This window comes from Papio anubis, chromosome 2 (assembly GCF_008728515.1).
Source record: "Papio anubis isolate 15944 chromosome 2, Panubis1.0, whole genome shotgun sequence".
Classification (NCBI taxonomy): Eukaryota; Metazoa; Chordata; class Mammalia; order Primates; family Cercopithecidae; genus Papio; species Papio anubis.
This window is the reverse complement of record NC_044977.1, coordinates 130,335,971-130,480,149: the sequence shown is the minus strand read 5'-3', so window position 1 is coordinate 130,480,149 and position 144,179 is coordinate 130,335,971. Positions and strand designations below refer to the sequence as shown.

Sequence of the window (144,179 nt, the reverse complement as noted above, 5' to 3'; positions counted from 1 at the left end):
TTTTCTTAATAACATTTTCTTTTCTCTAGCTTACTTTATTGTAAGAATACAGTATATTATATATATATATATAAAACATACAAAATACGTGTTAATTGACTATGTTATTGTGAAGACTTCCAGTCTACAGTAGGCTGTTAGTAGTTAAATTTTGGGGGATGATACATGGATTTTCAATGGTGTGGGTGGCAGGTATCCCTAACCCCCATGCTGTTCAAGGATCAATTGTACATTCAGTTTTTTTTCTGTGCATCTATAATTATTTCAGAATAAAGTTAAAAGTTAAAAGTATCGCCATATTATATAATGCTAATATCAGAGGATTATGTATTAGCTAATATGTATATCTTTTAAAATATGTATTATATATTTTTCCTCTTACATTAGCTAGTATTACAATCCTGTGTTTACATAATGTATACAAGGTGAATAATATATATACTACCTAATATAAGCTAATGTTAGAGGAAAGGATATAATTCTTCCTTTGTTATATGATTTATTTAAAGAAACTTGAGTGAATATTGGCAGTTTATTGAGCAATCTATCCATCATTGATCTCTGAGGTGTTCTTTAGAGAAAAGTTAATGTGACAGAAAGAGTGTGTGTATGTTTATTCAGTTCCATCTAATCTAGAAGAGTTCCATGAAGGGACACAATTTTTTTTTTTTTTTTTTTTTTTAGTTGTTACTGCTAATGTTAGCAAAAGGGAAGAAGATGATATTAGATAAAGGAAAAGAGAAAAGCAGATCCTCTTTTATGTGAGGTTATTGTTAGGAAGGTGGCACATAACAGAGGACTAGCAATTTTCAATTTTGGCAATCCAGAATGACTTCTGTCTTAGAAAATGAAAAACAATTTATTTTCATTAGGAGTGTTTAGCACTGTGAATGTTCACAGAAACATGCTTGCTTGCTGTCAGGTATGTGGGAATTAGCTGAAGCCCATAAAATTTGGATGGAGACTTAGCAACTTGAGAAATAAAATATTCTGACAGTTTCTAGCTTTGGACTTTAACCTATTTCAGTGATAGTAACATCAATGTCCTATACTTTTCCCCGTGGTTCTGTGGTTTTACAATGCACAGTGTAAACAAGAATAAGAGAAATTCCTTTTTTTTTTTTTTTGAGACAGAGTCTCACTCTGTTGCCCAGGCTGGAGTGCAGTGGCCTGATCTCAGCTCACTGCAAGCTCCGCCTCTGGGGTTCACACCATTCTCCTGCGTCAGCGTCCCGAGTAGTTGGGACTACAGGCGCCCAGCACCACGCCCGGCTAATTTTTTGTATTTTTTAGTAGAGACGGGGTTTCACCGTATTAGCCAGGATGGTCTCGATCTCCTGACCTCGTGACCGCCCGTCTCGGCCTCCCAAAGTGCTGGGATTACAGGCGTGAGCCACCGCGCCCGGCCAGAAATTCTTTTTTAAAGGATAATTTTAAAGGTTGTGATATGGCTTGTCTTAGTACTTCTTTTGGTATTTCAAAATACCTTATGATAAGAGACAATCTAACATGAGAGATAGTGAAACCACCTTTGCAAAATTATAACTGAGGAAATTATGATAATGAAAGAAATCAGACATAAGTGACTCCATCTTGCTTTCAGTCTTTAAGCTGTCCTTTTTCATTCCTGGACATAGGCCGAACTAACCTTGGGAAGGAATTCAGTTCATGGTTTGACTCTGAAACAAAACTGATAAAAATTTTGTTTCCCAAAAAGACCCCTTTCTCACCTGAGGACCAGTCTGCCTTTGCAGGACTAACAAATTAGCTACAGGATTAGAAATTACAGTTCAGGGGTCATGCAACCTCTGGCTCCGAGAGTCTGAAACTCCCCAAATTGCTCCTGGGGAGAGCGTCACTACTATAAAACCTAAGGTCAGTGCTTGAGATATTTTTCAGACCCTGTACTTAATGGATCAGCTGATACCATCCAGACTGGTAATCTGGCTCAACCAGTTCTGCCATCCCACCCAGTAACAGAAGACAGCAAGAAAAACTCACTTCGACCCCCTATGATTCCATCTGCAACCTGGCCAATCAGCACTCCCCACTTCCCAAGACCCTACCCGCCAAATTATCTTTAAAAACTCTGATCCCATATGGGGAGACTGATTTGAGTAATAATAAAACTCTGGTCTCCTGCCCAGCTGCTCTGTGTGAATTACTCCTTCTCCACTGCAATTCCCCTGTCACGATAAATTGGCTGTCTAGGCGGTGGGTGAGGTGAACCCATTGGGCAGTTAGAATAGGTCTGATAATATCTTCACGTATTCTGGCACGCCCCACTGACTAAACTTTGGAAAGTTTAGCAGCAGATCTATGGTATGACATATGGAAACTTACTTAATTTTACCCCAGCATATAAATGAATTTATCAAGAAGGGAGACTGGTTATGTCACTTTATTTTATAACTATTTTGTCCTCATTTTCCTTTTTCTAAGGAATGAATATTTACTTGAAAGGCCCACAGACATTATTTTGCTATCTTTACCATGCATTTCTTTCTTTTAATATGGTACCATGTGGAAGTGTAGTATTGCTCTACTCATACGCTTGTGAAAGAAAGCATAGCGAATATGACTAAGTGCATGGGCCCAGGAACCAGATGCCCTGGGTTTAAATGCCAGGTCTTACTGTGACCCTCAGGCAAGTACCTTCTTTTAACTCAGTTTCCTCATCTGTAAAACAGGAATTTCATTGTCTAAAATTGTGGGGTCCAATTATTCTGAGGTTAATAGTAAAGCAGTATTTTTCAGGTGCTCTGACCTAAAAGGGCTGGAAGTGCAAAAAGAAAGACAAATGAGACTGGAGCAGTAACATGGAAGATGAAGGGGTGATATCCAGAGACCAGAAGTTGGAGATGCCCCTGGGCTGGCTGCTGCACCATTGGAGGCATGGTTAGAGTCAAGCTTGGATCTGCTGAAGAAGTCTCACTTAGCCAAAGGGTGCTCCTCTGCCCTAGCTGGTCATCTGGATTCACTTCATTCACATAGCAGCAAGAGTATCTGCCACCAACTACCACACATTTGGAGTCAAGAGCCTTTCTCTCTCTTTTTTCAGCCTTCTCAGTTCCTTTCTGTGCCTAACAAGAGAGGCAAGAGATCCTGGAAATGTAGTTTGATACCTCCCAGCCCTAGATGTTCACATTATAGGAGGGTAAGTGGACTAGAAAACAACAGGTAAATAACCTGTACAAAGACTTCATACATGTGCATTTATCTTTTATAGTCAGTAACTGGCTATCTCTAGCAAGGAGAACTCAGGGGCTGGAACATAGCCGTGGAGGGATACATTATTTTTACTCCTGGTTTTGGGGCTTTGTTTTTAAGGCCTTTAGATCCATAAAATTGCATTGATTATGCTCATTCTTTTCTCCCATTGTCACTCATGCCATGGATGTCTACTTCTCATACTTCTATGTAGATACATTGAAATCTGTCTCTATGTATCTATCTATGTATCTATCTATGTATCTATCTATGTATCTATCTATCTATCTATATATCTATCTATATGAAATAAAATCTTCACACTGTTATTTATGGTTTAAATTTAAAGAAATACTCTTTTGGTATCCATTTTTCCATTGTTGGGCATCTAAGTTGCCTGCAATTATCTTGCACAGTGCTGTGATAAAGAGCCTCATCTCAGCCGGGCGCGGTGGCTCATGCCTGTAATCCCAGCACTTTGGGAGGCCAAAGCGGGTGGATCACGAGGTCAAGAGATCGTGACCATCCTGGCTAACACACTGAAACCCCGTCTCTACTAAAAATACAAAAAATTAGCCGGGCGTGGTGGCAGGCGCCTGGAGTCCCAGCTACTCGGGAGGCTGAGGCAGGAGAATGGTGTGAACCTGGGAGGCGGAGCTTTCAGTGAGCAGAGATTGTGTCACTGCACTCCAGCCTGGGTGACAGAGCGAGACTCCGTCTCAGAAAAAATGGAAAAAAAGAAGCCTCATCTTTTCTTTTCTGTTCTTTTGAGGCTTTGTTGAGAGTTTCTGGGATACATATCCAGTGTGGTAGGCAGCCTCTAACATGGCTCCCAATGATTTCTGCCCCCTGATATTCATGCTTTTGTTTAATGTCCTTCCTTTTAATATGCACTAGGTCTGGTGATTTTTTTCTAACAAAGAGAATATGTCAAATGTAATGTGATGTCACTTCTAAAATTGGTTTACAGAGAGACTGTGACTTCTGTCTTGCTCACCATTTCTCATTCTCTCTTTTTGGAGCTCTTGCTCTGGAGGAAGTGAGCTGCCATGTTATAAACTGCCCTTAGGAAGAGGTCCATGTGGCAAGGAACTGATGTCCCTGGCCAACAGCCAGTGAGGCCCTAAGAGCTGCAACAATCTGAGTGAGCTTGGAAATGAATCTTCTGAGCCTACCAACAACCACACTGATCCTTAAAATGGCTATAGCTCCAGGTCCTTGATTGCAGTCTTTCAAAAGACTGTGATTCAGGGCATTCAGGAAAGTCATGTTTGAATTTTTGACCCACAGAAACTTTGAGATAATAAGTATTGTTTTATTATTTATTTTTAAGCCACCAAATCATGGAGTAATTTGTTACACAGGAATAGAAAATGAATACATCGAGGAATGTGACTCTTGGGTTGTAGGATGCATATGTAGGGGGAAAATAACTCCCATACGTTTGTAATCAGAAAAGATCCCTGTTACAAAAGACAGATTAACAAGAGAAAAACAAGTTTATCAACGTGTATATTTCATATGTACAAAGGAGATACCAATGAGTAGTTCTCAAAGAAGTAGCTTTGAATTCTAGCTTTTATTTTATTTTCAGCAAAGAAGAGGTAGCTTTGAATTCTAGCTTTTATTTTATTTTCAACAAAGAAGAGTAAATTTTTAGAGAAGTGACAGCACAAAGGAAAAGGACTTGGAGTCTCTACAAGCAGCAACTTGTGGGGAAGGCAAACGAATGGCAGATAAAGGTTAGTAAAGCTTGTGAAAATAAATTTCTTCTGGTATCATTTCAAGGCTAATGGGGGTGTAAAGCCATATTCAGTGGTTAACCTTTGTTATCTGTGGTAAAGAAGGGGTGGCAGGATACCTTTTTTCTTATAAATCTATGTCTTGCTTTCAGGCAGATAGAGGGAGGGCAGAGAGCTCTCCTGCATCTGCTCCTTCTTTTTTTTTTTTTTTTTTCTGCAGCCAGAGTCTCGCTCTGTCACCCAGGCTGGAGTGCAGTGGCGCGATCTCGGCTCACTGCAACCTCTGCTTCCCGGGTTCAAGTGATTCTCGTGCCTAAGCCTCCCAAATAGCTGGGATTACAGGCGCCCGCCATCATACCCGGCTACTTGTTGTGTATTTAGTAGAGATGGGGTTTTACCATGTTGGCCAGGCTGGTCTCAAAGTCCTGACCTCAAGTGATCCACCTGCCTGGGCCTCCCAAAGTGCTGGAATTACGGGCTTGAGCCACTGTGCCTGGCCCATCTGCTGCTTCTTAATAGTCTTTAGCTCAACAATCTTTTATTTTTATTCTGGTCTGCCACAGATAGCTAACTATAAGGACTGTCAAATTTCTTTCCTACCAGCAGTACATGAAGGTTTCTGTTTCCTCATAGTTTCACTAACAATTGATAATATCAGTCTTTTTACCCCTAATTTTTGATAGGTATAAAGTGATACTCTTTTATATTTATTTCATTACATGCTGAGTATCCTTTCATATTACTCACTGGTTATTTAGGATTTCCATCCGGGTCAGTATTTTTTCATATTTTTTTATTTTCCTTTCATATTGATGTGAAGAAATTTCTTATATAATAGACTTTGTTGGTTTTAGACATGGAAAATATATCGTTTGTTGAGTTTGTGTACGATGTCCTTTGCTAAACAAATATTTAACTTTGATGTAGTTATAGCTGTAAGTTTCTTTTTTTTTCTTTTTTTGAGGCAGGTTCTCATTGTCACCTAGGCTGGAATATAGTGGCACCATCACAGGTCACTGTAGCCTTGACCTCCTGGGCTCCAGCGATCCTCCTGCCTCAGCCTTTTGAATAGCTGGGACTACAGGTGTGCGCCACCATGCCTGGCTAATTTTATTTTTATTTTTTGTGTCGACGGGGTCCCACCATGTTGCCCAGGCTAGTCTTGAACTCCTGGGCTCAAGCCATCCTCCTGCCTCAGCCTCCCAAAGTGGGATTACAGGCATGAGCCACCGTGCCTGGCCCATAAATTCTTTTTCTTTAAGGTTTGTACTTCTCTGAGTCTTGTTTAGGAAGGACCACTGATGCCATAATTTAGATTTTTTAAATAAGTAAAGACCTTTGCTTTAAAAACTGTTGAATGAAGTGCCTTTAAAAATATGAACAAGGGCCGGGCGCGGTGGCTCAAGCCTGTAATCCCAGCACTTTGGGAGGTCTAGGTGGGCGGATCATGAAGTCAGGAGATTGAGACCATCCTGGCCAACATGGCGAAACCTCGTCTCTACTAAAAATACAAAAAATTAGATGGGCGTGGTGGCATACGCCTGTAATCCCAGCTACTTGGGAGGCTGAGGCAGGAGAATTGCTTGAACCCAGGAGGTGGAGGTTGCAGTGAGCTGAGATCGTGCCACTGCACTCCAGCCTGGGCAACAGAGTGAGACTCCATCTCAGAGAAAAAAATATATATATATGATTGAACACTGATGATCTCTTATTGCTCATTTTATCAGAATTTTCTTTGCATTACCTCTGTAAAGTATTTATTTTACAAATAATGTGGTAACTGTTAACCTATTCACAAATCTGGATAAAGATGAGATGTGGTCTTTTAGTAAATGACTCGAGTCAGGTTGACTGGGGAATCTAGTAAGGGTGAATTGATATATTGGTCCCCAAGTTTCAGAAACTGTAAAATAAAGTATGTTGCAAAATAATAAAAATGTGTTTTCCTATTTTTTTCCCCCCAGTGAGGGGGAAAAGCTTCCAATTCTTTTAAACAATAATTTTAGATTTAATTAAAATGGCCACCAGGTGGCACCAATGCCTGATAAGTACTTCTGAAAATCAGAAGCATTATTCTCATACTTAACATCTGTTAAAATTGACAGTATAATTAAGGATATAATTCTGGTCCCATCCTAATTAGTCTTCAGTAAACTCTTTTTAGGCTCCAAGTTGGATGAAGTGTCTTGTCTCACCCATTACTCTGTAATTGTTTACTTGAGTCTGTTTCTACTCAAGGTAGAGATCAGGACATTTTCAGTCTCACTAGGTCCCGAATAATGTGGCTTTTATTTATTTTTCTGGTAAACATTGGGTTATGAGTTAAAGCTAGGTTTGGGAGAAGTAAAATCTAAAATGTAGACTTTCCAATTTAAATAGCTCTTTCAATACTTATAAAATCTACAGACTTGGGAAAATAGTGAAAATAAACATTTCATTGTTTGAATTTTATATTTTGAATTGATAATGAAAAATATAGTCAACATTCTCTCCCTCATTCACTGGGCTGATCCACAAGTCCCCTTTCCTTTTGGGAAATGGGCTTAGAGACACTTATGACTCTTGAAAAATGAGTTTTAGGAATGAATATGTCTAAGGACTACAAGGCTGACTTCAAAGCAACAATCTGGACTCCAAGTACGAAACTTTAAAATAATCATTTATTCTAAATGGCACTAATGAGACTCACGCTGTGTCTGTGATGTCTGAGTATACTAGAAAGTCTCTATGAGCTCCTTCCCTTTTATCTTCTTAGAGATGACATCTTTTCTGTGTGGTTCGTGCATTGAGAGACTCAGACAAGTATCAGGCTTTCCATCCATGGAACACATGTCTCCAGAACTTTCTAGCTGTTCCCTTGTAACCAATACTCAGAATGCCTTTACTATTGAATACACTTTTAAAAATGGTCAATACCAACATTTCCCGAAGTGTGATTAGTGAAGTGATAGTCCTTCAAGAAATGACCTGTACTTGGGGGAAAAAAAGTATCCTATCCTTGTTTCTGCCTTTGCAGCTTGTATTATCCTATTAAAGACTCAGAAGCCCTTCAGCAGTGGTTCTCAATGGAGTGGTACCACCCCCTAGGGGACGTTTTATAAATTTGCGGGAGTGTTTTTGTTGTCACCATGATTGGCCAGAAGCCATGGATACATGCTAGGTAACATTCAGTGCATCCAACAATGCTATAGAAGCAAGAATTGTCCTCCAACCCTTGGGACTTTCACTTGTGCTGACAATCATGTAGCTAAAAATCTGTATCTAATTAAGCCTACTACTAATTTTGTTTAACATATCAATACAAGATTATTAGGATTTTGTAGTAGACACTTGAATGTCTTAGGAATACAATGACAATATAAATCAAGGAAAGACTGTATCAAAAATAATTTTTTAAAAAGACATGCTCTTGAGGCCTGCAGGGGAAAATGGTGAACAGGAGGCAGGACTAACTTGTAGCTCCCATTTGGATGGACAGAACAGCATGTGGAGACCACATTGTGAACTTTTGCTCCAAGGAGCATACCAGGAAAACAAAAAATTCACAGACCCTTTGAGATAAGTGGCTTGCCACTGCAAACTCCAAGAAACAGCTGAAAAACTGTGAGTGCCCAAAGTGTGAGAGGGTGAAAGTCTGCCTCTGAACACACATCCTCACCGGGGAGCTTGAAAATCTGGATGACGGGAGACGGATTTAACTTTATCTAGAGCTGAAACGAATTTAGAGAGTGGAGAGAAATATGAAAGTAGAAGAGGCAGCAGGAAAGGCCTGTAGGCACTTCTGGCCTCCAAGGAAGCCCAGGGAACCCATTTCTGACTTTATTTCACAGGGGTCTTTGGGGAGGACTGCCAGTGGAATTGCGGAAAGACCACAGGAAGAAGGAAACTTCCAGCTGAACTTTGTAGTAATTTCAACCAAGTGTGAATTTTCCAGGGCAGAAACCAGGATTGGGGGCAAACGGGAAATGCAGATACAGGCACAGAAGCCACAGCGGGAAGGGCGAATCCTGAAAGACTTGCTTGCTTTCTCAGAGGAGAGGCTTGTAGCCTGGGGCCAGTTCCAAGCCCTGCTCACCACCTGCCTGGATATAAATTCGGTGTTGTTGGGGGTGCACAGTGGGAGTGAGACTGGCCTTTCTGGCTACCTGGGAGCTGGGTGAAGCCTGTCACAGCTGGCTTTCCCTCACTGACCTAGAGACTTGTATGATGCAGCAGAGACAGCCATAATTCCTTTGGTATGAGAAACACACCCATATCTCCCACAGCAGGTGCAGCAAGCCCCACCCAAGGAGAGTCTGAGCTCAGACACACCTAACCTTGCCCCCACCTGATGGTCTTTCTCAACCTGCCCTGGTAGCTGAAGACAAAAGACATAATCTCATGGGAGCTCTACGGCCCTGCCCACCACCTGAGAAACCCGAATACTTATCTACGCGACCCTAGGGCAAGCTTGTGTCCTCCCTATACTACTACAACTGATGCTGTCTTGAAAGTGCCACCTCCTGGCTGGAGGCCAACCAACACAGCAACTCATAAAATAACAACCCTGTGCCCCAGAAGGAAAAAACAACAGCTAACTCCACTGCCCGTAACATCTTGGCTAACCAGAGGTCCTAAGTCTGTCCATGTGACAACTTCACTGCCAGCACAACTAGCATTCGTGAAAAGTTGCACACTAAACAAAACTACAACCAAGGTCCCACACAGAGTCTACCTTATTCCCCTGCTACCTCCATCAGAGCAGGTACTGGTATCCACTGCTGAGAGACCTGAAGACAGACGACATCACAGGACTCTTTGCAGATACTCTCCAGTACCAGCCTGGAGCCTGGTAGCTCTACTGGGTGGCTAGACCCAGAAGAGAAATAACAATCACTGCAGTCCAGCTCTCAGGAACTCCCATCCTTAGGGAGAGGGGGAGAGCACCACATCAAGGGAGCACTCCATGGGACAAAAGGATCTGAAGAGCAGCCCTTGAGCCCCAGATATTTCTCTGATATAGTTTACCCAAATGAGAAGGAACTAACAAAACAATTCTGGTAATATGACAAACAAGGTTCTTTAGTACCCCCAAAAAATCACACTATCTCACCAACAATGGATCCAAACCTAGAAGAAATCTTTCAGTTGCCAGAAAAAGAATTCAGAAAGTCAATTAGTAAGCTACTCAAGGAGGTACCAGAGAAAGGTATGAATTTAAGGAAATTTTAAAAATTTTACAGGATATGGATGGGAAAATCTCCAGAGAAATAGATACCACAAATCAAAAACAGTCACAACTTCTGGAAATGAAAGACACACATAGAGAAATGCAAAATACACTGGAAAGTCCAACAATAGAATAGAACAAGTTGAAGAAAGAACTTCAGAGCTTGACACAAGGATTTTGAATTAACCCAATCTGACAAAGACAAAGAAAAAAGAATTTTAAAAAGTGAACAAAGCCTCCAAGAAGTTTGGGATTCTGTTAAATGACCAAGCCTAAGAATAATTGGTGTTCCTGAGGAAGAAGAGAAATCTAAAAGTTTGGACAACATATTTGAGGGAATAATTGAGGAGAATTTCCCTGACCTTGCTAGAGATCTGTGGGAGTTAAGGCAGGCTGGTGGGAAAAATTTTAAGGATAGTTATAAGAAATAGACACAAACCTTCTTGGAAGGCTGGGGGATTTGCATAACTTCAGTAATAAATCTGGCTGAAGGCAGCCTAATCCTCTTATCTTAAGTAAATAGCTTAAAGTAGGTACAAAGGAATGTAAGAGAGTTTACCTAAATCACTTGTTTACTCATGTGGTCCTAAAACTAACTTTTGATCATTTGCAGGCAGGAGGCTCTCTCCGGGGGAGGGCAACCAGGTTAGTTACCCTCTAGTGGTGTTGACTCAAAGCCTTTGACATTTAATGCATGCTGAATAAATTCCAGCAGGGCCAGTTAGTCAGGGCCTCGGCTGCTACAACTCTTTTGGTCAGTGGCTTCAGCCCCTAAGCCCACTCTTTCACTGAATATCAGTGTCTGAGTACGTTATTCATCTGTTGTGCAGCTGGGATGTGTGGGATGGACCCTGGCAGAGATCTGGACATCCAAATACAAGAACCCCAAAAAACACCTGGGAAGTTCATCACAAAAAGATCATCACCTAGGCACATAGTGATCAGATTATCTAAAGTCAAAATGAAGGAAAGAGTCATAAGAGCTGTCAGGCAAAAGCATTGGGTAACCTACAAAGGAAAACCTATCAGAGTAACAGCAGATTTCTCAGCAGGAACCCTCCCCCTCCAAGCTAGAAGGGATTGTTGTCCTATCTTTAGCCTCCTTAAACAAGACAATTATCAGCCAAAATTTTATATCCAGCAAAACTGAGCCTCATAAATGAAGGAAAGATACAGTCCTTTTCAGGCAAAAACAAATGCTGAGAGAATTTGCCACTACCAAGCCAGCACTACAAGAACTGCTAAAAGGAGCTCTAAATCTCTACATCTTGAAACAAATCCTCAAAATACACCAAAATAGAACATTCTGAGAGGATAATTTTCACATGACCTATAAAACAATAACAATTTTAAAAAAAAGGTATTCAGGTAACAGCTAGCATAGTGAATAGAATAGTACCTCACATCTCAAGACTAATGCTGGATGGAAATGGCCTAAGTGCTCCACCTTTTTTTTTTTTTTTGTGACAGAGTTTCGCTCTTGTTGCCCGGGCTGGAGTGCAATGGCACAGTCTCAGCTCACCGCAACTTTCACCTCCTGGGTTCAAGCAATTCTCCTGCCTCAGCCTCCTAAGTAGCTGGGATTACAGGCATGAGCCACCACGCTTGGCTAATTTCGTATTTTTAGTAGAGATGGGGTTTCTCCATGTTGGTCAGGCTGATCTTGATCTCCCAACCTCAGGTGATCCACCCACCTTGGCCTCCCAAAGTGCTGGGATTACAGGCATCAGCCACCACACCCGACCAAATTCTCCACTTAAAAGGTACAGAATGGCAGAATGGATAAGAATTCACTAACTAAGTATCTGCTATCTGCAAGACACTCAACACATAAGGACTCCCATAAACTTAAGGTAAAGAGGTGGGAATAGACATTCCATGCCAATGAACACCAACAGTGAACAGGAGTAGCTATTCTTATATCAGACAAAACATATTTTAAAGTGACAATAGCTAAAAAAGACAAAGAGGGACATTATATAATGATAAGAGGTCTAGTCCAACAGGAAATATGACAATCCTAAATATACATGTACCTAACACTGAAGCTCCCAAATTTATAAAACAATTACTAGTAGACCTAAGAAATGAAACTGATGGCAACACAATAATAGTGGGGGACTTTAATACTCTACTGACAGTACTAGACAGGTAATCAATACAGAAAGTCCACAAAGAAACAATAGACTTAAACTATACCCTAGAACAAATGGACTCAACAGATATTTACAGAACATTCCACCCAACAACTGCAGAATATACATTCTGTTTATAAGCACATGGAACATGCTCCAAGATAGACCATATGATAGGCCGCAAAACAAGTCTCAAAAAATTTAAGAAAATTGAAATTATATGAAGTACTCTCTCAGACCACAGTGGAATAAAATTGAAAACCAACTCTGAAAGGAACCTGCAAAACCATGCAAATACATGGGAATTAAATAATTTGCTCCTGAATGATCATTGGGTCAACAATGAAATCAAGACGGAAATTAAAACATTCTTTGAATTAAATGATAATAGTGATGCAACCTATTAAAACCTCTGGGATACAGCAAAAGCAGTGATAAGAGGAAAATTCATAGCATTAAATGCCTACATCAAAGAGTCTGAAACAGCACAAATATTGGGGGAACCCCCACCTCTGATATTCAACGTGGGATCTTTTCTATTTCCCCAAATGTCAGCTGGTCTGAGAAATAAAGGAAAAGAGTACAAAAGAGAGAAATTTTAAAGCTGGGTGTCCAGTGGAGACATGGTTTTTGGCAGGTTCCGTGATGCTCCTTGAGCTGTAAAACCAGCAAGTTTTTATTAGCAATTTTCAAGGGGAGGGAGTGCACGAATAGGGTGTGGGTCACAGAGATCATATACTTTAAGGGCAACAAAAGATCACAAGGCAGGAGGTCAGGGCATCACAAGGTCAGGGCGAAACTAGAATCACTAATGAACTTCCATGTCCAGCTGTGCATGCATTGTCATTGATAAACAAGGTTCAAGAGCAGAGAACCAGTCTGAATATAATTGGCCAGGCTGGAATTTCCTAATCCTAGCAAGCCTAGGGCACCGTAGGAGACATGGAGTAGACATGGAGTTTCACTGTGTTGACCAGGCTGGTCTCGAACTGACCTTGTGATCCACCTGCCTTGGCCTCCCAAAGTGCTGGGATTACAGGTGGGAACTACCGTGCCTGTCTGACAACAAGATTTTTAGCAAAGATTTGCTTAAAATTTTTTAGTAAAAAATTTTTTTGCAGCAAGATTGAAATGGCAATTTTAAAAAAGTCAACAAGAAAAAAAGTCCAGGATTATCAGATTCATAGCTGAATTCTATCAGACAGTCAAAGAAGAAATAGTATCAATCTTGTTGGCACTCTTCCAAAAGATAAAGAGGGAATCTTCCCCAAATCATTCTAGGAAGCCAGTATCACCCTAATACCAAAACGATGAAAGGACATAACCAAAAAAGAAAACTACAGACCAATATCCCTGATGAACATAGATGCAAAAAATCTCGACAAAATACTAGCTAACCAAATCCAACAGCATAAAGATAATCTACCATGACCAAGTGGGTTTCATACAAGGCATGCAGGGATGGTTTAACATATGCAAGCCAATGAATGTGATATGCCACATAAACAGAATTAAAAACAAAAATTACATGATCATCTCAATAGATGCAGAAAAAGCATTTGACAAAATCCAGCATCGCTTTTTGGTTAAAAACCTCAGCAAAATTGGCATAGAAAGGACACACCTTAAAGGAATAAAAGCCATCTATGACAAACCCACAGCCAACATTATATTGAATGGGGAAGAGTTGAGAGCATTCCTTGAGAACTAGAACAAGACAAGGATGCTCACATTCACCACTTCTATTTAACATAGTACTGGAAGTCCTAGCCAGAGAAATCAGATAAAAGGAAGAAATAAAGGGCATCCAAATCAGTAAAGAGGAAATCAAACTGTTGCTGTTCATGGATGATATGATTGTATACCTAGAAAACCCTGAAGACTCAATCCAAAAAACTTCTAGAATGGATAGATGAATTCAGTAAAGTTTCAGGATACAAAATCAATGTACATAAATCAGTAGCACTGCTATACGCTAATAGTGACCAAGCTGAGAATCAAATCAAGAACTCAACCCCTTTTGCAATAGCTGCAAAACAAACAAACAAACAAACAAACAAACAAACAAAAACCTAGGCATATACCTAACCAAGGAAGTGAAAGATCTCTACAAGGTAAGCTACAAAACACTGCTGAAAGAAATCGTAGATGACACTAACAAATGGAAACACATCCCATGCTCATGAATGGGTAGAATCAATATTATGAAAATAACAATACTGCCAGAAGCAATTTACAAATTCAATGCGATTTCCATAAAAATACCATCATCATTCTTCACAAAACTAGAAAACACAATCTTAAAGTTCATATGGACCAAAAAAGACCCTGCATAGCCAAAGGAAGACAAAACAAAAAGAACAAATCTGGAGGCATCACATTACCCAACTTCAAACTATACTTACAAGGCTATAGTCACCAAAACAGCATGGGTACTGGCATAGAAATAGGCACATAGACCAATTAAACAGACTAGGGAATCCAAAAATAAAGCCAAATACTTACGGGCAATTGATCTTCAACAAAGCAAACAAAAACATAAAGTAGGGGAAGGACACCCTGTATTAGTCAGGGTTCTCAAGAGGGACAGAAATAATAGGATATATGTATATATGAAAGGGAGTTTATTAAGGAGAATTGACTCACATCATCACAAGGTGAAGTCCCACTATAGGCTGTCTGCAAGTTGAGAAGCTAGGAAGCCACTCTGAGTCCCCAAACCTCAAAAGTAAGGAAGCTGACAGTGCAGCCTTCAGTCTGCGGCTGAAGGCCAAAGAGCCCCTGGCAAACCACTGGTGTAAGTCCAAAAGTCCAAAAGCTGAAGAACTTGGAGTCTGATGTACAAGGGCAGGAAGCATACTGCAAGGGAGAATGGTGAAAATTGAAGACTCAGCAAGTCTGTTCATTCCACCTTCTTCTGCCTGCTTTATCTTGCTGCACAGGCAGTCGGGGGGATAGTGCCCATCCAGATTACAGGTGAGTCTGCCTCTCCCAGTCCACTGACTCAAACGTTAATCTCCTCTAGCAACACCCTCACAGACGCACCCAGAAACAACTTTGCATCCTTCAATCCAATCAAGCTGACACTTAATATTAACCAACACAACACCTTATTCAACAAACAGTGTTGGGATAATAAAAAATAACCAACACAACACCCTATTCAACAAATAGTGTTGGGATAATAGTTTTATTCCTCTACAAGCTACATGTAGAGGAATGAAATTGGATCCTCACATCTCACCTTATACAAAAATCAACTCAAGATGCATCAAAGACTCAAATCTAAGACCTGAAACCATAAAAATTCTAGAAGATAATGTTAGAAAAACCCTTCTAGACATTGGCTCAGGCAAAGACTTAATGACCAAGAACCCAAAAGCAAATGCAATAAAAACAAAGATAAATTGATGTGACTTAATTAAACCGAAAACCTTCTGCATAGCAAAATAAGTAATCAGCATAGTAAACAGACAATCCACAGAGTGAGGGGAAAATCTTTGCAAACTATGCATCTGACAAAGGACTAATATCCAGCATCTACAAGGAACTCAAACAAATCAGCAAGAAAAAAAGCAAAGAATCCCATCAAAAAGTGGGCTAAGGACATGAATAGACAATTCTCAAAAGAAGATATACAATGGCCAACAAACATGTACAAAATGCTCAACATTACTAATTATCAGGGAAATGCAAACCAAAACCACAATGAGATACACCTCACTCCTGCAAGAATGACCATAATTAAAAAATTAAGAAAATAATAGATGTCGGCATGGATGTGGTGAAAGGGAAACAGTTTTACACTGCTGGCGGCAACATAAACTAGTACAACCGCAGTGGAAAACAGTATGGAGATTCCTTAAGGAACTAAAAGTAGGCTGGATGTGGTGGCTCACGCTGTAATCTTAGCACTTTGGAAGGCTGAGACAAGCAGATCACTTGAGGTTATGAGTTCGAGACCAGCCTGGCCAACATGGTGAAACCCCATCTCTACCAAAAATACAAAAATTAGCTGGGCATAGTGGTGTGTGACTATAATCCCAGCTACTCAGGAGGCTGATGCAGGAGAATCACTTGAACCCAGGAGTGGAGGTTGCAGTGAACCAAGATCACACTACTGTACTCCAGTCTGGGTGACACAGCAAGACTCTACCAAAAAAAGAAAAAAAAAAAAAAAAACAGAACTAAAAGTAGATCGGCAACCCCACTACTGGGTATCTACCCAGAGGAAAAGAAACAATTATATGAAAAAGACACTTAAACATACATGTTTATAGTAGCACAATTCACAACTGCAAAAATATGGAATCAGCTCAAATGCCCATCAATCAAGTGGATAAAGAAAACGTGGTATATATATACCATGGAATACTACTCAACCAAAAAAAAAGTTATTTGCATTCTCGATCGAATTGGAGACCATTATTCTAAGTGAAGTAACTCAGGAATAACAAACATTGTATGTTCTCACTTATAAGTGGGAGCTAATCTATGAGGACACAAAGGCGTAAGAATGATACAGTGGACCTTGGGGACTCAGGGGAAAGAGGGGGGCGAGAGGAAAGACTACACATTGGGTACAGTGTACACTAGTTGGGTGATGGGTGCACCAAAATCTCAGAAACCACCACTAAAGAACTTATCCATGTAATCAAACACCACCTGTTCCCCCAAAACTATTGAAATATTAGTAATAATAATAAAAGACATGGTTATGTTATGGTGTCTAGGCTGAATTGCAATGGTTATTCACAGGTGTAATAGTAGTGCACTGTGGCCTCAAACTCCTGACCTCAAGTGATCCTCCTGCCTCAGCCTCCCAAGTAGCTGGGTGTATTTTGTTTTGTTTGGAGCTTTGCAAAAATTGTTATTTCAGAAAGGCATATCGTGAACAGACACCACCGGTTGTATTTGAGTAGCTGATATAGCACAACTGTGTAGCCTGTGTTTGTAAGCTGTCACATTCACAGTTATTCCACATGTAGATGCAAGCATATGACTACTTGTTTTTTGGTTTATACATGAACAAGCATTTGCATATTAAAATACACATTATGTTGTTGTCAGCCTTTCTGGAAATTATGTTTGTGTAGGACATATCTATGAATTTTGTTTCAGGATGGTAAAGGAGGTGGTGTTACATTTCTGTACTGCTGGTGCATAGAGAGACCCAAGCAAGTATCAGGCTTTCCATCCGTGGAACACATGTCTCCAGGACCTTCTAGCTGTTCACTTGTGATGGAAACTCTGTATGCCTTCACTATTGAATACACTTTAATAATGATCAATACCAACATTTCCCAAAGTGTGAAATGTTTACAAAAAATGTATGTTGGGTTTGTTAGGGCTAGAAATTGTTATTCTAAGTAAAGAAACTGGAGAATTTTCCTAACCCAGCTAAATTTATTCAACAACAGAACAGTTTTATTTGATGCCTGCTGCTAAGTTTAAGTTATTTGCTAGGTTTTCCATTTGTCCCTCTGATTTTAGTGTAAACTTATTACTCATCCAAAATGTGGACCAATACTTCTTTTCAAGCTTGTCCTAACTAATTAACAGAAACCAGAGTCAAGGCAAAGCTACAAGTGGAACAGTGGTGGAGAAGGGTGGAACATGTCACGGCTTGAGGTAGTGATGAGCATGTGGGTGAAGTGAGGAGAGTGAGACCATAGGGGAAATGCTGCAGCCAAGTGGGTGTGTGTCTATGGAGGGCATGCATGTGTAGGGTTGGGCACTGGGCACTCCCGATATAACCACGAACAGATTAAAAACTCTGGTATTTTTCCTGATTCCTTAAAATAAGGGAATATATGGAATTTTGAATAAGTCTCAGTTGTGATGAATTGCTCCTCAGTTGTGATGAATTGTTTCTACAATTAAACAAATTGGGACTTGGAATATTTAAAAGCCTGTTATACAATGTACAAAATTCAGTAGCACTTCTAAACTTCTTTTTTTTTTGAGTCAAGGCCTCACTCTGTCACCCAAGCTGGAATGCAGTGGTGCGATCTCAGTTCACGGCGACCTTTGCCTCCCAGGCTCATGTGATGCTCCCAACTCAGCCTCCCAAGTAGCTGGGACTACAGGCATGCATCACCAAGCCCAGCTAATTTCTGTATCTTTTGGTAGAGATGGGGATTTTGCCACGTTGCCTAGGCTGGTCTGTAACTCCTGAGCTCAAGTGCTCTACCTGTGTCAGCTTCCCAAGGTTCTTGGATTATAGGCGTGAGCCACTGTGCCCTGCCAAAAATCAGTAGCACTTCTATATACCAACAACATCTAAGCTGAGAACCAAATCAAGAATGCAGTCTCATTCACAATAGCCACAAAAAGAATGAAATACCCAGGAATACAGTTAACCAGGGAGTAAAATAGCTCTACAAGGAGAATTACAAAACACTGCTGAAAGAAATCAGAGATGACACAGACAAATGGAAAAATGTTTCATGCTCATGAATAGGAAGAATCAATATTGTTAAAATGGACATATTGCCCAAAGCGATTTACAGATTCAATGCGATTCCGGTCAAACTACCAATGACATTCTTTGCAGAATTAGAAAAAGTTTTTTCTAATTTAAAATTCATATAGAAGCAAAAAAGAGACCAAATAGCCAAAGAAATTCTAAACAAAGAGAACAAAGCTGGAAGGATCACATTATCCAACTTCAAACTATGTAACAAATCTACAGTGAACAAAACGGCATGGTACTGTACAAAAATAGGCACATAGACCAATGGAACCAAATAGAGTGCCCAGAAATAAAGCTGCGCACCTGCAACCATCTGATCTTTGACAAAGTCAACAAAAACAAGCAATAGGGAAAGGACTCCCTATTTAATAAATCATGCTGGGATAGCTTGCTCGCCATATGCAGAAGATTGAAACTGGATCCCTACCTTTCACCATATACAAGAATTAACTCAAGATGGATTAAAGACTTATATGTAAAACCTAAAACTATAAAAACTCTTGAAGAAAACCTAGTAAATACCATTCCAGACATAGGACCTGGCAAAGATTTAATGATGAAGGTGCCAAAAGCAATTGCAACAAAAACAAAAATTGGTAAATGGCACCTAGTTATACTAAAGAGCTTCTGCACAGCAAAAGAAACAATCAACAGAGTAAACAGATAATTCACAGAATGGGGGAAAATATTTGCAAACTGTGAATCTGAGAAAGGTCTCATATTCAGGATCTAAAAGGAACTTAAACAAATTAACAAGCAAAAAGCAAGCAACTCCATTAAACAGTGGGCAAAGGGCATGAACACTTTTCAAAAGAAGACATAACAAATGGCCAACAAGTATATGAAAAAATGTTTAACATCACTAATCACTAGAGAAATGCAAATCAAAACCACAATGAGATAGATATCATTTTCCACCAGTCAGAATGACTATTATTAAAAGGTCAAAAAATAACAGATGCTGATAAGGTTGTAGGAAAAAGGGAACACTTATACACAACTGATGGGAATGTAAATTAGATGAGCCCCCATGCAAAGCATATTGGTGATTTCTCAAAGAACTTAAAACGGAACTACCATTCAACCTAGCAATCCCATTATTGGGTATATACCCAAAGGAATATAAATCATTCTACCATAAAGACACATGCATACATATGTTCATTGCAGCACTATTCACAATGACAAAGACATGAAATCAACCCAGATGCCCATCAACAGTAGCCTGGATAAAGAAAATGTGGTACATATACATATGGAATACTATGCAGCCATAAAAATGAATAAGATCATGTCCTTTACAGCAACATGGTTGGAGCTGGAGACCATTATTCTAAGAAAACTAACACAGGAACTGAAAACCAAATGCTGTGTGTTCTCACCTATAAGTGGGAGCTAAACATTAAGTATATATGGACACAAAGAAGGGAACAATAGGCACTGGGACCTACTTGAGGGTGGACAGTGGGAAGCAGGTGAAGATCAAAAAACTACCTTGGATACCATGCTTATTACTAGGTGATGAAATAATCTGTACAGCAAACTCCTACAACACACAATTTACCTATATTACAAACCTGCACATACACTCCTGAAACTAAGTGTTTTTCTTAAAATTAATATAAAGATAGTTTGCTTTACATTCCTCTTACTACACGCAACAGGGAACATGCATCATAAAGAAAAGAAATAGGCTGGGTGCGGTGGCTCATGCGTGTAATCCTGGCACTTTGGGAGGCTGAGGTGGGCAGATCATTTGAGCCCGGGAGTTCAAGATCAGCCCGGGAAACATGGTGAAACCCAGTCTCAACCAAAAAAATAAAAAAAAATTAGCCAGGCGCTGTTGCTTGCACCTGTAATCCCAGCTGCTTTGGAGGCTGAGGCAGGAGAATTGCTTGCACTTGGAAGGTGGAAGCTGCAGTGAGCCTAGATCGCTCCACTGCTCTCCAGCCTGGGTGACAGAGCAAGACTTTGTCTTAAAAAAACAAAAACAAAACAAAACAAAAACCATTAAGTGCTTTAAATGCTAAATAGTCAGCTATAGCATTTTGTTACCGAAGAAAGTCAAATGGAAGCACCTGACAGATGAAATCTGGAGATGGCTAAATAAAAGCAGTGATCGTAGAGATTTTCCCAGTGATTATGCTCGACCAGGATTAGAAAACCTCAGGATCGGGAATCAGGCTTTCTCGGGCTTGCCTTCTGCTTTGCTGTGAAACCTGGGAATGTAGTTAGCCTCTCTGTCTTACCTGTTTTCCTGTCTACCTCAATAGGGATTATGAATATTATATACAATGACAAATGGTAAAGTATCTTGAAAATGGAAACTTCTGTGCTATTTAAGATGTTGTAGTTACTAATTAATTCTGGCTTATGATGCAGTTTAAATGAAGTTTTTTTTTTTTTTTTGCAAATGGATGATTTCCTCTGTTATGATAATATTCTATCGATAATATTTATTTAATCAAAACATCATTATTTGTCCACAGACAAATAATGTCTGTGGGGTCTAGGCAACTGGGGTCTAGGCAACCTGATTCACAACATGGGGTACTTCCCCAGGGTCTTCAGGTCAACTGAATTTAGTGCTGCCTGGAACCTCACTTCCTCTTTAATTTTGCATAGCTAGACTCCTGCCTAGCAGTGTTGCTATTATCTCTTTGAAATAGTGGAGAGACATGACTGATGGCTCTAATGTATTCTCATAGCTTCCTTACTGGTCATGGACTTTTTCTTCCCATTTGGGACTTTTTCATCCCAGCCTATATCCTAGAGATTATATAGATGGCTGCAGGTAAGAAGGTGTTCCCTAGTTAATGTCTACAACCATTTGTGTAGAATAGCCTGGATCTCCAGGGAAGCTCTCTTCTCTGGTGGCCTTGGGAGCTGGCAAAGTTACCACGGAGATCCTTGCCTGGAATGACCATGAGAGCCAGCCACACCAGAGGCTCAGGTGGTTCCAGGTTTTTTGTTTGTTTGTTTTTTGAGAACGGAACCTCGCTCTGTTGCCCAGACTGGAGTGCAGTGGTGGTATCTCAGCTCACTGCAACCTCCAGCTCTCAAGTTGAAGCGACTCTTGTGCCTCAGCCTCCTGAGTAGCTGGAACTACAGGCACGTGCCACCACACTCGGCTACTTTGGGTATTTTTAGTAGAGATGGGGTTTTGCCATGTTGCCCAGGCTCGTCTGGAACTCCTGGCCTCAAGTAATTTGCACAAAGTACTGGGATTACATGTGAGAACAACCACACCCAGCTGGTTCCAGGCCCTTTCTAAGGCACCAGACATTTCCATCTGCATTCTGACTCACATAGTCAGACTTAAATCCCCAGGGTCCACCAAGAATAGCCCAGAACTCCTTGAGGGAGCCCTAGAACTGACCAGTGTTCTGAGGCATCTTCCAGGCTGCTCCCCATCTATGTCCGTGGGGTTCTTCTTGGGCATCTCCAGTGTGTTGTGGAGCATCTGTGATAGAGGACTGTTGTCAGCAATCAGCTCTGTTTGCCAGAGGGGCACCAGCAGCTCTTTTCTGAGGAGGAGGCTGTCCCTCAAGGAGTCTTAATTGTGAGGCCAATTTCATTCTCATCATTATACTTTCCTTTGAAATGCTGCTTCCTATTTCAAGGCCCAGCTCAAATGTCACTTTTTCCCCTGTAGTCTCCCAATTTGAACAGAATAATTGACTCCATAAGGTGCTGTCTGTGTGCCATAGCATTTTTTTTTTTTTTTTTTAAGACAGCGTTTCACTCTTGTTGCCCAGGCTGGAGTGCAAGTACCATAGCATTTTATCTACATCGATAGTGAAACTAGCATTTTATCTACATCAGTAGTGAAACTTAACACACAAGCATCTAAAATGTGTCTGCCTATGTGAATAACACATATTTATTGACTTAATTCCCTCAAAAAACAGTATGATGGAGATCAAAGACAGACACTCTAATTATTTCCACAAATTTATTGAGAACCTACTAACGGGTTAGACACTGGCATGTCCTGAAGATGCAATTGTGAATAAGACACACGTAATTCTTGCCTTCAGGGAGCTTTCAGTCTTTTTCACTTTCATGTCTTGGTTCCTCAATTCACTTATGCTTTCCCTGATAAATCAAATGCTGCTTCAGGTGATGGTGAGCCAAGTCAGACTATTCGTTCTTGCTTACCCGAGAGGTGAATGAACACCCAGGGGAAAGGGCTGCTGGTGGTGGGAGAAGCAGCAGGTAGCATGGCAGAATTATGTCCTCCTTCTGATTGCACTCGTGATTATTGTAGCATGTCCAGTTTTTTCAGTTCTCTCCAACAGGAACCACAGATGATCTCAGTGGTGGCCTTGTGCATCTGGCTAATCACAGGTTGGGTCTTGTGAGTGTAGGCTTGATCTCCTGGAGTAGGTACCCAGAATGGATAGAGCCAGGGGGCAACAGGAGGCCAAACCAAAAAAGCCAAGTCCATTTCAGATCCAGTGGGATGAATAGTGAGGGGCAAATTTCTAAGTTTAGAGGCAATATTGGACAAGGATGAAGCTTGGAGTTGTAGGAGAAGCTGGAGATTAAGAATTAGGTAGTTAGTGAATCCAAGAGTTTTGTGGTAAAAAGAACAAGACCTGGGATGTCCTGTTCTTCAATTGCTGGGCTCTCTGTTCTTCAGTTGCTGGGCTTACTTAAAGAGACAGGGCTATGGTCAGGCATGGTGGCTTGTGCCTGTAATCCCAGCACTTTGGAAGGCTGAGGCAGGAGAATTGCTTGTGCTCAGGAGTTCAAGCCCAGCCTGGGCAGCATAGCAAGACCTGGCCTCCAAAAATAATTACAAAATTAGCTGGGGACATGATGGCATGCACCTGTAGTTCCAGCTACTCAGAAGGCTGAGGCAGGAGGATTCCTTGAGCACTAGAGGTCAAGGCAGCTTTGGGCTAATATTGTGCCACTGCTCTTCAGCCTGGGTGACAGAGCAAAACTGTGTCTAAGAGAAAAAAAATACAAGGCTAGGTCAGACAATGGTGTGTAGTTCTGTGGGTGCAAACAAAGAGTCATAAAATGTTGTCCCTGCCCCTTAAGGAACCTATAGTCTAGCTGTGAAAGAATAATCACATTTTTAAAAAAAGAATGGAGTAAGATGAGATTACATTTAATCAAAGACTAGAGTACCAGAGTACCGGTTTTTCTAGAAGAGGGTTGGGTCAGTGTGAGCTAAAGGCTTGGGAAGGCCTTGTGGGCCTCAGGGCGCAAGCAGGGTTCAGAGATCCTGGCTCATTCACAGCCAGCATTCCGTGTAATATAGTCACCTCCCATGCCAGAAACCACAGTGAAGTCTGTGCCCAGGCTACAATTAATGTGAACAAAGCTAAGGACAACAGTGGAATACTCAGAAGAATGCCATCTTGGCCTTAGTCAATTCAACTTTTTCTTTCTGAATACCGAATGAAGAAATCTCATTTATCATGAAAATATTCCCAGCTGTCATAGTTGAGTACAGAAAAGTCAAGAGCTCCCCAGACCCTATTGTGTGGCAAGGAGTGGTGCACAAAAGTGGTTGCCTCAGATGCAAGGCTGGCATTTTGCCACATTTGGATGGTACAGGTGGATAGGCCTTTGGGTCTGGGCAAGTTTCCCAGCTCCACCTGGGGTCTGACTCACGCTGTCTGCCTGCATTGTCCTTTCTGTGGAATGTTTTCTGTTCTGCTAGATTACCTTTCACTGGTTGAAAAGACAACCTCTCATCACTGAGATTGAAATGTTTAAAAAGACGTCATCTCACCACTAAGACTGCAGGCATGCATCTCTTGGTACTAGATGGAGCCCTGTGTCTCCTGGTGTCTCTCCTCAGAGCACACACCTCCCCAGGTTCTGCACATTCCATTCTTGCACTTGTGTTAGGAGGCATGGAATTTTGAGTTTCTTGAGGCATGAAGGAAGATGTGCTCATCAATAACTGTCTTTCCTGCCTTTACTTTGCCAACAGAAGAGAGCTGAATAATAAAACTTGTGATTTATTTGGACCAACTGCATTAGGAATTAACAGTGGCAATTTAATTCCAGTAATGCTTTACTTCTTCTTCTGCATTTTGTCTGTTTCTTCAAACTGTGCCCCTTCTATAAGTGACTGATAATCACTAATTCTAAACTTGCTTAAAGAGTATAAAAGGGGCTGGGTGCAGTGGTTCATGCCTGTAATCCCAGCACTTTGGGAGGCTGAGGTGGGTGGATCGAGACCAGCCTAACCAACATAGTGAAACTCCATCTCTACAAAAAATACAAAATTAGCCAGGTGAGGTGGCGCACTCCTGTAATCCCAGCTACTTGGGAGGCTGAGACAGGAGAATCGCTTGAATCCGGGAGGCAGAGGTTGCAGTACTGGAGATCGCGCCATTGCACTCCAGCCCAGGCTGGAGCAATGGAGCCTGGGCAACAAGAGTAAAACTCTATCTCAAAAAAAAAAAAAAAAAAAGTATAAAATGGTACATGTCACCTAAAATCTCAATAGAATTATATTTGTCACCACATAATTTTTTAAGACTTTCAAAATATTTCCTGAATATTTCCTGAATACCAGATGACTGAAAAGTCCAGCCAACTTGCTGGCTCATCTTTTGACTGACTGTCTTACCTTTACAAGTGTTTTGAGGGGATCTTGCAATTGTAAAGTGATGAGTTTGTTGTTCAATTAATTAATTCACTTAATGCATTTATTGAGTATCTACTGTGTCATGCTCTGTTCTAGCTGTTGGGAATAGAGCAATGAATAATACGGAAACTTGCGCTCATTGAGGGGAGACAGATAAAGAGAAAACAAAGGGCAGAAAGTAACTGGTGATTTGAGCATGAGAAGGACTGTGGAGAAAAATCAGGGAAGGGGATGTAGGCTGCTTGTATGGGAAAGCAAGTAGGAAAAACTTTTCAGTTTTAAATATTGTTGTATGGAAAAGCCTTGCTGAGAAAATGACATTAGAGCTGTCAGCCTAAATAACAGAGAGGCTCTCTAAGAAAAAATGGTATTTATTTGGAAACAGAGCATTGCAATGGGAATATAACTGCCATGGTAAACTATTGTGCATTGAGGGAGATAAAGGCAGATGTGAGTTTTTTGTAAAGGAAAAATGAGCAGGGTTACATAATTTTTTTGTTTGTTTGTTTGTTTGAGACAGAGTCTCACTCTTTTGCCCAGGCTGGAGCGCAATGGTGCAATCTACAAGGTGGTTATAACTACCTTATATCCTGTTAGAAATGGGGAGTGATGGGTGAATACAAACACAATTTAAAAGAAACTGCAGTGTACTAAGTAGCTTGGACCTGGGACGAAAGTAGCCTTGGCTTTTGAAAAAGCCACCCTCCAGCTTGACCTTGCAAGATGAGGGTTCCCATTTCTCCACTCTCCCTGCTGCAGCCTTTCTCCCCTTGCTTGTATTCAGGGTTCCCTCTGGAGCTGGCAGAAGAGGAAAGAAGCAGGATCCTCTGAATCCTCAGCCCTGACTACTGCAGCCCATGTGGCCACATAGCACGGCGATTAGGAGCATGCACTGAGATCAGACAAACAGTTCATACCCTGACCACCATCTACCTGGGGTCTGAGTTCTCAGCTCCATCTGTAAAATGAAGATAAAAAATAATAGCTACCTATTAAGAAGGAGGAGAATTAAGGAGGATAATGTTCACAGATAAAATGCATAGCACAGAGCTGATACATACAGACACTATGAAAATCTTGGCTGTTATTGTTATTTTTATTATTTGACATTCTTTAATTTAAAAAGATACACTGGACTTGATTAAGATCTGGCTCTTCATTGTCTCCAGTCAAATGTCCTGTGGGGACTCTGTGTGGTACTGACCCTTCATATCTTGGTTGGATATGGCTTACTGCAAATAAAACAAAACCAATATGAATAGTGAATAAATCCAACAACCACAGCCAGCTTTCCACTTCCTAAAAACCTCAGTAATGCTAAGGATGGGGCCACATAGAGATGCATGGAAGACAGGACAGTGAGGAGGGAGCTGCATCAGGAACTACCCTACTTTGTAAGTTGATCCCCCTCCTCCCAATACCTTTGAGCACCTCTTCAGGTTCTGTTAGTAGAAAATGATGTAGCTAAGAGGATTGAAAAGTCCAATTACATATATTTTACTTAACCGTGTTAGAATAAAAGAAAGGCTTTTTCAAATAGCCCACATGTTTGATAATTTGTTTTTCACCATAAAAACATGTTGAACCACTGACCTTTGTGCAGAGAGAGGGTACAGTGGAGGGAGTGTACGGCGACGGACTCCCAGGTGCAGGCTGTATAAACTTTGGTCAGGTCTGAAGCTTCCACATCTGTACAATGGGGAGAACATTTTCCTCACAAGGCTGTTGAGAGGATTGAGGCACTTGGTGTGTCAGAGGGGTCCTAGCCAGAATAGGTTTTTAATGATGTTAGTGTGATTTTTTTTTTGAAGCCCTTTCTTCAATTTTTTCACTTTTTTGACACATCATTGGAACTGCTTAATTATTCAGGATTTTTATATCGAGTTTATGGATTATAGAAGCTCTTTGCTAATAGGTTTATCTCCTGCTGACTTTTAAAACTGCAATATAACTGCATATCAGCATGTCAATTATGAGAAACAGCACACAATTCAACATTGATACTGCTGAATGCCTTGGTAAAATGGTTTTTATAAAAAGGAGTTTGAAAGTATAGTTAAAATAAAACAATGTTTTTAATGTTTATTTGACCTATGAACATAGTTTGCAAGTTGGTAGTTTTTCTTATTTTTAACGTTATTTTTTTTTCTGATTATACCGTTATCACAAAAATGTGAAGATCAGAATAAAATCACCCATAATCTTATTGCCCAGAAATAACCACTCATAACTTAATTTTTTCCCTTTGATATGCATAGCTCTTTATATAACTTTTTCCACTTAAAAATATGTCTTAAGTATTTTCCCAAATTGCTAACATTTAAATTGCTTTCATAATGGATGTACTGTGATCTACATAATTATTTTCCTAATTTAGACAATAAAGTTTGCCTAAGCTTCTTTGCAAGAAATGCTTTTGAATGTGAGCTTTTGTCTGCATTTCTAACTAATACTTGAGTTTGAATTCCTGGGAGGAAAATTATTGGGACAGTCTTATTTATTTATTGTGGTGTAACAAACTACCTTAAAACTTAGTGACTGAAAACAACAGTAATAATTTATTTGCTCACAATTTTGCAATCTGGGAAGGGCTCTTTGGGGACAATTTGTTTCTGTTCCACATAATGTTAGCTGAAGTGATGACTTCACTGGGGCTGGAGACCCACTTCCAAGGTTGCTCACTGATAGAGCTGACAAACTGGTGCCGGCTGGTGGCTGGAGGCATCGAGTGCCCTCCAGATAGGCTTCTCTACTGGGTTCCAGGAGGGAGGAAGTGGAAGCTACTAGTTCTCTTAAAGGCTAGGCACAGAACTGGCAGAGTCCCTTCCACCATGCTCCATTGCTCAAAGTGGTCACAGGCCAAATTCCAGAGTGTGGTTAAAATAGGCCACACCTCTTTCTGGGGGATGTGTCAAAGGATTTGTGGCCATAATGAATTTCCCACAGAGAGCATATTGTTGAAGGGTCTTTATGCATATTAGTAAATCATTTTCCACAAAGGTTGTCTATTGTTACACTCACCCACATTAAATATTAAAAATTATAAAAATCTCTACTTATTCAATAGGTGAAATGTGGGATTTCATTGTTTTACGTTGAATTTACTAGTGCACTTACACAGACTTGATAAAAATTTGTATTTCTTCCTTTGGATAAGAAAGAAACAAATTTCATTTTTGGAGCCAATTTGTTAAAGTGTTAATCTTATGAATCACAGGAGTTGTTTACATGTATTATTGACACTAAGAATGTGTCATAGTTGTTATAAATATTCCTTTCAGTTTTCTTAATTAAAAATAAAAAACCTTTTCCTCTTAATTGAGGAAAAATTAGACAAAACAATTTCCTATTAAATTCACATGATCTTATGAGTCTGGCTGCCATGCATTGATCTCAAAATAATGATACATGTTTTACATTTTAATAGAATATTTTGAGGCAATTTCAGTTTTACTCATCTAACGTGTCAACAGAAACCCAGAAATTAGTGTGATTTATTCATTACCTTCATTTTGGAGGAACGGAATCCAGAAAGTTTGGATAAGTTTATCAGAATAAAAACGGAGAAACAAAACTGTGTTATCATCCCTTAATTTGCTCTTTGTACCTTAGCTGCCCGGTGGGAAAGCCTCTAAACCCTCCTGAGCCTCGTGTTTTTAAACTGTAAAATAGGGTAATATCAGGGACAATTCACAGTGTCCTTAGAGAAGATACTTATGAGGGGCCTAGCGTGTAATGGTATGTAGTGGGCACCATCATTACTCACCTAAATTCTCCGTTGTGAACCTAGGAAAGGCCTTATTTCCAGAATATCAGAGAAAGTGCTACAGATGACTTTCCAGGCGGGGACTTGGGTTGTGTGAGTGCTGTTATCCAGCCCACTTCAGTTGGTGTCCATTACTCGGCGGTAGTCAGCACCACATGGTGTGTTGCACAGGGACACAAACTCGATGCCTTGTCCTAATGGCACATCACTAATGTCAGGCCACAGCTGGAGCAATTGTCTCTGGGATTGTATGATATACTCCTTGAGAATGACTCTCAAGGAACTTCTCAGAAGAATATGATGTCCAATCTTAATATTCTGAGAATTCCATGCTAGTATTGTGATGGATAATACCTTATACCACTTGTGTGCCACTTGATAGTTTTCACAGTACTTTATATGTTTTGGTCTTCTTTGATCTTCACAGCCATCCTGAGAGGCCAACTATTCAGATATGACTTCCCTTTTTTACCCATGAGGAAGTCAAGGCTTGAATGGGTAATGACTTGCCTAAAGTTACAAACTGAGGAAGTGCCAAGCTCAACACCAGATGGTTCCCACAGGCCCCATCCAGAACGTTTCTATTTGATTGTATGCTGCCTAACTCCCCACCAAGGACAAAGTAACAGATGGTCCTGAAATGAGGAGGTCTACAGGATGGATTGTTTTTCTCTTTTGCATTAAAATGGGTTTGCAGACTGTAGTAGTCAGTGTGGATTCTGGAGTCATCTGGAGTCATTCTCTGCATTTGGATGCTGGCTCCATCAGTTAGCTGTGTACCCTTTCTTGCAAAGGAACTCAGATAAAACAAATGTAACTTTCTGAAGTTTCAAGACCAGAAGGGTCAATTTCTATGTTTATTCAAAAGAAACTTAACCACTCTATGCCTCAGATTCTCCATCTGTAAAACGAGAATAACACTAGTAGCTAACTCATAGGACAGTTGAGGGATTACATCAGAACCTCCATGCAAAACAAAAGCACAAGGCCCAGCACCAAAGCTAAAGCCTTGGTTCTTTCTTGGTATGTTCTGTGAAACCTTCAAATGTCTATGCTACTGGCCTTTCACTGTGCTTTGTACTTCAGGCACTGGCTTCAGGACACCTCTGTTGTGAGAGAACTGTCCTCCATGAGATGAGAACGGTCCTTTCCATGAGATAGGCAGTCATTGACAAGTGTCCTCCAACATATTATCCCAGTTTATCATATTGGCACTGAAAGAACACTCAGGTAAGTATTAATTGACTTGAGATTAAAAAAAGAATTCGACCATTAACCACTCTTAACATTTTGTTGTATTCACTGCCCATTTTATGTAATCATTTCAAATTAGAATCATATTGTATAAAGACTTTTTGTAATTCGTTTTCTTTACTTCGTGTTTATATTATCTTTGCATCTTCTTAGTAATAAAAAAAACTTGCTTTCGTGGTTGCATTGGATTCCATATGTGGAGGTACTGTTATTTATTACCAGTTTGATATATGGGACAGTTAGTTTTATTTTCCTGTTATAAGTAATGCTATAGTAAACATCCTTCTACACAAATCTTTGAAATGTTCTCTCATTATATCCTTAGAATAAATTTCTAGAAGTGGATAACTAATTCAAAGAGTATATACCATTTGAGAAATATTGCTGAACTGCCTCCTAGAAAGTTTTAATTATTTTCTACTCCCACCAACAGTATATGTGAGTATCAGGGATCAATTCATTCCAGCCCTTCCATATTCTCTCATAACCAACTGTTCTTCTCACCCTTCATTCTAAATATAGTCCTATATGAAGCTGCTACTTTAGATCAGCCCTTGGTTTCAGCTACATTATTTCATCTAGTGCCTCCTAAACATCCTCTGTGGGCACCCTGTCTAGGCCTTCGCCTTTTTTATTTCTTTTCCTGGAAATGTCTTCTTTTTCTTATCTCTGCATCATATATCCTTAATTCAAGTCCCAATTCATATGTAAACTTTCCTGATTGTCTGATTTAGTAAATTATCACACCCCTGAAATCTCTCAACCCTACATTGTACTCTGTCTTCATCAGTCATTTGACACTCATCACATGCTCCCTTATCTGTGAATTAACTTTGTATGCATTCCTATATTGGTTTCCAAAGGACTTGTATAGTACAGAATTACACTTAAAAATCCCTTGTATTGGCCAGGTCCAGTGGCTCACACCTGTAATCCTGGCACTTTGGGAGGCCACCTGAGGTCGGGAGTTTGAGACCAGCCTGACCAACATGGAGAAACCTCATCTCTACTAAAAATATAAAATTAACCAGGTGTGGTGGTGCATGCCTATAATCCTGGCTATTCAGGAGGCAGAGGCAGGAGAATCGCTTGAACCTGGTGGGTGGAGTTTGGGGTGAACCGAGATCACGCCATTGCACTCCAGCCTGGGCAAGAAGAGTGAAACTCTGACTAAAAAAAAAAAAAACAACCTTGTATTGTTACTGAAATGCCAGGGGTTTGCTCTAGGTCCTACTGCTCACTGCACAGAAAGCCAGTCACTGAGACCATGAGTATTGCCAGGGAAGATGGCTTAATCAGGTTCTGCAGCCGAGGTGATGGGAGATCAATCTCAAATCCATCTCCCTGACCAGCTAAAATCAGGGGTTTATATAGCATGGAAGAAATGTAACTACATGTAGGAAAACATGAACTCAGGAGGCATAAGGAAGAGGAGTTGGTCAAGAGGCATCTGGTGGTCAGTTAGGCAATCACAATGAGTGAAGGGACTGGCTTCTCATTGTCTGGATGTGTTGATCTGGTAAGTGTCAGTTCCTTGATACCATCTGGGAGGCCTTATGGTTGGTTTCTTGTGAAAGGAACTCAGATAAGACAAATGTAACTTTCTGAAGTTTTAAGACCAGAGAGTCAATTTTTATGTTTATTCAAAAGAAACCATAAACATCAGTTCTGTGGGGGCAATTGGGATGGTTTCAATATCACTCATAACATACATAAACATGGCTTTGCGTATAATTACACTGTAATATATATGCATGTATAATGCGTATAATAGAACTCCAATGAGGGATCATAATGAAAACTTAAATTGCCTTTTGGTTAACTGCCCTACCAGATCAGACCCTTTCCGTTGTTCCAGTCACCAACAAAAAACAGGTATCCTTGTTAGACCTGTCCCAGACATCTAGGAGGCTTAGATATTCAGTCTTCTTGAACTTAAACCTCCAATGTATTATGCTTATCTAAATAAGAAATGATAGGGACCCTTTCTCACATAGCACTTAGGGAATAGTAGGATTCAATTTTAAATCATAAAATTGTAATAAGAATAATCTGGTCAATGTCTACAATCAGGAATCAAAATCAATTTGACAAAGTATGTATGTACACAAACAATGAAACTAAATATCAATCTTAAAAAGTATTTAACCTGAAAGATGTAGGAAATCTTAATACTGTTAGTGATCAAAAATGATAGTTCTTTCAAGAAATGCTGAGATTGGGCCAGGTGCGGTAGCTCACGCCTGTAATCCCAGCACTTTGGGAGGCTTAGGCGGGTGAATCACCTGAGGTCAGGAGTTCAACACTAGCCTGGCCAACATGGTGAAACTTTGTCTGTAGTAAAAATACAAAAAATTAGCTGGGCATGGTGGTGTGTGCCAGTAATCCCAGCTACTTGGGAGGCTGAGGCAAGAGAATCACTTGAACCCGGGAGGCGGAGGTTGCAGTGAGCTGAGATCACATGACTGCACTCCAGCTAGGGCAACAACAGTGAAACTCTGTCTCAAAAAAAAAAAAAAAAAAAGGAAAAAGAAATGCTGAGATTGAACAAATGCTTGGTAAGTCACATTATATAAGTAAGTAGGTACATAATGCAAACATACCACAAGAAGCTAAAAATTCTATAATTCCATTAATTCCATGTTGCATTTAGATATAAAAATTGCTCTTCATCATTGGTTTTAAATGATCTAGTTAATGTTACTGTCAATCTTAGAAGATAAGACATATGAAAAGGTAGTTATGTGACATTTATAATCTGTTACAGTTTATAAAGCACAGTTTATAGAGTCCATCATCCCACTGGAGTATCATGACCATGCTTTCAGATAGGCATTAATTGTACAAATAAATAATTGGAAATTCGAACTTGGTTAAAGCCATACAACCAATAAGTGGGGTCCCCAAGTCTCACACCTGGGTTTGTTTGGCTCTCAGTGTAGTGTGCACTCTGCTGTAACCTGTGCTTCTACTGCATGTTAAGAGCAAGTTTCAGGTTCGGAAGCCTTGCCCTGCATCAGGGTCTTTACACTGGTAGTTCAGTGTAACTACCTGTTACATTGCCTGGACTGTTCAGCATGCAGATGTGTACATACTTGTCTCACTCCCTTACGTCCTTAGTTTTCTGCTCAAATGGTGCTTTATTTGTGAGTTCTCTCTTACCTAGTTACAATACTAATAATCCCCACCTCTCCACACATACCTAATAATTTCTTCACTTTTTTTCTTGCTTTATTTTTTCTCAAAGCACTTATCACCATATGACATATTATATATTTACTTGCTAACAATAGCATGTAGGATCTATAAGGACAGGAATTTTTATTCTGTGCCCTACTGTATCTCAGCCCTAGAGCAGTGTGGGAACCTAGCAGGCATTCAGTAAATATCTGTAGGATATAAACAAATTAAAAAAATAAATCCATGTACTTTCAAGTTCGAATTTGTAGCAGAACATTGGTATTGGTATTGTAGTTAGGTATGAATTCACAAATAAAGCAGCAATTGAGCAGAGAGCTAAGGAGGCTGAGGGAGTGAGACAAGACGTGGATGTCTGCGTGATGAACAGTCCAGGCAGAGAGAACTGGAAGTATAGAGATCCTGAGCCGGGATGAGGCTTCTGGGGCAGTGTAGTCTGAACTGCTTGATTTCTAGCTCTGAGTTCTTCATCCATCCATTTATTCATTCACCATGCTTTGCTTTTCTTCATACCCCTTATCACCACCCAAAACTTGGTTGTGTATATATATATATAAAATGTATGAATACATTATATATATATAATATTTGTCTTTCTCCTTATTTGTCTTTCTCCTTATTTCATTATTTCTCCTTATTTCATTCTAATATAAGCTCCAAGAGGGCAGGGGCTTTGCCTTGTAAAATGTCACATCTTTACATTGAGAACAGTGTCTGGCATAAAATAGGAGTCCAATACATATCTTTTATTAAATAAATAATTAATTAATATATTAATTTAAAAACATTAGTTGAGCACCTACTATATGCCTGGCATAAGCTTTGTCTTTAGACTCACGAGAGAGAAAAACAAGTCAACAGAAAATTATAGCACAGGTAAGATTTGCCATGGAAAGGGGAACACCTCTATAGGGACTCCTAACCCAGCTATGAAGGGTCAGGAGAACTTTAAAGGCAGGATTATCCTGAGCTAAGCTTGAAGAATGACAGCACTTGCAAAGGGGCTGGGCCAAGCAAGGACAGGCAAAGTCTTGGAAGTGGAAACAATTTGATATGTTGGCAGGCTGGGACTCAGGGTTAGAGTAGAAGTGTCCAGAGGAAGCCAGAAAGCCAAGGGGTTCATATGACATGCAGGCCCATTGGACTTTATTCTGAGCTCAGTGGAGAAATCTAAGCAGGGATTCAACATGAGCAGCTTTTCTTTATTATCCCACTGTCAGCATTTGAGAGAAAGGACAAGGCAGCAAAAACTAATCTTCATATCAGATCCACAAAGCCAGCAAATCGTAAGTTTGACACAACAAATGAGCTCTTCAGTTGGTTAGGCACAGGTATGAGATAGGACTTTACTTCCCAATTAACCTTTAGCCTGGCTGGCGAAGAAACCCACTCCTAGGCCCAGCCTTCCATAAATGGAGACTGAAATGTTCTATGATCAGGTGGAGACAGCCTAACCCCTGTACAAGCTCTTGGTGACAGTTTGTGGGTGTCTTTGAAATGCTTGACAGAGGCTTTCTCTCTAATGTAAAAAATGAAATGAAGTGAAGCTGTGAAATTGAAATATCTTGAAAAGGTAGTAATCCATACTCTAGATAATTCTAGACTAACAAAAAGATAAAACTCCTCCTTTCTTTACTTAAATTATGCATACAATTTAAAATAATACATGCAAATATTACATTTAAAACTTAGAACATTTTCTTTTTCCTTGGGAAGGAGTCTCACTCCGTTGCCAGGCTGGGATGCAGTGGCTCAATCTCGGCTCACTGCAACCTCCGCCTCCTGGGTTCAAGCAATTCTCCTGTCTCAGCCTCCAGAGTAGCTGGGACTGCAGACACCCACCACCATGCTCAGCTAATTTTTGTATTTTTAGTAGAGACAGGGTTTCACCATATTGGCCAGGATGATCTTGATCTCTTGACTTCGTGATCTGCCCATCTTGGCCTCCCAAAGTGCTGGGACTACAGGCATAAGCCACTGCGCCCGGCTAGAAGATTTTTTTTTAATCAATAAGGCGGGTAAGCAGAAAATAAAAGTGGTAATATAAATTGACTTTCACCAAATGTCTAGTTTCTTGAGACCTTATGCCAATTTGTGTCAGCAAAGTCAACCTCTACCTGAGTAGAGTAGAGAGAGAAATATTAGGGGGCCTGTGAATGTATGTTATGGCAGGGAGATATGTGCCTATGGGGGAAAACTCCAGCAGAGTGAGAGAAAAGTCCTGGTGAAGAGTACATATCCATCTATTCAGCTCATCTTTGGTTGGATGTTGGCCCTATGTGTGAAAAGCACAGTGTTAACTATATCCCTTCCAAGATAAAGGGTGTGTAGTTGAATGGTTGCATGTATTTGTACATGCAACTATTTTTTTTACATTCAACTATTTTTTTTTGATTGAGTGCAATTCATATAACATAAAATTAACTATTTTAAAGTGAATAATTCAGTAGCATTTAGAGCATTCACAATGTTGTAGAACTGCCATCTCTATTTCCAAACACTTTTATTGCCCCAGAGGAAATCCTGTATCTGTTAAGCGGTTGCTCCCTATTCCTGCTTCTTACCTGGCCCTGGTAGTCATCAATCATCATTCTATCTTTATGAATTTACCTGTTCTGGATATTGGTTTGCCTCTGTGTCTCCACCCAAATATCACCTTGAATTGTAATAATCCTCACATGTGAAGGGCAGGACCTAGTGGAGATAATTGAATCATGGGGCAGTTTTCCCCATGATGTTCTTGTGATAGTGAGTGAATTCTCACAAGATCTGATGGCTTTATAATAAGGGGCTTCCCCCTTCAATCGGTACTCATTCTCTCTCCTGCTGCCCTGTGAAGAGGTGCCTTCTGCTATGATTGTAAGTTTCCTGTGGCCTCCCCAGTCTTGCAAAACTGAGTCAATTAAACCCCCTTTCTTTATTCCAATGAACGGAATAATTCAGTGGCATTTAGTACATTCACAATGTTATACAACTGCCATCTCTATTTCTAAACACATTAACTGCCCAAAGGAAATCCTATATTTGTTAAGCAGTTGCTCTCTATTCCTTCTTCTCTCCCAGCCCTGGTAACCACCAACCATCATTTCATCTATATGACTTTACCTATTCTGGATATTTCAGACAAATAGAATTACATAATATGTCACCTTTTGTGTCTGGCTTCTTTCCCTTAACATAATGATTTTGAGGTTCATTTACCTTGTAGCATGTATTAGTATTTTATTCCTTTTTATGGTTGAAAATATTGCATTGTATGGGTATACCACAATTTGTTTTTGCATTCGCCTGTTGATGGGCATACATGCTGTTTCTACTTTTTGGCTATTGTGAATAGTGCTGCTATGAACATATGTGTACATACACTTATTTGAGTACCTGTTTTCAATTCTTGCCAGTGTCTACTGCCCAACTAATTTTTTTTGACAAAGAAGTGAAGCAATTCAATGGAGAAAGTATAGTCTTTTCAACTAATGGTGCTAGAGCAATTGGGCATCTATAGGCAAAAAACAAAAACAAACAAAAACAAAACAAAACAAAAACATGACTTAACCATTATACCTCATATTAAGATTAATCCAAAAGGGATCATGAATTTAAACACAAAATGTAAAACTATACAAAATCCTAAAAGAGAACATAGGGAAAAATCTTCTAGACCTAGGGCTAGGTGAACAGTTCTTAGATATGACACCAAACACACCATCCATAAAAGGCAAAGTTAGTATATGGGTCTGTAAAAATTTAAAATGTTTGTGCAGCAAAATAATCTGTTAAGAGTAAGAAAAGACAGGTTATATAGAAAACATTTACAAACCATAAATTTGGCAAAGATCTTATATCTAGACTGTACAAAGAACTTTCAAACTCAACAGTAAAAAACTAAACAGTCCAATTGGAAAATGCACCAAAGACTAGAACAGCTATTTCACCCAAGAGGAGATACAGATGACAAATAAGTTCATAAAAAGATGTTCAACATTATTAGCTGTTAGGAGAAGGCAAATTAAAACCACAACGAGATATCACTGCTCACCTGTTAGATGAGGCAAAATAGTGATTCTACCAAATACTGGAGAGAATGCAGAGAAACTAGATTTCTCATACATTGTTAAGAATGTCTAATGACACAGCTACTATGGAAAGATTATTTGGCATTTTCTTGTAAATCAAAACTTGTACTTACCATAATGACCCAGCAATTGCACTCTTGAGCATTTATCCCAGAAAAATAAAAACTTAGGTTCACACAAACATCTGTAAACAAAAGTTTCTAGCAGCTTTGCGATAGTCCCAAACTGCAAACAGCCAAATTCTAGTACATCTATACAGTAGAATATTACTCAGCAATAAAAAGAAATGAACTATTGATACATGCAACAATCTGGATGAATCTCAAGGGCATTATGTTGAGTGAAAAAAATCCAATTGCAGAAGGTTACTTACATAATGTATAATTCCATTTCTATAAAATTTTCAAAATGACAAAACTACAGTGACAGGCATGGGGAGTGGGTGTGAAGATAAAGGGAGAATATGGGGGGTTTCTTTGTGGTGACGGAACAGTTCTGAGTCCTGATTGTGGTGGCTACATAAATATATACATGGGATAAAATTGCACAGAACTACACACACACACACACACACACACAAATGAGTGAGCACATGTAAAAACTGGTGAAATTAAACAAGGTCTATGGTCTGGTTAACAGAATTATACCAAAGTCAATTTCATGTTTTGATATTGTATATCGGCTGTCACCACTAGGGGGATGCTGGGGAAAGAGTGCAATGACTATTTTGCAACTTCCTGAGAATCTATAATTATTTCAAAATAGAGTTAAAAAGAAACTAAGTGGTGCTTGGGGATGATGGCTCACACTTGTAATCCCAGCATTTGGGGAGGCTGAGGTACGAGCATTGCTTGAGGCCATGAGTTCAAAACTAGCCTGGGCAATATAGTGAGGCCCATCTTTAAAAACAAAAAACAAACAAGCAAAAAAACAAAGCCAAGTGTGATGGGGGCACACCTGTAGTCCTAGCTACGTGAGAGACTGAGGCAGTAGGATTGCTTGAGCCCGGGTTTTTTTTTTTTTTTTTTTTCTTTTTTTTTTGAGATAGAGTCTTGCTCTGTTGCCCAGGCTAGAGTGTAGTGGTGGGATCTTGGCTCACTGCAACCTCTGCCTCCTGGGTTCAAGTGACTCTCATGCCTCAGTCTCCTGAGTAGCTGGGATTACAGGTGCATGCCACCATACCTGGCTTTTTTTTTTTTTTTTTGTACTTTTAGTAGAGATGGGGTTTCACCATATTGACCAGGCTGGTCTTGAACTCCTGATCTCAAGTGATTCACCCACCTTGGCCTCCCAGTGCTGGGATTACAGGCATGAGCCACCACGCCCAGTTGAGCCCAGGGGTTTGAACCTGTAGTGAGCCATGGTTGCACCATTGAACTCCAGTCTAGGTGATGGAATGAGTCCCCATCTCAAAACAAACAAAACAAACTGGAAATTAAGTGGTGAGTTAAAAATGCTCATGAGGCTGGGCGCGGTGACTCACATCTATAATCCCAGCACTTTAGGAGGCTGAGGCAGGCGGATCATTTTAGGTCAGGAGTTGGAGACCAGCCTGACCAACATGGTGAAACCCTGTCTCTACTAAAAATACAAAAAATAAATAAATAAAAATTAACCGGGCATGGTAGCACATGCCTGTAGTCCCAGCTACTTGGGAGACTGAGGCAGGAGAATTGCTTGAACCTGGGAGGCTGAGGTTGTGGTGAGCCGAGACTGCGGCACTGCACTCCAGCCTGGGTGACAGAGCAAGACTTCATAACAACAACAACAACAACAACAACAACAAATGCTCATGAAAGTACTAGGATATAGCTGTATTTTATTAATATTTTGAATAAAGGCAACAATGATTTTGAACATAAAAACAGAAGTGTGATATTAGGTTTTGCTGAGCTTTCTCGGTAAGAGGAAATCCTTGTCTTTTGAGTGCCTGGGGGAGTAGGGAAGATAGTTTGGTAAACAGCACATTGTCTACTGGGAGGTAAGCAGATATAAGCAACCACCTATGATCCCTGAATCAAATGAATTGAGTAATTCCAAGCAAAGTGTGGCAGGAATTTAAAGGAAGGAGATTTTATAGTGGCCTGAATGGCTGGGGAAATATTTCCTGGAGGAGGTGACTTTTAAAGTGACCCTGGGAAAATGGATTTGATTCTGAAGATGAGAAAGAGAACAGGGAAAGCTTCCATGGATGTCTTATATATTTTATTTTTGGTTAATATTTTCTTAATCAAACTCCTACTTTATCTCAAAGCTTATTCTTTTATGCTTTTAGCCTCAGAAGCTGGATGTGTCTAGGCATCCAGCTTCAGAGGAGGTATGCAGGCACACCTTGTTTTATTGCACTTCACAGACATTGTGTTTTTTACAAATTGAAGTTTTATGAGAAACTTCCATTGAGCAAGTCTATTGATGCCCTTTTCCCAACAGTATGTGCTCACTTTGTGTCTCTGTGTCAAATTTTAGTAATTCTCAATATATTTCAAACTTTAAAATTATATCTGTTATGCTGATCTGACCAGTGATCTTAGATACGCCTATTACAATGGTTTTGGGGCACCACGAACTGTGACCGTATAAGACAGTGAACATAATTGATAAATGTTATGTGTGCTCTGACTGCTTCATTGACTGGCTCTTCTCCCATCTCTCTTCCTTTCCTCAGGCTTCCCTATTTTCTGAGACAAAACAATAATGAAATTACGGCTGTTAGTAGCCTTACAATGGCTGCTAAGTGTTCAAGTAAAAGGGAGAGTCCCATCTCTCACTTTAAATAAAAAGCTGGAAATGATTACACTTATTGAGAAAGGCATGTTGAAAGCCAAGACAGGCCAAAAGCTGTCTTGAGCCAAACAGTTAGCTGACCTGTAAATACAAAGGAAAAATTCTTGGAAATCAGAAGTGCTACTCTAGGCCTCTTGAGCCAAACAGTTAGCTGACTTGTAAATGCAAAGGAAAAATTCTTGGAAATCAGAAGTGCTACTCCAATGAACACAAATGATAAGAAAATAAAATAGCCTGATTGTTGATATGGAGAAAGTTTCAGTGGTTTGGATAGAAGATCAAACTGGCCACAATATTTCCTTAAGCCAAAACCTAATTCAGAGCAAGGCTCAAACTCTTCAATTCTATGAAGGCTGAGAGAGGTGAGGAAGTTCCATAAGGAAGGTTTGAAGCTAACAGAGGTTGGTTCAGGAGGTTTAAGGAAAGATGCCATCTTCATAACATAAAAGTACAAGGTGAAGCAGCAAGTGCTGATGTAGAAGCTGCAGCAAATTACTCAGAAGATCTAGCTAAGGTCACCGATGAAGGTGGTTACACTGAACAACAGATTTTCAATGTAGACAAAACAGCCTTCCACTGGAAAAAGATGCTATCTGGGACTTTTATAACTAGACAAGAGAAGTAAATGACTGGTTTCAAAGCTTCAAAAGACAGGCTGACCCTTGTTAGGGGCTAATGCAGCTGGTGACTTTAGGTTGAAGCCAATGCTCATTTACCATTCTGAAAAACCTAGACCATTAAGAATCATGCTAAGTCTACTCTGCCTGTATTCTATAAATAGAACAACAAAGCCTGGATGACAGCACATCTGTTTACAGTGTGATTTACTACGTATTTTAAGTCCATTGTTGAGACCTACTGCTCAGAAAGGAAGATTCCTTTCAAAAGATTATTGCTCATTGGGCAATACACCTGGTCATCTAAGATCTCTGATGAAGATATACAAGGAGATGAATGCCATTTTCATGCCTGCTAATATATTTATTCTTCAGTCCATGGATCAAGGACTAATTCAACTTTCAAGTCTTATTATTTAAGAAATATATTTTGTAAGACTATAGCTACCATAGATGATGATTCATCTGGTAGATCTGGGCAAAGTACATTAAAAAGCTTCTGGAAAGGATTCACCATTCTAGATACCATTAACAACATTTGTGATTCATGGGAGGAAGTGAAAACATCTTAAGAGGAATGTGAAAGGCGTTCATTCCAACCCTCATAGGTGACTTTGCAGAGTTCAAGATTTCAGCAAAGGAAGTAACTGCTGATATGGTAGAACTAGCAAGAGAGTCAGAATTAGAAGTGTAGCCTGAACGTGTGATTGAATGGCTGTAATCTCATGATCAAATTTTAGCGGATGAAGAGTTGCTTCTTACAGATGGGCAAAGAAGATGCTTTTTTGAGATGATATCTACTACTAGTGAAGACGCTGTGAGCATTGTTGAAATGACAACAAAGAATTTGGAATATTACATAAACTTGGTTGATAAAGCAGTAGAGGGGCTTGAGAGGATTGACTCCAATTTTGAAAGGAGCTCTATGTGAGTAAAATGCTATAAACAGCATCATATGCTACAGTGAAATCTTTCATGAAAAGAAAAGCCAATCAATGTGGCAAGCTTCATTGTTGTCTTATTTTATGAAATTTCCACAGCCACACCAACCTTTAGAAACCATCACCCAGATTAGTCAGCAGTCATCACCATTAAGGCAAGACCCTTCCCCAGCAAGAAGATTGCTACTCAGTGGAGGCTCAGATGATCATTAACATGTTTTCAGCAATAAAGTATCTTTTAATAAAGTATGTACATTGTTGTTTTAGACATGGTGCTATTGCACATTTAATAGACTATAATATAATGTAAACATAGCTTTTTATGTGCTCTGGAAAACCAAAATTTATGTGACTAATTTTATGACAATATTCACCTTATTGCTGTGGTCTGGAACCAGACTTGCAATATCTTTGAAGTATGCCTGTATGATAAAAATGGACCATGGGGACTGGCACAAAATATGCATATTTTGAAGCTTAAAGAGAGAGTTTAGACTTAGTTTGTAGCTCTTCCAAGGGAACTTCTCTTTGGAATGGGAGAGTTTGACTTTAAGTTTTGAGTCCTACTGCCATTTGCTGGGAGGCAGTAAGGTGAAGTCATATTGCTGGAAACTCTGCCAAAATAAGATTATTTCTTCCACTATAGTTTTTTGTCAGGAAGAACTTGAAAAATGAATTGAAACTGAAAATCAAGTACAACTGACAATAAAGAATATTGCCCTGGTAGGAACACAACAAACCATTTGCAGTTCATGGAGTCTCAATTCTGTACTTTCTTGCATTTAATTATTGAATTCTAGTCCAGAGAAGCCAAATTCAAAGAAAGCTAAATGCCAGATATGAATAGACCCTTGATCACAAGCAATTTATTCTGACATTTGTTGTAATATGGACTTACATTTTACTTGGTCCTCTTTACTTAATTGGCAAACATTAACTATCACATATTATTAATTAATAAAGTTATATGATCTTTGCAGAAGCTAATTCATACTTTAGGAGAAGATTGAAATAGCCATTTAAACTGTCTGTGGAGAAAAGATGCCCTCACTGAACCAACTACTTGAGTGCCCTTTCAATTACATCAAGAATCCCAGCCATTTAGGCTAAAAAGAGCTCTGGAGATTCCCTTATTCAATAGCCTCATTTCACAGGTGAGGAAAACAAGACCAGAAGAAGATGCACCTCTTTCAGGGAATAAGTAGTTTTCAAGCTGTTCATTCATTCATTTGTTTGTTGCTTGTTCAATCTGAGCACTATGAGCCAGATATGTATTCTGAGTGCTGGGGATATCGGAACCTGCTCCCAGGGGGCTTACACAGTGTGTATGTGGAAGAGGAATTAGAAAATAAAGACTACACTTTTGGATTAACTAGTAATTTTGCCACAGTGGTAAGTGCACTAAAGAAAAGAAAGAACAAAGAACAGAATTCTGATTGGTAGGAAGTGGGTGTTCAGGGATAACTTTTTCAAGGAGATGACATTTAGGCTGAGGCCTGAATGATGAAAAGTCCTCATCATCTTTGTTATGATAATGGGGGAGATTGCCACAGGTCGAGAAGAGCCAAGCCCTGAGGTAGGAGGATGACTAGTCAATTCAGAGTAGAACACAGCCCAGTGTTAGGTGAGGGCTTGGCATGGCAGAGTCTTGAGGGCTGAGTGAAGATCCTCAGTCTATGAAAGGTCTACAGAGGAGCTGAGGGATACAATTTATATTTTTAAAGTGTTTTGTTGAATGTGATGTGGAATGATGTGGACAAGGTGGCTAGTTATGGGGCCACCACAGCCAGCCCATATGAGAAGGATATGGTCTAGAGTAGGGTTTGTGGCAGAGCTGAGCAAGAGAAGTGAATGTGTTTAGGATATATTTTAAAGACAGAATTGGCAGGACTGTGGTTGGATTGGATGTGGGGGTGAAGATAAATGAGAGAGTGATTAGAAGGACTGAAGCTTTTGGTTTAAGCACATAGGTAGGGTCATTTCCTGAAATGGGAAAGTCTTGAGAGGTGCAGGTTGGAGAGGGTACAGTGAAGGATCAAGGGTAATGAAGAAATAAATGGGTACTGTACAGAGATTGGAAAAAAGAAGAGTAGGCTTATTTTGATGGGGCAGTCGATGAAGGCCTCACTCAGGAGTTGACATTTAAGGTGAGAACTGAAAGGTGTGAAAAGCCAGAGAAGAACATTTCAGATAGAGGGAACCGCAGATGCAGAGGCTCAAGGGAGGAAGTGGCTTCAAAACTCAGAGGGAACCCAAGGGAGAGAGGTAATCAAAGGAGTGGTTTCCGTGTTTCATATTATAACTTAGATGTGATGGAAGAAATTTGCCTTTTTTCTCTTTTTAGCTGACCTGATTTTTCTCATAGGAGTTGAGATTGAAAGAAGGTACCAGGACTTTAAACTTGCCAATGAATCCACCTCTTTCAGTTGACTCCATCACCTTTACACCCGTGGCTTCCTTTATCTGGAATATTTGGATGAACTGAAAATCTGTCTCTTAGATGTATTCAATCTAAGAGTTTGTCCCTGGATATTTGTACTAAAATATACTAAAATCAAAAGTCAAAACATCATATTAGTTAATGTAAAATTGTTCTGATATGTGAAGTAAAAGGGATTTGAAAGCATTATTTTCAAATTGACTGTGGCACATATGTTTGGCCAAACATGAGTCCAACATTTCTCAACCAACTCAAGTCATTGTCTTGCACTTTGCTTTACATTTGTTCCAATAGGATTAGATGCTTTGGGTGTGGATGCCAAGAAGTGACAAAAAACAGAAGCTGGGATCATTGTGGTTAACCCAAGCATGTTGGAAACCAGAGAGGGACTGAATGCTGTCATACACAGACCCATGAACCCAATAATGGGTTGCAGTGTATTTTGAAATAAACTTCTACCCATTGGGAGAGGTGAAATGAAACAAAAAATTTATCAAAAATAAAACTACTAAAAAGATTAAATTTGAATTTGACCTAGAAGAATTTATCATAATTGAGGAATTTGACCTGTAGGGACAAATTGTTCAATTGAAGAAAGAATTAAAGAATTTGATCCACAGGAACATATCAGTCAATTAATCTGAATGTTCTTTCCTGGCTCTTCACACATTTTAGATCGCACCCTAAATATCAACTCCTGAGTGAGGCCTTCATTTAGGGCTGTAACAAAATGGCTTTTTTTTTTTTGAGACAAGGTCTCGCTCTGTCCCCCAGGCTGAGAATGCAGTGGTGCAATCGTGACTGACTGTAACCTGCACCTCCTGGGCTCAAGCGATCCTCCTTCCTCAGTTTGCTAAGTAGTTGGGACTACAGGCACATGCTGCCATGCCCAGCTAATTAAACTTTCTTTCTTCTTTTTTTTTTGGTAGAGATGATGTCTTCCTATGTTGCCCAGGCTATTTTCAAACTCTTGGGCTCAAGCGTTCCTCATGCCTTGGCCTTCCAAAGTGCTGGGATTGCAGACATGAGCTACCACATCTGGCAGGATTTTTGTTTTCTCCTGATCTCCATATCTATTTATTTTTTCTTTTCGTTTTGAGACCCGGTCTCACTCTGTTGTTGCCCAGGCTGGAATGCAGTGGAGCTATCATGGCTCACTGTAGCCTCAACCTTCTGGGCCCAGGTGATCCTCCTTCCTCACCCTCTAATGTAGCTGGGACCAAAGGCATGTGCCACCACATCTGGCTAAGTTTTTACATTTTTTGCAGAGATAGGGCCTCACTTTATTGCTCAGACTGGTCTTAAACTCCTGGCCTCAAGCATTCCTCCTGCCTCAGCCTACCAAAGTGCTGGGATTATAGGTGTGAGCCACCATGCCAGGCCTATTTCGTCTAATAAATAAATCCTTACCCCACCTGTACTCTCCCCAACCTGTTCCTCTCTAGACTTCCCATCCCTTCTCATCCTAAGAAATGGTCCTACCTAGTTGCTCAAGTTCTCTCCTTGGTCGTCTCTTCCTTAGAGAACTTTCGGACTTTATCTCTTCACCTGCTCCTCTCCTAGATGGATTGGGAGGCTCATGTGACCTCAAGATGGCAGAGAAGAGAGGCCAAGTTGTTCTATTGCACTCCAACCCCACCTGTCTGCTTGGCAATGCTGTTTGTCTGTCTAGTCAGGTGGTGGAGTTTGGGGGTGCTTTGCTGCCCTGCCTTTGGAGAACTTAGTCAGTCGACCTGGACTTCGTTTCTGTAGACTCACTCTCTCCTCAGTTTCCTTGGTGCTGCTGTTCTTTCTTTCTAAGGTCTGAGGGGCCCTGGGACCTCCAGCTTAAGATTCTTCAGGGTCACCTCACTAATGATGTGTGGCATCTTTGCCAGCAGAAATATCAGCTTATTTTCACCACCATCATGAGGCAGGCGGGAACCTCTAGGTCTCTTCTGTGACACCCAAGAGCCAAAAAACACTCTGGGTAAGCAAGCCTTTTTACTATCTACCCTTACTGTGTTGCCTATTTTCACTTTGCTGTGGCCATTCATTGTTGTCCCTCTATGTGGTGACATCTTTCCAGAGTGAATCTGAAAGTGGCAACAGCACCTCTACTCTTGGCTTTCCTCTTGACCCTTGTCCCACTTGATAACAGCTTCTTTGAGCTTATGAGTTAGGGAGGTTTGGTAGTGATCCACAACATACACATCTGACAATTTGCTTTCTCTAAATCTCCTTCTTCTCTTTCTAGCAAGCTCCCTGAGCTGGAAGGGGTAGATTCTCCTCTTTCTCCTTATGGTGGTTTTAAAACAAGTCTGAACATTTTTTGAAACTAAAAAAGGTGCAGTCCATGTCAATTCCTTTGACCCTGGGTGGGCCTTTGTGACTTTCTTGATGAAAGGAATATGGCAGAAGTGATGCTGCATGCTATGCTTTGAGTTCGTCCCCACTGAAACTTATGTTGAAATTCGGTCCTCAACGTGGTGGCATTGGGAAGTGGGGCCCAGTGGGAGGTGTTTGGAAGATCCCTTATGAATGCCTTGGTGTTACCTCAAGTAGTGAGTTCTTGCTGTGGTGATATTAGATTAGTTGCTGTGAGAGTGGGTTGTTACACAGTCAGGATGTTTCTAGATTTTGCCTTTTCACTCATACCCACTTCCCCTTTGACCTTCCGTCATGTTTTGACCTAGCTCAGAAGTCCTCACCAGAAACTGAACAGATGCTGAGATCATAATTCTTGAACTTCCTAGCCTACAGAACACAATGAGCTAAATAAACCCTTTTTCTTTATAAATTATCTAACTTCTGATATTTTGTCACAGCAACACAAAACAGACTAAGATACTGTGTGATGTCAGGTTGAACTAGGAAAGGCCCTGCCATTTCTACCAGTTTCTCTTAGGACTTGCTCTCAGAACTTTCAGCTCCCATGTAAGGAGTCCAGCTATCCTGAGACCTCCATTTGGGGAGACCATGTGGAGAAAGGATGAGACCTGAAGAGTGTGTGCTATTAGCTGTTTAATTGCATCCAGCTCAGGAGCTGATGTGAGCTAAGAATCCTTAAAGATGATGCCAGCTCAGCCACTGTCTGATGGCAACCACAAGAGATACTCTGAGTGAGAACCACCTGGCTAAGCCATTCAATGCCCAGATTCATGAGCAAAATAAATGCCTGCCCTTGTTTTAAGTCATTCATTTGGGATGGTTTGCTAATAGGTGACTGAAGCATCCACTCTCACTACAGCTCACATTCTTACCATCCTGCTTCATTTCTTAAGTTGTCACTACGCTATGACTCATCATCAAACCTCCAAGTAGGGTGACCAGTCACCTGATTTGGATGGGACTGAGGGAGTTCTCAAAATTTGAGACTTTCATTGATAAAACTGAGAAAATCCTGGGCAAATCAAGATGAGATGGCCACCCCAACTTCAAGATTTGCTTTTTTTTTTTTGAAATAAAAATATAGCTGAAATAGTTTAGAGATTTCAGAATTATTACTTCACTATAAATTTTTTAAAGAGGTAGTGTTGGGCATAGAGGCTGACCCTTTTTTCTGAGTGCTATCTGCCCTCCTAAAGGAATAGATGCTATGTCAATGAGTGGGCTAGCAGAGTCAAAGATAATTATAGGATGTGAAAATGTACTTGAAAGTATTTCAAAAATATATCATAACACAGAGATGGGGAAACGATCCAGACAGGGTCACTGACTTGCCAAGGACAAACCATGACAAGGTCATGATTTGGAATGCAGATATTTGAACTTCAGTCTGGGTTACTTACCTCCAAATTTTATCAGTTCTCATTCTTACCAATATTCACCATGTAGGTAGGGTATAATATCCAATCCTAGAGAATACTTAGACTGAGGGAGAGATGTCTTTGCTGTAAGACAGTTCACCATCTTCCCATCTAGTTAGCACAGGATAGACTGAAATCCAATCTCAACCAAGACTGAGTAAACTAAGAACAAGAATATACATCTTACTTAAAACAAAACCCCAAACCAACTTCAGGTCTATTTTTGAAATGGAAGATTTGACAATTTCATTATAAATGTTAGTGCAAAATTGTAGGCTCTGGTACTGCTGTCTCAGAAGAAGCCCAGTTAACTGTGGGTCCAGATTTTAGGGCTCTTCAAGGAAGTGAAGGATAGGCAGGCTTCCAACAAGCAGCAGGGCTGGTATAACTGGATACAGGGAAAGGAGCCTTCCTGGGTGTGGTTTTTTGGCAAAGAAACCCAGACTGCCTCGGCAAATGATTAAGAGGCTGGTAACTAGTTGGGGGAGTGGGAGGAGAAGGGTGGAAAGGAGGGTGGGGAAGGAGAACATTACCTTGAGGTCTGATGTGGCAGGAAAGTCTTCTACTATCTGCTTGCCCCACCTCTGTTCAGAAAATGTGTGTGGTGTGTTTGTGTGTGGGTTCTGGGTGTATCTAACAAATAGAGTAGAGCTTTTTTCAAAGAAGGCAAATTGCTTACTACTATTACTCCAATGCCATGGCTACCCAATAACCAAGCCCATTTTTTCCCAAGAAGGCCAGGAGGAAACTGTCTGACCAGCACAGCTAATATGATGGTGGGGCCATGAGTCAGACACTGATTAGATTCAGCTGATATGTGAACAGCTGTGAGTTGCATTCATATTATGATTAAAGAAAAATTTCTATAATTTGACACAACCTTAAGACTCATTCATGCAAAGCTGAAAGTTAAAAAAAAACAATGAGTGAAAACTCTTGGGGTGGGATAACATTTCAAACTGTTAAACACTTGCTTTTATTCTGTATTTCCTCCTTTCCTTTCCTTCCACTCAAATAGGTAGTTAAGTCTGTTGTTTGCTTCCATGGAGGAATATAGTTGGGGCAAAAAGGAGAAATAGTCTACATGTCTTTCTGGCATTGGAAGAATAGGTGAGGCCAACATATTGGCCAGAAACCCACAAGGGAAAAGATTCCTCTGAGTTCAGAGCTGGAAGATTTCCCAGGGCTGGAAGGAGGGAACACAGAAGAACAGAGAGCTCTGAAGTTCTGGGGCAGAGAAGAAACATGCCCTTGTGAAAGTTGTCAGACTCAAAATGGAGTCACTAATGTTAAAACAGCAATAGCAATAATAACAACCCTGACAAATAGAGCTGGGAAAAGGCTGTGAGGAGAAGGTATTCAATCTCGTATGCCTGATAACAAAACTATCACAAAACTCTGCAAAAACCTCGAAAAAGGTCATTGCAACTTTACACACACAAAAATATTTTTGCAAGGACATCTGCCCAGCAACTGCCTTTTAACCTTGGGTTGGTATCACCTTTTTGTTTGTTTGTTTGTTTGTGTTTTAGAGATGGGATCTCACTATATTGCTCAGGCTGGTCTCGAAATCCTGCGCTTAAGCTACTCTCCTGCCTCAGCCTCCTGAGTAGCTGGGACTACAGGTGTGCACCACTGAGCCCAGCTAATCCTTTGTTATTGACCTTTGTAGACAAGGATAATTTGTTTTCAAAATGATTATGTAATCCTCCTAATTTTTTCCTTTAAAAATCTTTATCTTCCTTTACCTCCCTGAATATACACATAGTTTACTATGGCAGATGTATTCCCATTGCAAATCTCTATTCTCAAATAAACATCATTTTTTCTAAGAGAGCCTCTCTTAATTTGTTATTTAGGTTGACGCTCTGAATCTTTCAACATTCATTCATTCATTCAACTTTTTTTTACACCAGGCACTGTTTCAAGAGCAGTGAACAAATAGATAAAATCAGAACAATGCGCTCATGAAGCTTACATTTTAGTGAATATCAAAATGTATGAGATTCTTATGCCAGACATTATTCTAAATGCTTGGTATGTTTTCTTCTCACAACAACCCCTTGAGTTAGATACTATATTCCCAGCTTACAAATGAAGAAAGTGAGACAGAGAAAGAATATATAATTTGCTGATCTCACAGCTAGTAAGTAGCAGGGCTGGAATTAGGACCCAGATAAACTGGCTTCATTTCTTTTAATTGCTATGGTACTCTTGCTAAACTTTTAGGCAGGGTTTTGGGAGGTTGGCAAGACACTAGAGTTGCGAAGGCTGCTTGGAGCAGTTTTACAGAGACTTTCATGCCCCAGATAGGTCAGGGTAGGAGTGGAAAGACCCTGAAATTCCAGGGTCCTCCATTGTGGATGATAAATGTCTCAGAGGCAGTCTACCCTTGAATGTCTTCCACTGCCTGAGTCTGAGACAGCAGCTTGACCAGAGGGGAAGAGCTCTGAGGTCTGAGGTGTTTCCTCCCTGCTTAGCAGGATGTACACTCAAAATAGAAATTAGACTGTGTTAAAAGAATAGAGATAACAAAATAGAAAGAATTGTTAAAATAAGATGAAATGGCGGGGCACAGTGACACATGCCTGTAGTTCCAGCTACTAAGGAGACAGAGGCAGGAGGAACACTTGAGCCCAGAATTTTTAGTCCAGCCAGGGCAACACAGTGTGAGACCCATGTCTCTTAAAGAAAAAAAAAAAGATAAAACAGAATAATTTCTTTTTTGGATTGTGAGTTTGCTGACTAAGATCCTCTGGGAAGCATGGGATTAGAGAGCTATGTGTGGATGGCGGGTGATCCTAATCTCAATCTCACATTTCTCCTTCTAGGATTAGAGCACTGTTAAAGGAGGATCTAGGATTTCAATGCTGCTAAAAATGAAAGCTTAATCAAATAAGACTATTAACTCCTTTTTAAAGAGAAATTAGTTTGAATTTACATGACTGTGGCAGACTAAGTAACTATCAACATTTCACTAAAAAATAAGTGGATATTTATATGGATGTGGACCAAGATCGGGGACTAGAAAGCTCCACTAATCGCTCCCCCTGCAAGGATACCAAATTAACAACTATCTGCATGGAAAAATCACTTTAATGAGAACCAAAAATCAGATGAGCACTCGCAGTACCTAGTTTTAACTTCACGTCTCTGAAAGAGGCACTGAAGAGGTAGAAAAAACAGCCTTGAATTGCCAACACCAGGCCTGCCCCATCCGCTAGCAGTGGCGGCATGGTACTGAGAGTCTTTCTGTGAGCTAGGGGCGGGGGAACAGAGCAATTGTGAGGCACTGAACTCAGTCTTGCCCTATTACAGCAGAAAGAAAAACTGTACCAAACTCACCTGATGCCTGCCCATGGAGGAAGCATTTAAATCAGCCATAGCCAGAGGGGAATCACTGATCCCAGTGGCTAGAACTTGAGTTCCACAAGCCTCACCACTGGGGGCTAAAGTGTTCTGTGGCTCTATATAAGCTTAAAAGGCAGTCTAGGACAGAAGGACTGCAATGCCTAGGGAAGTCCTAAGACTGAACTGAGCCTAGGTCAGTGGACTGGGCAGGGGAGGTGACATACTGAGATACCAGCTGGAAGAGCCAAAGGAGTGCTGCTGGCATCACCCTTCCCCTAAACCCACGCTGCACAACTTGCAGCTCCAAAACAAACAGCTTTCTTCCACTTGAGGAGAAGAATGGGAAGAGTGAGGAAGACTTTGTCTTGCATCTTGGATACCAGCTCAGCCACAGCAGGAGAGGGCACCGGTTAGAGGTGTGAGGTCCCCTTTCCAGGCCCTAGCTGCTGTATTACATTTCTAGACACACTCTGGGTCAGAAGGGAATCCTCTTCCTTGAGGGGAAGGAGTCAGCTGTGGCAGGATTCACCATCTGCTAACTGAAGAGCCTATGGGCCCTGAATAACCAGCAGTAATACTCAGGTAATATTAATACGTCCAGGGCCTTGAGTGAGTCTCTGGGACTTGCTGGCTTCAGGTAATAGCACATTCCTAACTGTGGTGCCTGTGGGGTGGGACTCCTTCTGCTTGAGAAAATAGAAGGAAAAGTAAAGGGGACTTTGCCTTGCACTTTAAATACCAGTTTGGCCACATCAGGGTAGAGTACCCAGAGGGGTCTTGAGGTCCCTGATTCTAGGATTTGCTTATTGGACGGCATTTCTGGACCTGACCTGGGCAGAGGGGAGCCTGCTACCCTGAAAAGTGAGTCTGATGCCAGGCAGCATTCACCACAAGCTGACTGAAGAACCCTCGGGCCTTAAGGAAACATCAGTGATAATCTGGCTTTACTCTCTGTGGGCCTGTGGTGGTGATAGCTATGAAGTAAGGCTCCTCTGCCTTTTCAAAGGAGAAGGAAAAGTGGGAACAACTGTGTCTTGTGGTTTGAATACCAGCTTAGTTGCAGTACAGCACAACACCAGACATATTTCTAAGGTTTTTGACTGTGGTCTCTGGCTCCTGGATGGCAAATTTGGACCTTGCCAGGGACTAGGGGAACTGAAGGGAAGCTGCCTGAAGGGAAGGATACAGGCTTGGCAAGCTTTGTCATTATGGATTGTAGAGCCCAAGGGACTTGAGTGAACATAGGCAGTAGCCAGGGAGTGGCTAGAGTAGGCCTTGAGTGAAACCCAGTGCTGTGCTGCTTAAAGTCTGACCCAGCACAGTTTTAGTGGTGGTGGCCACAAGGGTGCCTGTGTCACTTCACCTCCAGTTCCAAGTGGATCAGAACAGAGAGAGACCCAGTGTCTTTGGGAGAAAGTAAGAGAAAAGAGCAAGAGTCTCTGCCTGATTATCCGGAAAATTATTCTGGATGTTTTCCAAGACCATTAAGTTGGTAACTCAACAAATCTGCAAGAACCACAGCATTACTGGGCTTGGGGTGCCCCCTAAAACAGATACAGCTTAGTTCACAACACCCAAGTCCTTTCAAAACCTTCCCAAGAAGGATGAGTACAAACAAGCCCAGACTGTGAAGACTACAATAAACACCTAACTCTTCAATACCCATCTACCAGTATCAAAACCATCCAGGAAAACATGATCTCACCAGATGAACTAAACAAAGCACCAGGGAACCAGTTCTGGAAAAACAGATATGTGACCCTTGAGATAGAGAATTCAAAATAGCTGTGTTGAGAAAATTCAAAGAAATTCACGATAACATAGAGAAGGAATTTAGAATTGTATTAGATAAATTTAACGAAAAGATTGAAATAATTAAAAAGAATCAGGCAGAAATTCCGGAGTTGCAAAATGCAACGGGCATACTGAAGAATGCATCAGAATCCTTTAATAACATAATTTGTCAAGCAGAAGAAAGAATTTGTGAGCTTGAAGACATGCTAAATAAAAATACACAGTCTGAGGAGGCAAAAGAAAAAAGAATAACAAACAATAAAGCACACCTACAAATGGCCTTAAAAGAAAATCTAAGAGTTATCTCCTTAAAGAGGAAGTAGAGAAAGAGATAAGGGTAGCAAGTTTCTTCAAAGGGATAATAACAGGTAACTTCCCAAACCTAGATAAAGATATCAATATCCAAGTACAAGAAGGTTATAGAACACCAAGTAGATTTAACCCAGCGAAGACTACCTCAAGGCTTTTAATAATCGAACTCCCAAAAGGTCAAGGATAAAGAAAGGATCCTAAAAGCAGCAAGAGAAAAGAAACAAATAACATACAAGGAGCTCCAATACATCTGGCAACAGACTTTTTAGTGGAAACCTTAAAGGATAGGAGAGAGTGATATGACATATTTAAAGTGCTGAAGGTATAAAAATTTTTCTGTAGAATAGTATATCCGGTAAAAATATCCTTCAAACATGAAGAAATACAGACTTTCCCAGACAAACAAAAGCTGTGGGATTTCATCAACACCAAATCTGTCCTACAAGCAATGCTAAAGGAAGTACTCCAATCAAAGAAAAGGCTGTTAATGAGCAATAAGAAATCACCTGAAGGTATCTTAAGTAGAAAGGCTAAACAGTGAACCAATCAAAAATAATAACTAAAATAACTTCTCAGGACATAGACAGTACCGTAAGATACAAATAGAAACAACAAAAAGTTAAAAAGTGGGGGAATAAAGTTAAAGCATATAGTTTTTATTAGCTTTCTTTTTGCTTGTTTGTTTATTCAAACAGTATCGTTATCAGGTTAAAATAATGGGTTATAAGACAGCATTTGCAAGCCTCATGGTAAACTCAAGCCAAAAAACACACAAAGAATACACAAAAAAATAAAAAGCAAGAGAAACTAAATTATGTCATCAGAGAAAATCACCTTTGCTAAAAGGAAAACAGAAAGAAAAAGAAAGATGGAAGAGAAGATCACAAAACAATGAGAATACAAACAACAAAATGGCAGGAATAAGTCCTTAGTTATCAATAACAACATTGAATGCAAGTGGACTAAACTCGCCAATCAAAAGACATGGAGTGGCCGAATGGATAAAAAACAACAATAGGAACAACAACAACAAACAACAGCAACCAAAAAATAAGACCCAATTACCTGTTGCCTTTAAGAAATACACATCACCTATAAAGACATACAGACTGAAAATAAAGGGATGGAAAGAGATATCCCGTGCCAGTGGAAACCAAAAAAACAGCCGAAGTAGCTGTACTTATATCAGACAAAATAGATTTAAAGAGAAAAACTACAAGAGGCAAAGAAGGTTACTATATTATGATAAAGGAGTTAATTCAGCAAGAAGATATAACAATTATAAATATATATGCACCCAACACTGGAGCACCCAGGTATACAGAGCAAATTTTATCAGAGCTAAAGACAGAGATAGACCCTAATACAATAATAACTTGAGACTTCAATACCCCACTTTCAGCATTGGACTGATCTGCCATACAGAAAATCAACAAAGAAACATTGGACTTAATCTGTACTATAGACATAATTGATATTTACAGGACATTTTATCCAGTGGCTACAGAATACACATTCTTTTCCTCAGCACATGGAACATGCTTCTCTTCAGGAGATGTAACTACTTCTGATTCCAGTAAGTGTTTCAATAACACCCTGTGCAGATTTCAAGCACTAAATTTAATTCATGTTATTGTCATTATTTATAGGTCTGTCTGCCAAACTGGATGTTGGGCTTTTCAGGTCATTTTAGTATTTTCTGTCTTTGTATCCACACAGCAAGTGTAGTGTCTGAGGCGTTGTGAGTCATTGACAAATATTTGTTACAGACATTCATTTATTGAGGAAAGAACTCATGTGGTTTATTTGATCACATAATGAGAGCTTTGTACTACTTTCTATTTTTCCTGGCTTGCCAAATAAGTTCAAGCCAAATTTTACACTCTGTGACAATAGCTATCTTATCCTAACTCTAAAAGATATTTTTAACTTTTGTTTTTATTTTAATTAAGCTAACTACATATTTTCATCTAAATGATCTCAAATGCATTTTGGAACTATAAGGAACATAAATTATAAATAAATACACTTAGCAAATTTTGGCCCATCTCTATGTTGAAGGAAGATCCAATCAATGCCTCTCACTAAGATGAAACATTAAGAAACATGAAGAAGTAATAACTGTTAGATAAACAGGCAAATGTGTTATGTATTATGCTTATGAATAGAAAAGGCAAATAGAGATTACTCAAAGAGTAGACTGGAGATTTATAAGCTATAAACAGATACATTTACATTGCTAGGGTTGCTGAGATGACTTGGCACTGATGGATATTATGCAGTGTGGAGAATCATGTGTTGAAAAAATTCATTTTACTTTTAGTTATGTATTGGTTGTTTTGCTACTTAGGAGAAAGACAAAGGGACATAGCAAATCCAAAGGATTTCTCAGAGGAGAAGGATACTATAAACCTGGTGAGACAGCTGCATAGTGGTCCAGTTACGAGAAAGGCAGAGGTCAGATGCAGGTACCAAGGTCAGGCAACAGAGTCCAAAAGGTACACTTCTATCACTATGAGAGAAAAAGAGTATTCAATTTGAGATTGGAGAATCTCAATGGTCCAAGGAAATTATCAGTTGCCTTCGATAGTTACAGTGATATAAATCCATAGGAATATTATTTTGTGAAGTAAGGAGCATATTCGTTGTCAAATTACTCTTGGTTTTGCTACAGGCTTACCAAAAGGCTGAAGGTTAGAGTGAAATGGGAAGACAGAAAACAACAGGAGGAAAAAGGAAAACCAGAATGCATGAGGACAAGGCAGAGCTTTATTTATTAAAGTTATACTTGGGAAAATTTGAGAAAGTAAAGGAGTTGAGCATTTTCCTGAACTGAAAACAGACCATTGGTATTACTTATAAAGTAAATAGCACTTTCTAGATGAAAACAAACTACTGAAAGGATGAACAAAGAAGCAGTCATTTCACCATCAAAAGAGTCAATATTTGCTTTTTATTGTAACCAGAAATAGCTGGGTTTGTTTTTTAATTTTAATGGTATAAATTTTAATGACAAAGATTATTTAGCCTTTAGTGAAAAATTGGAAATTCCTACAGTAAAATTTGCTCTTGGAAATGGACTCCAGTTTTAGAATGAAAAGTGCCCTAACTTAACACTTATTTGTTTGTCAAAGTTGATGAGACTATCTAGACATTGTGAAGTGGAAAAGGAACATGCTCACAGAGAAGGCTGGCATCTGCACTAGGAAAGGAAACTTAGAGGCAGTTGCTAGGCTTGACCCGTGGTAAGAGTTCTTGTCTTTGATACCTGCTCTCAGAGGTCAAAAAACTTTTAGCCTTCATGAGGCCATTTGGGAAGTCTGAAACATCCAAATTCATTACTAATATTGAATTGTGAGATTTCATATAAAAATTTACATTTCTGATTTCTTTTAAAAAATCGGATAACATTCCAGCATAGCAACTATCAATAGGAACTGAATAGAAGCTGCTCATTTGGGACAGAGCCAGGTCACGATTGTCCGTTTCCCAACCCCACTATTTTTGCCAGACATGGAGACTGAGTTGCCATCTATCAAAATGATTGCACAGCTGTTTGCATTATTATAGAATTAATAAAATATTGAAGTATTTATTTTTTTTCCAATGTTCAGTTTTCTTTGATGATCCTCACCTCCCTGAAGCACAGGTTCAGGTAGCTGGGTGATGGCAGGAGATGTTCACTTGAAGATCTTGCCCAAATTGAAGGCTTTGCCCACATGCTGGAAGGCTCTATCCCAGGAAAAGTACTCTTGAACCTGCATCTGGTCTCATCACTGCCAAGATCCAGTTTCTGCTATGTGTATGACTGGTAGTCCACCTGCCAATCTGGACTCAGGGGAAAGGCAAGCTCCTGGCCTCTTAAGACCCAGATTCCAGAAATGGAGTTGCTGTTGTTGGTTCCAAAGAGGATGACACTGGCAAAGGTGTTCTTCCTCAGCTTGTCTAGTCACTGGAACACTTCAGCAATGAGGTTGCAACTCATGAAGGTCTGGGTGAGTTCTTCAGGGAGGTGACAGTCAGAGTACCATAGGGACCAGCCATCCTTAACAGAGTGCTTCCAAAAAATATGGCAGTGACACAGTGTGTCCTCACTGGAGCACTTGGGTGTAAATTCACCCGACATAAAGGTACCCTTGGGCTGGGGAGCAAAGCGGTCCTTGGCCTTAGGCTCAGCAGCAGGTGCATGCTCACATTCATCCATCTCCTCCTCAGGAGCAGGAGAAGCCACATTTTTTCCTCTTTCTGCTCAGCCTGAGGCATCTGCTTCTCTTTTAATGAACCTTTCCCTTTCCATGGGTGTCGTTTTTAGTCAGGCTTTCTACAGAACTTTTAGCATCAGACTGGGCCATCTTCTCACACAGTTTCACTTCTTCCAAGATGGTCTGGAACTGGGTCTGGTTAATGCAGGTGAGGAGCCAATGGTTGATATTGAGAAATGCTTGGAAAGAAGTCTCCAGCACCTGCTTAGAGAGCCACAACAAGGTGCAGACAACTGTGATGTCAGCCAGTTACTCATTCACCCACCAGAAAAGTCCTCATCTTCAAGTGAGCATCCAGCAGCCCCAGAATTCACTTCATGTCCTCTGTTGCATTCTTAGTGGCCTATTTGTTGTGGTGCATGATGCCCAAGGTAGAGAACAAGCAAGTACTGGCTAAGGGTACTATGTTGTTATCAGCAAAGCCTACCCACTGCACCACCTGGGCTTCTGCTTCTGGAGTACTTTCCTGCAGCTCCTCATTGCTCCCACAGTAGGTAATGACATTACTCTTAAACACACAGACTCCACTGTAACCATTAAATGCTGGAATCTTGCCAGCAGGAAATTTGCAGAGAAATTTAGGGTTGTGGTTAGTTTGGCCAAAGTGGAAGTGTGAATGGTGCAGAGAGCATGCACACCGAGCCCTGGTGTACTAAGCAGTGATGAGGGCTTTGAAGGCCCTCCAGTTTTCAGGATATGTGTACAGGATCTCAGCCATCATGGTGATTCTTCAGAGAAAGAGAAGGGAAGAAAAACAAATCAAGAATGTATTTGGCTGCCAGTAGCAGAAAAGCTGACCAACATGACTTAAACATGAAGGGTTTATTTTTCTCATATTACCAAACCGATGCAATTACTGGTAATTGGTTTAGCTACACAACTGCACCCAAGAGTTCAGACTCTTGCTATCCTTTCTGCTAAGCATCCTTCACATGCTGACTTTTGTCTTTGTGGCTATCTCCTCACAAGTACAAAATGGCATTTACATCTCCAGATAATTTGTCCACTTCAAAGCAGGAAGAAGGGGGAATGATCAAGGGCCAAACCAATTGTATGTACCTTCTACAGAGAAATGTAAAATTCCTAAGTCAGCAGAGTGTCCTGCCTACATCTTATTGGTCAGAGCTGGGTTACATGGCTAGAAACAAAGGAAGCTGAGAAATAAGAAAACGTGAGTAAAAATTTTGGCATAGACATGGTTCTAGGCACATTGCCACCATAAAGGCTCAGAATTTCACTGAAAATAAAAGAAAGAAAATAGGACTGTCTCTTGAGGTAGGAAATATTTTATTTAAGTCTCAGTGGTGATCTGTACCCAAGGATGAAATTATAGATACAAAAACTAAGCTAGGGATCTTAAACCCAAAGTCTAAAAGGGGATAAGTGAGTAAAACAGGCAAGTGACTTGTGTACATCTATATCTTCTATGCATAATTATTTCTAAGATACCCTTCACAAGAAATATGACTTTTCCAATTGTTCTTGAATCATGTGGCATCTAGGTGCATTTTTATCACCCTTGTGTATTTTAGATATCAGTCTCCAGTCAGATGATGGTTTGCAAATATTTTCTCCCATTCTACAGGTTGTCTCATCACTCCATTTACTGTTTCCTTTGCTATGCAGAAGCGTTCTAATTTAATATAGTTCAATTTGTCTATTTTTGTTTTCATTGTCTGTGCTTTTGGAGTCTTAGCTGTCAAGTGTTTGCCTAGGCCAGTGTCCTGAACAGTTTCCCTTTGTTTTCCTCTAGTAAGTTTACAGTTTGGGGTCTTATATTTAAGTGTTTAATCCATTCTGAGTCAATTTTTTTGTACATGGTGAGAGATAGGGGTCCAGTTTCATTCTTCTGCATATGGTTATCTAGTTTTCCTAGCACCATTTATTGAAGAGATTGTACTTTCCCCAGTGTATGTTGTTAATGGCTTTGTCAAAGATCAGTTGGCTGTGAATATGTGGATTTATTTCTGGGTTGTCTATTCGTTCTGTTGGTCTATGTGCCTATTTTTACACCAATATTAAGCTATTTGGGTTACTCTACCCTTGTAATATATTTTGAAGTCAGATGGTGTGGTGCCTTTAGCTTTGTTCTTTTTGCTCAGGGTTGCTTTGACTATTCAGGCTCTTTTGTGAATAGTTCCACAAGAATTTTAGGACTGCTTTTCCTATTTCTGAGAAAAATGGCCTGGGTATTTTGATAGGGATTGCATGGAATCTGCAGACTGCTTTGGGTAGTAGAAAAAAATTTTTAATGTGTAGATTTTATTGAAAATATTTATATTTATATTCAAAAATAGTTTTGAATTCTAAACACTTAGATTTTACCTAATTAAAATCAGAAGTGTTGATTTTATTGTTAGAAGAAGCTTTGGTTATCTTGTCTTAACAGATAATTTCTACATAAACAATTATTTGATTATATAAAATATCAAATGTAAATAGTAGTAGACCACGAAAACAATAGACATAAATAATTATTTAACCAGTAGCAATCATTTGGACCACCTTTTAAAGGTATTTTTGGATACATGAAAAATGGAAAGATATTGTAATAAGATATTGCAGCACACAAAGCCATTTGATCCTAACTTGTCACTGTTACTAAGCTTTTGTTTTTCAGTAGTGGTGGACCCTCATTATTGCCCATCAATCATTCGGTTTATTATATAAACCAGAATGCAGGACCATGTGTTCTGCAGGCAGGACAGGTCTTAGAATGCCAACATCTCTGATGGGTTGTAAGGCACAAGACTTAAATGTTTATTTCATTCACTACTTTAGACTTTTCTCTTTTTTTAAGTTCTAAGATGGACCAAGTTATCCTGTTGTTTTTTCTCTTCAGGAGGAATAGACAAGCATTTAAGTCAGCAAGTACTGCAACTGGCTGCTTGGAAAAGAAATCAACCAAGGAAGGGCAACAAGGAAAGCCATAGTGACACTGTGCTCCAGAGGCTGAAAGTTCTTAGAATCACCAAGGCAGCCCCTTCCCTTTACAGGCCATGTTCTCTAGCACGTTGCCTCAGTGCCCTTGCCAATAGCAGACATTGCTGCTCCCAACCCAGCATTTGCAGCATCAGTCTTAGCTGGTTGGGCCATGCTGTTGTCTGTGGTTGTGGTTTGTTAATTTTCACTTCTGTATATTGTTCCATTATGCAAACCTGCCACACTTCATCCATAGTACTGTTAATGGATTTTCCTTTTTTCTTTCTTTCTTTTTTCTTTTTCTTTTTTTTTTTTTTTTGGTGAAATAGCATGCTTTATTGGGAAGCAGAGTGCTGCACAGTGACCAAGATAAGAAGGCTGCCCAATGGGCATTTACACATTTTACTCCAAAAGACACACAGAACATCTTACCAATAAAAATAAACTGGAACAGTGATTCCTCTGGGCAACTCCCCAGCCTCATCCCTTTCAGAGATTGGAAAATCTCCCAACCATTTTCCTCATGGCAGCTGTGGTTCACTAGAGATAGAGCCCCTTGGGAGTGCCTTCCTGTTTTTTGCAAAGAACATTTTTTCTTTGTATTTTTTGAAATCCTCCTTTGTTACCTTCATTCTGTGGCTCTCTTAAGGTCATCAGGCAAGCTTCTGTGCAGATTGCCTTGATGTCAGCACCAAAGACGTCATCTTTAGTCATGATCAAGTCGTCCAGAGTTACATCATCAGCCGGCGTCATCGTGCTTGTGTGAATCTGAAAGATGGTCTTCTTAGTATTTTCATCAGGGAGGGGGATCCCGATCTTCCTGTCAATGCGACCTGGTCTGCTAAGTGCTGGATCCAAATTTCTGTTTGGTTTGGGTCCATGATAACTTTCACGTCTCCCCTAGAAACAAATCCATCCAACTGGTTCCACAGTTCCAACATTGTTCACTGAATTGCTCTCTCACCACCAGAATTTGAGTCATATATTTTTGTCCCAGTGGCATTAATATCATCAATAAACACAATGGATGGTGCGTGTTCTTCAGCAACTTGAAACAATTCCAGTATGAGTTTGAGCCCATCACCCAGGTACTTCTGAATAAGTTCAGAGCCAACCACTCTCAAGAAAGTGACTAAGGTTTGGTTTGTTACCGCTTTGGCTACAAGGCTCTACCTGTGCTAGGTGGACCATAGAGAATGACCCCCCACCCGGTAGGAGGCTTTATACCCATCTCTTCATAATATTCAGGTTGGGTAAGAGGAGGCTCCACAGATTCCTTAATTTCCTGAATTTGGTTGTCCAACTTTCCCCCAGTATCAGCATAGGTCTCCTGGGGAGTCTTTTCCACCTTCATCACTGTGACTAGGGGATCCATGTCATCCATCAGCACCCCTATCACTGCATGCACCTTGTGGCTTAGCAGAACCGAGCAGCCAGGTTCCAGCAGATCCTTGTCTATAAATGAAAGAATGCCGATATAGTGTTCTGAGCCCACAGATGTAGAATGATGGTATGATTGTGATCTCTTCCAGGGTTCCTACTACTCTTAGGGTCCCCCTTCAGATCATCCACTTTTAATCTTTTCTCCTGTTGCTTTTCCTCTAATGGTTTCATTTATTTCTGATTTCTAATGAATTCTTCCTCCATGAGAAGACAGTCTTCAATTCTCTCTAACTTCAGTAATTTTCATCAGCACTTTGCTGGCAGCATCTAGTCCCTGTGTTTTCTTCTTCTCCACTCTAGTTGATACAGGAGGTTTGTATTTATTTTTCTTGTCCTGTCATCCTTCTTGCAAACTCCAGGACCATAACCCCCACTCTGACTTTCACCCATCTTGCCTTGGCCACTTGAGCTGCCGATTCTTTCTTAATGTCTGTCTTTTCATTAGGCTGTGGCTTCACAAGGTGTTCAATAGGTTTTTTTTTTGATGAATGGATACTGAGTAGATGGTATAATGTCATGGTGATGTGAGATAACCCTGGAAAAGTTAGTTGGGGCCGTACTGCCGAGAAATGCAAAGTCTGGTGAAAACTTTGTACTAATTTGTTAGACAATGAAGCTTCAGACTGGAGTGATCAAAAGCACAGACTAGGAGCCAGACTATCTATATGGGTTCCACTGCCAGTCCTACCACTTACTAGCTGTGTAACCGTGGGGTTATTTACCTAACATATCTGTATCTCAGTTTCCTTAACTGGAAAAAAAAAACGGATTTCATAGGAGGATTGTGAAGATTAAATGAATTCATATTTATAAATTGCTTAGACCAGTACCCAGCAGAAGATAAGTTGAAAGCAGTGGTTATTAAATAAAATGGGTATCCATCACAGGTTTTTGAACACAGAAGTGGCATTTTTGGAGCAGAATGAGAGGCTGTAATAAAGGCAGGGGCAGTGGTCCAGGCTACAGCTACTGTTAGGGTCAGAAGGCTGATTCTCACTGATCCCTGTTGCCTGTATAAGACATACTTATGAGCAACTCACAAGCAGGAAATAACTTGACAATAGGGATTGAGAAAATTACATTTTCAAAAATTTTATCCTTTACCTTTGCAGACAAATTCTGAGTGGGCAGTTTGGAATTGCAACCTGTAATTAGAAACTTTCATTTTTTATATCCACCAGTGAATGAACTGTAGTTATCACAGTGGTGGAATTTCAGGCCAGCAGGAGAGGGATTTTTTCCATCCCACTGAAATGGCACAACATAAGTTTCTCCCTATGTTGCCTAAGCACGAGGTTGATTTGTTGAAATTTGCAGAAATTTCCACTGGAAGTTTCCTACAGTGAAGTTGTCTCTGTAGAGCTGGGTCATCTCACTGAAGCCACACTATGGAACAGTGAATATGTGGGAGTCTAGGAAGAAACAGATGCTCCACTCCAACTGGGTACTTTGAAACATTGAAGAAAAGGATCACTTGCTGACTAGGGAAAACAACAAGAAATGATACAGAACCCTGAAGCCAGCAACCCTGGGGAAGCCTGATCATTTCAAGTCTGAATTGCATGCTTAATCTTATTTAATCCTCACATTATTTCCATAGCTATTATTACTAATACTTCTCAGATAAGGAAAACTGAGGCTTAAAGAAATTAAGTGAGTTGCCCAAGGTCTCACAGCTCGTAAGAATCACCTGAATCAATTTTAGTGCTAGGTTTTCTGAAGCTAAAGTCCATGCTCTTTTCACTACTTGAGTGTTCTACTGACCTTTTATTTATGCAATAACTTTATGTTTTACTCTATTAGATGAGTATACTTGTATACAATTCAAACATTACAGAAATTACAGAGTAAAATTATAGAGTAAAAAGTTCAATTCAGTTCTTCTGACCTCTGTCTCTCAAACCACTTTTTTTTTTTTTTCTCAAAAGTTATCATTATTGACAGTGGGACATGGCTTCTTCCAGATACTTTTTCCCCTGTGCATTTACAAACTTAGTACATATATAACTATTCTTACAGAAAAGGTAAACTGAAGCTTAGAGAAGTTAAAGTAACTTGCCCATGGTCTGTTTCTGCTGGATATCCACTGTAAATAGGGTCATTTTGTTAATAATTTCCTTTAACTTCTTATTACTTTGTGTTTTTTTTTCCTTTCACTTTGGACCCTTCCCTCCCAGAGTGATTTGAATTATTTCATTATACTGTGGCTTAAATTATACAGGTATATATCTACACATCTATAGATACATATCTAAATATATATTTAGGTATGAAACTTCCTGGTGTCTTTATAGTTATACATAACTACAAAACCTGAATAAATTAAGAAACAACATAATTTAAAAATAAAAGTTAAATCATCAATGTTAATGCAATGCAGTTTAATATAATTGAAATAAAATTGCCAATGTTTAGGTTTAATTATAGGAAGACATTTTATTCACTTGTTGACTTTTGATTGGAGCATGATAGTCCATTTTTATCTTTTTTTTTTTTTTTTGCTTTTAAACAATAAATATATACTCTCATTTTATCCTACGGCCAGTCAAAAGGCAGTAAAGCAATGTAATAGTGCATGCCCAAACAATACTGAAACATTTTTAAAGAACAATTTACCAAAAATATTTTTCATGTATTTCTACAACTGTAAGTTCTGGTAATGAACTTCTGCAATCTGATTAGTACAGAGGTAGATACATACAAAGAATCAACATTTCCCAAATGGTACTAACTACTATACCACTGTATCTGAATTATTGTGTATAAGATGACTCAGTTCTCTCACAAATTGTTCCTTGTTTGAACTATTGGTAAACTTTTGTTTGCATAGTATAAAATGAGGCAATCTGGCCTCCAGTGGACGTTGGTGCCTTGTTTCCATTCTGAATCCACCTCAATTTCTTCCTCATTAGCTGCCCCTGTTCGTATATATTACTGCCCCGTCATTTTCATGACAGCATATGTAAACCTCGGTTTATTCAGTAACTTAAAAAACTAAAGTTTCAGTCCATGAAAATGTCTTATAATTCTATCATTGAAAATCTCAAGATTTGTCATATAATTGGTTAAAATAAATTACAAGTACAATAGCAGATACAGAATGTTGTCATTTAGATACCAGGATGTGCTGGCTCATATGCATTCAGTTATGTGTGTGAATACATAGAAATGAAATGCTACTCCTTCATAGGATCACTTGGTTATAACCTGATTAAAAATAGCAGTACAAAATGCAGGGATTGCATTTTGTGGGTATTAGGTGGTCAACTGATGCAGAATATGCCTACATTTTTTAAAGAGTATCAATCATATGAGAATAAAAAATTAAAATAATCTCACGGTGTTTGTGATATAGTCCCCCACCCCCGCCCCAACCACAGCTCTGGATAAGTGAGAAGTTCCCAGTTTGAGAATTGTTGTGCACTGCGTTCTACTTCCCTGCATGGGGCACAGAGGCCATAGGATTGGGGGTGGGAGGAGAACGCTGCTAAAGGGATTGAACACAGACTTACCTTCAAACTCTTACAGGGTTCTGTCTGCTGCTGGCAAGGAAGTTGGCCAAATTAAGAATGGGATGCTGTAGTCTGTGTGGTTTTATATCTCCCCAGTGCCCAGGCCAGTGAGATATTTCTCCATTTTGCAGACAGGCTTAGATTACATTCTTTCTGTGGATGTCCAGACTCTGCTGGATTGATGTCAGCCTTCCATGTTACCCATCTCCTAGTTTGTACTATGGTTTGAAGCCCCTGTTTCCTGTCCTAAGATATACTTACTATAAAAGGGAAGAGAAAAAGCCAAAATGGAAGTTCTATGGCATGTAATGTCCTCATGAATCCATTACCCTGGTGCATAATAAATTTATTATTCTAGTTGGCATAAGTGCCAGAAGTGTTTCTGTTTCTGGATCTTTCCTTGGGACTCAACATGGGAATCCACTGAAAGGAAAGTGTTCCCTTAAAATACTATTCGTTTCCAAAGTAACTGATAGTTAAGAAAAAGGAAAAGACACTTTTTCCCTCCTTCCTTCCCTTCTTTAGTTCCTCTTGTTCCTCTGTCTCCTTTTTTCTGTCAGGTATCCTTTAAGCAGTGTTGTGACTGGACAGGGATACCCAGACCCCCAGGACTGTACTCCCCACACTAGGCACCTGCTGAGAAACATAAATCAACAATATATTGAGAGTAGGATGATAGTTAACAGAGGCTGGGAAGGGTAGTGGGGCAGGGGTAGGAGGTGGGGGTGGAGAGAAGTGGAGATGGTTAATAAGCACAAAAAATATAGTTAGAATTAATAAAATGTAGTATTTGATAGCATAACAAGGTGACAAAAGTCAACAATAATTTATTGTAGATTTTAAAATAACCAAAAGAGTATAATTGGAATGTGTATAACATAAAGAAATAAAAAATGCTTGAGGTGACCCTGATGTGATTGCTATGCATTGTAATACCTCATGTACCCCATAAATATTTACACATACCATGTACCCATAAAAATAAAAAATAAAAACAAAAACCCAGTATATTAAGAAACACAGCCTTACAGAAGAATTCCAATTAATAAATGTAAAATAAAAGAGGGGGAATAAAAAACCATCATTGGGGAAATACCACAGTAGTAACTATTGCAGACAAGATCCAGTGACAGATAAAATTAGTGGGCAAAAGTTTGAGGAGAAATAGGACATTAGCACAGTCTCAAAATATCTCTCCCAAAGCACTTATCCCTTATAAAGGGAAGAATAATACATTTGCAAGGGAGAAACCCAATAACACCACAGTAACCAAGTGGTCAAGGTTAATGTCACTGGTATTGAGACATATCAACATTACACACCTGCTGATAGTGTTCACTGGGAAAGACACAATATCATTTTTGCCATAATCTTTCCAAAAAGGTATAAAGCCTCTATTTAATCATGAGAAAACATTAGGTAAACCCAAATTGAGGGTCAGTCTACAAAATACCTGATGAACCCTCATTAAAAGTGTCAAGGTCACGAAAGACAAGGAAAGACTGAGAACTGTCACAGACTGGAGCAGACCAAGGAGACAATCAAATGTGATGTGGGATCCTGAGTTGATTCTTCAATAGAAAAAGGACATTCAGGGAAAGACTGAAGAAATTCAAATAAGAGCTGTAGTTCAGTCAATAGTGTTGTCACAATATTAATTTCCTGGTTTTGATAATATACTATGGTTATACAACGTGTTATTAAAAATATTAGAAGAAGCTAGGTGAAAGGCATACGGAAAGTCTCTCTCTTTTTTTTTCTACAACTTTTTGGCAAATCTAAAATTATTTCAAAATAAAAATGTAAATAAATAAAAGAAACACTTAGGACTAGAATGGTCATAATAAGTTTCCTATGTAAGAAATTATTTGATCTCAGCCTTGAATCGTGGGCAGAATTCCATAGGCAGAATTCCAGACAGGGAATCTCCCAGATAGGGAAGGAACAAATCATCACTTGACTGATCAATGGCAAGAACACAGTGGGCCATGGATATTGATGTGAGGTTGGATTTGTAGTGGGAAGAGAGAAAACTGGATTATGAGGATTCTTGAAAACCAGGTCAAGATTATTAGACTACAAGCCTGCAGCAGATAAGAGAGAGTCTTTATATGTCTTGAGAATGAGAAGACTGTTGTGATCATCCAGATGGGACCGGAGGCCTTGCTAAGTTTGTGTTTTGACAGTGAGGATGGAGAATGAATAGTATAGGAAATGTTATAGGACATGAAATATTATAGGAAATGTTCAAGATTTGATGAATATAAGGGAAATGAGGAAGAGTCAAAGAGGACTTGATTTTAAGCTCAGACAGGTGGATGGTGGTATCATTGACAGTAAGAAATTCAGGAGGCAAGAAAATGTGGAGTGGGGGGAAAGGACATCATATTGGTGTGAAGTTTGAGATATTGCAAGAGATTCAAATGAAAAAGTTTTAGTAATAGTTCTAGGGACATTTCTTTCTTTATTTGTTTAGCAGACATTTATTCCTTACTTTGTGCTAGGACTTGCGCTAGGTGCTGGAGATACTAAATCCCATGATGTGGCTCTTACCCTAAACGAGCTGGAGAGGAAACAGACACTGTATGGAGGGTTGCATATAGGCTGGGATTACAGGGAGTATGAAAAGCTTTAAGAATTTTCCCAGTGTTGGGAATATGGGACTACAGGTCAGACAAATACAGAAGATGTGAAAACTTAGGAGTCATTAACCAAAAATGGTAGTGGAAGCCTTGTATAGCTAAGTTAAAATTTAATAAAAGAAGAAAGGCAAAAGTTCAAGAGGTAGTCCTGCTGAGACTCACCCCGAGAGAGTGAAAGTCAAAAGTTACTCACAGAAAGGAAGAAAGTGTTGGAAAAGTTGCAACAGAATCTGCAGTCATGGAACCACAGACATGGAAGAGAGTTTCAAGGAAGTAGGAGTTTGCCAGTTGTTTGGATTTTGAGGGGATCAGTTCAGTGGAGTGGAAAGGTCAAGAATTATAGAGACACTAGAGAGGAAATGAAAGCATGGAGTACTCATTTGAAAATTATAGTAATGAAAGAAAGTCAAGAAGTAGGAAGGTACCTGGAGGGGGCACCGAGAGTGTGTGAAGTAGAATCTTCTCCACTCATTCACTCAATTCAACAAATACTGATTTCAGTTGCCAGGCGCTGTGATGGGTATTTCATGTATATTTCTCAGTTAGTCCTCACAACTTTTTGAGTGGGTATTATCTCTTCAGCAAACTTTTTTTTGGAGAGCCTACTTGGTACCAGAGAGTGTTTCTGTTGATGAGGACAAAATAGTGGACAAAAATAGACAACCTCTAACCTCTTGTCACTATTGACGTTAAGCAAATTATGTCACACGTCATGAAAAATTGCAAAAGGAAGAAAGTATACTATTATGGAACTTGTGATCATTCATAGAGGGTTGTGCTCAAGTTCACCTTTGTCCTGTAAAAAAGAAAGGCTTGCTAAATAAATTAATAGTGGAAAGGTCATAACATCTTTATGCAAAACATTCCCATTTACAGAGAAGTGTGTAAATGGGAACTCTGGGTTTGCTGTAACTCTTAAGGCCATTCTAATTGTGGGCACTGACTTTAGGTGACTTCAGATGGAAACTTGTTCTGCTATTCTCTTGAGCCTTTCAACTCACAAATGAACCTTTTCAAAGTCCAGAATGGTTCCAGGAGTGTGCTCTGAAAGTGGTGGAGCTGGAATTTAGCATTGAACCTGGGAAACTGGGTTAGGTTGTCCAAATGCCTCCTCCACCCTAAACCCCAAGGGCAGCCAAGAATCTGGAATCTGCAGATTCTCCTTATCTGGGGTAGAAACCGTAGAGTTTCCAGACAACATTCTCAACGCAGCCTTTGGAGTTTCTCACTTGGTCTTGAGACCCTATTTCTGTTATCTGAAGCTCCTGATCATTTTCTTTTTTATCCAGGCCCTGATCTCTGTTCTTAACTTAGTCTGATAAATTGAAATCATCTTTGATCTGTTTCTTTTTTCTAAGTTGGTTTCTGGGAAGGGCAAGGCTTTCATAATTTTGATAAGTTTTATCACTTTTTTCCCTGCCCCTCATTTGAAGGCGGGTAACTTCAAATTTCCAGGCCATATGATTGTCTTTACAGTAGAATAATTTTTGAGCTTGGTTTGAGCATCTTATTACAGCAATTAATTAACTCAGAGTCATTCTGTTGCACCTTTGCAGAAATGAGAAGCAGTCATGTCTTCCCTGACATTCGTTTTCTGAGCTTCTCAGTGTTTTCAGGTCTTATAGGTAAATGTGTCTTACAAGGCTAGTATCTTTGCATGACTGTAATATAAAGTCACCATAATGGTTAACATAAATAATTATTCATCATTACAACAAATCTGAAAAATGTAAAATTAAATAAAAGACAAAATTATAAAAAAATACTATTCCAATATGGCCCTTTTTTATTCTATCTGGTCACTGTGCTTTCCTGTTGGTTTAACCACCCTTAAACTAGGTCACAGAGTATATAAGTAGAGCCAGTTTTAATTTGTCTGGACTCACGAAGATGTGGCATCTATTTCTTCACACCCTCATGAAGTTAGTGGATCATTACCTTTGATTTATTAGAAAGTCTGAAGCTCTTGACTGTGAGAAGGAGCTATTTCTCTTCCTCTTTTGTCCTGAATTATTTTCTCCTTCCCTAATCAAGAATTTTATTATATTTTTCTTTACTTCTCTAACTGCCCAAGAACATCACCTAGAAGTTCCATATTAAGACTTTCATATGAAAAGCAAGTTCCTCTAATTATAATAGCACTGAACTTTATTCTTATATATAATGTGAGGATTTCTTTGAGTTTTGAGGAGGGATGGCTAACTCTATTTACTGAAAGATATAGTTAGAGGTCCAAGTTATATAACCAATTGGCAAGGGAGAATGTTTATATTAGAGAATAAACTGATTTTAATTGCTAATTTTATTGTGACTAATTGCTGTTCATCCTCTAAGATGTAACTCAGGCATCGCTTTATGTAGAAAGACTTCTCTGAATTTCCTCATCCCCACCCAAAAGCACTAGGTAGGCAAACCAGAATCTGTGGTCATCCTATATAACGTTCTGTCTAAATCTCAAAGTGCTTACTACATTGATAGATGTCCTATAATCACACAGAATCAGTGAATGATAGAATGCAGAAAAAAGTGTGGTATAGTGATGGTTTATGTGGATGTGTAGAAGGTGCCATTTCGTCCAGTGGTTAAACACGTCACGTCTGCAGCCTCAGTTCAAATCTCAGCTCCTTTACTAACTGTGTAACCTTGAGCAAGTCACTTAAACAATCTGTGCCTCAGCTTTCCCTATCTGTAGAATGAAGATAATGATATCTACTTAACAGGATTGCTGTGAGAGTTAAATTAATTACATATGCAAAATGCTTAGAAGAGCAGATGCATAGTATCTGCCTTATAAATATTAGCTATTTAATGTTATGGCATGTAGTTGGCCTAATAGAAGAGGTAGAATTTGAACTGAAGTTGAAGAATAAGTGTACCTGAGTATATAGAGACAAGCTGCCAGTATGTGTGTACACATTTCTATGTGGCTGTAAAGATTACCTGTTACAGTGTTGTAAGTAGGTGTTTTCGTTTTATGTCCACAGGTTTCCAGCCACTGCACTGGGTTAGGAAAGTAATTCTATGGTTTTTGACCCAGTAGAACTTAAAGTCCACTTCCTTTCTACTGATCTCATGATAGACACTGGTATGTTCATAATGGCATTCTTTCCAATGAGCAGGTATACTGATCTCATGATAGACACTGATATGTTCATAATGGCATTCTTTCCAATGAGCAGGTATAGCTTCAAAGTTCTTAACAGCATGACCTTCTAGGGTGGCCCTGCCAGTGATCACAAGAACCAATAAGAGAAAAACACATATGCTATTCCCAGAGGAGTATTCTTTTCACAGCAGAGAAACTGGATCCCAGAGAAGTGAAGTCCCTTGTCCAAGGGCACACACAGGTAGGTAGAGCAAGAAGAACTGGGTCATTCTACTCTCTGAGGGGTGATTATCTTTCCATTATCCATATCACTTGTTTATCTTAGTTTCTAACTAAAATTTTCTGCCACAAACATTTGCAAACTATTCACCTGACAAAAGTCTAATATATAGAATCTCTAAGGAACTTAAACAATTCAACAAGAAAAAAAAAACCCATTAACAAGTGGGCAATGACATGAACAGACATTTCTCAAAAGAAGACCTACAAGTGACCAACAAAAATATGAAAAAATGCTCATCACCACTAATCATCAGAGAAATGTGGATTAAAACACAATAAGATACCATCTCACAGTGGTTGGAATGGTTATTATTAAAGACTCAAAAAATGACAGATGTTGGTCAGGATAAGGAGAAAAGAGAATGTTTACACATTGTTGGTTGGAATGTAAATTAGTTCAGCCTCTGTGGAATACAGATTGGAGTATTCTCGAAGACCTAAAAATAAAACTGCCATTTGATCCAGCAATCCCATTACTGGGTATGTACCCAAAGGAAAATGAATCATTCTACCAAAAAGACACATGTACTTGTGTATTTATTGCAGCACTATTCACAATGACAAAGTTATAGAATCAACCTAGATACCCATCAATGGTGGACTGGATAAAGAAGATGTGGTACCTATGCACCATGAAATACTACAAAGCCATAAAAAGTAATGAAATTATGTCCTTTGCAGTAACACAAATGCAGTTGGAGGCCATTATCCTAAACGAATTAATGCAGGAACAGAAAATAAAATACCACATGTTGTCACTTATCTGTGGGAGCTAAACAAGGGGTATACACAGATATAAAGAGAGAAACAATAGACACAGGAGACTTCAAAAGAAGGGAAGGAGGGAGGAGGGCAAGGGTTGAAAAACTACCGTTTGGGTACTATGTTCACTGTTTGGGTGATGGGTTCAATACAAGCACAAACCTCAGCACATTATGCGATATATTCATTACATCCGCATGTCCGTGTAACCAACCTGCACATGTACCCCCTAAATCTTAAACAAACAAACAACAACAACAACAACGACAACAAAAAACCCACACCCATTCTGGAGCCAAGTCTGGGTCCAAATAGGTTTGTTGAAATAAATACATATAACTGCAAGTAATTAAAAACAAAAGGAAGCAAGGTACACTCATTCATCCATGAGGTGCCCTATTGTGATATTATTGTGAAATGCACAGATTTGCATGCTCCGCAGCGGTGCTGATGGTACTATCTATCTGACTTAACCAAATTATTGTGACATGATCTTGTACTCAGGTTGTAAATGAAAGTGCTCCACCAAGCTCATCAGCAGCAGACTGAGTGTTCTTTAGAACTTCATGCCTGTAAGCATAATTTGTGATATTTTACTGCTTTTAAATGATGCATGATGAAATGATTGAAGACATCATTAAGTGGAACAAAATGTAGCGGGGAGCGTGATGCTAACTATTAAGCACTTCAAGCTTCTATGGGAGTGTTGAGTACTTTTACTGAAAAACAGTAAGGAAGCGCTGTTTGTTATGATCAAGACCGTATCTAGAGAAAGAGTAGTGCCTTAATCATATTACAGACATGTTCGACAAGCCTGGCAAGTGGGAGGGTACAGAGGAGCATCCAGCTTGATGCTGGATTTTAGTGATTTAATCAGCATTCACTAAAAGTCTGTTAAAGTGGTTCTCAATCTTGGCCAAGTATTAGAATTATCTGGGGAGTTTTTAAAACTACTATGTTGGGCGCTCCCTTCTGGGGGTTTCGATTTAGTTTCTCTGGTCAGGGCCAGGCATTGGTAGTTTTTAAAGCTCCCAGACGATTCTAATGTACAACCAGAGCTGAGAACAAATGGTCCAGTACTTGAGGAGAAAACAGTTGCAGATCTTTACAGATGCATCAATGAACTTTTTAAAAAAGTCCTCCCTTTTAAAAAAATGCTCATGTGGGGATTGCTGTGAGAATAAATAGGAGCAGGAGAGAAGGAATAATGGGTAGGAGAATACAAGAGAGGGACAAAGGTCTCTCAAAACCTTCACCAGATGTTTAAAAACTCACCTTAGGTGAGTGACTTCATAAAAATGCTAGTGACAAATCATGTCTGGAATATGACTCAATGCCTCTACTCTGGAGTTGTAAAAGGGCTTAATTTGTTCATCAATCCATTCGTTTAGTGAGTTTTTATGAGAATATGTGGTGCAAAAAACCATGTGCTGTGGTTCTCTGTGCTCTTCAGAAGGAACACTTGCATAATTCTGAGGCAACCAACACCTGAAAGGTACAGAATATGCTATGTGGGTGATGAACTTCTCTTTTCCCTCTTTGAAGCCGGGTACCTTCTCTGGCCCAGGTAAATATAACTCAGGACTGGGAGGAAGGTATTGCATTTGCATGGTAAGGTGCGAGAGATAAGCAGGGTTTCAGGGGGTTACATTTTGACAGCGTAAAGGCCAAGGGAAAACGTCCCTTTTGGCCTCTGAAGATTCACTGAAAAATCAACTGACAAAAGGCAGATTAATAGGAGAAATGGCAGACAAATTTATTAATGTGCATGGAGAAGAATCATAGAATGATTACCCCAACACCCCGAAGTGGGTACAGATGCTTATATGCCATCTTGAGGTTCCAGAAAGAATGGGGGACTTGGATCATGGTCTGAAACAGGTTATGGTGGTAAATCATGCCTCTGTCCCATCCACTCTTACACCACAGCCAGTGCCATCATCTTACAGTATAAACGACATCACATTCCTTCCACATCATCCCCCTGCTTACAGTCCCTCAATTAGAGAAGTTTGAATCCTGCTCTACTGCAGCTGGAAGAACTATGTTCCCTTTGCCCCAAGGGTTTCATCATCCCCAGCCACCTGTCGCTGTCTTTCTAGCACACTAGTGTTTGGTTTTTTTTTTAACTTTATCACAATTCATAAATATTTTGCTTGCTTGAATTTTTTTTGTTGTTGTTATCTTGCCTACCAGATAGTATCATTAATAAATCCAGAGATGTTTCTGCTTCTGTCTCATTCATTCTCATTTTCTAGTACGAAGCCCAAAGACTAGCACGTGGTAGGATTTTATTCCCTATGTTTTTAAGTAAAAAACTTGAAACACAATGTTAACAGAATTTTGCAATGAATGCCTGTATACCTAGCATCTAGTTTCTATTGTTATATGGTCTTCATCACATATGTTTTCATTTTTCTATCCTTCTATCTATCCATCAATACATGGTTGACTTTTAATAAATTTATTGAATGAATGAATGAGTGTTACTCTTTTGGTCCATAGCCAGGAGCTGTCCATCTTGAGGTTGGCCCAATACAAACACTGAACTTCTTTGTTTTTGTGTGGTCACAGGGTAGAAGGAGCTACATAATGTCCTCTTGGGTGGGAGTTTGCTAAGCTCTGTATCAGCAGATTCAGAAATAAGGACAAATCTTACTGGGGATCACTCCAGTAAGAGGATCTAAATATATTTGTGATGGAAGAAGAAAAAAACAGAAAATGCGGATGAGTGATTTTTTTTTCCTGCAAATAACTTAATGAAGATTGGTTAGTCCTATCTTGATATTTAAACTGCCTGATATGTTGACATTTTGTGTTTTTTGTTGCACAAGCAGATAAAAGTAATTGTTGACTTGGCCAATGCCAGGGAAAGAACATTTTACAATTTCTCGTTTGGTGAGTGACAAATGCAAGTTCACTGGGACCATGGAACCTTTGGCCTTTCTTGTTTTTAAAGTTCTGTACACATCATTGAAATATCTAAGTAATGGAAGCAAAGGAAAGACACACGAAAAGTGTTTCTAATCTAGGCAAACTGTGGTCAAGGTAAAGAATGTCTCTGCCATGTCTAGAAAATAAACTTAGCAGGCAGGGAAAGTAATGCTTACTCTTCTTTCCCACTACACGCTGATAGGTTTTTTTTCCCCCAAACTATTTTTGATTATGTTTTTTGGACGCTGTATTATTATTTTGACTGTTCATAAGAAACACCTTCGAAGTGACATCCTGGGGTGGTGTTGTGCAATAATCTTTTATTAAGCTTTGCTGTGTCTATTCATGTTTATTTTAACTCTCTTATTTTTAGACGGAGGATTTTTTGAGAAGGTCAATGTCGTATCTTTGTGATTGAATTCCAAGAGTGCTTAGCAGGGGTCCATGTATATAAGGGTGTTGAATCATTATGAACTGGGAATGCATCCAAGTTCATGCTTAACTGAGAATTCTCTTTAAATATTTAGAAGTGAAAGCAATCTTTCAAAATAGGCACGTGGGCCTTGGAAGCATAGAAATGGGTGAACACAGCATCCTAGGTACAGCAAAAAAAGTGACAGCTGGGACCTCGGCTTATCATTCCTCCAACCTTGGCTGTCTCCTAATGCTCTTCTTTTTATTTGATGGAGTTATACTTTCAAACGTTGGTGACACTCATCCCATCAACTTTCATTTGTTCATTTTGTCCTCCCCTGGGCTTTCGTGTACAAAATATTTTCAGGGCCTGGTGTGGTCCTGACCTGGATTTGCATCCTTGCTATGCTACTGGTAGCTAATTCACCTTGAATAAGAAATGTAACCTTTTCAAGTTTCAGGCTCTTTACCTGTAAGTAGGAGATCTTTGCACCTACTCCAACATGGAAAATGTGTCCAGCATGGAGAAGTCCCTTGATAAATGTTAGGTTTTTGTTACCATTTTAAGACCCGTTACCACATTGGATTAGTAAAAAATGATATGCTAGGGAGAAATATGCAATGTACCGTCTAGATATTTAGTGCAATATGAAAAAAAAAAAGTAAATCTGGAAGTAGATATTTACTTACAAAATTAATTTTATTTTGCAAAACTCAACAAATACATGTTCAGATCTGGTTTCTCTTCAAAACATGTGTTTGTTTTTTTAACAAACATGCAAGTTAATTTGGCATGCCAAACATCTTTCTCTCCAGCTCGCCTTGGAAAAAATTTTTTCATAACACAAACAAGGGTGCAAATATTGTTCAAACCTATTTACATTTTTACCCTCTAGAATTACATACATTAATATTTATTGGGAGGAAAGCAAAACTGTAAAACTTAGTCTTTGGCATTCACATTCACTTCAGCAGTATAATTAAAACCTTATATTTGTTTTAAAGATAAACACTTTGAAGGAAATTTAATAAATCTTGTTTTGGCTCTGCAAAAGAGCCACTATATCAAAGCACTTAACTGGAGCTGTTGAGTTCCTGCTGGTAGAATATTACTTCCAGCCTACTTATTAGCTTTTCTTCCTGTGGCCCAATACATGCTTTTTTCCCCTCCGCTGAATAAAAGCACAAAAAGAAAACAATTTCCTTTCTCTTTTCCCCCCAGCATTATGCAAGGCAAGGCAATACCACAAATCACAATATCTGAATTTACTTTGATTATACTTTAGTTTCCTACACTTAAAATTATTTTGTATTATAATACTTACTTGGTTATCTAAAATCAACATTGTTGATTTTAAACGGTTATAAAGCCAGGCTTTAAGAAGCATTTAAAACAATTCATGAACTGTGTATGAAAGGAAATAATTGCCTCCAGCTTATTCTTTTGTATTTGAAGTAAAAGAATTTCCAGTATCATCAGTTTACTAGAAAATAAGACTTAGGGGTTCCATATAATTTATTCACATCTTTTTATACATCATAAACAAAGATAGGATACTTCTGACAGTAGCCTAAAAAGAATTTTAAAAATTTACCCTTCAGTATAGAATAAGTGTCAAGGGAGTACTTTAAGTATGATTCTGGTATGTCTGTTATGAGCTTATTTTCCAAAAAAAAATTTGTAGGAAATTGTTCTGATTTTAAATAAACTAAATTCATAGATTTGTGTTGACAGAATTTGATTTGTGAGGTAAAGTCATTGTATTATCTATGGTCTGATGCACAATGTAGCATGTGCGAAAGAAACTAAAGAGACATCTATTTCAAACTCCAGGCAGAAAGGCAGAATATAAGAGTGCATAGAGAAGAGAGTGCTTTTCAGGTCAGATAGTGAAGGAAGACACAATAGTTACCTAAATCAATAAGTTGTAAGCAATATATAAATATGCAATGCCACTTCACTGAACGTGAACAAGATCAATTAGAAATGGTACTGTGATATCCACATATTTTTGAGAAAAATTCCCAAGCCAGGCGAATGTGGATTGGAATAAAGACATAGGCAGTGTATACCACCATAGCAATAATGGTTAGTAAGATGGTGTTAAACATAGATCGCTCCCAGGGCTCTAAAACAGCACAGCAGCTAATGATTTGGTATTGATAGTAAAGCCAGGAGAAATATTCCTTCACGCGCCTCAAATCCATGGTTGGCTCCTTCAAGTTGCAGTAAGTTTGTCCTGTTAAAAAATGTAACATATTAGAGGACAAGGAACCAAACAAAGAATCTCTTTAAATTTTCATGATCTCAGCATGTTAAAATCTTTCAAAGATTTGTTAAAGATCAGTGAATATATTACTAACATATGAATATTCTGTAAAATAATATATACTATATTAACTATAAAAATTAATAGTATTGTCACCACTACTAATAATTACTACTAAAATTGGCAGCAATAATACTATTAGTAACGGTAATATCTATCTAAACATGATAATTGTTAGAAATAACTTTCATGATAACAGTACCTAAAAATTGAGGTTAGCCTCATTTTCCTGAGCCATGTATACAAAGAGAAATAAAAGTTAACTTTTCTATTTCCTACAGCATATATTCTAACAGAAGATTTAAAACACGGTGTGCAGAGAAGAAATAATATAGCAAGCCCAAGGCTACTACTCTTAAGAAGGACATGCTTGCAAATTTAGTCCTTGACTGGCATCTGAGAACGTGGCCTTTGGAATGTTCTCTCCATTTCCTAACAGATAAGGAAGATTCACTGTGCCTAATCCGTACAAGCAATACAATTTATAGTGAATATCTACTGTATTCTGGTAGTCTGGAATTTTTAATTGCCAAGCAAAGTGTGCCCACATGACCAGCCCCAATATAAACTTTGGATGCTGAATTTCTTTCTAATCGGTCTCCCCAGGCAGAAGCTGTACATACATTACTGCAGTTTTTGCTGGTAGAGAAAGGAACTCTTAGGTGGATAATGCTCCAGAATCTGGAGAAATTCATGTACATGCTTCTGATGCGCTCATGAATAGATACTCTGTGGATAAATATATGTTGACTCCCACAAGTCCTTCTGGTGAATCACTGGACATGTGGGTGGTCTTAGGGATCCCCAAAACAAATGGGAAGCCCTAAGCGTACCTTTGGGTAGTCATTTGGTTTTGTAGTAAAGAACTTATAAAAACCTCGTTAGTGTTTCATTAGTCTTCAGATAGGACCACAGTTACAACCACAAGTAAAACTTCCCTGAAAGAAGTCATTTCTTAGAAAGCTTCCTGGGGGCTGGGCGCAGTGGTTCATACCTGTAATCCTAGCACTTTGGGAGGCTGAGGTGGGAAGGTCACTTGAGGCCAAGAGTTTGAGGCTACATGGCAAAACCCCATATCTACTAAAAAAATACAAAAATTAGCTGAGTGTAGTGGCTTGCGCCTGTAATCCCAGCTACTAGGGGGAGGGGGAGTGGGGGTGCTGATGTGGGAGGATGACTTGAGCCTGGGAGGCGGAGATTGCAGTGAGCTGAGATTGTGCCACTGCACTCCCGCCTGGGAGACAGAGGGAGACTCTGTCTCAAGGAGAGGGGGGAAAAAAAAAAAAAAGCCTTCCTGGGAGATATTGCAGACTTTCATAGGCATAGTGGTGGGTGTCTCTGAAAATACAGGCTCATCTTTCTGCCCCTTTTGCTTACTCCTAAGAATAAGATGGTGTCGCATCATCAAAGTTCACTTTGATAACTTTTACTATTCAAAGCACAGTGAGGATTTTTAAAGATAATTTCTATCTTCTGATCTGAAAATGTCTCTTTTTTCTTTTGAGTATAAGCAAGATGCATTTGTTCTATAAGACTGTGGACTCCTTAGGCTATGGGGAAACCCTCATTGATCTTTGTATACTGGACGCTAGGACAACGCATGGCACAAAGATGGTCATCAGTAAGTATTTGCTGAAGGAATGAGTGGATGAATGAATAACAGGTAACCAACTTAAAAAAATAATTATAGAGCACTCATAGTATCAACGTAAGTAGAATACAGTTAGCTATTGTTGATTTTCATACAGCTTGGCTCTCATAAGAAGTGATCCATTTTGACAAGCATCATTTTCACAAAAACTTAAAATGGAAAGCCCCTGTGTGACCAGGTCACAATTATCTATAATAATGGCTAAGATAATCCAGACAAATAGATAATACAAAACTGAAGCATTCTGACTTTCTTATGGAATGAAAAGTCAGCCTCCCGTCTTTCCTAGAAGCCAGAGTAAAAACTAAATAATTTGATTTAAATTACCTCAATAATTTAAATTATGAAATTTAAGTTGGTAACTTCAGTGAGAAGTTACCTCCAATGTTCTTTCCCCCAGCTCTGGCTTCACAGAAACAGCAAAAGTCAATAGGGTTAGGTCTTGGAGGAAATGAATGACAGAAGGAGAGTGTCTTAGTCCGTTTGTGCTGTTATTACAAAATACCCTAGACTGGGAAATTTATAGATAATAGAGATTTATTTCCCAGTTCTGCAGGGTGGAAGTTCAAGATCAAGGGCCCAGCAGTTTTGGTGTCAGGTGAGGACACTGCTCCATCTCTGCTTCTAAGAATGCTATGTACATCACACAGCAGAAGGGATGGAAGGGCAAAAGGCTGACTCTGTGGAAAGCCTTCTTTTATACAGGCTTTAAGTGCCCTAAAGGAAAAATACCGTGTATAAGGGGCTGTGGGAAACCTAAGCACAGCTCTGAGGAAGAAACTTTTGAGATAAGGTCCGAGAGATCATTATGAGTCAAATAGATAGAATAGGCAGTGAAGTGGGGAGAACAGCCAAGACAGAGGGAACAGTATGTGCAAAGGTTGTAGGTGGGAAGACGTAGGTTGGTTTCGAGGGGCCACCGAGGGAGCAGGGAGTGTGATGACACTGAAGAGGTGGGAATGGCCAGAGTGAGGGCAGGAGCTATAGGTGCTAGTTGGATAGGTTAACTGTTTTATCTTCAACCTCTGAGTTAGGGCAATGCTGTGGTGGGTTTGAGAGGAGGAGGGGTTAAGTTCATGTGATAATGCTGCATTCTGGAGTAGAGTTGAAATGACTTTGGAGCCCAATTATTTCAGAAAATCTGTACCTCTACTCTTCCCTTGGGCATTACTGTTTTGGAATGAACAGTATACTGAGAACTTGTTTAAAATATTCTTAATACTCTTCACTTTTACAAATGAGATAATATTGCTTATTTAGAAATATTATTAACTTTTGTCTATATGTCATGGATTTTTATTATTTATTTAATTAATTAATTTATTTATTTGTTTTTGAGACAGAGTCTCACTCTGTCACTTAGGCTAGAATGTAGTGGCATAATCTTCGCTCACTACAACTTCTACCTCCCAGGTTCAAGAGATTCTCCTGCCTCAGCCTCCTCCTGGTAGTTTAGGATTCTAGGAGCATAATAATACCATGCCCTAATTTTTGTATTTTAGTAGAGAATGGGGTTCACCATGTTGTGGGCTGATCCTAGAACTCCCCAGCCTCAGGTGATCTACCTGCCTCTTACCTCTCAAAAGTGCTGCTAGAGTTACAGGCATAAGCCCCACTACCTGGCCTTGTTGTGGTTTTACATTGTGGCTTTTTCGATACCCGGAGGGGGCTGCTGGGTGGCTCGCGCATGCCTGCTGTCCAAACAGGGTAGGCAGAACAGATCACTGAAGTTCTAATTTGAGACCAGCACCTAGCTGTAACAGAAACCCTGTCTCTACTAAAAATACAAAAAATTAGCTGAGCATGGTGGTGGGCACCTGTAATCCCAGTTGCTGGGGAGGCTGAGGCAGGAGACTCACTTGAACCTGGAAGGCAAAGGCTGCAGTGAGTCGAGATCTCGCCATTGCACTCCAGCCTGGGCAAAAATTCTGTCTCAACAAACAAACAAACAAACAAACAAACTGCACTAATTAAGCTAGGCCTGGTGGGGCAGGACAATAGTCTCAGGTACTAGAGAGGCTGAGGCCGGGGGAAGGATCCCTTTGGCCTAGGACTTCAAGTCCAGCCTGAGAAACGTAGTGAGATCCTGGCAAAAACAAAACAAAACAAAACACTCTAATTTTTTTTTTTAATGCATTGATTAATTTCCTGGCTATTGCGTTCTCTATTAAAATTAGAATTCCTTGCTTGGGCAGCCCTAGCCAACACCTTAATGATGGCCTTGAGAAAGACCCTGAGCCAGAGGCACCCAGCTAATCTGTATCCAGATTCCTGAGCCATAGAAACTTCAAGATGATTAATGTCTATTGTTTTAAACTGCTAAAAATCAATCAATCAATCACTGAATAAAAGAAACAGCAGATAAAAAGCACACCAACCTGTATAACACCAACAGTGGATACATGGTAAGATCTTGATCACAAATACCCTAAATCTGCAATGACTTTAAATCTGGCTGTTTTAAATATACTTTTGCACTGCTAACCATTTAAGCGGTTAAGATTAAAAATTTTTTTTTTGCCAGTTTCCACAATCTCAGCCCTCTAAGTAGCTAGAACTGACATGTGAAGTGTCTCTTGAAAGCACTGATTGTCTCTTTTTCTTTGATTCATTTTCCCCTTATTGATGATAAGCAATTTTAAAGACAGTTTGTGTGTCATTTCTTATTATGTGAAGGTGAGAAGAGCGAGAGTTGGTTATTATTGGTGAACCATCTGCTACAATCTATTGTTAGAATGCACCCTATTTTTAGGTTCTAGATTTGCTTAGGTAATATATTTCTACCTTCTGTGAGTCAACTTTCTTATCTCCTATGGGACTATATACAAGATTAAAAGGAAAAAAACCACTTTAGACAATTTGATGAGTAATGTGGTTAGGAGAATTCATTCATTCATTGAATGAATACATTTTGAGTACTACTATGTGGCTCCTTCTGAATATTAACGGCTTTGGAAAGACTTTATTCTCAGAGGCATTACAGGCAGGAGATGGTCTTCCAGGAAGCAGCAAACTGGACCATGTAACAAACATGCAGTGATCAAGGGCCCAGGAATGAGCACTAAGTGGGAGTAAAGGACATGGAAAAATGCTAAGAAGAAAGCTAGAAAAAGAGGCTGCATTTGAGGAAATAAGATGACAGAAATATCGTGAAATTAATTATCCAGAGATAACCTAGAACTAGATGACAGCAAACATTTTAAAGTTCTAAATTTTCACAATGAAATGTGATCTTAATCTATCCACTTCCTTAGAGACCTAGTGCTACATCTCAGCAAAGCTAAACCAATAACTTGAAATGCTTACTTTATTCAGGCATACCATGCATCTCCTGTTTTCAGTTATGTGCTTTTGAAAAGATGACTTTCGATATATGGAAAAGAAGGAGAGAGTAGTTTATTCTTTTTTTTTTTTTTAAGCTTCCTCTAAACTTGATGACTTTAAAAATGTTCTTAGATCTTTCATGAGATTGTGTATTCAAAAGTGGCACTCCTAGGCAGACTGTGATGTGTCTTCAGGCAGGGATACAGTGGCCTGGGTACAGTTTGACTCTGACACGCTGAGACTGTGATAATACCTGCTGTAGACTGAATGTTTCTGTGTTGGAAGTCCACTAAAAGGTTATTTCATAGCTGAGAATGCAGAGAAAATGATTATTTCTTATTTCTGATTGTTGCTACTCTTTTATCAATGGGTGATGATTTTCCTCTCATTAGATTTGTGTGCAGTAGAGAAGGAGATAAAAGTTATACCTCCTCTCTCAGACAGAGAGGGAGAAGATTTGAGACTTATGACTCATCTCATGCAGGGGCAGTACTTTGTTCTGGCTTGGATGCAGAAGAAAGTGAATAAATGTAACAATTAAGAAAAAAACCACATGTGGTAACATGAACATTGCTGTATGAGTCATGGCATGTGAACACTGTTGAGGGGAGCTTGCAGGAAAAGTATTGGCTGGGCTTGCTCAGGGAGCTCTTCGTTGTTGTTTTCTGTTTTGGGGAACAGCACTGGTAGGAAGTCAGGTAACGGCAATGAAAGAGGCGTAGCAGGTGATTTGGTACAGTGGCATTTACCTTGGAAATATTGCAGAAGATGTGATCTGTAGCCCTCCCCTGCCAAAAAAAAAATACCCCAAGTTATTGGATTTTCTCATTAAGGAATTTCTTATTCTAAAGGTAGCTATTCTCCTGGGGAAAATAAAGACTTAGTACATTTTGGTTTAAATTTACTTCTAGAATATCAGAATAAGGGACTAAATAGTCAGAAGGGCCTAAAGTTGATTTTTGGGTTAACTCCTTCTCAACTCACTTTGGAACTCTACATCAATCACTCAGCTTCATTTTTTTTTTTTTTTTTTTTTTTGTGCTTCATATTTGGAACCTGAAAATCTGAGAAGTGATAAAAGCGTCCTGCCAGTTTCAGAGAGAGAGATGCTGTATCTAAAAAGAGACTCTTTCTGTACTCACAGTAGCTTTCTTTGGAAACAGCTTAATATGACTTACTCAAGTACAAGCCTTGCTTTAACTAAGTAATTCATTTATTCAAAAAATTAGGAATACAGCGATTTCCTTCCAAAGAACACAGTATGGAAAGGGGGATAAAAATGAGTAACTTTACAGTGGAGAAAACTGATAAGCCCTGCTTCAGGCAGATGATCAAGGCCAACATTGATCATTATTAATCATGTTGATAATAGGTCTTCATGATATGAAGTCAAAAAAGACACTTTACCTCTGTAGTCTTCTTCGTAGTAACCCATAGCTCCAGCCTAATCTAATACCTAAAGCCTAATGTCTGATACCTAAAGAAAGGTATCAGACAAATTGCAATAGAGGGGCATTCTACAAGATACCCGACCAGTACTCCCCAAAACCCCCAAGGTCATCAAAAACAAGCAAAATGTGAAAAATTGTTATAGCCGAAGGAGGCTAAAGGAGGCATTATGACTAATTGTAATGTGATATCCCAGATAGAATCCTGAAACATTAAATGTCCCTGAAAAGGGACATTAAGTAATAATTAAGGACACAGAAGTAAAGTAAGAACTTTAGTTAATAGTAATGTATCAATATTGGTTCATTAATTATAATGAATATGTTATACTAATGTAAGATCTTAAAGGGGACACTGGATGTAGAGTATATGGGAACTCCCTGTATTGTCTTCTTGATTTTGCTGTAAATCTACAACTGCCTAAACAATGAAGTCTATCCAAAAGAGAAAAGATTAATTAGGAAAACCTTCTAAGGTCCAGATTTATCCCTATTCTAAACTCCAGTGAACTTTGCTGATGTTTTATTTCCTATCTGGAAAACTTTTCCCACTATGTACATAGATGAGTAATATCCTTGTATAAGACACTGGCTTTTAAAATTTCTTAAACACAACAGAGAGGAAAAATACATCTTACATTGTGATCCATGGTGTATACATACACACACACACACACACACACACACAGAGAGAGAGAGAGAGAGAGAGAGAGAGAGAGAGAGAGTCATATAACTGAAACGAACATCTCTCAAAAGAATACTTTGCAGGGCATGCTGATATTTTTTATTCTATTCTGTTTCATTATATTTATTCTTTTCTATTCTAGTTAATTCTACCTTATTTTGTTATTCTCTTCTTTCATTAAAAACATCCTGATTGTGATTTACTACATTGATTTCTTAACCTACTAATTGCAACCTGCAGTTGGAAAAATCCTACTTTAAGGCTTAAGTGTTAGCTTCTCTAAGATGTCTCTATACTGCCCAATATGGCAGCCACTAGTCACACATGACAATTTAAATGTCTAGTGTTTAATAGCCACATATGGCTAGTGACTACCATATTGGAGAGCAGAGATATAGAATATTTTCAACATTGCAGAATATTTTGTTGGATAGTGCTGTGGACTCTCTCCATCTGTTGCTTGCACTAATGAAATAGCCTAACTACTTGTCTCTTTTTTACCTTATAATCTTCTAAACTGCTGCTAGAATTAACCGTCCAAACTTAACAGATTCATTTCTCTTCTTGAAAGCCTTCAATGGCTCTCCATTTCCTATGAAATAAAGTCTTCGTTTAAGGCCCTTCAGAGTTTCATTTCTTCACCTCTCCAGTTAAATCTCTCAACTCTCCTGCTAAATGCCATTCATTCTAAAGCTTCTATGTTTTCATTCATGCTCTTTTCTTTTCTTGAAGTTTTCTTGTGCCCCTTCTCTGCTAGATAAACTCCTATTTTAAGCTATTACTTAAAGAAGTTATTTTAAGGCCTATCTTCTATGTCCTTTCTTCTTTGAAACATTCTCAGAAGACCCCTCTCTTGCAAAGGAAAATATTATTACTTTCTTTTATGTGTTACCATTGTAGCAACATTTTTAGTTATGCACAGTCTGTTTCCCCACAAGACTATGAGGGCTTTGGGTACTGGGAATGTACGGCATTCATCTTTTTATCCCCAGTGCCTGGTTGGTGAGCTGGCCTGTTGGCTGACTGATGGATTCAGTTGTAAGTTGGTTGAGGGCAGGAAGCCCACTCAAACTTACTTAATATTTCCACAGCACAATGTGGGGATCATAAAAGGTGCTTCTGAATTCTCATTGTCTGCTTTCAGGCAGTGAGTTTTAGACAGATTGTTTTGTGATAATTCACTGCAATCTGTTTTTATTTTTTTTATTTTTTTGAAGCATAGAAGGGTTCTGGTGCTAAATTTTAAAAAAATGTATAACAAGTGCTTTTTAACTTTCTTATAATGCTAAAAGTTAATGGACTTTGCAGGTGAATAAGAAAGACTTATGAATTAGTTTTAAATCCTATTAAAATGGCTCTTAGAAGTGCTTACTCTAGGTGAGTAATAATTTAAGATTGGTAGTTAGAAAAGTGGTTCTAATGGGAAAAATTCCAGGATGGGAACACCTGGACACTTGAAGACTTGAATTCTATTGCAGCTCTTTTCCTCTCTTTCTATTTATTTATTTTATTTGTGTCTTTGGGTAAATTCCAAAATCTTCTTGTGTCACAGTTTCTCCATGTGTAAAACTAGGATAATTGATAATTGTCTCTAAGCCTGTTTGAGTGATGTAGTAAGGAGAGGTGGAATGGGTTTTAGCTCTTTAGATGTAATAGTAATATTCACAGCAACTGCAGTGTCTTGTCATTACTTGTGGATGGGTAAAACTTTAAACCACTTGTAAGTTTTCATGAAATTATAGACTCAAAGAGTCTTTGTGGAATATAACAGTTACTTCAACAATGGAGTGATTTGTATATTTGATGGGGAAAAAACTACCCCTTATTTATGTTCGCTAATTGAATTGCCTAGTACCTTAAAATAAATAAATAAATACACACGTGTATGTAGCCATGATTGCAAGCCACTAGTTGAAAGGTATTGGAACCTCTAAACAAATGGTTCAATTTTTTTTGGGCAGGGCCACCGCACACTATTGTGTGGGCTGTGCACTGCACAACCAATGTGATGGCTCTTGTCTCAGGGGCCTAATCACAAGCTGCATCTTCATGTGAGCACAATTAGATTCACAGAGATACAAAGACATGCAATTTCTTATTGTATCAGAGACATGAATGTGGTTTAAGTTCATCTGATTAATGCCAAAACCCTATATTGCTTCTGTGTAAGAATTAGACATAAACACATTTTATTGGCTGCTCAGTTTCCAGATATTTTGCTCTACATTCTATGTGGGTGACCCCAATGTTTTCTGTGCCCCACTGTAAATTCGATCCTTGTTTAAACTTTTAGGGGAGAATTTCCTTTTCATCTTAGAATACTCCCCAGCCTTCCTTTGGCAACCAATTCCTCATGTTGACAGCAGAGTGCATACCAGAAGTCAGACTAGAGGTGAGGATTTGGAGTCCAAGTTTTTAGAGAAAGCTGAAAAAAACAACTTAAAAGTTTATGATGAATCAAAGCTAGGGAAGAAAATTGAACAACTACAGGGCAATTAAGGAACTTTCTCTACACATTCATTAGTTGGATAATTTTATAGACCCTCTAGAGAGTAAGAAACAAACAATTGTAAGTCAAAGCACATTATTGGTTTAGGCAGCAAAGTTACTCTAATTAAATTTTATAATCTTATACTTGGAAGTTTACTGAAATCATTTACTAGAAGGAAAAAGTCTCTCTAACAGTTTAGTCAAGTTTTTGTTGATACAGTGTTTTGTGTTATATACAAGAACAGAGTGTTTTGTGGCTACCTGAACTCACCTTATTTTATTTATGTATTTATTTATTGAGACAAGGTCTCGCTCTGTCACTTAGGCTGGAGTGCAGTGGCATGATCACAGTCATTGCAACCTTGAACTCCGGGGCTCAAGATATCCTCCTGCCTCAGCCTCCCAAGTAGCTGGGACTATTGGCGCATGCCATCACGCCTGGCTAATCCTTAAAAAACAGTTTTGTAGCGGCCAGTTTGTACTTTGTTGCCCAAGCTGGTCTCGGACTCCTGGCTTCAAGCAATCTTTCCACCTTGACTTCCCATAGTGATGGGATTACAGGTGTCAGCCACCAGGCCTGGCCTGCACCAATTTTATTGCCTTCCATTTGTATTAACACTAACAAAAGCAAAACAACAACAACAACAACAAAAACATGTATTTCTAGTCCAACTATCAATTGAAGTCATTGTGCAACATGACATGTGTTGAGTAACTGCAATTTCAAGGCAGTCCTTTTATTGGTCATCTTCTAATAGATTACAGAGGAATTTATGAATGAGAAACTTCTGGCTGGGAAAGAAAATTCGGAATTTGACTGTAACAAAAATTCTCATGATAATATAGAAAATACTAAATTCAGATTAGATTAATCTCAATATTGTGTGGCTATCAAAAAGAAGATACATATTTAGAAAATAAAAAGAGTGCCACATACATTGATGCTGAGTAGATACTAGGAGTAGGAAGAGAAATTTGTAACAAGGGAATGGTCTATCTTGTCTTGCTCCTGATGTCCTTTCACTTCCTAACATAGAAACAGGACAAGGATCCCTGTTTATTTCTGGCAATACTGGAAGGGAGAGTATGGCTTCTAGGTCAAGGTTTAGTTACAATGTTATTTCTTAGGATGAGCTTCTTTATAACTATGTTATTCAAGAAGAAAAGAAACTTTGTTGTTATCTAAAGAAGGAAAAGGGAAAATATATAGCTTCCGAATGGCTTTTTCCTTTTGAATATATTGTTGCCAAGGGCTGCCAGCTTGTTTTTAGAAGCAAAAAGTGAACAAACTGCAACATTAACAATGGCATTAAAGCCACTAAAAGTTGTTTTCTAAGTCATTAAAAGTGTATCCACATTCATAGAAGCATTATTCACAATAGTCAAAAGGTGGAAGCAATCCAAATGTCCATGGACAAATGGATGGAAACATAAGATGTGGTGTATACATACAATGGAATATTATTCAGCTTTAGAATAGAAGGAAATTCTGGCACATGCTGCAACATGGATGAGCCTTTCTTGTTGAAGAGAAATAAGCCAGTCACAAAAACTGTATGATTTCACTTACATGAGTTTTCTAGAGTAGTCAAACCATAGAAACAGAAAAATGATGGTTATCAGGGGCTGGGGAGATGCAGAAATACAGAGTTGTTGTTTAATGGGTGTAGAGTTTCAGTTTTGCAAGATGAGACAGTTCTAGAGATTGGTTGAGGAACAATGTAAATATACTTAACGCCACTTAACTGTACTCTTAAAAATGGCTAGGATGTCAAATAGTTTACCACAATTAAACATTTTAAGAAATCAATGAGTAACCCTAAAAATTATGAAGGACTGAAATTTTAAAATAAACTTTAAAACAGTCTGAACAATATTTTTAAAAAGTTACTAAAAGTCAATGAGAGTCTCAAGTTGGAATGGGGCATTACCAGCCTAGCAAAGGTGAATAAGCAACCGCAAAGGCCTTCAAATAATAATTGTGAGGTCCCAATTGGGGTTCCCTTCTTGGTTGTCAAAATAGAAGGGGAAAACTCGGAAGAGCCAAACCCCCAAGAACCTTCTTGAAAAGAGAGCTGATATATTTAGGTATGCTCTTGGCATTGGTGAAATTCTAATAGCTTAATCTTCTACAGTACTTGTGGGAATTGTGAATTCTATGATATGCTTAACTGCCTTAGGAAAGGCTTGATTTTTTTTTCTAAGGCCTTTGTTTTTCTTAAGAGCTAGAAGCCTGACCATGAACAATTAAGCCTTTTTCTCTTCCCTACCTACTGTTATTACATTTTATGAATCTTCAGCAACTGAAGACCTTTATCCAGTGAATAATTTGAGGGTGAAAAAGGTGCGTTACTACAGTATTGATCTGTCAGGACACGTTCTCAGAGTTCTGCTAAAGCAAATCTGGTTGTATAAGGAGCTGCTTAGCCGAGACCTTTCCAATAGTGTTTTCTAGCATTAATTGTCCGTTTCCTTTGCACTGTTTTGGGTAACATTGAATAGACATGTTTATACAACTTTTTATAAAATGTATTTATTTGTCTTTCCCACTTCTACTTATTCTTTATTTCTTATTACATTGTCTGGAAAGCTGTGGCAATGAGGTCAGTGTTTTTCCTATTTTGGTGACTGACAACATTGAACTTTCATAGATGTGATTTTGTGACAGTAGTAATCTAGCTTGCTGCCCTTTCATTGTCCTCAGTTGACCTGCTTCTGTATCTCAGTTATTAGTGCTTTTACAGAAAAGAGTGGATGCTGGGCGTGGTAATCCCCACACTTTGAGGGGCTGAGGTGGGAGGATCTCTTGAGCCCAGGATGTTGAGGCTGCAGTGAACTGTTGTCATGCCACTGCACTTCAGCCTGGACAACAGGGTAAGACTCTGTCTCAAAAAGAAGAAAAAAAAAAAAAAAGGAAAAGAAAAGAGTGGAGAACTAGGCGGATCAGGCCATAGAGACAGGCATAGCATTGATAAGGTGCTCTCTCTGCCAATCCCTGAATCAAGGGACATTTCCCTGCTTGGTTAGTTATACTGATGTATTCCAGGTCAGATGGTTTCAGGGACAGAGACGGAGGGGAAGTGAGAAGGGAAAGTAGGAGTTTATAGTCAAATTCATGAGTATTCAGTCAAAACATGTTGCTTTAGGCACCTAAATTACTTAGATTTTATAATCTTATACCTAGAAGTGAGTTACTGCAATGATATACTAAAAGAAAAAACTCTCACTGACAATTTAGCCAAGCGGATTCCTGATTCTCCTGAGAACAGTGTGGAGATATTACTGTTGGCTTCATCCTCCTTCACCTGCTCCCAGCCATATGGCTACCTACATGCTTCCAGTGCAAAGCAGAGGAGTGGTGAGATAAAATGATTTACTCCCTCTGAATAAAGCTGGCTTGTTGTCAGGACGAATGCCAGAGGGAATCTTCCAAAACATAAAAATACTTATATTGGGATATTGTAGTAAGTCAGATATTAGCTGCCCCAAAGCTATGTCCATGTCTTGGAAGCAGTGAATATGACCTTTTTGGAAGAAGTCTTTGTAGCTCAATTAAGTTAAGGATCTTGAAAAAAGAGCATCCTGTATTACCCAGATTAGCCTTAAATCTAAGGACAAGTGTTTTTAAAAGAGAGACACAGAGAAGGCCCTGAGAAGACAGAGGCTAGATCAGAGTTATGTAGCCACAAGCCAAAAAAAAAAAAACGCCCAAAGCCACCAGAGCTGGAAAAGGTGAGGAAGAATTCTCCCTAGAGCCCTTGGAGGGAGCACAGCCCTGCCAACACTTTGATTGCAGACTTCTAGCCTTTGGGACAATCAGAGAGCAAACTTCTGTTGTTTTAAGCTGCTAAATCTGTGGTGATTTTTTACAAGAGCCCTAGGAAGCAAATACAGATATCTTCCTTAGAAATGGTAGAATCTTATAATGTGAACTGTTTGCAGGGAACAGAAACTTTTTTTTTTTTTTTTTTTTTTTGGGATTGAGTTTTCCTATGTTGTCCAGGCTGATCTGAAACTCCTGGAGTCAAGTGATCCTCCTGACTTCAGCTTCCCAAATAGGTAGGAATATAGGCTTGCACCACTGCCCCCCGACCCCTGGCAGAAACAGCAGTTTTCAGTACCAGTGTGGTAGGCAATGGCTAGATGCCTAACTTAAATTATCCCTGTTTTGAAGATGAAGAAACTCAGGTTCATGAGGCCATGTGGAGAGCTGGCTGGGAATCCTGCTGACAGGTGTTATAGTGAAGTGGTTACAAGCTTGGGCTCTGGTCCTGTCTGGGTTTGAATCCCAACTCTATTCTTACTAATTTTGTGACCCTGGCCAAGTTACTCAATCACTCTGACCCTCAGTTTCTCTAACTGGAGAATAGGAATAAGATAACTTAATTCACGCAAATGCTGGGATGATTAAAAAGTATAAAATATTTAGAATAACACATAGGAAGAGCTAAGTGAATGCTAGCTATTATGATTATTACCACACTATGCTAATATGCTGTTGCTAGATTATGACTACCAGGCAAAGAATGAAAGAGAATGGGATCATTTTTAAGGCAGGGCATGTGACTTTTATTGGTTACTAAATTCAAAGCCAGTTTTAGAGAGGTTATTCTTCAGAATGTTTATTCAATTTTGGTGTGGCTGTCATAAAGGAGACAAACAGGCTTCAGCAACCTCAATGGCACCTGTTCTTTCTTGAATACCTTACAGTGTTTTACAAATGCCAGGCGTCCTACAAGTATTTTTGAATTAGTAAAATCGAGGCTTGTTATCAATAATGTTAAGGTAATATTGAGCTTTCACAAATATTTTTAAATGAAGAAACTATTGCCAACCATTTCAGAGTTACAAATCTCCGAAAACACTGTAGCAAAAGGGATTAGGAAACAATCATTCATAAGATAAATCTATTTCTTTTTGTCCACGTCCCCTACCCTTGGCTGATAGGTTACTTTTACTACAGGTCACTCATTATAATTGAATAAAAGTGGACAGGCAGCTAGTAGTATCTAGGTGTTTTTTTGTAATTCTATTTCCTTTTCTTTCTTTATTAAAAATAAAAGAACCAGAAAGAAAATTAATGTTCTATTATAAACATTAGGTATCTTCATTTTAATTGTTAATATTTTTTGAAAATAATGTTTTCATTTTACCATATTTTTCTCTGAATTTGTCTGATCTGGTTAATTAAATGCTTATTAGAACATATATTCCTCTCTTGTACCAAAGGTCTTCAAGGATAAGATGCTGCTCCATTTAAATAAAAGATGAAGGATGTCGAAACACAAGCAGCCCCTTCATTGAAACACAAGCAGCCTTTAATCACTAGACCCATAAATAAGACAGTAGCTGGTGCTACGCAATTCTAACACTGGCACTGGTGCTGGGATTGGCCTTTTCTAGGCAGGAGTTCTTAACCTGGAGGTCAAGGACTTGCGGGGAGGGTCCTATGGACCCTTTGCAATGTATGCAAATTTTGTATAAACATTTTTCAGCACACGTTTCAAGGAACTTGGAATATCCGTAAGCTGAGACCACCAAATCACTAAAGCTAATTGCCCCATTTTATTCCCTTGTATCATCTCAAATGCCAATATAGTATCCAGTGTATAATAAATGATTGCTGGCTGCTTAGGAGAGAACTAGAAGCTTCATTGTGTTAATGACACCATCTCACAGTGAAAAGGGGCAGACTTCTCAAAGGAAGCCTCCATGATATAATCAGAATTTACTTGCCTAAGAAAGTCCAGGTCTGGGTCTTCAGCCTTGCTCCTTCACGAAATGATCCAGTGTGGGTTACTTCTCCTCTCTGGGTTGCTGTTTCCTCATCTGCAAAATAAAGATTTGAATTAAATAAACCAAAAGATGTCTTCAAATTTTAAAACCATTCTGTCCCATGTAAAAGGTCATTAAACCACTTAGATGGATAAACTCTCACAAGTCTAGAATGTGTTATAAAAACAAACTTCCCCAACCTAGCAAGGCAGGCCAACATTCAAATTTAGGAAATCCAGAGAACGTCACAAAGATACTCCTAGAGAAGAGCAAGTACAAGACGTATAATTGTCAGATTCACCAAAGTTGAAATGAAGGAAAAAATGTTAAGGGCAGCCAGAGAGAAAGGTCGGGTTACCCACAATGGGAAGACTGTCAGACTAACAGCGGATCTCTTGGCAGAAACTCTACAAGCCAGAAGTGAGTGGGAGCCAATATTCAACATTCTTAAAGCAAAGAATTTTCAACCCAGAATTTCATATCCAGCCAAACTAAGCTTCATAAGTGAAGGAGAAATGAAATCCTTTACAGGCAAACATATGCTGAGAGATTTTGTCACCACCAGGCCTGCCCTACAAGAGCTCCTGAAGGAAGCACTAAACATGGAAAGGAACAACCAATACCAGCCACTCAAAAACATGCCAAATTGTAAAGACCACTGATGCTAGGAAGAAATGGCATCAACTAACAAGCAAAATAACAGGATCAAATTCACACGTAACAATATTAACCTTAAATGTAAATGGGCTAAATGCTCCAATTAAAAGACACAGACTGGCAAATTGGATAAAGAGTCAAGACCCATCAGTGTGCTGTATTCAAGAGAATCATCTCATGTGCAGAGACAAACAAAGGCTTCAAATAAAGGGATGGAGGACGATCTACCAAGCAAATGGAAAACAAAAAAAGGCAGGGGTTGCCATTCTAGTCTCAGATAAAAGAAACTTTAAACCAACAAAGATCAAAAGAGACAAAGAAGGCATAATGGTAAAGGGATTAATTCAACAAGAAGAGCTAACTATCCTAAATATATATGCACCGAATACAGGAGCACCCAGATTCATAAAGCAAGTCCTTAGAGATCTACAAAGAAACTTAGACTCCCACACAATAATAATGGGAGAGTTTCACACCCCACTGTCAACATTAGACAGATCAACGAGACAGAAAGTTAAAAAAGATATCCAGGAATTGAAGTCAGTTCTGTACCAAGCAGACCTAATAGACATCTACAGAACTCTCCACCCCAAATCAACAGAATATACATTCTACTCAGCACCACACCACACTTATTCCAAAATTGACCACATAATTGGAAATAAAGCACTCCTCAGCAAATGTAAAATAACAGAAATTATAACAAACTGTGTCTCAGACCACAGTGCAATCAAACTGGAACTCAGGATTAAGAAACTAACTCAAAACCACGAACTACATGGAAACTGAACAACCTGCTCCTGAATGACTACTGGGTACATAACAAAATGAAGGCAGAAACAAAGATGTTCTTTGAAACCAATGAGAACAAAGACACAACATACCAGAATCTCTGGGACACATTTAAAGCAGTGTGTAGAGGGAAATTTATAACACTAAATGCCCACAAGAGAAAGCTGGAAAGATCTAAAATTGACACCCTAACATCACAATTAAAAGAACTAGAGAAGCAAGAGCAAACACATTCAAAAGCTAGCAGAAGGCAAGAAATAACTAAGATCAGAGCAGAACTGAAGGAGATAGAGACACAAAAAACCCTTCAAAAAGTCAATGAATCCAGGAGTTTGTTTTTGGAAAAGATCAACAAAATTGATATACTGCTAGCAAGACTAATAAAGAAGAAAAGAGAGAAAATCAAATAGATGCAATAAAAAATGATAAAGAGGATATCACCACCAATCCCACAGAAATACAAACTACCATCAGAGAATACTATAAACACCTCTACGCAAATAAACTAGAAAATCTGGAAGAAATGGATAAATTCTTGGACACATACACGCTCCCAAGACTAAACCTGGAAGAAGTTGAATCCCTGAATAGACCAATAACAGGTTCTGAAATTGAGGCAATAATTAATAGCCTACCAACCAAAAAAAGTCCAGAACCAGACAGATTCACAGCCGAATTCTACCAGAGGTACAAGGAGGAGCTGGTACCATTCCTTCTGAAACTATTCCAATCAATAGAAAAAGAGGGAACCCTCCCTAACTCATTTTATGAGGCCAGTATCATCCTGATACCTAAGCCTGGCAGAGACACAATAAAAAAAAGAGAATTGTAGACCAATATCCCTGATGAACATCGATGCAAAAATCCTCAATAAAATACCGCAAACCGAATCCAGCAGCACATCAAAACACTTATCCACCATGATCAAGTGGGCTTCATCCCTGGGATGCAAGGCTGGTTCAACATATGCAAATCAATAAACGTAATCCAGCCTATAAACAGAACCAAAGACAAAAATCACATGATTATCTCAATAGATGCAGACAAGGCCTTTGACAAAATTCAACAGCCCTTCATGCTAAAAACTCTCGATAAATTCGATATTGATGGAACGTATCTCAAAACAATAAGAGCTATTTATGACAAACCCACAGCCAATATCATGCGGAATGGGCAAAAACTGGAAGCATTCCCCTTGAAAACTGGCACAAGACAGGGATGCCCTCTCTCACCGCTCCTATTCAACATAGTGTTGGAGGTTCTGGCTAGGGCAATCAGGCAAGAGAAAGAAATAAAGGGTATTCAGTTAGGAAAAGAAGAAGTCAAATGGCCCCTGTTTGCAGATGACATGACTGTATATTTAGAAAACCCCATTGTCTCAGCCCAAAATCTCCTTAAGCTGATAAGCAATTTCAGCAAAATCTCAGGATACAAAATCAATGTGCAAAAATCACAAGCATTCTTATACACCAATAACAGACAAAAAGAGAGCCAAATCATGAGTGAACTCCCATTCACAATTGCTTCAAAGAGAAAAAATACCCAGGAATCCAACTTCCAAGGGATGTGAAGGACCTCTTCAAGGAGAACTACAAACCACTGCTCAACGAAATAAAAGAGGACACAAACAAATGGAAGAACATTCCATCCTTATAGATAGGAAGAATCAATATCATGAAAAAAATGGCCATACTGCCCAAGGTAACTTATAGATTCAATGCCATACCCATCAAGCTACCAATGACCTTCTTCACAGAATTGAGAAAAAACTGCTTTAAAGTTCATATGGAACCAAAAAAGAGCCCACATTGCCAAGACAATCCTAAGCCAAAAGAACAAAGCTGGAGGCATCATGCTACCTGACTTCAAACTATACTACAAGGCTGCAGTAACCAAAACAGCATGATACTGGTACAAAAACAGAGCTATAGACCAGTGGAAGAGAACAGAGGCCCCAGAAATAATACAACACATCTACAACCATCTGATCTTTGACAAATCTGACAAAAACAGGAAATGGGGAAAGGATTCCCTATTTAATAAAAGGTCCTGGGAAAACTGGCTAGCCATAGTTAAAAAGTTGAAACTGGGTCCTTTCCTTACACCTTATATTAAAATTAATTCAAGATGGATAAAGGACTTAAATGTTAGACCTAAAACCATAAAAACCCTAGAAGAAAACCTAGGCAATACCATTCAGGACATAGGCATGGGCAAGGACTTCATGTCTAAAACACCAAAAGCAATGGCAACAAAAGCCAAAATCGACAAATGGGATCTCATTAAACTAAAGAGCTTCTGCACAGCAAAAGAAACTACCATCAGAGTGAACAGGCAACCTACAGAATGGGAGAAAAATTTTGCAATCTACTCATCTGACAAATGACTAATATCCAGAATCTACAAAGAACTCAAAGGAATTTACAAGAAAAGAACAAACAACCCCATCAAAAAGTGGGCAAAAGATATGAACAGACACTTCTTAAACAACAACATTTATGCAGCCAACAGACACATGAAAAAAATGCTCATCATCACTTGCCATCAGAGAAATGCAAATCAAAACCAAAATGAGATATCATCTCACACCAGTTAGAATGGTGATCATTAAAAAGTCAGGAAACAACAGGTGCTGGAGAGGATGTGGAGAAATAGAAACACTTTTACACTGTTGGTGGGATTGTAAACTAGTTCAACTATTGTGGAAGACAGTGTGGCGATTCCTCAAGGATCTAGAACTAGAAATACCATTTGACTCAGCCATCCCATTACTGGGTATATACCCAAAGGATTATAAATCATGCTGCTATAAAGACACATGCACATGTATGTTTATTGTGGCACTATTCACAATAGCAAAGACTTGGAACCAACCCAAATGTCCATCAATGATAGACTAGATTAAGAAAATGTGGCACATATACACCATGGAATACTATGCAGCCATAAAAAAGGATGAGTTCATGTCCTTTTTAGGGGCATGGATGAAGCTGGAAACCATCATTCTCAGCAAACTGTGGCAAGGACAGAAAACCAAACACCGCATGTTCTCACTCATAGGTGGGAATTGAACAGTAAGATCACTTGAACACAGGAAGGGGAACATCACACACCTGGGCCTGTTGTGGGGAGGGGGCAGGGGGAAGGGATAGTATTAGGAGATATACCTAATGTAAATGATGAGTTAATGGGTGTCACGCCCCAACATGGCACAAGTATATATATGTAACAAACCTGCACGTTGTGCACATGTACCCCAGAACTTAAAGTATAATAAAAATAAAATAAAAAAAAAAAAAAAAAAAAACAAGGCCCAACAAGCCATCCTTGTTTGAAAAATTATTTTTAGAAAAGGTCACAGTTTGAAGACGTGCCATTGGCTAGTGATTCCCCAATTGTACTCTGAGGATTATAAAGTGCCACAGGTACCAGGGCTGAGGGGAGGCCCAAGGAGGGGCAAAGGGAGGGGCTAAGAACACCCCACTTCACTTCTGTTGGAGCAGACTGCTTTTGGTCTGCTCTCTAATTCAGTTTCTGGGTGAGATTTTGTTTGTAGAAAATATTTCTTAACTTTATTAGTCTATCTTAATATCCATGAGGGGCACGGGGAAGAGATTAGATTAATCACTATCTATAAAAAATCTGTCTTTAAAATCACATTAGATATAGTCGGAAGCACTAAGGCTTATATCTTATTGTATCATTTATTTGATGTGTCACATCAGGCATGTTATACAGTCTTTCTCAGTGTTTTTCCTCACATATAGAACAATGATATTGTCTTATGCATAGATTAGTTGTGAGAATTAAATGAGAAAATATCTGTGAAAATGTCTTGTAATTTGTGAAGCATCATAAAGATGGTTAGTGTGTCTTCAGTAGTTAGCCCCAGGTTTTGGCACTTTGCCCTGACCATTTGTAGCTTTTTTGTCCATATGAATTAAGTTATAGAATGTATGTATGATCAAATTTCCAGATGTTCCCATGTTATGGGGTGAGGGATAACAGACTTAGCAGATTGCAGATTCTGAGAGTAAAATGGGGGACTAAAAAGGTCCTGTTCTTCCATACAAAAAGATAATTGGTAAGGATAAGATTGGAGAAAATTTTGCTTATAAGGAGTTCAGGTAAAAATACTAAGTATTTTTTACTGGCTTCAAATTCATTTTAAACCAATAGTATTGTGACATGACTGCCAAATAAATAAATAAGCGGTCCAATATTCTTTCATATCTATAGAAATACAGTGTCACAGATGAGAAAAAGGGGATATGGCTTCTGGACTTGATTAGCACTCTTCCTCTAGCTGTTAAAATGGTCACTCCAGCAAGCTAAGCATATCCATACAAAGCTAGATGGAGAAGTCCTGGAAAGTTTCCTCTGGGAAATGCTGAGAGAAGATTTTGGGGGAGGAATGTGTCATGGAGGTCTTAAGAGTTCTAAAAGGGATTAAAGGGTGTTATAGACTGTCGTGGAGGAGAAGATTTGGAACTATTGTATTGTTTTCAGGGGTGAATCTTAGGAATAACTTTAAACAATAAGAGCTGTCTAAAGGGGAATGGGTTATGTGGTGAGGCAGTGAGAGCTCCATTAGGAAAATTGTTCAAGCGGAGGCTAGACAACACCTTCTAAGGGTTGCTATGAGTCACGAGGCAGGTTTGAAGAAGATATTACTAAAATGTCACTGATTCTGAGATAGTATTTCTACAGTAGAATTAAATACTCCACTAGAGAATTATTTACTTTTTTAAAAATGTTTTTGTCATATTAAAAAAAAAGTGTGGATTTTGAAATTGGCAAACTGGAGTTTGCTATTGAATGGTATTTGGATATTGTTTAACCTCTTTGAACATTAGTTATGTCATCAGTAACATGGATATTATCAATTATTTCTGCATTATTGTGGAGATTAAACAACACAACATTGGTGAAAGATCCTTAGTAATGACTTGTCTTAGCAAGGGCTCAAAGATAGTAACTTTTGTCACAATTATTATTTGTTCCTTCTATTTTCTACATGCATTTTATTTCCTCTTATCTAACAGATTCCTTTTAGGTGATTCTACTGAATCCTTCAGGGACATATGATATAAGTGGGTGAAATGATAATTCCCATGAGTCTGGTAGAAAGAATTCACCCTGAAGGAAACTGGCAGATCGCAGACGTACTGAGTCATCTGTTTTGTGTTTGCATTGATGCTTGTTTCCTACTAAACAGAGGCAACTTGTGGAACAGCTTTTCTTTGCTGTTGTTCTAAATTATAACCTGATTTTCCTGCCCATCAAAACCAGAACTAGGCCAACCTGATTGATTTATTTTTTCTTTGTTCAAAGTTTTAGGCAATAAAACAACCTATTAAAATTTTAAAGGCCCAAGCTCTCCATCGCAGAGTAGACATGATATCTGCAGCCTCCAGGGGTAAGAAGGGTTAGTAACTGAACTATTGGGCTCAGTTATGTATGTTTCTATGTCTAATTTTTCTATCAGTAAAGTGAACCTAAATCAATTTTACTTAAAATTACTCTTCAATGGTTGAGTTGATAAAGGAGAAGCAGTTTACTATTCTTAGAAAAAGATCAAACACATGAGATCCTGTTCTCTCAAGCATATTGCTAAATATTAAGTAAGAATCTTCCACTTCAAATGCATTGAACTAAGGGACAAATGTACTGCGACTCCACCTCCCCGTGACAGTCCTTTGGTAAAGAGTTCACATCAAATTTTTTAAGTTGTTCACTTTGTTTCTTAACTACTTTTTGCTTTTCCTTCTAAAAATCAAATTTGTACTCCACAGCATTAACTATTCTCGACTTTTTCCCTGCCAAATATGAGAATTCATTTTTTTGATTCTATAAACAAGAAACAAATTAGAATCTATAGCTAATCAAAACTGATAACTGTGAGAGTGGGAATGATCAAGGTACAGCTTGTTATTGCTTAAACAGTTGCCTTGTTTATGATGACAAATAATTAGATTAAAAAGCTGCATGACCAGACTGTGAAATAACTTATTTAAAGGATTGTTAGAGAAACTGGGCCTATTTAACATATATTATTCATAAAGCCCATGAAACTTGAGTAAGCACTTTCTACAGTATCTAATTTAGTGAGTAGTAGTGATATTATGTTTGATTACAAAGGTAGAGACAATTAGACAACATTTATAAGAAGTTGTTGAATTTTTCTGTTGCAGCATTATACAATATGATAGCAATAATAATATGTATAAATGTATATTTATAAATATATTTTTGTATTATTTCTTTGCATTATTTTCAAATATATATATTTATATCAACTAATATGTTTGTATATCATTTTTAAATTTAAAAGTAACCAAATTAATTTATTTTATCATTTTAAAATAAGGTGTCAATTATGTTCTTAAGAGTTTACAGTTGCTAAATATTACATCAGAAGGTTATTTATTTCTAAATTTCATTTCCATTATGTTGGTTCCATTATGTTTAGCTTAAAAGATTTTAGAGAAGACCAAAGGTAAACTTTTTAGGAAAACATTTCTTTAACTCTTAACCTCACTAGAGAGATAAGGTTCTATGTTATGTGACAAATAATGCTTCTCCATCAATAGTATAATATATTTTAAAACTGTCTCTAGAAATAGTACAGTTAATCAGATTTTCTTGACTTGTTGAGTGACAAATACTGACTTTGGTACATTAAATTCAATGTTAGTGAAGGTAGATCAGATAAAGAACGTAGCTAAGTCAGAAGACTTCGTTGACAACTTTAAGAGAAATATTGTTGCTATGCTAATAGATTTTGGTTTTTAATCACAAAGAATAATTTCTTTGTTTATTTATAGTTTTAACCACTGTTAAAACCATACCTGCTCTTATAGACATAAAATATCCCCTGAAATATCACAATAAAAATTATAAAATATGAAAAATGTAGACACCCATAATTTTACCATTTTAAAAAAACTTTGTATATTGTTAACACTTTGGATTTTTTTTCTATGCATGTTTTTCTTTTACACTTGGTTGTAATCAAAATATGTATTTAATTCTGTATTCTGATTTTTTCAATTAATTTTGCTCAAAGGGATTTTCAAATATCTTTACACAGTTTTCTAATCATCTTTCTAATGATTGCATTAGGCTAAATTTCAAGGTACCTCAAGATTTATTCCATTCGTACCACAAACATTTATTGGTCACTACTATAAGCTTAGCATTGTTTTCGGTACTTTACAAAAACTTCTACCCCTTTGCATTCTATGGGAAAATGACACAGGATGTATACATGGTATATGAAAAAAAAAAATCCATAAAATCTCTAATTCAGTGCTATTACTATCCTAGTGTTAAATATTTCAGTTTTTCCAGTTTTTCATTAGGTTGCTGATTATCAGCCAAGGCAGTAAAAAAATATGTGTATATGTTTGTGTAGATCCTGTGGCAGGTTTAAATCTATTAAACTTAAACTACTTTTTTTTTTTAAATTTCTCTATCTAAACAGATATACAGCAGTCATAGACTAGTAATAATGCCAGAAATATTTTGAGACTAAAAGAAAGTTCTGCCTGGATAGTTGATCTATTTTCAGTGGATCAGCCTGGACAGCTTCTATTTTCAGTGGGCCTGGGCATGTGCGCCAGGCAGCACCTGGATATTGACATGCTTTCCTTCATGTGTGATGGCTCCGAATTCAGAGATCCCACAGTCATCAAAGGTCCCTATCTAAGTAATTAAAATAAAAATGTTTTTGAGTGAGATTTGAAATTTCCTATGAGGATCCCTTTGGTAGGGGAAGAGCCCAAGCATATTCTCTCAGATAGAAGTAGAAGAAAGCAGCAAAGTTACTGGGTTTCCATATGTTGGTCACAGGTTAGCTTTTCATCTCATTTAGATGGTAATAGATAACTCCATACGAGGAGGCACTATGCTAATTTTGATTAAAGGTCACGCATAGAAAAAAGCATTAGATTTTCAACAGAAACAAAACGATAATACAACACCCTTAGGTTTAGATAAGACTAAACTTCAAATAGGATACAGCCATATATATATATATTTTTTAATTATTTTTGCTTTGTTTTCTACTTCTTCATCAGTGAACATTCATTGATGCTTATTTCTATGAGACACAATTAGAATGTTCCAGGACATAAACATAAACTAATATTTTGGCTATCTATGGGGAATGTAAGTGTGGTATTATTACCCCAGAAAAGTTGCTGTGGACATGACATCTTGAGCTTTTTTCCCTCTTTCTTTTTTTTGAATCATTTTAACTTTCTTTTTCAATAGGGTACTTACATTTATTCCCAAATTCTCTTTTTAATATTTTTATAGATATTGAACTCAAAGTGATAACTTTAGCTTGGAATTACTAATTGACATCCTTTGATCTTATAATGGAGCTGAAAGAGTAGGGATGCAATACTTAAATAGCAAAGTGTCACCTGGAAACTGCCATTTTATACTGGTAACAGTAGTAGATATTTATTGAGCAACTTATGTTTCAGAAGTTTGGTAAGCACTTTAAATGAATTTCTTTATGCAATTCACTTAACAACAGTATAACAGATGCACTACTTCTATACCTGTTTTACCAATGAGGAAATTGGGGCACTGGGAAATTTTAAAACTGGCCCAAAGTCTCATGGTGAATGCAGAGCACACACTCTTAACCACTCTCTCAGGCTGCCTCTCTATATAAGGAGTTCTGATCATAACCTGGCAAATCATTTATCCATCCTTCCAGCCAGCTAGCCACTGAGTCAAGTATTTAGCAAGGATGTAGGAGGGATATAAACTGTCAATAAGATAGACACGGTCACTGTCCTTGGGCTGCTTTCTAGAGAAGAGGAGGAACAATTAAGCAAGCACCCACACCCAGTGTGGTTTATGCTATGATAGGGAAGTGTAAGGTACTCAGGGGCATAGAAGAAGACTCTAAGCTAGTCTGGAGGAGGTGTCAGGTCGGCAGATCAGAAAGTTGTCCTTATTCCTGTGTTCTCAGACATTTTGTCACAAAAGGCATATAACATATCCTCAGAGGGAAAGGTCTTTGAAATAAGGTCCTCTTCTGTCTTGTTATCTGAGGGCCTGCCGCATAGTAGCTGGTCAATGAAAATTTGTTGAATGAATGAATGAGAATTCTAATGCTCCATAATAACTCCATTGTGACAGGGGGTCTTTTGACTTATTTCTAACTTTATCTTTATTCTGAATATTCTTAAACACTTTTCCTCTAAGTCTGAAATAAATGTATCCTTTTGACTTGCGAATTCAAGTCTCTGCTCCCTTTTAAGCCATTACTAAAAGCTCTAGTCCAAGAAAGCTGCTGCACCCATAATATTTCACTAGAAAGAGACCTCCCCAGGTCTCTTTTAAACCAAGTGCCCTGAAGTAGGAATTCTGGGACAATCTGGTAAAGCGGAGACTGGTTGCTTTTTCCCTCTTTTTTTTCAGTTGGTCTGTGGGATTTGATGCTCTGCTCACTTTCCATAGTTCTGAAAGACTTGTTCTCCATTTACCTGGGCATGATGGCCTGGAAATTTCTCTTACCTCACTTCTCCCCAACTCTTTCACTCTTCAAATGGTATTAACTTTGGGGAACTAGTTCTTAATTATTTACCACACACTTCTCTGGAAGACTGTAAGAATCCAGGACGAAACTAGAGGAAGAGGCCAAAAGTAAACTGAAAGAACAGGCTAATGATTTCTCTGAGCAAGAATTTTTGTTATTATAATGCAGTGATTTACATAGGTTGTAATTCTCGAGAGCAGGTGTTGGGTTATGTCTTCCTTATGCCTGCTTGGAATGCCTTTGTGCTAATGTGCTATTTTTTCTGATGAAACAACAGCAAATATAGGCAGCAAAATAATGTTGGTGGTTGAAGCTAATGGCAAGGGGAAACCAAAGCTTCCCAAGGGAAGAGAGAAGTTAACTGGGAGCTAGTAATCTTTTGGGCGAGTTACAGTGGCCAGGTTTGTATGTGATTTTACATTTTTCTAATTGCATCATCTTAATTCCTAGCCTGATCCCACTATTTAAAATTGTACCTCATTCTTTTCTCCATTTTATGTTTCTTCAGAGCCCTTATCTTCATTATGTGATTTACTTACTATTATTAATGTCTGACATATTGGGAATTTTTGTCTGTTTCATTTATTACTTATCCAGGGCCTAGAAGTGACCTGGTACAGGGTAGGTGTGCCATAGTTCATTTATCTGTTGGATAAATGAATTATTAATTCTGATGAAAGCAATATTTTAAAAGTAACTATAATCAAGTTTTTTCATACATGTATTGATTTTATAAACAAATGGCTGAGCTGGGCACAGTGGCTCATGCCTGTAATCCTAGCACTTTAGGAGGCCAAGGTGTGTGGATCACCTGATGGCAGGAGTTTGAGACCAGCCTGACCAACATAGTGAAACCCCATCTCTACTAAAATACACAAAAAAATTTAGCCGGGCATGGTGGCAGACGCCTGCAATCCCAGCTACTGGGGAGGCTGAGGCAGGACAATCGCTTGAACCTGGGAGGCGGAGGTTACAGTGAGCTGAGATCACACCATTGCACTCCAGCCTGGGCAAAAAGAGTGAAACTCTGTCTCAAAATAAATAAATAAAAAAAAATAAAGTTGCTGAACATTAAAAATTATTTTATATAAATCTTGTAATTAGACAAAATATTACAGTGGACTTCTACAAAAGCTTTGATAGTCAAAACCCACACGAATCAGCATGATATGCTCCTCAAAAACATACACATGGAAGAATAAGCCTGTGCTGGTGAGAATGGAAAATCCTGAGGTTTCCTGAAGCCAGTAGACTTGAATCCCTAAAGCTAAGGGTACGGTTTGTTTCAATGAACTTATAACTGTCTGGCAGCAAGGCTGAGGCTGCTTGCCACCCCCATGACACTCTGAGGCTCACTAGTTTTCTATTTCTATTTCTGTACAAAACATTATCATTTGATTTCGTGGTTCTTAGTACAGGATCAGGCAGCTTGTGGGAACTCAAAACATAAAAGATGAATAGAGGAACATATTAATTATTTGGGAGTGTCTCCTGCATTTGAGGTTGACATAATCACAGCAGATGCTTTCTGACAATGACATGTTAGTATGCTGTGAAGACTTCAGTGGCTGCTCCAGTTTTTCCTCTTCCCAAGACTCTCTGGCTTTTAGGGCCAATCTAGTGTAGGCAGAACTGGGCTAATCTGAGTAGAAGGCAAGTACACTTTTGGCTGAGATCCGGGTACCTTCCTCTGTGACCCAGTGTGGGCCTGAACAAACTCAACCGCTGGCCTGAATCACTGATAAAGGACTAGACATATCTAGAAGTAGGAGGAACAAGTGGCCTCACAGGTCCTGGGTTAATATAACGAGTGGATGAGTTCAAAAAGATAGAGCATTGCAAGTGAGTTCTTTGTAGGACTGTACTAATGACATCTGACTTAATTCTAAATGGAGAAAAGTTTGGGCAGGCAGGTAAACATATGTGAATCACATAGTTGTGTGACACCTGTGAAATTCTTAAATATTTCGTATATTTTAACGTGGTCATTGGGGGAAAAGCCTCACATAAACTATTGGTCAAATGGTACATGGGGACTCATCAACTCTAAGTTTTAAACCCATTTGTTCTTTTAACACTCTGGAAAATTTTTTAAAACCAGCTTTATTGAGATACTTTATTGAAATATTGACAATTTACCTACTTAAAGTACACAATTCAACAGTTTGTATATTTACAGTATTGCAACCATCATGACAGTCAATTTTAGACTATTTGCATCACTCCAAGAAGACACCCTGTACCCTTTAGTCACTCCCCTTTTCTCCCTAATCTTACCTTCTACTCCAGTCTCAGGAAACAACTAATCTACTTTCTCTGTAGATTTGCCTATTGTGGATATGTTATGTAAATAAATCATATAATACGTGGTCTTCTTTCACTTAACATAATCTCTTCAATGTTCACCCATGTTGTAGTGTGTATCAGCCACATGATTTTCATTGCTGCATAATATTTTGTCATTTCATTCCATACTACATTTTATTTATCCATTCATCATTCTGTAGACAACTTGGGTTGTTTCAATCAACTTCTTTGGGTGTTATGAGTAATGCTGCTATGAACATTTGTGTACAGTTCTTGAATGGACATAAGTTTTCAGTTCTGTTGAATATATGCCTAGGAGTGGAATTGTTTGATTATGTGGTAACTCTATTTTCAACTTTTTGAGGAACAATCAAACTCTCTTCCATAGCAATTGCACCATTTTACATCCCCACCAATACCAGCAATATGTGACAGTTCAATTTTCCCTACATCTTACTAACACTTGCTATTATCTATTTTTATTTGTTTGTTTGTTTGTTTGTTTTTTGGTTATAGCCATTCTGGTTGGTGTGAAGTGGGATCGTATTGTGGTTTTGATTTGATTTTCATTTCCCTAACCACTAATGGCTAGTAAACACCTTCTCATGTGTAAATTGGCTGTTTGTACCTGCTCTTTGGAGAAATGTCTATTCAAATTTTTTGTCCCTTTTAAAATGGGTTATTTGTGTTTTTGTTGTTGAGTTCTTCATTCTCTGCCTTAAGAGTGGAGGATGGTTGGAGGAAGAGAGTCTCAGACCTCTCAGTTGCTCTCATCTAGAATAGAGCTCTGAAACTCAAAGCTGGGGATGATGAGTAATGCTGGTAGTCTCCTTCTCTCAGGGTATACTGTAGACGAGAGTCTAGGTTGAGAGGGGGCCCTGTGTTATTGGCTGCACCCATCCATAGTGGAACATCATCACACTCAACGGGAGAGGGCGGGGAAACATATTGTGGTTCAAGCGTCACAATTGTTTGCAGTTCTTACTGAAATATAAGAGATTGTCTTGAATATATATTTTCTTCATGCTATATGTTCTCAGGACAATTTCCAGGAACTTTAAATGGTTATTTATCTATAATTTTCACTAGTTATTGTTGTTTTTAGGGAGTGGATTTGAAAAGCTCTTCACATCACCATTCTGGAAGTGAGTCCCGTTTGGATCATTTTTTATGAAATGAATATTTTGTTTCTTTTATACTTGGTGGTAAAATAGTGGTAAAACTCTCTTTATAATTAGCATAGTAGAGATAGAATTGCTGTATAATTACAAAGGGTAGTTTTTATAAAGTATTTGCAAATTTACAGTGAATTAAGAAAACCAATGAGAGTTGAGGACTGGTTGACTTTCAACTTCAAATTGACTTTCAACTTCAAATCTAGTCAAATTCTAGAATGTCCATGTTTTGACCAATAATTTTTAACTTATTGCCATTAAACAGTTGTAAAAAAAATCTGAATAATGAGAGTGACAGTGCATTTCATACTACAGCTTGTTGGTTTTGGTCTAGTTATCTGTGTATAAAGCCATCACAGTCATTGAAAAAGTCACCAAAATGACCTGTTTTAAACAGCATAGGAATAATTCAGATGTGGAAATCAAGTTATTAAAAATTCAACATTTTTGTGTATACATTTTAAAATTTCACTAGCAAAAATGACCATGTATTTTCTAATTTTTGTCTAATTCAAAATAAGTACTGCACCACAAAGTATTTTTGAAAACCAACTTTCCCAACTCCCCTGATGCAGTTATTTGGACTTTGGGGGCTAAGTCTTACATTTAACAATTCTTCAAACTCCTTATCTGATTATGCACTGGGCTCATATGTGAATTGCCAACCAGCTGAATGTCACTTTAGTTGAAACAAATCTGGAGTCCAACTCATATTTAAAACACTTCTCTAAACATTTCCCCACCTTCACCATCCCCACGGCAAAGGTAACTATTCAGCTAACTCTAGCTGGCTGTCTTTTGGTGAAGAAGTTTGGTTACTTATAAAGGATCACTTAAGTATCTTTGAGAAAATACATACCGCTTAATACTTACAAGAGAATGTTAAAATGTATTCCTTGTTGGAAATTCTTCACTTTTTGGCAGGTGACTTGTGTGTACTATTGCCTAAAGTACAGTAGTTTAAGTAGCTTATGGGCAGAGAGGAATTGTATAAGAGCATGGAACCAGGTAAAGATGAATATTTAAGAAGGAAACCAAGCACATCCCAATGATATTTTCCTGAGTAGTTAATGGACTACACAAAGGTAAATAGTGAAAATAGCAAAGTAATTTTCTCTTCTTTTAGTTTGGAAAGTTTCAGTGTTAAAGTTTGGCTTCTATTGAGTGAAACATCTTAGTTTCCCACATAGTGAAAGGTAAATGGAAAAATCCATCAATTCTGAAAATTGTAATGCAGTTAAATAATAAACTGATAAATTGCATTAAAGCTCAATATTAATTTTTTCTCCTATAGAGACAGGAATTCTATCCTACTGAAGCTACTTAACAGTTCAAGTAGGTATTTTGGAAGATGCTTACCTCCTAGTTGGGTGTATCTCCCTGCGGCTTAGGTGAGCGCCGAGGCTTTGGCTCCTCCCCAGCTGCTGCGAGCTTCCCACTGTGCCGGGCGCCTGGGAGCCTCCCGGAGTTAGGTGTTCGGCCCCGCCCTCAGGACTATTGCTAAAACTCAAATTCTACCCGGCTAATTCCGGTGATTAATTATTGACAAAAGGAAAACACTCCTACGCAAACTTGTGTCCAACCGCACTGCTCCCAGCGACTCCTTCCAGAAGAGAATGCCTGCTGCAACACTCCCCTCCCCCCCTTGCTCTATGGTCCCAACTTCTCAAACGCTGCCACTCTCAGTCCTGGGCGATCAGACTGGTCCTTGGAGGAATGCAGCTCAACGACTTCTACATTTTAAAATTTGGTTTTCTGCAGCTCGTTCGCACTTCTCCAGAGACAAGCCTCTCGGGAGGGGGCGCTTTCCCAGTGCAGGGGAAGCAGGGGCTCCGAGAGCAACAGAGGCGGCTGAGGCGTCGCTGTCACCTCCGGCTGCTGCAGTAAAACCCCGAGCCGAGGCGGCGACGGGGAGGAGGGGATAGGGAGGCGCCCTCCCCCGCGCTGGGGCTGGGATCCCCGACACTACTGAAGGGGCACGTCCTTTGGCTGTGGTAGAGGGGCGGGCCGATAAACAGGAGGTGAGAAGGTGGGAGCTCTGGGGCTTTAGCCTAAGCCGCGTTAAAGCGCCCAGGGAAAGCCCGCGCCCAGCATCCACCGGGCTGCAGACTTCGGCAAGGGGGCGAAGAAGCCCTGGTGTAAGCAGAACAGGACTGCGTCTGAAAGTCGGCATCAGGCTGCTAAGTGAGCCAAGGGCTCGGGCTGGGGCAGCGGGCGGCCAAGCAAGCATCCCACCTCATTTGTTTGTCAAAAACCGAAGAAAACAAAGCCTTTTAGCACTGGCAGCTAATTTTGGTGCCTCTGAACGTGTGAAACGCCCCTCCCCGCCTCACTCGCATCCTGCCCCCTTGCCCGCGGTAGCTGGGAGGCTAATCTTTAAAAAGGTGGACTCCGCCGGGGAAACAGATGAAAGGATCGTGTCCGGAGAACTTGTGTGTGTGCCCACTCACAAGTGCAGATAATTAATCTGGGCCCGGACTGCGGCAGCAGGGCAAACTGGGGAAAGAGGGCTGGGAGGCGGCCCGGTGGTGCAGAGACGCGCAGCGCCTGCTTCCGCGGCCCCCGGGCTGGCGTGCCCTGCGCTTACGCTCCGCGCTCGAATGTCTTCCCCGGAGGGCTCGGAACCAGCGCGAGCACCTTCCCTGGAAGCCCACATCCATCACCCAGCGATCTCCTCTCCATCGAGAGCAGGGCTTGCTGAGAGTGGCGGAGGACCTTGAAGGCTCCCAGCTCTGTATCTCCGTGGCGGAGACGCTTTCTGCTCGAGGCCCAGGGGAGACCGGGAGCGAAAGCCTCTTCTGATGAATGAGCATTTGGGCAGTATCTGCCCATCAGCCCCCACTGCCGAAGGAGGAGACACTGCACATGCTCGGCCAGGGCTGATAGTGCTAAAGCGCGAATTTTGGCTGCTGGCAGGTCTCTGCTCATCCTCAACGCGCTTTCAGCGGATTCCACACTGCCAGGGCTACGAAGAGGGAGGCTCAAAGGTTATTGGGCGGTGGTATCTCCATGCAGGAGGGAGGATGTCCCCAGAGGAAGCTAAAGGTAGATGGGGGCAGGGAAGGGAACCAATAGAAACAGAGCACCTGCTTGGAGTCCCTGTTAGCCATTTTACATAGTTATCATTTCCTTCTGCTCCCGTGTCTAAATAGCAGCAACCACTGTTAGTGTTATTTATTTCTTTATCACATTCCTTATCTCTTGGCTTCTCCCGACACACCTTGCAATGCTGGCAGGGTAGATATGACTACTCAGGGCATGTAGATCAGGAAATAGAAACCCTAAGAAACGACTTTGCCAGGGCTACCAAGTCCATCTGTAGTGACGCCAGTTCTATTTACACTGGTAAATCTTATTTTTCATTATCTATTTTCCCTCCCTTGGTTGTGACACTCCACCCTCCACACTGTGATTGCACATTTGTGGAAATATAGAAATAGACCTTGTTGGCAAAGGTTTGTGAAATGGATGTGAGACCTTGCAACTACTCCAACTGGAGGTTGGGGGAAACTGGTACAGCTGGCAGATGTATTCAGACCATTAAAAATAATCTTAAATAACACACACGTATTATAACCACACACAGGAACACCTTTATGAATATCTTAGCACCTCCAAATGGAGAATAAATATTCCATGTTTTCCATATAGCTATAGAATATTCTCGAAACTTAACTAGATCACAAACTATAGGTCAACACTTTTATTTTTATTTTTATATTGGAGACCTGGCTCACTCTGTCACCCAGATTGGAGTGCAGAGGCATGGTCACAGTTCACTACAATCTCAGCCTCCTGAGCTCAAGTGATCCTCCCACCTCAGCCTCCTGTGTAGGTGAGACTACAGGCACGTGCCACCACACCCAGCTATTTTCTAAATTCCTTGTAGAGATGGGGTCTCATTTTGTTGCCCAGGCTTAGGTCAACACATTTTAAAAGGCAGAAATCATACAGACCACATCATCCATCAAAATACAATAAGGATAAGATTAACAACAAACATTTATCCTGATTGATATACTATGGAAATTTAAAGATGCTTTGAATCTGTATAAAAAAGCACAAATGGGAAAATTACAAACTCTTTAGGAACAGAAGAAAAACAAAAATCCTACATAATAAAATAGAGAGAATATAGAAAAGCCAAATATTCTATGAAATTATACACTAAATGTCTTTATTGCAAAACAATGTACAAAGAGATTTAGAAAAAAATTATGAAATAATTATGTTAACTAATAAAGCTAACAGCAGAAAATAATAAAGTAGGAAACTGAAAAAGCAAAAACAAAAATGAAAAAGGAGACTTGATCAATAAAAGAAAAAAATGTGTTCTCTGGAAAGATCAAGAAATAAATCTAGAAAAGATCAAGAATCAGAGAAGATACAGATGACATTAGGAAAGAAAGATGGCATATAACCACAGGTAAGGAAGATAATAAAAAGTTTAGAAAGCACCTCAACTGATTTTTTTTTTGCCCATGAGATGGAATCTTCTTTTGCTCTGATTATTGGAACTTGTGAGATAATAATTAGCTAGCACTACAGTTTGTGCAGAGGTGAATGAAATTTGAAGAACCAGGCAGAATTGTTAACACTATAATAGTGTAAGAACATAAAGTAATGATAACTGTATCAACTGAACATTTTGAACCAGGTGTTTCATCATCAGTATCATAAAGTTTCTATTGCATAACTGAAAAACACACTGCTGGAGTAGAAAATTTTCCAAAGTAATCATCACTAGTGTGTATGCCCTTAGGTAACCTGAGATGTTTAGAGACAGATATTATTTGGAAAGGAATGGGTCCACTTTGTAAAACTGTGTTTAGGCTTTTTTGGGATGTCTCTGAAGTCTACAATATCAGGAAGAAGAAAGGAGTTGACGGGAGAATCCACTTAAAATGACCCATAGTCAGCTACGCAATCTTGTATGCGTTGGCTGAGAGTGATCTTAGATTTAGCAGATTAAAATTCAAGGATAAAATGTGAGTTTTTCTAAAGCTTCCAAACCCTACCATGGTAAAGAGAATACGGACTTTGAAGAAAAACAGCTCTGGATTCAAGTCCTAGCTCTTTCTACTAATCAGTTCTGTAGTCTGAGACCATTAGCTAGTATCTGTATACTTGGTTTTCCCAATGATAAAGTAGGAAAAATATTGACTTCATAAGGTTCTTCTGAAAATTAAATGAAATGCCATTTACAAAGCACTCATCATATGGTTCCTGCTGAACCCCAAACCCCATTCTGCCTTTCCTAAATGCCATCTTTTAGTAACTTCGCTTCTGGCCATTGACATTTCTTCCATTTTGTCACTGGGATGCTATCCTTCTTCCCTTCCTTTCAGTGAACCATGCACCTACTCCATAACTTACCAGCAATCAGAGAAACCCAAGCATCATTACTGAGTACCCTCGGGATGCTTTGGAAAGATCCTCTTAAATCTAAAAATAACATAACCCCTCTTTTACAAGGTGTAAATGGCAAAAATGAGGCCTGCTTCCTCTTTCTTTCCTTCCTTCCTGCCTGCTTCCCCTTTATTTTTACTTACCACATTTTTTTTGAGTTCTTAAGAAACTATGCAAGACTGACATTCCCCAACTCACTGATTCTTGTTTAACATGTATGCACACGCTTAGACTGAAGTTCTTCACTGGGGAAAGACCCTAACCTTGAAACACTGTAAAATGTAATATTAGAATAAAGATCATGTTAATAATGATCCATAATGACAGTCAGTAGTTTATTCTAAAATTTGGAAAAACAGCATTCCATTAAGGAACTTAATGTTGATGTCCCCATTAGCACTAACAAAAATAAGAGATTTATCAGAATAGGCAAGAGTTTTGCCCTTAACAAGCCTATTCCCGTCTACCACTAGAGAGCTGAGGAGTAGCAATAAGACCAGTTTAACAAAAGATTTTCTGCATCATTTATTCTAAAGCAGTCTTTTAAAAACAGTATTATTATTATTTTTTTAAGTTCTAGGGTACATGTGCACAACGTGCAGATTTGTTACATATGTATACATGTGCCATGTTGGTATGCTGCACCCATTAACTCGTCGTTTACATTAGGTATATCTCCTAATGCTATCCCTCACCCCTACCCCCTCCCCACAATAGGAACCTGTGTGTGATGCTCCCCTTCCTGCATCCAGGTGATCTCATTGTTCAATTCCCACCTATGAGTGAGAACATGCGGTATTTGGTTTTCTGTTCTTATGATAGTTTGCTGAGAATGATGGATTCCAGCTGCATCCATGTCCCTACAAAGGACACGAACTCATCCTTTTTTATGGCTACATAGTATTCCATGGTGTATATGTGCCACATTTTCTTAATCCAGTCTATCACTGATGGACATTTGGGTTGATTCCAAGTCTTTGTTGCAATAAACATACATGTGCATGTGTCTTTATAGCAGCATGACTTATAATCCTTTGGGTATATACCCAGTAATAGGATGGCTAGGTCAAATGGTATTTCTAGTTCTAGATCCTTAAGGAATCGTCACACTGTTTTCCACAATGGTTGAACTAGTCTAGAGTCCCACTGACAGTGTAAAAGTGTTCCTATTTCTCCACATCCTCTTCAGCACCTGTTGTTTCCTGACTTTTTAATGATCGCCATTCTAACTGGTGTGAGATGGTATCTCATTGTAGTTTTGATTTGCATTTCTCTGATGGTCAGTGATGATGAGCATTTTTTCATGTGTCTGTTGGCTGTATGAATGTCTTCTTTTGAGAAATGTCTGTTCATATTCTTTGCCCACTTTTTGATGGGGTTGTTTGTTTTTTTCTTGTAAATTTGATTGAGTTCTTTATAGGTTCTGGATATTAGCTCTTTGTCAGATGAGTAGATTGCAAAAATGTTCTCCCATTCTGTAGGTTGCCTGTTCACTCTGATGGTAGTTTCTTTAGCTGTGCAGAAGCACTTTAGTTTAATGAGATCCCATTTGTCAATTTTGGCTTTTGCTGCTGTTGCTTTTGGTGTTTTAGACATGAAGTCCTTGCCCATGCCCATGTCCTGAATGGTATTGCCTAGGTTTTCTTCTAGGGTTTTTATGGTTTTAGGTCTAACATTTAAGTCTCTAATCCATCTTGAATTAATTTTTGTATAAGGAGTAAGGAAACGATCCAGTTCCAGCTTTCTACTTATGGTTAGCCAATTTTCCCAGCACCATTTATTAAATAGGGAATCCTTTCCCCATTTCTTGTTTTTGTCAGATTTGTCAAAGATCAGATGGCTATAGATGTGTGGTATTATTTCTTAGGGCTTGGTTTTGTTCCATTGGCCTATATCTCTGTTTTTGTACCAGTACCATGCTGTTTTGGTTACTGTAGCCTTGTTGTATAGTTTGAAGTCAGGTAACATGATGCCTCCAGCTTTGTTCTTTTGGCTTAGGATTGTCTTGGCAATGTGGGGTCTTCTTTGGTTGCATATGAACTTTAAAGCAGTTTTTTCCAATTCTTTGAAGGAAGTCATTGGTAGCTTAATGGGGATGGCATTGAATCTATAAATTACCTTGGGCAGTATGGCCATTTTCGCAATATTGATTCTTCCTATCCATGAGCATGGTATGTTCTTCCATTTATTTGTGTCCTCTTTCACTGAGCAGTGGTTTGTCGTTCTCCTTGAAGAGGTCCTTTACGTCTCTTGTAAGTTGGATTCCTAGGTATTTTATTCTCTTTGAAGCTATTGTGAATGGGAGTTCACTCATGATTTGGCTCTGTGTTTGTCTGTTACTGGTGTATAAGAATGCTTGTGATTTTTGCACATTGATTTTGTATCCTGAGATTTTGCTGAAATTGCTTATCAGCTTAAGGAGATTTTGGGCTGAGACAATGGGGTTTTGTAAATATACAGTCATGTCATCTGCAAACAGGGACCATTTGACTTCTTCTTTTCCTAACTGAATACCCTTTATTTCTTTCTCTTGCCTGATTGCCCTAGCCAGAACCTCCAACACTATGTTGAATAGGAGCGGTAAGAGAGGGCATCCCTGTCTTGTGCCAGTTTTCAAGGGGAATGCTTCCAGTTTTTGCCCATTCAGCATGATATTGGCTGTGGGTTTGTCATAAATAGCTCTTATTGTTTTGAGTACGTTCCATCAATATAGAATTTATTGAGTTTTTAGCATGAAGGGCTGTTGAATTTTGTCAAAGGCCTTGTCTGCATCTATTGAGATAATCATGTGATTTTTGTCTTTGGTTCTGTTTATAGGCTGGATTACGTTTATTGATTTGCATATGTTGAACCAGCCTTGCATCCCAGGGATGAAGCCCACTTGATCATGGTGGATAAGTGTTTTGATGTGCTGCTGGATTCGGTTTACCAGTATTTTATTGAGGATTTTTGCATTGATGTTCATCAGGGATATTGGTCTAAAATTCTCTTTTTTTTGTTGCGTCTCTGTCAGGCTTTGGTATCAGGATGATATTGGCCTCATAAAATGAGTTAGGGAGGATTCCCTCTTTTTCTATTGATTGGAATAGTTTCAGAAGGAATGGTAACAACTCCTCTTTGTACCTCTGGTAGAATTCAGCTGTGACTCCTTCTGGTCCTGGACTTTTTTTGGTTGGTAGGGTATTAATTATTGCCTCAATTTCAGAGCCTGCTATTGGTCTATTCAGGGAATCAACTTCTTCCTGGTTTAGTCTTGGAAGAGTGTAAGTGTCCAGGAAATTATCTATTTCTTCTAGATTTCCTAGTTTATTTGCATAGAGGTGTTTATAGTATTCTCTGATGGTAGTTTGTATTCCTGTGGGGTCAGTGGTGATATCCCCTTTATCATTTTTTATTGTGTCTATTTGATTCTTCCCTCTTTTCTTCTTTATTAGCCTTGTTAGCAGTCTATTAATTTTGTTGATCTTTTCAAAAAACCAGCTCCTGGATTCATTGATTTTTTGAAGGGTTTTTTGTGTCTCTATCTCTTTCAGTTCTGCTCTGCTCTTAGTTATTTCTTGCCTTCTACTGGCTTTTGAATGTGTTTGCTCTTGCTTCTCTAGTTCTTTCAACTGTGATGTTAGAGTGTCAATTTTAGATCTTTCCTGCTTTCTCTTGTGGGCATTTAGTACTACAAATTTCCCTCGACACACTGCTTTAAATGTATCCCAGAGATTCTGGTATGTTGTATCTTTGTTCTCATTGGTTTCAAAGAACATCTTTATTTCTGCCTTCATTTTGTTATGTACCCAGTAGTCATTCAGGAGCAGATTGTTCAGTTTCCATGTAACTGAGCAGTTTTGAGTGAGTTTCTTAATCCTGAGTTCTAGTTTGATTGCACTGTGGTCTGAGAGACAGTTTGTTATAATTTCTAATCTTGTACATTTGCTGAGGAGTGCTTTACTTCCAACTATGTGGTCAATTTTGGAATAACTGCAGTGTGGTGCTGAGAAGAATGTATATTCTGTTGATTTGGGGTGGAGAGTTCTGTAGATGTCTATTAGGTCCACTTGGTGCAGAGTTGAGTTCAATTCCTGGATATCCTTGTTAACTTTCTGTCTTGTTGATCTGTCTAATGTTGACAGTGGGGTGTTGAAGTCTCCCATTATTAATGTATGGGAGTCTAAGTCTCTTTGTAAGTCTCTAAGGACTTGCTTTATGAATCTAGGTGCTCCTGTATTGGGGGCATATATATTTAGGATGGTTAGCTCTTCCTGTTGAATTGATCCCTTTACCATTATGTAATGGCCTTCTTTGTCTCTTTTGATCTTTGATGGTTTAAAGTCTGTTTTATCAGAGACTAGGATTGCAACCCCTGCTTTTTTTTTGTTTTCCATTTGCATGGTAGATCTTCCTCCATCCGTTTATTTTAAACCTATGATTGTCACTGCATGTGAGATGGGTCTCCTGAATACAGCAAACTGATGGGTCTTGACTCTTTATCCAGTTTGCCAATCTGTATCTTTTAATTGGACCATTAAGTCCATTTACATTTAAGGTTAATATTGTTATGTGTGAATTTGATCCTGTCATTACCATGTTAGCTGGTTATTTTGCTTGTTAGTTGATGCCGTTTCTTCCTAGCATTGATGGTCTTTACAATTTAGCTTGTTTTTGCAGTGGCTGGTATTGGTTGTTCCTTTCCATGTTTAGTGCTTCCTTCAGGAGCTCTTGTAGGGCAGGCCTGGTGGTGACAAAGTATCTCAGCATTTGCTTGTCTGTAAAGGATTTTATTTCTCCTTCACTTATGAAGCTTAGTTTGGCTGGATGTTCAATTCTGGGTTGAAAATTCTTTGCTTTAAGAATGTTGAATATTGGCCCCTACTCTCTTCTGGCTTGTAGAGTTTCTGTCAAGAGATCCGCTGTTAGTCTGACAGTCTTCCCTTTGTTGGTAACTCGACCTTTCTCTCTGGCTGCCCTTAACATTTTTTCCTTCATTTCAACTTTGGTGAATCTGACAATTATGTGTCTTGTACTTGCTCTTCTCGAGGAGTATCTTTGTGGCGTTCTCTGTATTTCCTGAATTTGAATGTTGACCTGCCTTACTAGGTTGGGGAAGTTCTCCTGGATAATATCCTGCAGAGTGTTTTCCAACTTGGTTCCATTTTCCCTGTCCCTTTCAGGCATACCAATCAGACATAGATTTGGTGTTTTCACATAATCCCCTACTTCTTGGAGGCTTTGTTCATTTCTTTTTACTCTTTTTTCTCCACACTTCTCTTCTCACTTCATTTCATTCATTTGATCTTCAATCGTCAATACTCTTGCTTCCAGTTGATTGAATCGGTTACTTAAGCTTGTGCATTTGTCACGTAGTTCTCGTGTTGTGGTTTTCATTTCTATCAGTTCTTTTAAGGTCTTCTCTGCATTGATTATTCTAGTTATCCTTTCATCCATTCTTTTTTCAAGGTTTTTAGTTTCTTTGTGCTGGTTACGTAGCTCCTCCTTTAGCTCTGAGAAGTTTGATCGACTGAATCCTTCTTCTCTCAACTTGTCAAAGTCATTCTCTGCCCAGCTTTGTTCTGTTGCTGGCGATGAGCTGCCTTCCTTTGGAGGGGGAGATGCATTCTGATTTTTTGAATTTCCAGCTTTTCTGCACTGCTTTCCCCCCATCTTTGTGGTTTTATCTGCCTTTGGTCTTTGATGATGGTGACGTACTGATGTGGTTTTGGTGTGGGTGTCCTTTCTATTTGTTAGTTTTCCTTCTAACAGTCAGGACCCTCAGCTATAGGTCTGTTGGAGTTTGCTTGAAGTCCACTCCAGACCCTGTTTGCCTGAGTATCAGCAGCGGAGGCTGCAGAAGATAGAATATTGCTGAACAGCGAGTGTTGCTGTCTGATTCTTGCTCTGGAAGCTTCGTCTCAGGGGTGTACCCCACTGTGTGAGGTGTAAGGTGTCGATCTGCACCTAGTAGGGGATGTCTCCCAGTTAGGCTACTCAGGGTTCAGGGACCCACTTGAGCAGGCAGTCTGTCCGTTCTCAGATCTCAACCTTCATGCTGGGAGATCCACTTCTCTCTTCAAAGCTATCAGACAGGGGCATTTAACTCTGCCGAGGTTTCTGCTGCTTTTTGTTTAGCTATGCCCTGTCCCCAGAAGAGGAGTCTACAGAGGCAGGCCGGCCTCCTTGAGCTGTGGTGGGCTCTGCCCAATTCAAGCTTCCCGGTGGCTTTGTTTACTCACTTAAGCCTCAGCAATGGCAGGCACCCCTCCCCCAGCCTTGCTGCTGCCTTGCAGTTAGATCTCAGACTGCTGTGCTAGCAATGAGGGAGGCTCTGTGGGCGTGGGACCCTCCCGGCCAGGTGTGGGATATAATATCCTGGTGTGCCGTTTGCTAAGACCCTTGGTAAAGTGCAGTATTAGGGTGGGAGTTACCCGATTTTCCAGGTGTAGTGTGTCTCAGTTTCCTTTGGCTAGGAAAAGGGATTCCCTTCCCCCTTGCTCTTCCCAGGTGAGGCGATGCCTCGCCCTGCTTCAGCTCTTGCTGGTTGGGCTGCACCAGCTGACCAGCACCGATTGTCCAGCACTCCCCAGTGAGATGAACCTGGTACCTCTGTTGAAAATGCAGAAATCACCTGTTTTCTGTGTCACTCACACTGTAGCTGGAGGTTGGAGCTATTCCTATTCGGCCATCTTGGGCACAACCTAAAACATTATTTCTATATTACATTATGATTACATACAGCATCCATTTTGGTGTAGCTATATCTATTTGGGGAAGACAAAGAAGATAATAGAAAGTCAAGAGAAAAGAGTGAGGCTCCACTTAATCATATTAGGTGATATCCCTACTTAGCAACTCTTATCCTTTTTTATTGATCTCATTTTCAGAGGGGAAAAAAGAAATAAAATGAGTAATCCATGAGGATATTTGAAAGTATAAACAGAAATTGAAGCAATGTTTTTTTACTTTTTTTTTTGGTTTGCTTTCATAAGGTGCAGATTAACCCTTGCTTATTTCTTTTAAACCTTGTTATATTAAGACTATTTATTTATTTATTTTGATGCCATAAAGATACTAGTACTCCCCCAGAGTAGAACTCTTCATAACATTCGGTAGAATTTGAAGGGTATTTGAAGGAATTGTCATGTGTTAATGGAGTTTACATGCTCTAACAGCAAGCAGCTATGCACCTCTGGTACACTAGCTAACTTCCTAACCATTTTTAAATGGCCAGTGCAGTGGTATTAAATACATTCATAACATTCTGCAACCATTACCACCACCTCTCTCAATAATTATTTTCATCTTATAAAACTGAAATTCTGTACCCATTAAACAACAACCTCCCATTCCTCCCTCCATGCAGCCCCTGCCACCACCTATTCTACTTTCTGTCTCCATGATTTTAACTATTCTAACTGTTTCATATAAGTGTAATCATATGGTATTTGTCTTTTTGTGGCTGGTTTTTTTACTAGAAAGTTGTTCTCAAAGTCTGTCCATGTTGTAGCACAGGGGTCCCCAATCACTGGCCCTGGACCAGTACCTGTCTGTGGCCTGTTAGGAACTGGGCTGCACAGCTGGAGGTGAATGGTGGGTGAGCATTATCACTGGAGCTCTGCCTCCCATCAGATCATCAGGAGCATTCAATTATCATCAGAGTAAACTCTACTGTGAACTGTGCATGTGAGGGATCTAGAATGTGTAGAATGTCTCCTTATGAGACTCTAACTAATGCCTGATGGTCCGAGGTGAAACAGTTTCATCCTGAAACCATTCCTCCCCTACCCACCTCGCTGTCTGAGGAAAATTTGTCTTCCGTGAAACAGATTCCTTGTGCCAAAAATGTTAGGGACCATTGTTATAGCCTATGTCAGAATTTCCTTCCTTTTTAAGGCCAATATTCCATTATATGTATATGACATTTTGCTTGTCCATTCATCTACTGTTGTGCATTATGTTGCACTCTTATGCTCAGTGATGCATCAGTGAATGAATTGGTTGCCTGGAGCTAGAGGTTGTTCCAGGTACCTACATAATTGGACCATATAATGGTTAAACCTAAGATCTTGAGTAAATTACTGGAATACATTTATCAATAAAGGAACCAATCTCACTTTCCTTCTGGATGGTATAAGGAAAGCCCCATTAATGATCTGATAGTTATCTTTTTATTTTCCTCAAAATAAGTGGGCAATTGTTTCTCTGTAAAACGGAAAATATTTTTCCCTTCATTGCTATATTGTTACAAAGATGCATATGATATCCCCCATTACTATCAATTCTTTTGCTTTAATTTTCCTGTATCAAAATAGAATTTTATTTTCTTCATTAATTAGTCCCGTTAGATTAAAGGAAACAAAACAGGTGGGGCGCAGTGGCTCACGCCTGTAACCCAGCACTTTGGGAGGCCAAGATGGGTGGATCACTATGGGAGTTCAAGACCAGCCTGACCACATGGAGAAATCCCGTCTCTACTAAAAATACAAAATTAGCTGGATGTGGTGGCGCATGCTTGTAATCCCAGCTATTTGGGAGGCTGAGGCAGAAGAATTGCTTGAACCTGGGAGATGGAGGTTGTGGTGAGCTGAGATCACGCCATTGCACTCCAGGCAGGGCAACAAGACTGAAACTCCATCTCAAAAAAAAAAAAGAAAAAGAAAAAAGAAACAAAACAGGAAATTGGTAGGGGCTTGAGTGTTTGAACTCTGTCAGGCTCAAAAGAAGATGAATAATATTGATGTAGATAATAATAATGATGATAATGACATCAGTTATTAAGCTTTTATCACAAAATTTTCACAAATAATCTTACAGCAAGTTTGGAGGGTAGGAGCTTTTTATCTCATTTTGTAGGCCAAGAATCAGAGAGGTTATAACCCTTCTAAAGTGATACAACTTTACGAGTTGGATACCAAAGCCTGATTTTTTTTTTTTTTTTTTTTTTTTTTGCTGTTTTTTTACCCTTTACTCTGTTAACTCACTTTAAATGATTTCTCCATGACTGCTCATGCATCACTTCTCCTGATATTTTTCTCAGAGAAGATAGTTGTGCTGTGCTAGTTAAAAGAATAGATGTTGGAGCCAGACCTACCAGATTTAAATCCTAGCTTTATCACTTAGCTGTATGAATGAGGACAACTTACTTAAACTCTCCTCAGCCTCAGTTTCTTTATCTTCTGTGAAGGATAAAACCAATGTTGAATTATTGTAGTTCATTTACCAAAGGCATTTAGAAGAGTAGCTGGCGTTGAGTAAATGCCCTGTAAGTGTTCACTACTATTGTTTTGAGAGTTTCAGATAATAACATCTGTAAAGCACTTAGGGCAGTATCTGACCCCTAGAAAATGCTTAATGCATCTCTTTACTTTTAAATATGTTTTATTTATATAATAAATAGTTTTAAAGTAGTTTTTCAGGAATGCAATCAGCATCTTCTTCCTTCCCTCTCCCCTTCACTCTGTCGCTCCCTTTTCCCCCTTCTCTCTTTCTTTTGTCTTTCCTACCTCCCCTTTTGTGACAAGTGGCTATGACGTGTGTGTGTGTGTGTGTGTGTGTGTTTGAGACGGAGTCTTGTTCTTTCTCCCAGGCTAGAGTCAGTGGCACAATCTCAGCTCACTGCAACTTCTGCCTCCTGGGTTCAAGTGATTCTTGTGCCTCAGCCTCCCAAGTAACTGGGATTACAGGTGTGCACCAATACACCCACCTAATTTTTGTATTTTTAGTAGAGACAGGGTTTCATCATGTTGGAAGGCTTGTCTCAAACTCCTGACCTCATGTAATCTACCTGCCTCTGGCCTCCCAAAGTATTGGGATTACCGGCATGAGTCACTGGGCCCAGTCTGCAATTGTATTTTCTATGAGCTATTTTTCATGGAAATCCATTTATTTACCCTAATGTTTCAGACCAACAGAAAATACATTTACTTCAACATCACATAGTCAGAGGAGAACACTGCATTTCCCCCATCTCGTTAAAAGACTTTTTACTAAAACAGTGGTTGTTAAAAAAGAACTTAAGGTTTTGAAAGTAGAGATTAGTTTAAAAAGAAAAAACATCCCAATTTATGAAAAAGAGAGAGATTAATGATAATGATAGAACTCTCTATATTTGAACTACAGATTGAGTCACATTTTTGATGATCCAACCATCTTACTTTGCTTTTGACATGTGACCACGTCTCTGCCCAGAACAAACTTACTTTGCCTGTCCTTGCTGAGAGATTTATTGCTTCATTGAAGGCTTTTGATTTAGCAACCATCTTCCCTAACTAGTTTTCTTATCTTGAATCACTTGGAGTAAGACTCTTCAGCTATGATGAATAGCTGTGTAATGAGATGGAGAGGAAGCCACCCCATCATTTTATATTTCCACTGGGTGAGTTGTCACTCACCTCCAGCAAAACATCTTTCTCTCTTATATATTATGAAAATTCATAGCAACTCTAGTGTAGTGACATTTTGTGGTGGAGAATTTGGCATTCGTTGTGAAGGTATTATTTTAATTCCTGTCAAATTAAACTTTCAGGTCAGGGTTGCTATTAGGGCTGAAAAGAGCAAATCTGGAATGAAAGTAAGAAGTAAGAAAACAAGGCAACAAGACAATTCAGATGTCAAGATTCAACAACAGGAAAAGAAGCCCATGGAAACAGAGTGGCAACTGGAAGTAAAACCATGGTCTTTCATGGATAATTCTGTCCCAGTCTTCATCTCATCTAGTGATGTGTACGTTAAATTTATATGATGACTTGGTGGGAGGCATTGGGGAGGTTAGAGAAGCATCTCACAAGCCACATAATAATAACCTAAGAAGTTTTTCCCAGCTGGACTAGACTTTTAAAAACCAGGGAGCTCACAACATGCCATCATCTATGTAATTTAAAATAGAATCTCACCACAACTGGCAACTCAAAGTTTATATTAATTGCCAGCTTTTTTATTTTGTAAATAGTTGTCATACTCTTCTACCAGGTGTTTTAAAAATAGCGTTACAGAGACATAATTCATATACCACAGAATTCACTGGGTTTAAGTACATTCACAGAGTTGCACAACCATCATCACTATCTAAGTCTACAACATTTTCTTGACCTGGAAAAGAAGCCCCATACTTGTTAGCAGTCACTTCTCATTCCTCCACCCCCACTGTCAATCCTAGGCAGCCATTAATCTATTTGCTGTCTCTACATATTTGTCTATTCTGGACATATTATATAAATGAAATCATACAATATGTCGCCTTTTGTGACTGTTTTATTTTACTTAGCATAATATTTTCTGCTCACTGTTGAGGAGGGCACCTGGCACATAGTGGGTGGTCAAAAAATATTTACAGAATGAAGAATAAGAAATGGAAACATTTATACCTTCATGCTTGGAGTTGGGAGGTGAGTGGATCCATTCCCTACTCTGTTCATTCATGTTGTAACATGTATTAGTACTTCATTCCTTTTTATTGCTGAATCGTATTCTATTGTGTGGCTAACCTACATTTTGTTTATCCATTTCATCAGTTGATGGACATTTGGGCTGTTTTCCCTTTGGGGTGATTATGAGTAATCTGGCTAAGAACAGTTTGTGTGGACGTATGTTTTCATTTCTCTTAGGTATATGAGAAATGATAGTGGAATGGCTGGGTCATATAATAACTCTGTGTTAACTTTGAGGTACTGCCAAGTTATTTTTCAAGGTGGTTGCACCATTTTACATTCCTACCCATAATGTATGAGGTTCCCACTTCTTCACATCCTGACCAATGCTTGTTATTGTTTGTGATTTTAGCCATTCTGATGGATGTGAAGTGGTATCTCATTGTGGTTTTCATTTATACTTTTCTAATTAATAATTACATTTAGCATCTTTCCATGTGTTTATAGGTCATTTATACATCTTTGGAGAAATGCCTATTCAAATTATTTACCCATTTTTAAATTGGAATATTTGTCTTTTTATGTTGAGTTGTAAGAGTTTTTTTTTTGTTGTTGTTGTTATACTTTAAGTTCTAGGGTACATGTGCATAACGTGCAGGTTTGTTACATACGTATACTTGTGCCATGTTGGTGTGCTGCACCCATCAACTCGTCAGCACCCATCGACTCGTCATTTACATCAGGTATAACTCCCAATGCCATCCCTCCCCCCTACCCCCACCCCATGGTAGGCCCCGGTATGTGATGTTCCCCTTCCCGAGTCCAAGTGATCTCATTGTTCAGTTCCCACCTATGAGAGAGAACATGCGGTGTTTGGTTTTCTGTTCTTGCGATAGTTTGCTGAGAATAATGGTTTCCAGCTGCATCCATGTCCCTACAAAGGACATGAACTCATCCTTTTTTATGGCTGTATAGTATTCCATGGTGTATATGTGCCACATTTTCTTAATCCAGTCTGTGACTGATGGACATTTGGGTTGATTCCAAGTCTTTGCTATTGTGAATAGTGCCGCAATAAACATACGTGTGCATGTGTCTTTGTAGCAGCATGATTTATAATCCTTTGGGTACATACCCAGTAATGGGATGGCTGGGTCATATGGTACTTCTAGATCCTTGAGGAATCGCCATACTGTTTTCCATAATGGTTGAACTAGTTTACAATCCCACCAACAGTGTAAAAGTGTTCCTATTTCTCCACATCCTCTCCAGCACCTGTTGTTTCCTGACTTTTGAATGATTGCCATTCTAACTGGTGTGAGATGGTATCTCATTGTGGTTTTGATTTGCATTTCTCTGATGGCCAGTGATAATGAGCATTTTTTCATGTGTCTGTTGGCTGCATAAATGTTGTCTTTTGAGAAATGTCTGTTCATATCCTTTGCCCACTTTTTGATGGGGTTGTTTGTTTTTTTCTTGTAAATTTGTTTGAGTTCTTTGTACGTTCTGGATATTAGGCCTTTGTCAGATGAGTAGATTGCAAAAATTTTCTCCCATTCTATAGGTTGCCTGTTCACTCTGATGGTAGTTTCTTTTGCTGTGCAGAAGCTCTTCAGTTTAATTAGATCCCATTTGTCAATTTTGGCTTTTGTTGCCATTGCTTTTGGTGTTTTAGACATGAAGTCCTTGCCCATGCCTATGTCCTGAATGGTATTACCTAGGTTTGTAAGAGTTTTTAAAATATACTCTGGGTACAAGTCCCTTGTCAGATATATGATTTGCAAAGAGTTTCTCCCATCTTATGGTCTGTCTTCACTTTCTTGATGGTGTCCTTTGAAACACACAAGTTGTTAATTTTGATGAAGTCTAACTTATCTCTTTTTTTCTTTGGTCTGTTATGAATTTGGTGTTTATGTAAGACACTATCACCTAACCCCAAGTTATAGAGATTTTCCTCTAGTTTCCATCTAGGAATTTTAGAGTTTTAGCTCTTACATTTAGATGTGTGATCCGTTTTCAGTTGTCTTGTGCATGGTGTCAGGTAGGTATTCAAATTCATTCTTTTGCATGAGGATATCAAACTGTTCCAACACTGTTTGTTGAAAACACTGTTCTTTCTCCATTGAATTGTCTTAGTACCCTTACCAAAATCAATCGACCATAAATGTAGGGAATTATTTCTGGGTACTGAATTCTATTTCATCGATCTATCGATCTATCTAGCCTTATTCCAGTACCACACTGTTTTGATTACTATAGCTTTACTCTAATAAGTTTTGAAATTTGGTAGTGTTGATCCTCCATTTTGTTCTTCTTTTTAAATCTTGTTTTGGCAGTTTTTTTTTTTTTTGCATTTTCATATAAATTTTAGGATCATCTTGTCAGTTTCTGTGAAAAAGGTAGCAGGAATTTTGATAGGTATTACTATCCTTTAATACAGATCTAATTTATAGATTAATTTGAGGGTTATGCCACCTTAACAATATTACATGTTCTGATCCATGAACATGGGAGGGCTTTCCATTTATTTAGATCTTCTTTATTATCTTTTTCAATAGTATTTTGTAGTTTTCCGTGTACAAGTCTTGCACTTCTTTTGTTAAAAGTTTTTTAAAACCCCAAATGTAAATGAAGCTTAGTGGTGTCCAGGAAGTACGTCTTGGTCAACCCTGCATCCATTGTACCAAGCTTGGTATCGGCATTAGTGTCTTGAATTGTGGTTGGCAATCTTTGTACTTATCAAGGCGAGTTCAAAAAATATCTTTCATGTCTACAGAAAGTTGACAGTATCATCTCCTCTTTATTACAGCATTCCATTAAGAAAACAACATATATTAATGCCATTTAATAAGAATGGTAACTTATGGATAATATATTAAAGCCAAGAAGGTTAACTGACATAGCCAAAGATATGCAGTCAATGTCAAATATAAAATTTGACCACAATTCAACATTTCTCCCAGTGATGCATTAATTCTAAAAGCCTTTAAGCCAAGAAAGACATGACAAAGATACAGAGAAAAAAAGGGGGTGGAACTAAGTGATTTTTATTGGATCATATAAAAATGTATATTGTCATATCATCCACCTTTTTTATGGCTGAAAAAAGGCTTTCAGTTAGGAAATGTACTTTTTTCCTTTAACTTCTAAATTAGCTAAGTGTTTGAAAAGGAGACTTAAGAATAATCTCCATGCCACATATCAATGGCATTGACATGAATATACCAGAATCTTGACTTAGTGAAAGTTAAGGTCAGACTCCCAAAGATGAAGCTAAAGATGTAGCAAACTTTCTAAACTCCCTTTTCCACTTGTGCTTCAAAGGTAGGGATCTCTTTAATGAGATAACACTTCCTAGGATGTGGTCTGTGCTTCAGGATTTAGATTGAGCATCCAGTTAAACATCTGACAAGGTGCTTAATAGAGAAACTCCTGAGGGGGTGAAACTGGTGTTAAATTACCATGATTGAAAGGAGTGGAGGGTAAGGGTAACTAGCATTTACTGAGAACACTTATAAAGCAGAAAGGCATTGTCAAAGTGAGGCAACCAAATGGACCAAGAGGTGGGTGCTATACTGGCTAGATGTTACTGATTATGCAACTCTCATTCACAGGAGAAAATGAGGCCTATTGAGAATTTCTTGATGCTGAAAACAGGAGGTGCAAGAAGAGAGATGCTTATTATCAAGGGTATCAGACATTGTGCCTGCAGGAGCTGCTGTGGTTGACTGAAACGTTTTAGATCTGAACTGGGCAAATGATAATGGCTGCCTGGACTCAAGACCCATAACATTTTCTATTATAAATGGTTAAAAAAGAAATAACTGAATACCCCCAGACGTGTTCCTTATGGGAGCCAGGTTAAAACCTGTAGGAAATATAGGTAGAGGGGCAGAGAACTTCTAAAATGGGAGTGAAACAAAAGATCTTTCAGATGAGGTGTGAGTTGAACTAATGTTAACTACATATTTACTATCCTATCGGTTGTCTGAGAGTCAAACCAATGACATCATCATTAAGTGATGAAGCCCTTGAAATAAATTCTTGGCACACATGGATGTAACATTTGTGGTTCCACTATATTTAAAGCCTTGTAGAGGTCCGTTAAATTTGTAATTTTGCTGAGACACAAGCTTGAATTCTGAATTTGATGTGAGAATGAGCAAGTTGATTGGTTAGGAAGTCACCTAGCTAGTGAATAAGAAGTAATCTGAAACTAATTTTTCATGTGTTTTGAATTTGCCAGCACCTCTAGTAAAAATTAGCTCGGAGGTAACATGAATATTTACAATAAAATAATTTAATTACTTGAGCTTTATTTCACCTTATTCCTGTCTCCCGTTAACACTGATAATTCAGTTTATTTGGAGGAAATAGAGTGATTTCACATTTCTATTTAAAAGTTTCTGAGAGGTAGCAGATAGTAGAAAGGAAGGCTTTTGTCATGAAACTGTATTTCCATAGTAAGTATCCAAATTTAATTCAGGAGAAAATTAAATAAAAATTGGAAGGGTTTAATTTTTAATCTTAGTTTCAAGTAGGCACATAGCTTCTTGAAAGGAATTAGATCACTGCTGTTGTTAAGAAAATTGAGATGCAATTTTGAGGAATAAGTTACGTAGGCATTTTCCTCAAACCATTAGCAAATAATATCTGATCAATTCCAAGGTTGTGGCTTTCAATTTTCAAGGTGAAAGCTATTTTTCCGCAGTGGCTGTTTGGATGCAACACAATTTAGTGGAAGGCATGCTGAGAAGTATCTTTGAGAGGTCTTTGTAGGCTGTAAGAATGACAACGTGAGTTTAAGTCCTTCTGAGGACTAAGACTATTTAAAGTTTCAGAAGAACAGAGCCGGAGTTGCTCTTATGGGATTTAGCAATAAAGGACTTAATTTTGAGAATCAATTAACTAAACTGTGAATTTGGAACCATAGCAGGATCTGATAGTGACCCTGAAGCTGGAAGGAACCTTGGAGCACAGCTTCTGTTCTCTGACGGTTATAAGCAGGGCAAGTAGTTTCAGTCAGCAGTACATCAACATTTAAGTCCTTTGTTTTGAGACATTTGGCTGTCTTTCAGTTTAGAAGCTGCAGGGACAAGCAGATACTATCCTTTCCTTCTCCCCCATCAGCCCCTATTCCCCACAGGCATTTAAAAAATGACTTATCATTTTAATTATTTATTTATTTTAATTTCTTTTGTTTTTAGATTCAGGGGTTATATGTTCAGATTTGCTACAAGGGTATATTGTGTGGTGTTCAGATTTGGGCTTCTATTGGGTACCATGTTCACCCACATAGTGAACATGGTACCCAACAGGCAGTTTGTCAGCCCTTGTCCCCCTTCCTCTCCTTTTGGAGTCTCCAGTGTCTGTTGTTCCCATCTTTATGTCCATGTGAACCCAAGATTTAGCTCTCACTTATAAATGAGAACATGTGATATTTGGTTTTCTGTTTCCCCACAGGCATTTGAGGGATAAACGAATGAAGAAATGGTAAGCCCTCTTTCTGATTCTGAAATCAATATTAACAACAGAAGGAGCAATAAACAGATAGATCAGTAGCTGAAACAAAATGATTACTCTGGATGAAATTTCTGTTTACCTTCGAAAAATGTTCTATATTAAGACAAATTTTTTTATTTAAAAATGCTTTTTCTTCCTTATGTTTTTGTTCTTTATGCTGAAACAATATATCAGCCTGAGGAAAGAGTCACGTTACAGCTCAATGGTAGTATATTTTATCTGCACCAAATTTTCTAGAGATTTTTCTTTTATAGTGTCTTTTTTAAATTCAGTGATTGGCTTTACAAGTGGCCATGCATTCCTGGATACATCCCTCTTGCAGTGTGTGCTCCTTTCACAGGTCTGTGAAATGCATGCTTTTCATGAGTCTATCTTACTGTGATCTTTCAGGAAGGCCTAGAGAAAGATTTACTGCACATAGCAGATTTCAAGACAATTTTATTTATTATAACATTTGGAAGTTTTAAGCCAGACTGAAGCATATACAAAAGCTAAGAAATTCTTGAGAGAGAACTATTGAATTTTCTAATCAAGAACTATATAAAATTGAGGACTTGTATTCTTCATTATGGTCACTAGGAGGGAGAAAGAGGAAGCAAAAGGAAGAAGAAAGAAGAATATGGGACATCAAAAGACCAGAAGAGATGAAAACAGATCTTTCTCCTTCAGAATAAAAAGAGGAATAAGAAGTTGCTTAGCTAGGGAGAGAGACAGACTAGAGAATAAGAGATGGCAGTGAGTATTTAGTGGCAGATGAGCTCACGTGCTACTCTGCTTTTTAACCATTCTGGTAAGCATTACACTCTTATTTGAGCCCTCTTTGTACTTTGGGGGAGGGTTTAGACTTCCTGACCTTCTGCAAAGGGTGGCATGACCATCCTTACCCTCCCTGTAACCTACCAAAAAGTCACTTGCAGTCCTTTTGATTGACTTTTGTCCATGAGGAAATACTCAATGTCCTTTGAAATGTCACTCTTCAGTTACATCAAATAGTATTCCCGACTAGACGCGGAAATACCCCTCCCACTCCTATCTACTGAAGTCAATGTTTATTTTCTCCAATTTTAGTCACTTAACACATGTATGAAGGCTTGTGTTAGGTGTCAGAGATTTCTCTTAACTTTATAGCTGTTACATTGTTTAATTTAAATTTAATACACAAATTACCAGATTGGCTTCCTCTTGATTTCAATAGAGATCTAGATATCTAGGCTACCTGGATATAGTGCCTCTTAAATGTGATAAATAAGATTGATGCTTGCAAAGGAGCCTTTTCAATTGCCTTGCACATAACATGTGCTCAGTGGTTATTAGTTTTCTTCTTTAACAGTGAAGTTGATAATGAAAGATTTCAACTAGTAAAGTTACAATCCAAGATTAAATGAGTTAGCTAAGGTTCCAATTTGCTTTCTGAGTAAATTTCATGTTTGTATATAGAGAGAGCTTTGTTAGGGTTCAACTAAAAGTAAAAATTCAAAGAATTTCACAACACTAACAATTAATGTATCATATTTACATCTATGGCTTAACATACTTTTAGTTTTTTCTGCTATTTTGAAGTGTTCCCTTGGTATCACTGTCAAGTATTTTAGGTACAACACACAGTTGCTTATGATCTGAAGCCAAAACTTGTGTCTTTGCAGCCTCATGGGATGCTCAGCAATAGAAAATATTATTTAGAGTAATTCTGGAAAGTTACAAAAATGGTATTATAGCTACAAATTGAGTCTTACTTATTGACTAATTTATCCAGGCACATTTATTGAGCCCTTATGTCCAGCTGTGCTGGCTATGGCATACAGTGGTGGCAAACACAGGCTGACTTCCTCTCTTCATGGAGCTTTTATTTTTGTGGTGGTAAATTAATTATTTGAGCAGTCTTGGCTCCCTTCAAAGCTGTTTTAGATTCCTTTGTTTTAAAGGGTTCATTTGAAACAATGGTCATGTCACATGAGGAATAGGCCAGGGAGCCAGATAATGTTACTCTGTCAGAGAGAAGTCTTGAAAGTTTGTCTTCATCTCTATCTGGATGATCGCCATATTTACATCTTCTAAGAACTTCATAGGAAAGGTTCTTGCAAAATATGCTGACAGGAAGTTAAGCCAAGAAGTTTTAAAGGACTCTTTCATATCAAGGGGTTGGTAACAAACCAAGGGAGGAAAAAAAATCTCTCTTAAAACAACCTCAGAAAAACATAGAACCCCCCCAAAAAGTGCTGCCTGCATTGGTAACTGTAGTGAGCTCTAATGAGCAGGCAGGCATGGGTTATGTCTACCACACTATTGACCCTTGTTCATCCTGTATCATTTTGTGCAAAGAAAGCCTGGAGACTAATGGAAAAACATTATGGAGCTTTTATTGATCTTTGCTTCTGACTGTGAACTGTAACTAGAGACTTGTTAAGCTAAATGAGCTCAACTGAGACTCAGGCTGTCAACATTTGTGCAGAACCTGTACATTAGCTTCTGGGTCTGCAGGGGTTTTCTTCTGATGAGGCATAAACATTGTACATGTACAGTTTTGAATTGGCCTTTCTGGTAGTTATATGAAAAGAGTCTGCCTTTAACGTTTTTATGCTTGTAGCACTTTTGTTGTTTTTATTTCAAAAGTAAACATGTTTAGAATGTATTATTAAAAAGTGTGTGTGTGTGTGTGTATGTGCGTGTTTACTTAACATTTGGCAGCATTTCTTCATCGTCAGTGAATGAAATGGTAATTTCCTGTTTTGTTAAGTGGGCAGTGTTAATTTCAATTCAGTGTCCCTTGTGATTGGAGATATTTAAGCAGAGACTTGGTAAGGATTAATATTATGGAGGAGTGGTTCCCAACATGTGGGCTCCAGGCTAGCAGCACTAACTTCACCTGGGAACCTGATGGAACTCCTCCTGTTCCAGGTGGTTCTGATGCATGCTGAAGTTTAAGACCCCTGTGATATAAACATGAGCCTAAAATCAGTAATTTTCTAGGGAGTAAGAAGAGGATGGGGAGTTTCAGCAACACCTGGATTTTTTATTTTTCCAAACTCACAGTCTCTTTCCTCCACTCTGCTCCTCCTTCTACTTCCATTATTGCACAGTAGCCATTACTCTGGGACCCTGACACAGTCTTTGGGGGTGTTGGGGTAAACCACTGGACTTTATGAATGACACTTTAGAGATGATCCATCATCATGGCATTATGTCCTGACCTTGTGACATTTTTAGGATAATTGTTAATAAAAATTTCTACATTTTGCTTGTCTTTGCATCTACCTAGGTATACTGGTGATCTCTTATGAGTTAGAAGTAAGAAAAGTGCATTCTTTTATAATCTAGGAATAGCCTCTGGTTGCAGACCTTTCCTAGGAAATTTGAAAATGTTTTTACTCTTATATGAAATAAAATTTTAGTTTTATTGTATAATGCTTTGCAGTGTGGGTTTATCTGAAGTAAACGAACCATTCACTGGCATTGAGAAAGCACAGTGGAATGGCTGTCATGGTCACATGTCTTGAATCCAGGTTCCCTGGGCACAGATCTTGGCTCTCCTAAGCGACATGCATGACCTTGGGAAACTTCCTTTACATCTCTTGGTCAGTTTCTTCATTTGTCAAATCAGGCTAGCGATAATGAGAACTTCTTAACTGTTTTAAGCATTTAGTGAGTTATTGCATGTTAAGTGTCTGACTCTTGATCAGGACTCAATAAATGTTAGATATTACTATGAGTGACTATTGTGTAATGAGATAAAATTGCCTACAACTGTGAAGATAACTAATTAAAACAATTATCAAGATTGGAAAACATGTATTTATTGTGTACTATATAAAAAATCTGTCAGGATAGAATAAAGCTATGAAGACAGACAGATATAGGTTTGAAAATTTGTTATGTGTCATATGGCAGGTAACTTAGCTGTTCCTGAGTTTTAGTTTTCTTATCTTCAAAATGGAGATAACGCTGCCTTATAGGCTGTTGTGAGCAGAAACAAGAACATTTGGAAGAGGTTGGTATACTCAATACGAATGGCTATTATACTTTTTGTTGCAACTTGCTTTTCTTGAACTAAATTTTAAATAGCAACTTCTCTTTTTTATGGAAATCTAGGGAGTCTGATTTAGAGGAAGTGAGTATATGCTGTAGAATGGCCCATATGCCACTTTGCTATTAGAATATGAGTCATTATTTCTAAACTTAGTATTGCTTTATTTGTATGTTCCTTGCTTTTCTCAGAATCCCTAAGTCAGATCTAACCATAAACTTTGGATCATAAAGCAACTTCAATTAAGTGCATTTTTTTGAGTCACTGCAAGTCACTCATATAAGGTTGTCCGACCAAGCAGTGATATAAAAAGGACTAATGGTATTTCAGTGAGCAACTCTGGCATTTAATGTTTATACAGAGCTCTTCTACTTATGAAAGTTTTAAGCTTGTATTATCTTTTTTATTGAGGTACAATTTACATACGGTGAAATGTGTAGATCTAAATTGTGCATTCCCTCAGTCCTGACAGATGCATACACTTCTATTAACATACAGAATATTTCCATCACTCTAGAAAGTATCCTCATGTCCCTTCTCGGTCAATTCTTTCTCTGCTCCCATGCAACCACTATTCTGATTACTATTACCTTTGGTTAGCTTTTCTTGCTATAGAACTTCACATAAATGGAATCCTGCAGTCTTTTGTCTGCACTTTTTTCCTTACCATAATGCTTTTGAGATTCGACTGTATTCTGTATTGTTGTATGTATCAATAATTTGTTTATTGTTGTCAGTGACTAATATTCCATTGTATGGATATACCACAGTTTGTTTATCCATTTTCCTATTGAGAGACATCTGGAACATTTCTGTCACTTCTTTTGATCATTATTGTAATGTTGGATGGTCAGAAGATTCTACTATCTCATTCTCTAGATTAGGAAGCTGGGACTCAGAGAATTGAGACAACTCAAGGTCCCACTGTTGGTAAATGAGGAACTCTCAGGAGAACCTGGTTTTCTGGTTCAGATCATCTGGTTCCTATACTTCCCATTTTCTGAGCCCAGGTTGCTTTGGGCCCTGATCCGGAGTTCTGCCCTGTCTGACACCAGGATTTGATCTGATCCATCTTATCTTTGATGGAGAAAGACCTAGCATATCAAAATTTAGGAATGTAATCTTAATCTGAGCTAACCCTTGCTGAAGCCTTAGTTTCTCAGGTGGAGTGAATAGACTTCTGAGGCTAGCTCAAAAGTTGAACATTCAGAGGGTCTGGATGACCTTGAGTTAGGCTATAGAATGTCTGAATATATTCTACGAGAGGGGCTTTGTCTTTCATAGTGGCAAAGGGAAAATAAGATAGACATGGAATAAGACAAGCCTGTCTTAAATCCCAGCTTTACTACCCATTAGTTTTGTGAGGTTGGGTAACTCAACTTCTCTGAGTCTGTTTCTCCATCTGTACAAGAGATGTTTCCCTGTCAAGTCTCAGCAAGGAAGTTCCTGACACAACCTGTCCTTTCTGTGCTCAATCAAAGTTGGACTTAAGGGAGCATTACAATATGATGTGGATCTTGCTGCAAGACTTTCATTGTATGGAAGAACTAATTCTTCCCTTTATCTCTGAAGACAATTCATTATTTACAGAATCTGAATAAAAGCAGAAAAGTTCGTCAGTAAAGTTCTCACAAAAGTAAAGCAAGGGAGGGGTAAAGAGTAATGCATTTACTTTAAGACAGCTGGAAAAATGAATGTAGGTAAATAAGTCCTTTGAAGATACTCTCTTCCTTCCCAGGAAAAAGTCAAACATATTTAGAAGGTTACTCCTTGTTCAGTATACTGATTAGGCTGCATGGTTAAATAAGGTCTCTAGGAGAGCCAAAAGAAAAAATGGTCTTAAAAGAAACCCCATTTTTGCACTGTTATGGATTTAACGATGTCTCTGGGTCACAGTTTCTCCATCTGTAATCCCTAAATAGCACTTTTTGTCACATATCTCAGGACTTGATATGAAATTTGATGTGTTCAGTTTTCTCATAATTTATATAGTTACAAAAATTTTCCTTAAAAAGAAGAATAGTGTTTATGTGTATTTTATGTAATTTGAAAGAAAGTATGCTGTCCAAGAAAACCTTATAGTTTATGAGAAGATTGATATGTGAGTGACTTAGCAGAATACATTAAACGCTTGTCATAACAAAAATTGGCAGGGGTCTTAGAAGAACCTAGAGTTGGATGATTAGCTTGGTTCATAAAAACTTCTAAAGGAAATTTCAAAGACTTAAAGACTTCACTGAGCTTTTTCAACCAATATTGAAAAAAGCTGGTATAAAATGATTCAAGGAGTATTTGCTGCACTGAAAAACAGCTTTGCTTCATATCATTTGCCTTTAACGTTTCCCAAGAAAAGGACATACTTGTAAATACTTAATGGTTGTCCTTAGAGAGGAAAAACAATCCTAACAGTCAGGACATCAGAGTGGTTGAAAAGTATTCATGCAGGAAACTGAATGATGTGCTTTATTTATGGATTTTCATAATTGGCATTGAAACACCGCAACTTTGCTGGCTCAGCTTTTTAGTGTATCAGATCGTTCACTTGTAGGAGGAAAGAATGAATGTGCCTCTGAATGTTGGGTGCTCTCTTTTAAGAAACTTGAGAGGAAAGAGATGACAATAGGCAAAGATGAAACAAGTTAAAAGGAGTAGGCAGAGGATACAGAAAACTGCATCTCATACAGTTGACATTTATGTGGCAATTGCTTGGTTTGGACTTTTTGTTGGAGAACCTTTTTTTGGAATTTATTTTATGTATCACTCATAAGTATTGCATAAATTCAATATTTATTTATGCTGTAGGTCTGTCTCCCCTTCCAGGCATAAAAAGGACAGTTAATTTCAGGTGACAATGGAGCATACAATTTTAGCTACTCGCTTAAAAGTTAACATTTATTGAGTGCTTTTTATGTGCCAGGCACAGGAATCATCTATATATAAGACATTTTATTTATGTCTCATAGCAGCCATATGAGGAAAGTATGATTATTATTTTTATTGTCCTTGTGTTAAAGATGAGGAAACTGAAGGTAAGAAGTTGCCAAGTTTAGACAATTGGTAAGTAACAGACGTCAAAGCTATGGCTTTATATACTATCTAGAGCTTCTTGATGGTGGAGGTTCCATCTCATACTTTTTTGATACTCAGCTCAGTGTCTCTAATAGAATGTTTGTTGAATAATCTACAGAATCTAAACATTTTTAAAGGGACTTTTGCAAAACAACTAATATCCTTAGATCCTTTTTTCCCCCATGTACATCATCAAGAGCTGGAGATGACTAAGGAAAAATGTGGGCTTCCTTTTTGGACATGTTAACCATAACATTGAAATGTGGATGTTGGTTCAATAATTATATTTATGAGGTCAGAGCTCAGGAGATACATCAGAGCTGAAGAAATAAATATGGTTGTCATCGTGAATAGAAGCATTTAAAATCATGAGTGAGATGAGCGCTGTGATGGGGTGGAGTGTGAATGGGAGTGGGGAAGTTGGAAATGTGAAGAGAGCTAAAGACTTAGCTCTGGGCTGCTATCATTAGCAACTGAACATAGAAGAAAAAAAAGTGAGCTGGAAATGGAAAACTAGGAGTGAAAAGTCATAGGTGCTAAGAGAAAAATGTGATTTGGGCAGATGAGTGTGGGCAGCTGAGTCAAAATGGTGTGAGAGGTCAGGTTAGATGAGGACAAAACATTGACTGCTGGGTTTAGTGTGGCCAAGGCGATTGGTAAGAGTTGATTCATAGGTATGGTGGGGATGAGAGAGGAGCAGAGTGGATTGGAAAGAGAATGGAAGTTGAAGATTAGTCAATTCCTTAGAATTTTGCTGTAAAGGGGAGATGAAGGAAACTGAATAGGGTTATAGGATCAAGGGAGAGTTGTCTTCTTGAAAAATAGATGACAGTAAGGCATATTTTATGCTCAAGGAAATAATCTGGTAGTGCAGAAGAAACTGAAGATGTAGGAAAGAGAGGGGAGAATTGCTAGAATGTAGTCCTTTAGGGGGCAAAGTGGGGAGGAGAGCAGGACTCCATGCCAGGGGAGAGAGTCCATTGGAAAAGGGACACTTCTTCCATTGGTCCAGGAGAGAAGGCAAGATAGGTGGAGCTGATGAGAAATATTCCTCCCTTACATTCATATGACTAAACTTGCAAGAGCTGATGGATTTTACATATGCCAACTGATACATGTTTCTTCCTCTGAATAAATACATATGTACAGAGAAAATATTCAGTCTGAAAGTGCGTGCAAGAATTAGGTAAAATTTAATAGTCAAAGGCAATTTTATGATCAAAAAAACTTTAGGGTTGAACTTTAAACTTTTTGCTATTTCTATGGCTGTTACCTGAGGTTAAAGGAAGAAATTTGCCATAAAAATTAATGTAACAAAATCTTCAATAAAATGGCAAAACGTGAAAAATTTTAAATCGGGAATTAGTCTGTTTTTGCTCAAATAAATTAAATCTTTATAGATACTATAGAAATAATGGTGGCTATAATCAAATGTAACTTCTGTGAACTGAGAACCATATCATGTTCCCAGTACTTTTCAAACAAACATTTGTGCTGATCTTCACAGCAAAACAAACAGAGTAGTTTTATTACAGTCTGACAAGTGAGAAAACTGGCAGTGAGGTTCTGCAAGGTTTAATGATTTGCTCAAAGTCACCCAGCTGGTAAGGTGATGTTTAAATTAAAACTCATTCTGGATTCAGAATTGCTTTTCCTAATGCACTGTCTTGATATATAAATGTTGTGATGTAAATAATGTCCCTCTTTAATGTGTGAAAAACTTTTGTCTCAAAAAAAAAAATTAAGCTGCTCAAATATCTATAGAATTGTGTTTATTTGCACAAACTACCCATTTTTTCTTCTAGTCTAGTGTATATATTCAGCTAGAAGGAAAGAAGGAATGAAGGAGAGAAGAGAGGAAGGAAGGAGAAGAGGGAGGCTAAGATATCGTTATTGGTCTGATTTATGAGGTTAGCAAAGTCAGTGACTACTGGTATGTCTTTTCACCCTATCATATATGCAAAGGGCTATCATGTATTTTCTATTTTGAGTCTGACTTGATTTTTAAGCTATTTTTTTTATCACTGTGGTTTCACAACATTTGTGGGATCTTTATATTTTAAAATGTGGTTAAAACATGTATGTTCCCTGTGTTCTGTCAACTACTGAGATGAGTATTTGCTGAGCCTGTTTCTGTTTCTCTGCCTCAGGACCTGTGTATTAGTCCATTCTCATGCTGCTATAAAGAACTGCCTGAGACTGGGTAATTTCTAAAGAATGGATGTTTAATTGATGCACAGTTCCACATGGCTGTGGAGGCCTCAGGAAACTTACAATCATGGTGGAAGAGGAAGCAAACATGTTCTTCTTCACATGGCAGCAGGACAGAGATGTGCAGAATGAAGCGGGCAAAGCCCCTTATGAAACCATCAGATCTTGTGCCAACTTACTCATTACCGTGAGAACAGCATGGAAGAACCACCCCCGTGATCTAATTACCTCCCACAAGGTCCCTCCCCCAACATGTGGTGATTACAATTTGTATTACAATTCAAGATGAGATTTTGAGTAGGGACACAGCCTAAGCATATCAGCCTGAATGCTTCCCACCCCACCACCTTAGTTATAAAAGACCTACCTCCTCACTTGGTCATTGGCAGCTGAGGGCTCAGTCACATTTCACAGCAGAAGCCACCTGTCTGGGGTCCCTCTTCCACAGCTTTTTCCTACTGGATGTCCACCATGTTTCCTGGCTGTGTAGCACTCACTGACCTTCCTGGCTATGTTTGGAGACTTTCTAGTTTATGGGACCTACATTTGCAAGACATAATTTAGAAAACTTTCTTCAGCTTTCTTTACAGCTATTCACTTCCTCTCATGACAGCTGAATCAGAAGTGGGCAACTGGTGGAGGGTGGATCCATGGGGAGTTCACTTTGCTAGCAAGAGTGGTGACTGAGATTGCCTGTTCTTAGGGGTGGCAGTGATTGCAAAGTAAGGCTCCTGGCACAGAAGTGGCTTTGAAGGTGTGGTGGTGGCAATGGCGGCAATGGGGGCAATTTCCTTATCAGGCCAGTTCTGTGGCATAGTTTTGAATGTTTTTCCTAGAATTTTAGTTTTGAACCTGCTTCTCCCACCCTTCTAATGATTTTGTGAGTGATCTAATGTCCTTCTGAAAAACTATTGTTTCCAAAGAAGATCATCACCAGATGTACCCCTTCAATCTTTCTTCTACAATGAAGCCAGAACAACTTCTTAGGAACACAAGTCTGCCCCTGTGCCACCTAACAACCACAATTTATTGTCTTTCCATTGTCAGAATACCACATTTTATAGAACTGAGCGTTCTGTCTTTTGAAAGGCACAGCTTATTTTGTGAACTACAAGGAAAGAAAATGTTGCTATGTCACAGCTTTGATTATAGCAGGTATCCTGATTTCAGAGCTGTTGAAATGAGGTGTGGTGGGCAGTGTGTTAGAAGTGAGGAAATGTGATAACATCTCAAATCTCTGATGTGGCCTTCTAAGGCTGGGAATTGATGTGAGCAGCTCCTCTCTCTCCTCTTGTGCCCCTTTACTCTTTGCCCTCTCACTAACTCTCACAAGGGTCTTTTCTCCCTCCCTGGAAAGGTTATGCTTTCTCATCTGTGCTCTCTGTTTCCCTTGCCCACTTCTTAAGATAATTACTATTCCTTTCTAATGGTTAAGCTTAAATGTCATTTCCTTAGAGAAGTGCTCCTCGAACTCTCACATTCTTCCTCCCTCTAATATTAGCACAGTACTTAGCCTTTGTTCAGCATTTGCTATCTGCTGGACTCGGTGCTAAGCACGTTACATATATCGCCTCATTTAATCCTCACTACAAACTTGCGAGATAGATGCTATTTTTTTGGTTAGTTTTCAGAAGAGAAAACTAAAGCTTCGAACTGTGAAATAACCTGCCTAACGTTTCACAACCAGAAAACAAGGAGCAGGAGCCAAGATTCACACCCAGGCCTGGCTCTTCATGCTGCTAGGCTGCCTCTCTGTTTACTCATAGGTGATCAGCAGGTCTGTTATGTAATCTCAGACTGTACAGTTGAAATTATTAAAGTATTTGTGTAAAATAATTATCTACTAAGAATGCCAAATTCCATGAAAACAGTGATGGTAGATCTTGACCACTCTGGCACATTTTAAGTGCCCAGCTAATCTTTATTTTTTAAATTTTAATTGTGGAAATTTAAGAACGCATGTAAAACTAAACATAATAGTATCACAAGCCCTCATATCCCTTGTTCCAGCTTCATCAAAAATCAATTCCTGGCCAATCTTGTTTCATCTCTGTCCCCACCTCCTCTCCCTTGCTACTAGATTTTTTTGAAGCAAATCTCAGAGATCATATCATGTCATCCATTAGTATTTCTAAAAGGTAAAAATTATTTTTAGGAATATAACTTTAATACCATTACCACATGTTTAAAAGTTAATAATGATTCCTTAGTCAGTATTCAATTCATGCCAAATATTTCATGAATAATTTTTACAATCAACTCACTCCAATCCAAGCAAAGGCTGCACAATGTAGTTGGTTGAATCATTTCTGAAATCTTTCTTAATTTATAGTTTCTACAGCCTCATTTTTCCATCATCTTGCAATTCATTTGTTATTTGTCCTGTAGACTTTTCATATTCTGGATTTTGCTGATTACATCACTGTGCTTTTGGTTTAACATATTTCTTTGATATGGTGTTTCTTGGAAATTGTTGATGCTTGATCAGATTCAGCAGTATGAAAGCAGGCCCATATACCATACACCTCAGTATTTTAAAGTTATAAAGCTCTGTCCAGACAGATGACCCTTCCTACCCCCAGTTTTTCTCCTGGAGCTGAAAGAGTTTTGTGCTCCTGGGAAAGAATTAATGCCCCAGTGGTCACCATGATCTGCAGGGACACAACAGAATGAAGTCAGGGACTAGTTTCTGACAAAACAGACTTTAAACCAACAAAGATCAAAAAAGACAAGGGCATTACATAATGGTAAAGGGATCAATTCAACAAGAAGAGCTAACTATCCTAAACATATATGCACTCAATACAGGAGAACCCGATTCAAAAAACAAGTTCCTAGAGGCCTACAAAGAGACTTAGACTCCCACACAATAATAGTGGGGGACTTTAACACCCCACTCCCAATATTAGACAGATCATTGAGACAGAAAATTAACAAGGATATTCAGGACTTAAACTCAGCTCTGGATCAAGTGGACCTCATAGATATCTACCGAACTCTCTACCCCAAAACAACAGAATGTAAATTCTTCTCAGTGCCACATGGCACTTACTCTAAAATCGATCACACAATTGAAAGTAAAACATTCCTCAGCGAATGCAAAAGGACTGCAGTCGTAACTAACAGTCTCTCAGACAACAGCACAATCACACTAGAATTCAAGATTAAGAAACTCACTCAAAAGCACACAACTGCAAAGGAATTGAACAACTTGCTCCTGAATGACTCCTTGGGCAAATAATGAAATTAACGGAGAAATCAGAGTTATTTGAAACCAATGAAAACAAAGATACATCATACCAGAATCTCTAGGATGCAGCTAAAGCTTGTTAAGAGAGAAATTTATAGTCCAATACCCTCATCAAAAAGCTAGAAAGATCTTAAATCAACACCCTAACGTCACAACTAAAAGAACTGGAGAGCCAAGAGCAAACAAACCCCAGCGCCAGCAGAAGACAAGAAATAAACAAGATTGGAGTTGAACCAAAGGAGACAGAAACACGAAAAACCCTTCAAAAAAATAAACGAATCCAGGAGCTGGTTTTTTGAAAAAATTAGTAAAATAGACCACTAGCTGGAATAATAAAGAAGAAAAGAGAGAAGAATCAAATAGACACAATAGAAAATGATAAAGGGGATATCACCACTGAACCCACAGAAATACAAACAAACATCAGAGAATACTATAAACACCTCTATGCACATAAACTAGAAAATCTAGAAGAAATTGATAAATTCCTGGACACCTACACACTCCTAAGACTGAACCAGGAGAAATTGAATCACTGAATACACCAATAACAAGTTCTGAAATTGAGGCAGTAATAAATAGCATATCAACCCAGAAAAGCTCAGGACCAGGTGGATTTATTGCTGAAATCTACCAGAGATACAAAGAGGAGCTGGTACATTTTTTTCTGAAACTATACCAAACAACTGAAAAGAAGGGACTTTTCCCTAACTCATTTTATGAGGCCATCATCATCCTGATACCGTAACCTGAGAGAGATACAACAAAAAAAGAAAACTGTAGGTCAATATCCCTGATGAACATTGATGCAAAAATCCTCTATAAAATACTGGCAAACTGAATCCAGCAGCCCATCAAAAAACTCATCCACCCAGAGCAAGTCAGCTTCATCCCTGTCGTGTAAGGCTGGTTCAACATATGCAAATCAATAAACATAATTCATCACATAAACAGAACTAAAGACAAAAACCACATGATCGCCTCAATAGATGCAGAAAAGACCTTTGGTAAAATTCAACATCCCTTCACGTTAAAGAGTCTCAGTAAGCTAGGTATTGATGGACATACCCCAAAATAGTAAGAGCCATTTATGACAGACCCAGAGCTAATATCATACCGAATGGGCAAAAGGTGGAAACATTCCCCTTGAAAACTGGCAAAA

The 144,179-nt window shown here is 38.8% G+C and overlaps 1 protein-coding gene and 2 pseudogenes across 2 annotated transcripts; all 3 read right to left on the bottom strand.

Annotated features, from left to right (window-relative positions):
• Nucleotides 1-54,654: 54,654 nt before the first annotated feature.
• LOC110742623 lies at nucleotides 54,655-59,816 on the bottom strand (annotated as a pseudogene).
• Nucleotides 59,817-60,262: 446 nt separating this feature from the next.
• LOC110742622 lies at nucleotides 60,263-66,560 on the bottom strand (annotated as a pseudogene).
• Nucleotides 66,561-76,668: 10,108 nt separating this feature from the next.
• Nucleotides 76,669-111,929, bottom strand: SPTSSB (serine palmitoyltransferase small subunit B). Of its 2 annotated transcripts, XM_017955736.2 has the most exons (4): nucleotides 109,543-111,929; nucleotides 93,652-93,744; nucleotides 84,042-84,080; nucleotides 76,669-78,227 (listed from the first exon to the last, which is right to left on the bottom strand). In XM_017955736.2, exon 4 carries the CDS (start codon nucleotides 78,193-78,195, stop codon nucleotides 77,965-77,967), a length of 231 nt encoding a protein of 76 aa, XP_017811225.1. In that variant the 5' UTR covers nucleotides 78,196-78,227; nucleotides 84,042-84,080; nucleotides 93,652-93,744; nucleotides 109,543-111,929; the 3' UTR covers nucleotides 76,669-77,964. The 2 variants fall into 2 exon arrangements, with proteins under 2 accessions (XP_017811225.1, XP_017811226.1); XM_017955737.2 differs by lacking the exon at nucleotides 84,042-84,080.
• Nucleotides 111,930-144,179: the final 32,250 nt, after the last annotated feature.

Bases quoted from the DNA above. Each gene is read 5' to 3' on its own strand.
- SPTSSB (XM_017955736.2), bottom strand. From the start codon at position 78,195: ATGGATTTGAGGCGCGTGAAGGAATATTTCTCCTGGCTTTACTATCAA.